Here is a 104,129-nt window from a genome sequence, read left to right on the forward strand (position 1 = left end):
GACCAGGTTCTCCTAACACACCTGCAGGACCAGGTTCTCCTAACACACCTGCAGGACCAGGTTCTCCTAACACACCTGCAGGACCAGGTTCTCCTAACACGCCTGCAGGACCAGGTGGAGCTGATTGGAAATGATTGAGCCTCCACATTTGGACTTGGAGGCGTGGCTACGTTTCGGTCTGACGTGTGGAGCTCTCAGATAGAAGGTGTGTTCGAGATGCCGTTGTGTCTCGCCTGGATGATCGAGAGTAGCCGTAAAACACGTCCTTTTAAATCCTGAGTTTGTTCTGAAAAGCATCAAACATGAGCTCTGTTTTAGGGGCGATGCAGAACTTTAATAGTTTCAGTCATAGTTTATTTGTTCAGATCTAAAGAGGAGAGAGGAGGGGGAGGAGGGGGAGGCGAGGAGAGGAGGGGGAGGAGCACGTTTGTGATCACACAGACTCGTATCCAATCACCTGAGCGTGAGGACAGGTGGGTGTTTTCCCATCATGCACTGGGCCGAGGAGCCGCTGCAGTTCCTCTGGAGAGATGCAGCGGCTGATCCAGTCGGCTGCTCTCGTCGGGGTCTCAGATCTTTCCGTGCCCCACGTGACGTCAGAGCCTCTGGAGCAAGAACAGAATCTAACCGGCCCCGAGAGTCTGCAGGCGCTGTGAACCTGCTCCGTCTGGATCATCTCAAACACACCTGATACAGATGAAACGCCTCAGACCTGATTATTGGGTCATCGGATTACTCCAGTTCTCTGATCTCTCCTCCCTCTCTCCTCTCTGTTCTCTCTGTCTCCTCTCTCCACGTCTCGCCTTCAGGGTAAATTCCTCGTCGCTCGCGGTTCATCCTGAAAGTCCAGATGATTCTGTCACACCATGAGCTGAGGAAACACAGACTTTAAAGGAAAACAGTGAGAGACGACGGAGTTACCAGAGGATCATATTTATTAAGTCATTCTTATAAAACAAAGTACAAAAACACGAGAAGAATCCAGTTTCCAGCCTGGAAAACACCACATGAATCCTCCTGGGGGCCACAGTCACAGTGTTCTTTATGTCTTTATTTACACATCGTCTCCTCAGATAAAAGTACTGACACACAAGAGGATTCATCAGCTCTACTGCCCCCTCATGTGGACAGAACAGTGTATTACAGACGTGCATCATGAACCAGGAGCGTCTGCTTTGGGAAGAAGAAACCGGAACCTCTTATGAAATAGAAAACAAGACATTCTGCTCAAAAAGTCCAAAAGTTCAGTTCCCCTCCAACAGATGGAGACACAGTTCACTCCTTTGTGCCTCCTCTGTCCGGTGGCCTCATCCCAGATCATAAAGTGTTTTTCTCTCTTGTGATGACGGAGAGGGCGGGGTCTAAATCAGCCCAGGACCAGCCCAGGAGAAAAGTCTACGATGTGTCTCCAGGAGCCTCCAGGGAACATGGTCACATCTTCAGTCCAGTCTCTCCTCCTGACACAAAAGTCTGCTCGTCTCTGTCGGTGATGTCGTAGATGGTGGGGGTTGAAGTCCAGGTCCAGGTCCAGGTCCAGGCTCAGGCTCAGGCCCAGGCTCAGGTCCAGGTCCAGGTCCAGGTCCAGGTCCAGCTCCAGGTCCAGCTCCAGGCTCAGGTCCAGCTCCAGGCTCAGGCCCAGGTCCCGGTCCGGACGGGACTCGGGCCTGGTCCACGGCGTCCAGCAGGCTCTTGGAGTCCAGAGCGAGCGCGTGAGCCGCCGCCAGCATGCTCCTCAGGCAGTCGTCCCTCAGGCTGGTGACGGAGTTCTGCTGAGCCAGACGCATCTTCCGGATGAGCTCGGCCAGGTCCGTGTTCAGGAGCTTCTTCGTGCCTTCGATCTGGAGGAACATCACAGAGGAGAGCGTGAGATGAAGACCAGATGAGCTCCAGCGTGAGATGAAGACCAGATGAGCTCCACAGTAGAGCAGATGTACCTCGGTGACGGCGGAGGCGAGCAGGCCCGGCAGCGCCTCGTCCACGCTTTGGATCAGGCGTCGCAGAGTCAGGCCCACGCTCTGGAAGGAACACAGAACCTTCTACAGAACCTTCTACAGAACCTTCTACAGAACCTTCTACTGAACCTTCTACAGAACCTTCTACAGAACCTTCTACTGAACCTTCTACAGAACCTTCTACACCCGGGTCTACAAACGGGTCTACAAACACACTGTACCGCATGTTTAGTCCTTACTTTGACCGCCTGGGGGTACTCGGAGGCCGGCACCGAGGGGACCCGGTTCTTCAGCTGGACCACCTCTCGGACCAGATCCATGACGCGTCCGTATACCTCGTCCTCGCTGCGGTCCAGCGGCGCCGGAGGAGAGAGAGCTGGAGGACTGAGAGCTGGAGGAGAGAGAGGAGAGGGAGGAGAGAGAGGAGCTGGAGGACTGAGAGCCGGAGGAGCTGGAGGACTGAGAGCCGGAGGAGAGAGAGGAGAGGGAGGAGCTGGAGGAGCCGGAGCTGGAGGACTGAGAGCTTTAGGTGAAGGATCTGACGGAGACACAAAACACATTACGACAAAAGCTTCAAACTCTAAGATCTAAGAGTCATTAAAGTCCATGTACCGTCAGGGGGAGGAGCTTCTGCAGCCTGAAAATCCAAGACGAGAGAGAAAAGAAATGAGTGACTTTAACTCTTTATTATCACTTATAATGAAATAAAAACTCTCCCCATATTTTTCCCTTTAATTCCCCAATTTCTCTCCCCAGAATTTCTTCCTTTCACCCAATTTTTTCTTCTAATTCCTTCTTTTTATTCTTAAATTTTTCCCCAACTTTTTTCTCCCCATTTCTCCATTTTTTTCTCACAATTTTTTTTCTCACAATTTTTTTTTAGATTTTTCCCCTAGTTTTTCTCAAGTTTCCCGCCATTGCTTCCAATTCTTTCCATATTTTCCCTTTTGTTTTCTTCACTTCCCTCCTGGTTTTTCCCAGTTTTTTAATAAACCATTATATTTTCTTATGCACATCATTTATTTCCCCACATTCCTTGACATTAGAGATATTTTCTTCTTCTGTTTCTGCTGAGACTTTGTACCAGCAGATCTTACAGAGCGCTGCTTTAAAGCCAGTCTCTGATGAGAGTTAAAGGACCTGCAGATCTTACAGAGCGCTGCTTTAAAGCCAGAGCTGATGAGAGTTAAAGGACCAGCAGATCTTACAGAGCGCTGCTTTAAAGCCAGTCTCTGATGAGAGTTAAAGGACCAGCAGATCTTACAGAGCGCTGCTTTAAAGCCAGAGCTGATGAGAGTTAAAGGACCAGCAGATCTTACAGAGCGCTGCTTTAAAGCCAGAGCTGATGAGAGTTAAAGGACCTGCAGATCTTACAGAGCGCTGCTTTAAAGCCAGAGCTGATGAGAGTTAAAGGACCTGCAGATCTTACAGAGCGCTGCTTTAAAGCCAGAGCTGATGAGAGTTAAAGGACCTGCAGATCTTACAGAGCGCTGCTTTAAAGCCAGTCTGAGCTGATGAGAGTTAAAGGACCTGCAGATCTTACAGAGCGCTGCTTTAAAGCCAGTCTCTGATGAGAGTTAAAGGACCTGCAGATCTTACAGAGCGCTGCTTTAAAGCCAGAGCTGATGAGAGTTAAAAGACCTGCAGATCTTACAGAGCGCTGCTTTAAAGCCAGTCTCTGATGAGAGTTAAAGGACCTGCAGATCTTACAGAGCGCTGCTTTAAAGCCAGTCTCTGATGAGAGTTAAAGGACCTGCAGATCTTACAGAGCGCTGCTTTAAAGCCAGAGCTGATGAGAGTTAAAGGACCAGCAGATCTTACAGAGCGCTGCTTTAAAGCCAGAGCTGATGAGAGTTAAAGGACCTGCAGATCTTACAGAGCGCTGCTTTAAAGCCAGTCTCTGATGAGAGTTAAAGGACCTGCAGATCTTACAGTGCGCTGCTTTAAAGCCAGAGCTGATGAGAGTTAAAGACCTGCAGATCTTACAGAGCGCTGCTTTAAAGCCAGAGCTGATGAGAGTTAAAGACCTGCAGATCTTACAGAGCGCTGCTTTAAAGCCAGAGCTGATGAGAGTTAAAGGACCTGCAGATCTTACAGAGCGCTGCTTTAAAGCCAGTCTCTGATGAGAGTTAAAGGACCTGCAGATCTTACAGAGCGCTGCTTTAAAGCCAGAGCTGATGAGAGTTAAAGGACCTGCAGATCTTACAGAGCGCTGCTTTAAAGCCAGAGCTGATGAGAGTTAAAGGACCAGCAGATCTTACAGAGCGCTGCTTTAAAGCCAGAGCTGATGAGAGTTAAAGGACCAGCAGATCTTACAGAGCGCTGCTTTAAAGCCAGAGCTGATGAGAGTTAAAGGACCAGCAGATCTTACAGAGCGCTGCTTTAAAGCCAGAGCTGATGAGAGTTAAAGGACCTGCAGATCTTACAGAGCGCTGCTTTAAAGCCAGAGCTGATGAGAGTTAAAGGACCTGCAGATCTTACAGAGCGCTGCTTTAAAGCCAGAGCTGATGAGAGTTAAAGGACCTGCAGATCTTACAGAGCGCTGCTTTAAAGCCAGTCTCTGATGAGAGTTAAAGGACCTGCAGATCTTACAGTGCTGCTTTAAAGCCAGTCTGAGCTGATGAGAGTTAAAGGACCTGCAGATCTTACAGAGCGCTGCTTTAAAGCCAGTCTGAGCTGATGAGAGTTAAAGGACCTGCAGATCTTACAGTGCTGCTTTAAAGCCAGTCTGAGCTGATGAGAGTTAAAGGACCTGCAGATCTTACAGTGCTGCTTTAAAGCCAGTCTGAGCTGATGAGAGTTAAAGGACCTGCAGAGACGAGACGCTGGAGCTCGAGTCTTGTCGAACGACCGGATCCTGAAAAACCACAGCGACACTTTCATCACTTCACACGCGTGACCACAGACTCTGACTAACGTGTGCTTCCCGTGTGTCTCACCAGGTGGCGCTCTTCCTCCTGGAGCCACTGCCGGTCACTGATCATCTCCAGCCTCTGTCTCTGCAGCTCCTCCTGCACCTGGTCCCGGGCCCGGTCCCAGGACGAGCGCTCGTCCGCCTGACACGAAACACACACGTTTATATTGGCTTTTTTTCACTTTTTTTTTTTTTTTTTCCCCACAATTTCAATTCACAATTTTTTCTCAATTTTACATTTTTCCCTTATTTTTCTTTCTATTTCTCCCTTATTTTCCCCTTGTCGACGAACATTATATTTGTCCCACAGACGTCACTAGAGGAGTTTTAACTGTAACATAAGAACCAGTTAAATAGAAACGTTTTTTCTCCGGGTTTAGCCCTGGCCCAGTCCTGACTCCGGGTGTGGTAGTACAGGAGAAGTATTTGCAGTAGTAGTACACATTGTAATATATCATATATTAAAGAGGGGGTGTTCTGCTTTAAAGAGGGGTTGTTCTGCTTTAAAGAGGGGGTGTTCTGCTTTTGTCAGTCCCATAGCACCAGTCTATATCTCACTACAATGATGACAAACCTTCTGTTGGTCTGTAAATGCAGTAAATTAGAATAACTGCCTTGTATAAAATGTCTCTCTCAAAATGGCTGTAGTGAATGTCTTGAAATAGGCCTCTGTCTCTTTAAGAACCTCTGAGCCTTTAGACACGCCCCCTCCACACGCTGTCTGTGGCATCAGTGGGGAGGGGCTTCTGCTGAGGAGCAGTGGTTGGTTACTCGGCTGGTGACCAAAGCTCGGAGGCGTCTCCAGGAGGTGGGGGCGTTCCTAGGAGGACTCAGGCAAACCTATCCCTAAAATGGCCGCCATCAGAGTTTTTACAGATTACTCAGAAATACGTGAATGTGCCAAGGCAACACTTCAGCCATGTTTTTAATGAGGGAGTGAAAGCTTGAAAAAGTCCATTTTGCAGAATACCCCCCTTTTAGATACGGATACTGAGTCACTGACCTGTAGTCGGTGATATCCTGGGGGCAGACGGTCCAGAGACGCCTGGAAGATCAAACAAAGACTTGTCATTATATATATATACAGTATATAATACTTGTAAAAGTATTTGAGATATTTGATCTGACCTGAGAGCGAAGGCCTCGGGGGAGCGAGCCGCCCTGGATCCTCGACGGCTGCGGAAACAGAGTGTAGGTCATTCTGTGTTTGTGTTGGTGTGACCTGTGGTGACCTGTTAGAGGTCACCACAGGTCACCATAGGTCACCATAGGTCACCATAGGTCACCATAGGTCACCATAGGTTACCATGGTGACCTATGGTGACCTATGGTGACTTATAACAGGTCTAACTCTAACAGGTTATAAAGAGTGTGAACCTTCGGGGGAGGCTCGGACACAGACTGAGCTCTTCCTCGGACGAGCGACGCCTCCTGCTCCATCCTCTGCAGCTCACTGCAAACACAACACCAGTGAGTAAACTGCCCTGAGCTAAGGGGGCGTGTCTCCCTGAGGGGGCGTGTCTCCCTGAGGGGGCGTGTCTCTCTGAGGGGCGTGTCTCCCTGAATCTTACCTGAGGGAGTACACCAGGCTCCTGAAGCTGGGCCGGCGCGGGGGCTCGTAGGCCCAGCAGTGCGTGAGGAGCGAGTACAGCAGGGGGGGCGTGTCTCTGAAGGGGCGTGTCTCTCTGAGGGGCGTGTCTCTCTGAGGGGTGTGTCTCTCTGAGGGGCGTGTCTCTCTGAGGGGTGTGTCTCTCTGAGGGGCGTGTCTCTCTGAGGGGCGTGTCTCTCTGAGGGGCGTGTCTCTCTGAGGGGCGTGTCTCTCTGAGGGGGCGTGTCTCTGAGGGGCGTGTCTCTCTGAGGGGGCGTGTCTCTCTGAGGGGGCGTGTCTCTCTGAGGGGCGTGTCTCTCTGAGGGGGCGTGTCTCCCTGAGGGGGCGTGTCTCTCTGAGGGGGCGTGTCTTACCTGAGCGAGTACAGCAGGGGGGGCGTGTCTCTCTGAGGGGCGTGTCTCTCTGAGGGGCGTGTCTCTGAGGGGGCGTGTCTCTCTGAGGGGGCGTGTCTCTCTGAGGGGGTGTGTCTCTCTGAGGGTGCGTGTCTCTCTGAGGGGGTGTGTCTCTCTGAGGGGGCGTGTCTCTCTGAGGGGGCGTGTCTCCCTGAGGGGGCGTGTCTCCCTGAGGGGGCGTGTCTCTCTGAGGGGCGTGTCTTACCTGAGGGGCGTGTCTTACCTGAGGGAGTACACCAGGCTCCTGAAGCTGGGCCGGCGCGGGGGCTCGTAGGCCCAGCAGTGCGTGAGCAGCGAGTACAGCAGGGGGGGCGTGTCTCTCTGAGGGGCGTGTCTCTCTGAGGGGCGTGTCTCTCTGAGGGGGCGTGTCTCTCTGAGGGGCGTGTCTCTCTGAGGGGCGTGTCTCTCTGAGGGGGCGTGTCTCTCTGAGGGGGCGTGTCTCTCTGAGGGGCGTGTCTTACCTGAGGGAGTAGACGAGGCTCCTGAAGCTGGGCCGGCGCGGGGGCTCGTAGGCCCAGCAGTGCGTGAGCAGCGAGTACAGCAGGGGGGGCGTGTCTCTGAGGGGGCGTGTCTCTCTGAGGGGGCGTGTCTCTCTGAGGGGGCGTGTCTCTCTGAGGGGGCGTGTCTCTCTGAGGGGGCGTGTCTCTCTGAGGGGGCGTGTCTCTCTGAGGGGCGTGTCTTACCTGAGCGAGTACACCAGGCTCCTGAAGCTGGGCCGGCGGGGGGGCTCGTAGGCCCAGCAGTGCGTGAGGAGCGAGTACAGCAGGGGGGGGCACAGGTCGGGTTTGGGCAGGCGGACCCCGGACTCCAGCTGGTTGATCACCTGCCCGTTCTCCAGCCAGAAGAACGGCTGCTGGGCCTGAGAGAAGACCTCCCACACGCACACGCCTGAGGAGCACACGCACAGGGTTACACCTCCCACACGCACACGCCTGAGGAGCAGAGGCACAGGGTTACACCTCCCACACGCACACGCCTGAGGAGCACACGCACACGCCTGAGGAGCACACGCACAGGGTGAAAACCTCCCACACGCCTGAGGAGCACACGCACAGGGTTACACCTCAGACACGGAGCACCCTGAGTTTAAAGGGACTCACCGAACATCCACACGTCGCTGGCCGTCGTGAACCTCCGGAAGTTGATGGATTCCGGCGCCATCCACTTGATTGGCATCCGGCTCACGGACGCTGAGGAGGAAACGGAGGCACTAAAGTACTAAAGTACTGAAGTACTGAAGTACTTTAGTACTGAAGTACTGAAGTACTTTAGTACTAAAGTACTAAAGTACTAAAGTACTAAAGTACTAAAGTACTAAAGTACTAAAGTACTAAAGTATTAAAGTACTAAAGTACTAAAGTACGACGTGAATACGCAGACCTGTGCAGTACTCGTACCTTTGTAGTACTCGTGCTCGTCCACGTACCGGGACAAACCGAAGTCGCCCAGTTTGACACATTCAGGAGACGCCACCAGGACGTTCCTCACGGCGATGTCCCTGAGGAGAAACACACATGAGCCTCACAAGCCCCGCCTTCCCCGCCTGTCAACCTCACAAGCCCCGCCTTCCCCGCCTGTCAACCTCACAAGCCCCGCCTTCCCCGCCTGAAGAGAAACACACGTGAGCCTCACAAGCCCCGCCTTCCCCGCCTGAGAGTCATACAGCATCAAAAAGGAGACGGGAGTGAGGAGAAAAAACAAGCAAAACAGGCGACAAAAAAGTGAGACATAATCAACAAAAAAGAAAAAAAAAATGGTTTAAAAAAATCACAAAAAGAAAAAAAAACAACATAAAATAGACAAAAAAATGACAAAACAATTATTAAAAATGAACAAAATATAGAACAAAAAAATGTATGAAAAATAGGGGAAAAAAAGATTTTAAAAAAAGATTTTAAAAAAAGAGAAAAATCAACAAAAAAGAAAAAAATAGTTTTAAAAAATGACAAAAAGCAAAAAAACAACAACAAAAAATTGACAAAAAATGGTCGAAAAATAAATAAAAAATCAACAAAAAATAGACAGAAAAATGGACAAAAAAAACTACGAAAAAGCAACGTAAAAAATCGACAAAAACAACAAAGTGGCCAAGCACCAAAAATATGACAAAAAAGTGATGACGGCACGAGGAAAAATATGACGGCTAATATCTTAGCTTTCAAATGAGGCGCTACACTATAGGCTGTGACCTTATGGATTTGGGTAAAACTGTTCTTTTTTATTAAAGAGGGTTTATTCTGCTTTTTTCAGTCCCATAGCACCAGTCTATATCACACTACAATGATGACAAACCTTCTGTTGGTCTGTAAATGCAGTAAATCAGAATAACTGCCTTGTATAAAATGTCTCTCTCAAAATGGCTGTAGTGAATGTCTTGAAATAGGCCTCTGTCTCTTTAAGAACCTCTGAGCCTTTAGACACGCCCCCTCCACACGCTGTCTGTGGCATCAGTGGGGAGGGGGTTCTGCTGAGGAGCAGTGGTTGGTTACTCGGCTCGGAGGCGTCTCCAGGAGGTGGGGGCGTTCCTAGGAGGACTCAGGCAAACCTATCCCTAAAATGGCCGCCATCAGAGTTTTTACAGATGACTCAGAAATACGTGAATGTGCCAAGGCAACACTTCAGCCATGTTTTTAATGAGGGAGTGACAGAATAACATGATGGGAAGTATGTTTCTTATTCTCCTGCAGACGCATCATGTGAAGCTTCTGCAGTGGTCTCTTTGTCTGCACTGTGGTTATGACCCATGTCTTTAGCCTCTGCTGTCTCCCACAAAGGAAATGACCATATTTGGGCGCTGTGACCTCACCTGTGAACCATGCTGAGCTCCTCCAGGTAGGCCAGAGCTTTGCAGATCTGCAGACAGTACAGGGAGAGCGTCGCGTTGGTCAAGACGTGCTGCTGCTCCACCAGGAACTGCCCCAACTGCAGAAGAAGACTCACATTACCATCTCCCTGGTCCTCCTCCTCATCCTCCTGATCCTCCTCCTCCTCACAGACCTCTCCGTGCTCCAGCAGCTCCATCACGATCCACACCGGGTCCACCTCGATCACCCCCAGCAGCCGCACGATGTGAGGGTGCTCCAGGCTTTTCATCAGATCTGAGAGAAAGAGAATCAACGATGAGGAGGCTGAGCTTCACGGGTGGAGATGAAGTCCTGTGAAAGACCTGCTTCACTGAGGAACTTCTCCTTCACGTCTGGAGAGCAGTTTTTACACGTCTTCACGGCCACGCGGACCCGCTCCCCACTCTGCAACACAAACCAGCCCCCACGCTGCTGCAGTCAGACATGTGTGGTATACATGTGGAGCACGAAAGAGACGACGCTGTGATCCAAACATGGTCATGGGAACTGTAACAAACATCTGTAACGACGATCCCGATACTGAACAGGGCGAGATATCGTCTACAAGGTCCTACTGGAATAGTGGTTTGAAAATGATGGGTAAAATAATATTGAAAAAAAAAGAAGAAAATTGTGGGGGAAAATTGAGGGGTTTTTTTATGGGACGCTGGACTTCCTGTCACTGATCGTTTACTTTCACAATTAGCAGGTTTCACACAAATAAAGAGAAGCTCAGGATCTGTGAAGGACGAGTTACTGATGGAGTCACAGTAACGTGCTACAAACATCACGTTCACTGTGAATCTGCCCCAAAGGAAACGCCAGCGCTCGTGAGGGGCGGAGCTTTATCTTAGAGCTAAAGGCTAGTGTTGAAAATGATAATATAACATGTAAACAAGTCAATGTTATTTAAACTAACAGGACGATTCTGTTTTGCGCAGGCTCGTTCAAAACTTTGCGCTAGATTTATGTTTTATTGTGCGTTAGCCGCGTTAGCCTCGTTAGCCTCGTTAGCCGCATTAGCCTCAAGACAAAAACATCCACGTTATGAACACGGAGTTTCCTCCAGTGAAGTCGTTACGTCTTAGGGCTGTGCAATTAATCGAAATTCGATTACGATTTCGATTACAACAGTAAACGATTACAAAATTAGCATAATCGCAAAAAATCAATTATAATTGTTTTTTTGTTTTTTTGTTTTTTTTTACATTTTCTTTATTTTTTTTTATTTTTTTCAAAAAAAAATTCTAATTTTTAATTTTTGGATTTTTGTCCTTTTTTGATGGATTTTTGTCATTTTTTTGATGGATTTTTGTCATTTTTTTGATGGATTTTTGTCACTTTTTTACTGGATTTTTGTCATTTTTTTTGATGGATTTTTGTCACTTTTTTGCTGGATTTTTGTCACTTTTTTGATGGATTTTTTTAAAGGCAACAAATAATCGTTTGAATAATCGTGATTTCAATTATGACAAAAATAATCGTCATTATTATTTTTTCAATAATCGAGCAGCCCTATTACGTCTCATGTAATATTTTCTAACCTGCTCCGTCACATCTGAGCTTTTACTCTCTGTCCTTCACCAGATCTTGAGCTATGGCTTCATTTCTGTGGGACCTGCTCAGAGATAACGCACAGGAAGGACAGCGTCTGGCTGACGGTCCAGGCGAATCACGTGGGGTCACTGTGCATAAAGACCACTGAGTTTATCTCCAATGTAGAGAAATATGAAAACATTCAGGCGGGATTTTTTTTTTCTGTTTTTGAGCGACGCAAAAATATCGCTTATCGAGAAAGATATTGAGATACTCATTTCAGTCAGTATCAGCCAGCCCTGACCTGAACAGTACTTCTCTGATGCCTACACTAACTTATTTATCGTGAAGAACCAGAAACAGAACAAAATCTCTGTCTTTAACTCTGCCTCTGGACCAACAGCATCAGAACTGTAAGACTATTGTTAAACATCATGTTTCCTTCATTATGGACCTGCAGCGTCTCTTATTGTGAAGGGCAAAACTCACCGGACTTTTGTAAACTCCGTCATGAACTTCCCCAAAGAATCCTTCCCCGAGGATCCGCCCGACCACCACCTGGTCTCTGCAGATGGAGCCTCTTTTCTCTGACACCAAATAACAAGTTCAGAATTACCCAGAAAACATCAGTAAAGGTTTGTTTCTTACCGGAGTCCAAACCGCTGTCAGGGATCTCCGCGTAAACGTCTGAGTCTGCAGGAAGTACACGCACGGTTTCAAAATAAAAGCCTGGAGTGACGGAGTGAATGTGACTTACTGTAGGTGCTGCGGCGCTGCAGAGGAGCCGGCCTTTGGGAGGAGGAGACTTTATTTACAACCTTTACTAGTGAAGAATAAAGAGACCAGGGTAAGACTCACGGTGTGGGGATGTCCGGTAACTTTATGGTCATGTCTCGAGCTGGAACAAGACAAAAGGTCAGGAAGAGCCACAAACGCAGAGAAGAACCAGCCCCGCCTCTGATGTACCTCTGGTCCGGGAGATGAGCGACGTCTCGGCGCCCTGCAGCCGCCAGTGCCCGTCGATCAGGTCGGCCATGTTTTCAGCCACGGACAAAGACTCCGTCCTCACGGTCAGAGGCTGCGGACACAGGAGGGAAATACAAGTGTTTATCTTTGCCTGGGCACCAAACTGACCTGGGCCGGACCTGTGGAAACCTCATCAGAGTCTTAAAACATAATAAATGTTCAGTGTTTATAATCTCAGAGTAAAACTGCCAAAGCTTCTCGTTTCTCAGAGCTGCTTTATAATAACATGCGACCCCGGGCTCACGATGGAAAACTAGATACAAGACTCTCAGTATTGTGTGTAGTTTAGTGTCCAGTATTCTGTGACGATAAACTGAGCACAAACCAGACCAAGAGAGGCTAAAACCAAACTCTAGCTCAGGATAAACAGCTGGAGACTGACCTGAGGCGCCGCCCGGATGTGGACGGTGAGTAAAGCTCTGCCGTCGCTTTCAGAGGAGCAGGAAACCGAGCGGACGTCACTGAGCGCGGTCAGAGGCACGGCCTGGACACAGAGGCGCTCACTTCATATTACAGTTCCAGAGAGAGAAAAGTGACCGCACACAGAGTCACTGTATGTTTGGGTTTTACCTTGGCGTTGTCCGAGCGCTGGCTGATCCCGTCAGAGTCGATCACCAGCTCCACGCTGAGGTTCCAGCCGTGCTAAAACAAACACAAACCATCATAAGCCTTGACGACTGAAGCTCATGAGAAACTCAGAGGCCTCAGAGCCTTTTGAGCTGATTATGGAGCTTTTCTCATTTCAGGATCAGGATGAAATATATTGTATTATATATTGTATTATATATTGTATTATATATTTTATTTTATATTATATTATATTATATATGATATATTAGTAACGAGTTAAAAAGGCGACACTTTCTCGGGCGTGGACTGACATCTGCAGTGTGAGAGTGACACGTCGCAGAGGAGAGAAACTTAAGTGTGAACACACTTCAGAGACGGAGCTCAACATCACCACAACGGGGAACAGGAAGTAACAAATAAGCCCCTCAGTGCAGGGTCACGAGTTCAGAGTCAGGTTTAAGCATCTTTAAGGACATTATGAAGACATTATTTAGATCTGAGCTTTAGATCAGAGGGGAGATGGGAGGAGTCTGAGTTGGCAGTGAGGGGGAGGAGTCTGAGTTGGCAGTGAGGGGTAATGGGAGGAGTCTGAGTTGGCAGTGAGGGGGAGGAGTCTGACTGAGCGTTGGCAGTGAGGGGGAGGAGTCTGAGTTGGCAGTGAGGGGTAATGGGAGGAGTCTGAGTTGGCAGTGAGGGGGGATGGGAGGAGTCTGAGCTGGCAGTGAGGGGTGAGGGGGAGGAGTCAGTGAGGGGTGATGGGAGGAGTCAGTGAGGGGTGAGGGGGAGGAGTCTGAGTTGGCAGTGAGGGGTGATGGGAGGAGTCAGTGAGGGGTGATGGGAGGAGTCTGAGTTGGTAGTGAGGGGTGATGGGAGGAGTCTGAGCTGGCAGTGAGGGGTGATGGGAGGAGTCAGTGAGGGGTGATGGGAGGAGTCTGAGTTGGTAGTGAGGGGTGAGGGGGAGGAGTCAGTGAGGGGTGAGGGGAGGAGTCAGTGAGGGGTGATGGGAGGAGTCAGTGAGGGGTGATGGGAGGAGTCAGTGAGGGGTGATGGGAGGAGTCTGACTGAGTTGGCAGTGAATGGTGAGGGGGAGGAGTCTGTGAGGGGTGATCGGGTGAAGACTGACCGCGAGCTGGCAGGCGAAGCTCTCCTGGGTGAAGTCGTGGCACTGGGACAGGGTGGAGAAGAACCGGGCCATGCACTGCTCCTGCCGCAGACACGAGTATCCCTGGAAGGTCTGCGTGATCAGCCTGCGCAGCTGCTTGGGCTGCAGACGCAGACGCAGACACACCAGACACACCAGACACACCAGACACATGAGGCAATAATAACAATAACACAGTTTCATAAACAGGTCAAAGCACCTTCATGCTCTGGATCAGCTCTGAGGGGAAGAAGAAGTCCAGGCCCACGTCCTTCCTGAAACAACCATCGCTTCAGTCACAGCTGGGTTTAACATCAGTCTGACATGTTTTATTCTGTCACAGATTAGCTACAAACATTGGCTCAGAGGGATTTAGTGTTTGTTTTTGTTTAAACAGGCACGAATTATTAAAAAATCCCTGTAAACAAACTTCTCTCCTTCCCTCTTTCCCTCTTTCCTTCCTTCCTTCTCTCCTTCATTCCTTCTCTCCTTTCTCCTTTCTCTCCTCTTTTCCTTTTGCCTGTTTTACTCTGTCATTCAAACTAAGGACAAACTGCCCTAACCATCATTAAAACAAATACTTAACACCACATTAGTCAGAATTGCGTGACTAAAATGAGCCTGAAGTCAAACTGCCTCTGCATTAGCGCTGACTCGGTGGTTTTCCTGAGCCACTTCCTGTTCATTTATCGACAAACGATCTGTTCTGTCTTTAAACTGCGACTCGTGGAAAAACCGTGGGCTTCAGTGAAACCGAGAGCAGAGACACTCACTCCAGGAGCTCGAAGTTCGACTTCTTCTCCAGACCGCTGGGATTCATGTCTTTGTAAAACCTCCTGCGGACGAGGAGGAGGAGTTTATATTACAGGTTATTTTCAGGCTGCTTTAATGATTAGTTAATTCAAACAAGCAGATTAACGAGGCCAAAGGAAACTGGACACAACATGAAACTTCAGACAAACCTGCAGCTGAATGAGAACAAGATAAAAACTACAAAAATGAAAAGAGAAACCCAGAAAACCCACTGCACAGGTTCATTGAAAATAATAGAAACATGACCCCAGAGCGTCCCGGTACCTGATCTCCAGACAGCCCAGCTGCAGAGCCATGCCGTCGCTGACTTTGGAGGCGTAGTTCAGCATGTAGTCACTCCTCACCTGCAGGGGGCGCACCACAGCGTCAGGCAAGAAACGTCCAAACAGGAAACCCACCAATGCAGCCGAATAAAAGTTAAAGGGGGGGTATTCTGCAAATGGGCTTGTTCCAGCTTTCCATCATGTTATTCTGTCACTCCCTCATTAAAAACGTGCCTGAAGTGTTGCCTTGGCACATTCACGTATTTCTGAGTAATCTGTAAAAACTCTGATGGCGGCCATTTTAGGGATAGGTTTGCCTGAGTCCTCCTAGGAACGCCCCCACCTCCTGGAGACGCCTCCGAGCTTTGGTCACCAGCCGAGTAACCAACCACTGCTCCTCAGCAGAACCCCCTCCCCACTGATGCCACAGACAGCGTGTGGAGGGGGCGTGTCTAAAGGCTCAGAGGTTCTTAAAGAGACAGAGGCCTATTTCAAGACATTCACTACAGCCATTTTGAGAGAGACATTTTATACAAGGCAGTTATTCTAATTTACTGCATTTACAGACCAACAGAAGGTTTGTCATCATTGTAGTGAGATATAGACTGGTGCTATGGGACTGACAAAAGCAGAACACCCCCTCTTTAAAGACTAAAGAAGGTCGGGCTGTGATTGTACCTGTTGGTAAAAGTACAGCAGAGTCGTCCGGTCGTCTTTGAATCTCTCCATAAAGTCTTTGGGGATGTACCGGATCCTCAAGTCGTACCTTCACAGAAACAGGAGACAAAAGAAATGTGTAAACGTTCAAATGTCTCCTCGTTTTTGGGGTAAAAGCTCAATCAATCAGACAGGAATTAGATCCTAAAAAATCCTGGTCAAAACACTGCTGTCCCACAGAGGAAATATCTGGATTACAGCGTCATCTCAGTGCTTTCCTGCTACACGTGGATACCAAGCAGGTCAGTGTTTGTGAATGAAGAAGCGTAGGAAAGACCAGGCTGCAGTACCTCCACTCAGCCTCCGGGTGGAGCCGCTCGTAAACATTGTAAAGAGTGAGTTTTCCTGCAGTACCTCCACTCAGCCTCCGGGTGGAGCCGCTCTTAAACATGTAAAGAGAGTTTTCCTGCAGTACCTCCACTCAGCCTCCGGGTGGAGCCGCTCGTAAACATTTAAAGAGTGAGTTTTCCTGCAGTACCTCCACTCAGCCTCCGGGTGGAGCCGCTCGTAAACATTTAAAGAGTGAGTTTTCCTGCAGTACCTCCACTCAGCCTCCGGGTGGAGCCGCTCGTAAACATTGTAAAGAGTGAGTTTTCCTGCAGTACCTCCACTCAGCCTCCGGGTGGAGCCGCTCGTAAACATTGTAAAGAGAGAGTTTTCCTGCAGTACCTCCACTCAGCCTCCGGGTGGAGCCGCTCGTAAACATTTAAAGAGAGAGTTTTCCTGCAGTACCTCCACTCGGCCTCCGGGTGGAGCCGCTCGTAAACATTTAAAGAGAGAGTTATCCTGCAGTACCTCCACTCGGCCTCCGGGTGGAGCCGCTCGTAAACATTTAAAGAGAGAGTTTTCCTGCAGTACCTCCACTCAGCCTCCGGGTGGAGCCGCTCGTAAACATTGTAAAGAGAGAGTTTTCCTGCAGTACCTCCACTCAGCCTCCGGGTGGAGCCGCTCGTAAACATTTAAAGAGAGAGTTTTCCTGCAGTACCTCCACTCGGCCTCCGGGTGGAGCCGCTCGTAAACATTTAAAGAGAGAGTTATCCTGCAGTACCTCCACTCAGCCTCCAGGTGGAGCCGCTCGTAAACATTTAAAGAGAGAGTTTTCCTGCAGTACCTCCACTCAGCCTCCGGGTGGAGCCGCTCGTAAACATTGTAAAGAGAGAGTTTTCCTGCAGTACCTCCACTCAGCCTCCGGGTGGAGCCGCTCGTAAACATTTAAAGAGAGTTTTCCTGCAGTACCTCCACTCGGCCTCCGGGTGGAGCTGCTCGTAAACATTTAAAGAGAGTTTTCCTGCAGTACCTCCACTCAGCCTCCGGGTGGAGCCGCTCGTAAACATTGTAAAGAGAGAGTTTTCCTGCAGTACCTCCACTCAGCCTCCGGGTGGAGCCACTCGTAAACATTGTAAAGAGAGTTTTCCTGCAGTACCTCCACTCGGCCTCCGGGTGGAGCCGCTCGTAAACATTTAAAGAGAGAGAGTTTTCCTGCAGTACCTCCACTCAGCCTCCGGGTGGAGCCGCTCATAAACATTGTAAAGAGAGAGTTTTCCTGCAGTACCTCCACTCAGCCTCCGGGTGGAGCCGCTCGTAAACATTGTAAAGAGAGAGTTTTCCTGCAGTACCTCCACTCAGCCTCCGGGTGGAGCCGCTCGTAAACATTTAAAGAGAGTTTTCCTGCAGTACCTCCACTCAGCCTCCGGGTGGAGCCGCTCGTAAACATTTAAAGAGAGAGTTTTCCTGCAGTACCTCCACTCGGCCTCCGGGTGGAGCCGCTCGTAAACATTGTAAAGAGAGAGAGTTTTCCTGCAGTACCTCCACTCAGCCTCCGGGTGGAGCCGCTCGTAAACATTGTAAAGAGTGAGTTTTCCTGCAGTACCTCCACTCAGCCTCCGGGTGGAGCCGCTCGTAAACATTTAAAGAGAGAGTTTTCCTGCAGTACCTCCACTCAGCCTCCGGGTGGAGCCGCTCGTAAACATTTAAAGAGAGAGTTTTCCTGCAGTACCTCCACTCAGCCTCCGGGTGGAGCCGCTCGTAAACATTTAAAGAGTGAGTTTTCCTGCAGTACCTCCACTCAGCCTCCGGGTGGAGCCGCTCGTAAACATTTAAAGAGAGAGTTTTCCTGCAGTACCTCCACTCAGCCTCCGGGTGGAGCCGCTCGTAAACATTTAAAGAGAGTTTTCCTGCAGTACCTCCACTCAGCCTCCGGGTGGAGCCGCTCGTAAACATTTAAAGAGTGAGTTTTCCTGCAGTACCTCCACTCAGCCTCCGGGTGGAGCCGCTCGTAGCGCCGCGTGAGCTCGGACACGCTCAGGTCCGGGTGGAGCCAGTGGAGCTCGGGCGACTTCAGGTGGTTCAGCTGGAGGCCGAAGCAGCCGCCATTTTGGATGTGAGGCCCCACGCAGCCGCTGGACAGGACCACGGTCAGCACCGCCTGCGGGACGAGGAGCGTTAGAGGAAGTTTCCCCAAATAAAGGCTTTAAACAAAGGCTTTAAATGTCACTGAGCACATTTACATTTGAGTCACGTCAGCTTTAAATACGATTCTAGGAATGGGGAACATTAGTGATGGAAGGGGGCGGAGTCAATGCGGAGAATAATGTGGAAAAACTTAAGTCATAAATAAGACAAAAAAGGAGGATTAAGTTTGAAAAAAGGGGGGGGGGGGATGGGGAAATAATGTTGAAAAAAATGGGGGAAAATTGGGAGAAATTGGGGAAAAATGGGGGGAAATAGGAAAGAAAAAAGAATAAAAGAAAAAAAATGGGGGGAAATTTGGAAAATTGAGGGATTCAGTAAGAAAAAAAAGAGAAAAAAAATGGGAAATAATTTAGAAAAGATGGAGGAAAATTGAGGAAATAAAACATTTTTTTTTAGAAAAATTCTGAAAAAAATGGGAAACTGGGGAAAACGGGGAGGAAAATTAAAGGAGAAAAAAAAAAAAAAGAAAAAAAAAAAAAAAAAAAAAAAAAAGGGGAAGCCATTTTATGCCGTACATTCCAAACACTAAAAGTCTGAATTTTCCAAATCTAATCTAGAAATGATGACGCACAGATTTGTTACATTTAAATCTACAATATATTTTTATGTTTCTGTCCGTGTGTGTTTAAAGCAGTACTAAGTAACTCTTCCCCCTAGAGGCCATAAGCGCAACTGCAGGTGTCGTAGCAAGTTACGATTTTTTAACTTATGAATCGTCTTGGAGAGTAAATACTACGCTGACAGGAAAGGCGACGGGACAGAGGGTTACTGTTCATCCAATTATACAATGGAAATATTTGTTTTCACTCAAACTTGGCTGTAAATACTGTTTAAAGTGACGTTAGCCGCAGTTAGCTTCGCCCGTTAGCATGTTAGCTTCTTCTTCGTGATTCCATTAGTGTGTATTGCTTTCTCCGCACCGGTGGCAGTCAAGTTGCAAACATGGTTTTCTGTCCAGAGACACCAGGGGGCGATGAAAGACCCTCCAATCATCCCATAAGCACTTGTGTCACCCCCACAGGGACTACGGGGAGGGTTTATTAAGGTAAACACGTTACTTAGTGCTGCTTTAAGTCCTGATCTTTGTTGAATCTAAGTTTAATCTGTAAGCTTGTTCGGAAAGCTTGTTCAATGGGCTCTACGCACAGCGCCCCCTCCTGCTCTGGAGGCGTTTTCTCTCTCGTACCTTGACGGTCCAGCCCTCCTCGCAGCGCACCAGCTTGAAGTTCTTGCCGAGGGTGGGGCTGTTGCTGAGGTAACACACTTTGATGATCTTGGAGGCGCCGGTCGCCGCGGGAGACCGGGCCGAGGGCTCCGATTGGCCGGAGCTCGGAGACACGCCCCTCCAGGTCAATGCGACGCTGTCCCCGGACATCCTCAGGTTTAACGACAGATTTAGAGATGTGAGGGAGTCATCGTGGAGGTCAGGGGGTCAGGAGGTCAGGAGGTCAGGAGGTCAGCGACGCTACAGCAGGAAGAGGAGACTTTAGTTTGTGATTGGCCAAACACATCCCGACAGACCCGCCCACATTAGAGACTGTGTTGAGTGAGATTAAAGCTCTTTTCTCCACGTCTCACACTGTTTTGGATCAGAGTGAGGTTCGCTCAGACTTTCACTCTCGTGTGAGTTTCTGATATGTTCTTCTGTCCATGTTGTCCTCAGTCTGGGAGACGTTGCAGAGAAGTCACAGAAACGCCTCACAGACTGAGGACAACAGTGTCGACCTCTCAGAGACCAGAGCCTGAGAACCAGACTCACCTCAGAGCCTGGTCTGAGCCGCACATACAAACAGGAAGTGGAGTCGACCAATCAGAGCAGGGCTGTGGGCAGGTGAGGTGATGCTGTTTTCCTACTGAAGAAGGTCGTATGTTTTGTTACTACACTGTTTCTGATGTAGCAACAAATGTAATGTGCGAAATCGTGGAAATACTAGAAGAAGAAGAAGATCTTTATTTCTACAGGGCCTTTCACTGACATGGCCACAACGCGCTTTACATAAGACAGTTGTACATTCACTCCTTACTCAGTCATTCTGATCATTGTGGCTCAGTGGAAAACGCTCTGTGGTTCACGTGGCTGTCCCCCAGAGCTGCTTTCACGTGGCTGTCCCCCAGAGCTGCTCTGACTGTGGGGAAGCTCCTCCAGGAGAGGGCGCTGTCCACACAAAACCAGACACCTCTGAAAGTGGAGGTTTTGTTCTCTCTAAACGTGACTTCCTTCTGTTCATATCTTTAAAAGTTTCAAATATAAAAAATGACATTTAGTTTGATCTTGGGTCAAAGTCTCTGATCTGAGTTTGAGTTTGTTCCACTTTTCTCTGAGTGAAAATGAGGAGAATCCAGATTTTAAAGACGTCACAGTTTTCTAATAAACATGTGCAGATTCAGGTTAAACGCTGCTCCTGTTTGCTGAGCTTTAGCTTTAATGCTACGTCGGTCACTTTAAAGCAGATGTGAGTGAATAAAGCAGACACTCACCTCCGGCTCTCGCTCTGAGACACGTCTGAAACTGTAAAACGCTGCTTTAAAGGAGTCGCTAAAACATCTTTACTGTAACAGAACTGCGCTGCTGCTGCTGCGTCGCTGAAGCTTCCACTCACGCCAGCCGAAAGAGGAAGTGCTGCTCTCTCCAAATGTACCAAGAGGAAGTGGCACAAACCGAAGAGGCGTGACGGGCAGGTCCCCCCCGGGTTTAAGGCAGTGGAACCTCCCGACGCCTCCCGCGATTGGAGAAATGGCACGGCCCGCTTCCTCACGTCTAAAACAACCACCTGCAGAGCTCAGCTGCACTTCCTGCTGCTGCAGCTGTGGAGACAGGCTGACGACGTGCTCATGGGCAAGACACTTCTGCTCCTCTGCTGCTCCTCCTCTGCTGCTCCTCTGCTGCTCCTCTTCTGCTCCTCTGGGCCTCGGGTCAGGGTCACGTGACCGGGACAGGTCTGGTCTCATCGTTAGCCGGATTAGACTCGCATGTAAACCAAGTGTGTCACAGTCAGGACACACGGGAGCAACATCCTGGGACCTTTGCTGAGCCACGCCCCCTCCTGGGAGAGTCAAGGGTTAAAAACCGCACACGCGTGTATATGGGAACAGGATCATTATAACATGTTCCAAACCAGAGTCAGGACCAGGACTCATCAGCTCACCTGAAGACGATTGGAAGGATGTTTATGTTTATGTTTATGTTTGCTCCTCTGTCAGGGCTGATCATTGGGGAAACAGCCCCCCCTGGTGGCCGTGTGTTATGCACTTTCTGACGTCCTTAAAGGGGCTAGATCAGGGGTGTCCAAACTTTTTCCTGTGGGGCCGCACACTGAAGCGTACACAGGGTGAAGGGCCATAGCTCGGTGGTTAGTGCCGCAAAACCTCTGACTAGCAGAGGTTTAAATCGCCCCCACTCCTTTATTTCTGCTCAAACCTTCGTGCAGCTCAGTCTCACAGGAAAAGGTTCGTTGTTTGGTTAGAATTGTGTGGAATTATTACATTGCAAATAAAAAGGTCTCTCTCTGGTGATGTGTCCCGATTCAGCAAGAAGGCAGAGGGCCACCAAAAATTGGTCTGAGGGCCGCATTTGGCCCCCGGGCCGCACTTTGGACACCCCTGGGCTAAATGAAAGTTGGCCATTGTCTACTCACTGCTGCCACCTCAGGTCACACGTGTGAGTGCAGGATTTCAGTTGTGGTGAAAAGGTCATGAGGACATGAAGGAAAAGACTCAGTTTCAACATTTTAAAACTCTGAATATTTACACATTAAAGGGACTTTACAGACTTATGACACAGGCTCAGCGTCAGTGAGTCATTCTGTTTGAAACACAGAGAAACATCGATGTGATCGTCACGTCCGTTTGAGTGAATCGTCTAATAATGACACTTATTATGGAGTATCAATATTTATATATATTTACTTTTAGAGACTCGGATGGATTGACACATCGTTTTGGTTCACTCACTCCATTGGCTTCTCCCATCCAAGCCCCGCCCAGGCAGAGGGGAGTGGGCGGAGCAAAGGCTGTGACGTCATGATCACAGTGAGTTTAGCTCCGTTTAAAAGAGTCTCTTCACTGTTTACTTTTCACATTCGATAAATAAAAACAAAGGTTTTTCAGATGTTCCTGCAGCCGTTTTCCATGTGACGCAGGAACAGAAGCAAAATCCTGGTCTTTTCTGTAAATAAAAGCGTTTATTGAAAGAGCTTTGGAATGTACAACAAAACCTCGTCAAAGCTTCTTCCTTCGTTTCATATTTTACAACCTGGTATTTACAAATCCATGTACAAACGTCTCTCAGATCCTTCTTATCGGACTCTGTATTTGTAGAAGTCGCAGAGTCCTCGTGTGAAGTTCCAGCCCAGAGACACGGAGAGGACGTAGACGAGGACGAGGAGCGCGAACGGGTAGAGCAGGACCACGGTGTTCCTCAGGAAGGGCAGCACTGAGGAGAGAGGAGGACTTTACTGGGAGGGTCTCCAAAGTCAATACAGATTTAAAAATGTGGGGGAGAAAGAGAAAAAAATAGTTGAAATAATTTTGGAAAATAAACATAAAAAATCGATTCGAAAAAGGACATTTATTTTTAAGATTGTGGAAAAAACTATCTCCAACTAAAACACTACTGGAGTAAGTCTGGGTAGGAGTAGATATACTTTGTTTCTGACTCCTCTGCTACAGCTTTCCTGCCTGATTTATTCATGCAAACCTGAGAATGAGATAAAACGTTTTTTTGTCACCAATAAAATTCAAAAACTAAACAAGATCCAAAATCCTTCTGAGCAAATCTTTGGAACCAACATGTTTGAAAATAAAAGCACACGTTTAAACCTGGCTCTGTCTCGTAGCTAAAAATGTAAACACACTTGCCTTTAAAGCTGAAATGTTGTATTTTTGGAGGAAAAGTCCAGGTTTTTCCCTCATATTGTTTTCTGCAATACCGTTTAATAACCACTAGATGGAGACAGAACCTCAGCAAACAAAGCAGACGCTTCATTATCAGACTCTTCAGATATATTTAATTCACTTTGCTTTTTGTCAAGTCATGGGCTGGAAACTGTTACGTGTTCTTCGATACCAGTGGTTTAACGATTCTTGGTTTTCGATACCGATACCTGAACGATTTTTCTGTGTCTACCTGGACTGAAATAACCAGAAAACAGAAGAATAATGTGTGGAATATCTGCATATTTATAAAATCAGGTTCATCTGCAATGTAGAGAAATTTTGGGAAAATTAGGAATAATTTGTGGGACATCGTGGCAAAAAAAGAAAGAAAAATTAAAAAAAAAAAAAAGAAAAAAAAGGATGGAAAAAAAAGGGGCAAAAAAAGGGAAGATTTTGGGGGAAAATAGCAAATATTTGAGAAAAAATGAGGACTAAATTAGGAAAAAATTTCGGGGGGAATGGAAAAAAAATACAGATAAATAAGGAATAAATGAGGGAAAAACTGGGAAAAATCTGGAGAAAATTTTGAAAAAAACAAAAAAATGGAAAAATGAAGAAACAAAAGTGTAAAAAAAAAATAAGGGGCAAAAAAAAGGAAAACTTGGGGGAAATTTGCAAATAAGAAATTAGACTAAATTAGAAACAAAATTGGGGAGGAATGGCAAAAAAAATAAGGATAAATGAGGGGAAAAACTTGGAAAAATGTGGAAAAATAAGGAGAAAAATAAAAAAAAAATCTAACAAAAAAAATTAAGGAAAATAAGTAAATAATAATAAAAAAAAGGAAAATTGGAAAGTGTTTTTTGTTTTGTCCCTGGACCAACAGCGTCAAACCTTGGGTAAAAAATGTTTTGTTTTCTTTTACCAGACCGGTATCGTTAAATGGTCGTGACTGATGTTAGATCTTCCAGAAGAAACACTGAGGCCTCACCGTTATATCCTAAAAAGGTGATGTAGAGATAATATCCGATGGCCACGAGCCACAGCGAGTTTCCCACGAAGTATCCCACGAACCAGTCGGAGTTTATCACCACGATGTCTGTGAAAGCACAAAGGAAAAGAGCGTCATGCTAACACACGCTAACACACGCTAACACTCGCTAACACACGCTAACACTCGCTAACACACGCTAACATGCTAACCCACGAACCAGTCGGAGTTTATCACCACGATGTCTGTGAAAGCACAAAGGAAAAGAGCGTCATGCTAACACACGCAAACTCACGCTAACACACGCTAACACACGCTAACACTCGCTAACACACGCTAACATGCTAACACACGCTAACACACGCTAACACACGCTAACATGCTAACACACACTAACACACGCTAACACACGCTAACACACGCTAACACTCGCTAACACACGCTAACATGCTAACACACGCTAACACTCGCTAACACACGCTAACATGCTAACACACGCTAACACACGCTAACATACGCTAACACACGCTAACCCACGCTAACACACGCTAACACTCGCTAACACACGCTAACATATGCTAACACACGCTAACACTCGCTAACACACGCTAACACTCGCTAACACACGCTAACACTCGCTAACACACGCTAACATATGCTAACACACGCCAACACTCGCTAACACTCGCTAACACACGCTAACATATGCTAACATATGCTAACACTCGCTAACACACGCTAACATACGCTAACATACGCTAACACACGCTAACTCACGCTAACTCACGCTAACATACGCTAACACGCTAACACACGCTAACTCACGCTAACACACGCTAACTCGCGCTAACACACGCTAACTCGCGCTAACACACGCTAACACACGCTAACACACGCTAACACACGCTCACTCACGCTAACTCACGCTAACACACACTAACACATGCTAACACATGCTAACTCACGCTCACACATGCTAACACACACTAACACATGCTAACACATGCTAACTCACGCTCACACATGCTAACACATGCTAACACACGCTAACACACGCTAACTCACGCCAACACACGCCAACACACGCTAACTCACACTAACACACGCTAACACACGCTAACACACGCTAACTCACGCTAACATGCTAACACACGCTAACACACACTAACACACACTAACACACGCCAACACACGCTAACTCACACTAACACACGCTAACTCACGCTAACTCACGCTAACTCACGCTAACATGCTAACACATGCTAACACACGCTAACACACGCTAACTCACGCCAACACACGCCAACACACGCTAACTCACACTAACACACGCTAACACACGCTAACTCACGCTAACTCACGCTAACATGCTAACACACGCTAACACACACTAACTCACACTAACACACGCTAACACACGCTAACTCACGCTAACTCACGCTAACATGCTAACTCACGCTAACTCACGCTAACACACGCTAACACACGCTAACTCACGCTAACACACGCTAACACACGCTAACACACGCTAACTCACGCTAACACACGCTAACACACGCTAACTCACGCTAACACACGCTAACACACGCTAACACACGCTAACTCACGCTAACACACGCTAACACACGCTAACACACGCTAACTCACGCTAACACACACTCACTCACGCTAACTCACGCTAACACACGCTAACACACTTTAACTCACGGTAACTCACGCTAACACACACTAACTTACGCTAACTCACGCTAACTCACGCTAACACACACTAACACATGCTAACTCACGCTAACACACGCTAACTCACGCTAACACACGCTAACTCACACTAACACACGCTAACACACGCTAACTCACGCTAACTCACGCTAACACACTTTAACTCACGGTAACTCACGCTAACTCACACTAACACACGCTAACACACGCTAACTCACGCTAACACGCTAACACACACTAACTCACGCTAACTCACGCTAACTCACGCTAACTCACGCTAACACGCTAACACACGCTAACTCACGCTAACTCACGCTAACTCACGCTAACACGCTAACACACGCTAACTCACACTAACTCACGCTAACACGCTAACACACGCTAACTCACGCTAACTCACGCTAAATCACGCTAACTCACGCTAACACACACTAACACATGCTAACTCACGCTAACACACGCTAACACACTTTAACTCACGGTAACTCACGCTAACACACACTAACTTACGCTAACTCACGCTAACACACACTAACACGCTAACACTCGCTAACACACACTAACACTCGCTAACACACGCTCACTCACGCTAACACACGCTAACACACACTCACTCACGCTAACACACGCTAACAATGCTAACTCACGCTAACTCACGCTAACTCACGCTAACTCACGCTAACACACGCTAACACATGCTAACACACACTAACACATGCTAACACACACTAACTCACGCTAACACATGCTAACACACGCTAACACACGCTAACTCACGCTAACTCACACTCACTCACGCTAACTCATGCTAACACACACTCACTCACGCTAACACATGCTAACACACGCTCACTCACGCTAACACACGCTAACACACGCTAACACGCTCACTCACGGTTAATGAAGAAGAGCTGGAGGAAGTGCAGGATGACGAGCAGCGGGTAGAAGGCGTTGAGGTGGACGTCGAAGGCGTAGCCCCACTCCACGTCCAGGTCTCTGCTCGGCTGCTTCAGGAGGTATTTGTTTGTGACGAACCTGAGGGACAGAGTCATGACTTTACTTCACGAGCCGTCCCTGAAGGCGTCGTTTGGAGGCGGAGGTTTGTTACCACATGAGGGTGGAGATGAGCAGCCCGACCCCGATGCAGTCCACGAACACCACCCACAGCAGGAGCTTCAGCGTCTCCACGGCCCCCATGTCCAGCACCAAACCAAAGCCCACGGTGGAGCCTGAGGAGACACAGAACATCAGCCTGGACGTCCCGACACCGCGAGGCGAGTCCGGCCTCACCGCAGAGCCAGACGCTGAGCAGCACCAGGAAGGCGGGGTCGTCGCGCGCCCACTGGTCCTTGGTCTGTTTCCTGTAGTGGAAGTTCCTGTAGACTCTCTGCGGCGACGTGAACAGGTAGAGCATCTGCCACACCGCGAACTCGAAGTCCATCTGCCGGAAGTGGAGCAGGCGCCGCAGGTACTTGTAGCGTTTGGCGCCCGCCGTGTGCCGCGCCGCGTCCCTGGAGCTCAGGGAGCCGTTACTGCTGCTGGAGGTCAGGGGTAACATGGTGCTGCGGGGAGAGCGCGGCGGCCGTTAAACGGGCGTTAAACGGGCGTTAAACGGGCGTTAAACAGGCGTTAAACAGGCGTTAAACAGGCAGCGGGAGCGGCGAAAATCCATCTCATTCTCAGAAGTATCAACATCCTGCAAACGTCCTAAGCTCAAAACGTGTCCCCTATTTTTCTCACTATTTTTTCAGGAATGTTCCCCATATAGTTTCTAATTTTTTTCCCCTATACCTCTCAATTTTTTTCCAATTTTGTTTTCCCCCCATGTTTTTCCAATGTTCCCCCATATTTCCTATTTTTTTTCACATTTTACCCAAGCAACGCTCCCCTATATTTCCCTCTTTTTTCACAGAATTTTTTCCCTATTTTCCCCCCTATTTTTAAAGCAATGTTCCGCCATATGTTCCCCATATTTTTCCCCTATATTTCCCAAATTCTTTCCTCATTTTTCCTCAAATTTCCCTCGTTTCTTCTAAATTTTTCTGATATTTATTCACCATTTTTCCCCATATTTTGTCAGCAATGTTCCCCATATTTCCCTTTTTTCTCTTTTTTCTCTTAAATTTTTTACCCATTTCCCCCCTACATTTAAAGCAATATTCCCCCATATGTTCTGAATTTCCCCCTATATTTCCCAAATTGTTTCCTAATTTTGTCACTATTTTTCCTCAATTCTTTCTCAAATGTTCCCTCCTTTTTTCTAAATTCTTCCAATATTTTTTTCCCCCTATTTATGAAGCAACATGTTCTCAACTTCCCTCCTATATTCCCACATTTATTTTTATTTTTATTTTTTTATTTTTTTTAGCCAGTTTTTTTATTACAATATTCAAGGCAGGTTTTTATTTATTGATTGTCATATTTTTTTCTCCAAAAGTCTAACCGGTTCAGTCACAGTTCACGAGAGCAGCAACAAGAACAGCTGCGTTTGCATTTGGGATCAGCCTGGCATTCCTGTGTCGCTCCTGTACAGTAGTAATACAGTAGTAATACAGTAGTAATACAGTAGAAATACAGTAGAAATACAGTAGTAATACATTAGTAAAACAGTAGTAATGAACATAGCTCTAAACACTAGCATGAAATAAAGATATGTTCTGGAATTAACTTCATTAATTAAACTAAAATAACACAAAAACATGGCAGCTGCAGTTGGACATGTCCTGACTACAGGCAAACACAGAACGAATGATTATTACTGTTGTTATAAGGCGACTCACTGGTTTATTAGTAATTACTGGGATCAGGTGTGACTGTCAGAGCAAAGCTGCAAACCTCACATTAGCATCGACCCTTTCCACATCTCCTAACAAACACATTGATCTCCTACATTCTGGGACACATTCATTCCTGCATGAACACAGATTCATTTCAAACCTTTTGGAAGTTTTTCTGAATATTCTGTCCAGTTTTCTTGTCGCTGTGTTTAAAGAAGCCTCTGTAGCCTGAAGCTAACACCACAACAGAGCCAGGTACAAGTGCAATAACCGCGCGTTCCGGAGCTTTTACGAGTGAAACAAACCAACAAAATCTGAAATATGGAATAAAGTGAGACGCCAACCTGAATTCGCAGCACTCCTTTTGAAGGAAAACCACCAGTTCGTGGTATTTTATGGATGTTTTCTGTTCGCTTCCTGAATGGGCACAAAAGTGAACACGTACGGACTTCCGGTATTCACGGGAGGATCACGGGAAATGTAGTTACACTTTAAAAACGTCGCATGAATGTTCAGGAAAGTGAATTGTCGTAGGTTTAAATACAATAAAATCAGATTTAAATGAAAAACTAACAATCGCTTTGGGTTTTGATATTTAAAAGCATTTTTTAATTACAAAAAAATAAAAATATAAAAAACGTTCATCGGCAAAAAAAAAAAAAAAAAAAACGAAAGAAAGAAATGCTAATAAAGTGTGTGTTTTGAATTAGTTTCATTGTAATTTTACTTTCAATCATTAGTTTATATTTTTTTCCTAACAGTAGTCGGCGCTAATGAGTCGAATCAGCAGCGGCGAAATTCAGCTACGCCACTTCCGGTCCGCGTCCCTTGCAGAGTCCTGTGTGTTTATCGAGAATTATCCGCTGCTGTTCTGGTCCAGAAGGCCAAATAGCGAAAGGTGAGGATCTAAACCAAAAGACGACACCGCACACGCGCGACAGGACACGCAGCATTATTCTGATCTCGTTTAAAAGTGACATTTGTGGCGTTAACTGCGGATAACCCCTTACCGGACACTGCCATGCCCGTGTCCTTGAGTAGCCCCGGTGCTAACGCTGTTTAAATGTTATGTAGCCGCGACCTGTGGGGCAAATTATCTCCCACAGGTTTCACCAGGCGTCACGTGTGTTTTCAGGGTTAACTTTAATTTGCGTTCAGACACATTTGTCGCATGTTTGGGCTTGGTTGTTTTATAACTGTCCTAGTTTGTTGTTGTTAGCATCGGTGGCTAATGATATCACGGATTCATTATGTCATGCTTTTGCTGCGCGTTTTCTGACTGATGCTTTGGTTCAAATGGAAAAAACTTTAATAACATTATAACATTACAAATAGTTTAACATGAGGAGGTGATCTGTGCAATACAGTTAAGGCTGCACGATTTAAGAAACATTCAATAACTGTCTTGCTATATTTTACTTCACTGTTTCGACACTGAATTTAACCTCTTAACCCTCACCTGAACCAAGCACATTTTCTCCAGTTTGGTTTTACCCAAATCTAAAAGCTTCCTAGGGGGAAAACATTTAAAAAAAAATAAAAAAAAAACAGACAAAAAGTGATTGAAAAAGCGTCAGGAATGTGACAAAATAGCAACAAAAAAGTGACCAATTAAAAAGTCAAAACAGTGACGACAACAAGGCAGCGACACAAGGAAAAAGATCCATGTCGATCTGTTTTGTTCGCCTTAGCTTTCAAATGAGACGTTGCACTGGCCTAACAGCTCTCCAGGCGAGAAGCCTTGAGATTTGGGCGACATGAATGAACATAAATCATTTTGGGGAATCAGTAAATAATAATAATAAAAATATTGAAAAAATGTAGATGAGCGAAAGATGAAAGAGAAAAAAAAAAGAAAAATAAAAAATATAATAATAAAAAAAATGAATAAATAACATTTTCAATATTTTTATTATTATTATTTATTCACTTTTTTTATATATATATTTTTATTTTTATTTTTTTCTCTTTTTTATTTTTGTATTATACTGCAGTGATTTATGTGCCATGTACAAATTCAATAAAAAAATACAAATTATAAAAAAAATAAAAATAAAACATTTGGGGGAATCAGAAATAAACAAGAATGTGCTGCAGTGTCTGAGTTTACATCACTTTGTTGCTCAAAAAGATAATTATCTTGAACAGGCTTCAAAACTTTCACATTTTTTCCCAATATTTAGCAAATTTCCCCCAATTTTATTTGAATTTTTGCAATTTTGCCAATTTTTTTCTTCCATGTTTTTCCATTTTTCATAATCTTTCCCCCTAGTTTTTCCTACATTTATGTTTTCTAAATTTGGATTATTTCTCTCACTGCTCACTCTGTAATCAATGACTTTTTATTTATCAGATTGTCTCCAAACAAGACTTAATGAAATACAATGGAACTGTTGAGACTCTCAGTCAGATGGAAGTCTCAGTCTGATTTAGGATGTTTATATCATGGCCTCCCGTGTTCACTCGTTATGGCTGCTGTTGTTTCTTGTCTCATGTTTTCTGTTTTTCTCCCGTGTCCAGCGTCATGTTGCGCCTGCCGACCGTGGGCCGCGCTCTGGCCGGAGCCGCTAAGGCCGGCCTGGCTCCCTCCAGCTCCGGTGAGTGTTTTTACCCCGAGATGAGCCCGTGTGTGTTATTGACCCGTGAGTGTGTGTTTCAGTGCGAGCTGCCAGTAACATGGTGGAGGTGTTTGTGGACGGGAAGCCGGTGGAGGTGGAGGCGGGGACCACAGTTCTGCAGGTGAACGGATTTAAAACGTCCGCTTTAAAATGTATGGTTTGTTAATACGGGACGATTCTGCTCCTTTTCCCTCAGGCGTGTGAAAAAGCAGGAATCCAGATCCCGAGGTTCTGTTATCACGAGCGTCTGTCTGTGGCCGGAAACTGCCGCATGTGTTTGGTGGAGATCGAGAAAGCGCCCAAGGTCTTTTATCCTCTTCTTTGTTTGTGAATTACCTCCGGGCGGCGTTAAAACAGTCTGATACCGAGAGTGTTGATGCTGTTGGTCATCGCAATGTCAAGGAAATAAAAAGTGAAACATTTGGGGGAAAAATCAAAAAATGTTGAGGAAAAAAACAGGGAAGATTTGGGGGAAATAATTAACATTTTGGGTAAATTGGTGGGAGAAAAAATTTGGGAGGGATTATTGAAAAAATATTGGGGGAAAAAAATAAACTACTCTTTTGTTGTTGGGGAAAAAACTGGGGAAATTTTGGGCAAGAAGAACATTTAAAAAAGGAAAACATTGGGGGAAAGATTGAAATTTGGGACAATAGAAAAATGTGAAGGGAAACTGGGAAAAACGACAGGGGTGTGAGGAAAATTGGTGAAAAAAACGGGGAACATTTGGGACAAAAATAGCATAAAATGGAAGACAAAAAAATGGGAAAATTTGGGGCAAAATGGGGAAAACAATTGAGAAAATCATAAAAGCTGCTCTTTTGTCGTTAGGGAAGTTTCTTGGTCGTTTCACCTCAAACAAATGCTACAAATGTAAAAGAAATGAAGTGGAACGAAACGGATTAAATGAACATTATTAACCAGTTTTGACAAATGATTTAGTATCTGTATTGAAGGAGTGTAACGGTGCTCAGCCCTGCTCCTGTAGAATGTCCTCCTGTAGAATGTTCTCCTGTAGAATGTCCTCCTGTAGAATGTCCTCCTGTAGACTGTCCTCCTGTAGAATGTCCTCCTGTAGAATGTTCTCCTGTAGACTGACCTCCTGTAGAATGTCCTCCTGTAGAATGTCCTCCTGTAGAATGTCCTCCTGTAGAATGTTCTCCTGTAGAATGTCCTCCTGTAGAATGTCCTCCTGTAGAATGTCCTCCTGTAGAATGTCCTCCTGTAGAATGTCCTCCTGTAGAATGTCCTCCTGTAGAATGTCCTCCTGTAGAATGTCCTCCTGTAGAATGTCCTCCTGTAGAATGTTCTCCTGTAGAATGTCCTCCTGTAGAATGTTCTCCTGTAGAATGTCCTCCTGTAGAATGTGCTCCTGTAGAATGTCCTCCTGTAGAATGTTCTCCTGTAGAATGTCCTCCTGTAGAATGTTCTCCTGTAGACTGACCTCTGACCTCTGACCTCCTCTTCCTGGGCAGCCGGTGGCGGCCTGTGCGATGCCGGTGATGAAGGGCTGGAACATCCTCACAGACTCAGAGAAGACGCGGAAGGCCAGGTATGACCCGGGTCAGTCTCTCCTGTAAACGTCAGAATCATAAACGTGTGTGCTCCACAGGGAGGGCGTGATGGAGTTCCTCTTGGCCAACCACCCTCTGGACTGTCCCATCTGTGACCAGGGCGGGGAGTGCGACCTGCAGGTACAGTACCCTCTGCGTGAGACCGCGTGTCCCTGGATGGAGTGATGAAGTTCCCCGTGTTCTGCCTCAGGACCAGTCGATGCAGTTCGGCTCGGACCGCAGCCGCTTCACGGAGGCCAAGCGGGCCGTGGAGGACAAGAACATCGGGCCCCTGATCAAGACCATCATGACCCGCTGCATCCAGTGCACGCGCTGCGTCCGGTGAGGCGGGTGACGAGGGTGGTGACGAGGGTGGGGCGGGCTCTTCTCCAGCAGCTCCTGACCCGTGTGCGTCTGCAGGTTTGCCAGTGAGATCGCGGGCGTGGAGGACCTGGGCACCACCGGCCGGGGGAACAACCTGCAGATCGGGACGTACGTGGAGAAGATGTTCCTGTCCGAGCTGTCGGGGAACGTCATCGATGTGTGTCCGGTGGGAGCGCTCACGTCCAAGCCCTACGCCTTCACCGCGCGGCCGTGGGAGACCAGGTACGGCCGACCCCCCTGTCCTCCTGACTCCCCTCTGTCCTCCTGACTCCTCTCTGTCCTCCTGACCCCCCTCGGTCCTCCTGACCCCCCTCTGTCCTCCTGACTCCTCCTGACTCCCCTCTGTCCTCCTGACTCCCCTCTGTCCTCCTGACTCCTCCTGAATCCTCTCTGTCCTCCTGACTCCTCTCTGTCCTCCTGACCCCCCTCGGTCCTCCTGACTCCTCTCTGTCCTCCTGACCCCCCTCGGTCCTCCTGACCCCCCTCTGTCCTCCTGACTCCTCTCTGTCCTCCTGACTCCCCTCTGTCCTCCTGACTCCTCCTGAATCCTCTCTGTCCTCCTGACTCCTCTCTGTCCTCCTGACCCCCCTCGGTCCTCCTGACTCCTCTCTGTCCTCCTGACCCCCCTCGGTCCTCCTGACTCCTCTCTGTCCTCCTGACCCCCCTCGGTCCTCCTGACTCCTCTCTGTCCTCCTGACTCCTCTCTGTCCTCCTGACCCCCCTCGGTCCTCCTGACTCCTCTCTGTCCTCCTGACCCCCCTCGGTCCTCCTGACTCCTCTCTGTCCTCCTGACCCCCCTCGGTCCTCCTGACTCCTCTCTGTCCTCCTGACTCCTCTCTGTCCTCCTGACTCCCCTCTGTCCTCCTGACTCCTCTCTGTCCTCCTGACCCCCCTCGGTCCTCCTGACTCCTCTCTGTCCTCCTGACTCCTCCTGACTCCCCCTCTGTCCTCCTGACTCCTCTCTGTTTGTAGGAAAATAGAATCCATCGACGTGCTGGACGCCGTGGGCTCCAACATCATCGTGAGCACGAGGGGGGGCGAGGTGATGAGGGTCATGCCCCGGCTCCACGAGGACATCAACGAGGAGTGGATCTCAGACAAGACCAGGTACAGGGTCAGAGGTCAGAGGGATGAGTGGATCTCAGACAAGACCAGGTACAGGGTCAGAGGTCAGAGGGACGAGTGGATCTCAGACAAGACCAGGTACGGGGTCAGAGGTCAGAGGGACGAGTGGATCTGTGACAAGACCAGGTACAGGGTCAGAGGTCAGAGGGACGTGTGGATCTCAGACAAGACCAGGTACAGGGTCAGAGGTCAGAGGGACGAGTGGATCTGTGACAAGACCAGGTACAGGGTCAGAGGTCAGAGGGACGAGTGGATCTCAGACAAGACCAGGTACAGGGTCAGAGGTCAGAGGGACGAGTGGATCTCAGACAAGACCAGGTACAGGGTCAGAGGTCAGAGGGACGAGTGGATCTCAGACAAGACCAGGTACAGGGTCAGAGGTCAGAGGGACGAGTGGATCCCAGACAAGACCAGGTACAGGGTCAGAGGTCAGAGGGACGAGTGGATCTCAGACAAGACCAGGTACAGGGTCAGAGGGACGAGTGGATCTCAGACAAGACCAGGTACGGGGTCAGAGGTCAGAGGGACGAGTGGATCTCAGACAAGACCAGGTACAGGGTCAGAGGTCAGAGGGACGAGTGGATCTGTGACAAGACCAGGTACAGGGTCAGAGGTCAGAGGGACGAGTGGATCTCAGACAAGACCAGGTACAGGGTCAGAGGTCAGAGGGACGAGTGGATCTCAGACAAGACCAGGTACAGGGTCAGAGGTCAGAGGGACGAGTGGATCCCAGACAAGACCAGGTACAGGGTCAGAGGTCAGAGGGACGAGTGGATCTCAGACAAGACCAGGTACAGGGTCAGAGGTCAGAGGGACGAGTGGATCTCAGACAAGACCAGGTACAGGGTCAGAGGGACGAGTGGATCTCAGACAAGACCAGGTACGGGGTCAGAGGTCAGAGGGACGAGTGGATCTCAGACAAGACCAGGTACAGGGTCAGAGGTCAGAGGGACGAGTGGATCTCAGACAAGACCAGGTACAGGGTCAGAGGTCAGAGGGACGAGTGGATCTCAGACAAGACCAGGTACAGGGTCAGAGGTCAGAGGGACGAGTGGATCTAAGACAAGACCAGGTACAGGGTCAGAGGGACGAGTGGATCTCAGACAAGACCAGGTACAGGGTCAGAGGTCAGAGGGACGAGTGGATCCCAGACAAGACCAGGTACAGGGTCAGAGGGACGAGTGGATCTCTGACAAGACCAGGTACAGGGTCAGAGGTCAGAGGGACGAGTGGATCTCAGACAAGACCAGGTACAGGGTCAGAGGTCAGAGGGGCGAGTGGATCTCAGACAAGACCAGGTACAGGGTCAGAGGTCAGAGGGACGAGTGGATCTCAGACAAGACCAGGTACAGGGTCAGAGGTCAGAGGGACGAGTGGATCTCAGACAAGACCAGGTACAGGGTCAGAGGTCAGAGGGACGAGTGGATCTCTGACAAGACCAGGTACAGGGTCAGAGGGACGAGTGGATCTCTGACAAGACCAGGTACAGGGTCAGAGGTCAGAGGGACGAGTGGATCTAAGACAAGACCAGGTACAGGGTCAGAGGGACGTGTGGATCTAAGACAAGACCAGGTACGGGGTCAGAGGGACGAGTGGATCTCTGACAAGACCAGGTACAGGGTCAGAGGTCAGAGGGACGTGTGGATCTCAGACAAGACCAGGTACAGGGTCAGAGGTCAGAGGGACGAGTGGATCTCAGACAAGACCAGGTACAGGGTCAGAGGTCAGAGGGACGAGTGGATCTCAGACAAGACCAGGTACAGGGTCAGAGGTCAGAGGGACGAGTGGATCTCAGACAAGACCAGGTACAGGGTCAGAGGGACGTGTGGATCTAAGACAAGACCAGGTACAGGGTCAGAGGTCAGAGGGACGAGTGGATCTCAGACAAGACCAGGTACAGGGTCAGAGGTCAGAGGGACGAGTGGATCTCAGACAAGACCAGGTACGGGGTCAGAGGTCAGAGGGACGAGTGGATCTCAGACAAGACCAGGTACAGGGTCAGAGGGACGAGTGGATCTCAGACAAGACCAGGTACAGGGTCAGAGGTCAGAGGGACGAGTGGATCTCAGACAAGACCAGGTACAGGGTCAGAGGTCAGAGGGACGAGTGGATCTCAGACAAGACCAGGTACAGGGTCAGAGGTCAGAGGGACGAGTGGATCTCAGACAAGACCAGGTACAGGGTCAGAGGGACGTGTGGATCTAAGACAAGACCAGGTACAGGGTCAGAGGGACGAGTGGATCTAAGACAAGACCAGGTACAGGGTCAGAGGGACGAGTGGATCTAAGACAAGACCAGGTACAGGGTCAGAGGTCAGAGGGACGAGTGGATCTCAGACAAGACCAGGTACAGGGTCAGAGGTCAGAGGGACGAGTGGATCTCAGACAAGACCAGGTACAGGGTCAGAGGTCAGAGGGACGAGTGGATCTCAGACAAGACCAGGTACAGGGTCAGAGGTCAGAGGGACGAGTGGATCTCAGACAAGACCAGGTACAGGGTCAGAGGTCAGAGGGACGAGTGGATCTCAGACAAGACCAGGTACAGGGTCAGAGGTCAGAGGGACGAGTGGATCTCAGACAAGACCAGGTACAGGGTCAGAGGTCAGAGGGACGAGTGGATCTCAGACAAGACCAGGTACAGGGTCAGAGGTCAGAGGGACGAGTGGATCTCAGACAAGACCAGGTACAGGGTCAGAGGTCAGAGGGACGAGTGGATCTCAGACAAGACCAGGTACAGGGTCAGAGGTCAGAGGGACGAGTGGATCTCAGACAAGACCAGGTACAGGGTCAGAGGGACGAGTGGATCTCAGACAAGACCAGGTACAGGGTCAGAGGGACGAGTGGATCTCTGACAAGACCAGGTACAGGGTCAGAGGGACGAGTGGATCTCTGACAAGACCAGGTACAGGGTCAGAGGGATGAGTGGATCTCTGACAAGACCAGGGTCAGAGGTCAGAGGGACGAGTGGATCTCAGACAGGACCAGGTACAGGGTCAGAGGTCAGAGGGACGATCATTAGGCCCGATAATTATCATCTCCAGCTCCAGTATTGGATCTTCTTCAGTGTGAAGTCAATGAAAAGGAAATATCAGACAGTTTAAGTATCAATGCAAAGAATGGATGACTTTTGATGTGCAGCTGTTGTAAAGCAGATGTTGGTCGGTCGTATTCACACTGTGTTCCTGACAGCTGGGACTGAGGTCACAGAGCTCACATGATCGTTATAAGGAAGTACATAGATACTGAGAGTACTTCAAAGGGGCGGGACTAAGTACGTGTTTACTTCCCCCTCTCCTTTTCAAACAGCCTCGGCTCAAAAGTGCAGAAGGTTTGTCCTAAACTGTAAATGTGTTGAGCTGCACATTCACGACCGCCTCAGTCCATGGATATTCACTCATTCAAGAAGGAAGTCGTGATGTTATTGTTGTTTTGTTTAATAAGATCAGAGCAGAGGCAGACCTGCTCACACATATAAATATACCTGGTTATCGGGTGTATTATCACTGGTCTAATGCTCTGAAATGTTCCTCCTGCCTCAGGTTTGCGTACGACGGTCTGAAGAGGCAGCGTCTGACTCAGCCGCTGGTGAAAGACGCCTCGGGGCAGCTCAGCGCGACCACGTGGGAGGACGCGCTGACCCGAGTGGCCGGAGCCGTACGTCCTCTCTCTCCTCAGTCTCACATATCTCCTCCTCACAGGGACTTCCCTCCGTCCTCAGACGTGTGAGTTCCTTTGTGCTTTTCCCTCCTCAGCTCCAGGGCGTGGAGGGCGCGGCGGTGGCGGCCATCGCCGGAGGAATGGCCGACGCCGAGGCTCTGGTTTCCCTCAAAGATCTGCTCAACCGCCTGGACTCGGAGAACCTGTGCACGGAGGAGGTGTTCCCCACGGCGGGGGCGGGGTAAGGGCTTCATGTTCGTGTGTGTGTCCTCAGGCGTGTCCTCAGGCGTGTCCTCAGGCGTGCTCCTCAGGCGTGGTCCTCAGGCGTGCTCCTCAGGCGTGTCCTCAGGCGTGCTCCTCAGGCGTGCTCCTCAGGCGTGGTCCTCAGGCGTGGTCCTCAGGCATGCTCCTCAGGCGTGTCCTCAGGCATGCTCCTCAGGCGTGTCCTCAGGCGTGGTCCTCAGGCATGCTCCTCAGGCGTGTCCTCAGGCGTGCTCCTCAGGCATGCTCCTCAGGCGTGTCCTCAGGCGTGTCCTCAGGCGTGTCCCTCAGGCGTGTCCTCAGGCGTGGTCCTCAGGCGTGCTCCTCAGGCGTGCTCCTCAGACGTGTCCTCAGGCGTGTCCTCACCCTCCTCACCCTCCTCACCCTCCTCTCTCTCCACAGCACTGACCTGCGCTCCAACTACCTCCTGAACAGCGGCATCGCGGGCATCGAGGAGAGCGACCTCCTCCTCCTCGTGGGAACCAACCCCCGATACGAGGCGCCGCTCTTCAACGCCCGGATCCGGAAGAGGTGAGAGGAGCGCGAGTGTGTCCTGTGACCTCTGACCTCTGACCTCTGACCTGACCGCCCTGTGCTTCCAGCTGGCTCCACAACGAGCTGCAGGTGGCGCTGGTGGGACACGGCGTGGACCTGAGCTACTCCTACGACCATCTGGGAGAAGAGACGGCGGTGCTGAAGGAGCTGGCGAGCGGCAGCCACCCCTTCTGTCAGGTAACAGCACGCAGGCCGATACTGCCCGATATATCGACTGCAAGATCGGATCTGATCTCTGGAGGATCTGCATGTTAACAGTATACAGTTAATCTGCACTTTACAAAGGAAGGAAATTAAGAGGAAAGAAATGAAGGAAGTAAAGAGGAAATGAAGGAAGTAAAGGCGCCTTGTGCCGCAGGTCCTGGGCGCGGCCAAGCGGCCCGTGGTCGTGGTCGGCAGCTCGGCTCTGCAGAGGGAGGACGGAGCCGCCATCTTGGCCGCGGTCTCCACCATCGCGCAGAACGCCAGGGCGAGCAGCGGCGTGGAGGAGGGCTGGAAGGTGCTGAACGTGCTCCACCGGTAAACACACGCCACACACACGCCACACACACCGCGGGGGGGCGTGTCTTTGCCTGTCCTTAACGCCGCTCTCCTCCCGCAGAGTGGCGAGCCAGGTGGCGGCGCTGGACCTGGGGTACAAACCCGGAGTGGACGCCATCAGGAAGAACCCCCCGCAGGTGCTGTTCCTGCTGGGGGCCGACGCGGGCTGTGTGAGCCGCGCCGACCTGGCCCCCGGCTGCCTCGTCATCTACCAGGGTAAGAGTGAGAGATCATGGATGAAGGTCGTGGACATGATGAGGAAGAAGAACCCAGTGAGAGTTGTGTCTTACCTCCAAAGAGATTACTGTAATCCCTGTGCGAGTGTGTCTCTTATGGCGTTTTGGACTAACCCATGTTCAGCATGACTTTCCTCTGGACGTCTACAGTCCTGTAGTTTGAGATTAAGTTCCCGGCTGTGGACATGATGTGGAATAAGAATCTCGTTAGAGTCTGGTGTCGCCTCAAAAGAGATCACTGTAATCCCTATATGGCATAGATGGCGTTTCGAGTGTCCTACACCGTTACCTTTAGGGGCACGTTCAGCCTCAGGACGTCTGCCGTCAGACTGGCTGAACGTAAGCACAGACCGTGGTCGTGATGGAGAATAAAACTCCATTAAAGGAAACGCCGTAACCCTGTATATGACCTGCAGTCTCACCCTTTCCCCGGCCCTGCCTCAGGTCACCATGGCGACGTGGGCGCCCCGATGGCGGACATCATCCTCCCGGGAGCCGCCTACACGGAGAAGAACGCCACGTACGTGAACACAGAGGGGCGGAGCCAGCACACCAAGGTGGCCGTGACCCCGCCCGGAATGGCCCGCGAGGACTGGAGGATCCTGCGCGCCGTGTCCGAGGTACGAGCGGGAAAACACTGGGCCAACGTTAGATCCTTTAGGTGGAGACTCAGGGTCAGGCTTTAGCTGCTCGTCTAAAGAACAAACCTCTAACACGCCGTGTCCGAGGTACGAGCGGGAAAAACTGGGCCAACGTTAGATCCTTTAAGGGGAGACTCAGGGTCAGGCTTTAGCTTCTCGTCTAAAGAACAAACCTCTAACACGCCGTGTCCGTGTGCTTCCCTCACGCCGTGTCCGTGTGACCCTCAGCTGGCGGGCGTGGCGCTGCCGTACGACTCGCTGGATGAAGTGCGGGCGCGACTCGCCGAAGTGTCGCCCAACCTGGTCCGGTACGACGACGTGGAGGAGGCGAACTACTTCAAACAGGCCCTGGAGCTGGCTCAGGTCAGACCCCCCTGCTCAGGCCCCCGGGTCAGGCCCCCCGCTCAGGCCCCCGGGTCAGGCCCCCGGGTCAGGCCCCCGGGTCTGGCCCCCGGGTCAGGCCCCCGGGTCCGGCCCCCGGGTCAGGCCCCCGGGTCAGGCCCCCGGGTCCGGCCCCCGGGTCAGGCCCCCGGGTCAGGCCCCCGGGTCAGGCCCCCGGGTCAGGCCCCCGGGTCAGGCCCAGATCCTTCAGTCTTCTGTTTCTGACCAGGCTTTGTGGTGTTTCAGACGGTGAAGCAGGAGCTGATCTCAGCGCCGCTCGTCCCCCCCCAGGTGTCAGTCAAAGACTTCTACATGACAGGTGAGCCTCACACCAGGAACACCAGGAACATCTGCATAACCAGGAACATCTGCATAACCAGGAACATCTGCATAACCAGGAACATCTGCATAACAAACCCGGACAGTGTTTGAAACAGTTTAAAGTGAGGCAGAATCCTCCACAGTGACCTCATGGTTTCACTGTTTTACTGCAGACATTTGTCTAAAACTAAACTAATCTTAAACAAATCAATAATATCAATATTAAACTTCCCCCTCACTGCCCGGGTTGAATGTTTACAAGTCTTACAAAATGAACAACATTTTACTTTTTTTGCATTTGTGGCATAAAAAAACCTCTTCACTCCCGAGTAAAAAAGCAGAAAAAAAGGAAACTAAAACCAATAAAACAGATGGAAAAAAGCAATATTAATGTGGCCTAAACACAGTCCGGCTCACAGACGAGGCCGTTGGACTGAACTCTCCAGGCGAGAAGAAGCTTTCAGATTTGGGGAAAGCTGAACATTAAGGCGGGAGTTAAGACGCCACAAATGTGTCAGTACGAGGTTCAAATGTAGTAAAAAGGCTTTGATTTGACTTGTTTCTGAGCTGAGATCAAACTTGAAATGTCTCTACAATAAAGTCCAAACATTTTAGCTCCAAACTCTTCTTTCCCGCCTGTTTGTGCTTTAGCCTTAATCACTTAAATCTTGAATCTGAAACAGTTAAATGTGTAAATGAGTAGATGATGATGATGATGGTGATGATGACGATGATGATGTAAGGTAGTCATGTCCGCCTGGTCCCCGTGTCTCAGCTGAGCTCCTGTGTTGCAGACTCCATCTCCAGAGCGTCCCAGACCATGGCCAAGTGTGTGAAGGCGGCGACCGAGGGCGCGGCCGCCGTGGAGGAGCCGTCCGTTTGTTAGTGCCCGCTTCATGTACTTCTACTGCAAACTGCATACTCACAGTACACAATACACTGTTCCCTCATGTTCCTGGTGAGTCGTATTTAAAAGAGCTGCGTTGGATTGAACTATAAATATGAATAAATCTTATGTCTTTATCAGTTTGTCATGTGGTTTTTAAGGATTCATAAAAACTCTCACCTGGAAACAGGAGTTCAAATATATCAGAAACCAAGTGTCCACGTCTGTATCTGCTGCAGGGGGCGGAGCCAGGTCGACCTCTGATACATCGACCTGAAATTTTGAACCGTTAGAAAAGGATGTACAGCTTTAAACACTTTATATATTTACACTATGTAATAGAACAGCGGTTATATCAGCTCCACTTGCTCCACTCGCTTTGGAACGTTGGCAAAGACACAGACAGACGCCCGTGGTGTATAACATAATTTATATTTATTTTCTTTAGAACAAAATGTTCATAAATGTTTGGTCTGTTCGTCCAAAAGGTCGAGACTCGTGGGACGCTCCAGGTCGTTTGTAGAAAAGAAAAGAAAGAAAGTGAACGTAAAAACTAAACCTGCTATGAACGATGTGACACTTTAGAAACGGGTTTTCTACAGAACCTTCTCCCGGTAACGTTTTTTCTTTTTTAAATATATATCCGTAGAGCTCTGTATCTTTTGAACATCCAGCGCTGTCCTACTCTCACCTCTCACGAATGCCACAAAGACAGAAACCAAAGAGAACGATGGAGGAGGAGAGTCTGTATTTACAACCAAACAAAGCACACAGAGCGGCCGGGGTCGGGACACGGACACGGGACGGGGGCGGGGGCTCTGCTCCTGGAGGGGGCTCTGCTCCTGGAGGGGGCTCTGCTCCTGGAGGGGGCTCTGCTCCTGGAGGGGGCTCTGCTCCTGGAGGGGGCGCTATACGTCTGTTAAGAGCAACGTCACACAATAATCAGCCACTCCGGGTCCAAACCTGAGAGTTCATCCATAGATCACATGATAAAGGCGAGACGTCTCGTACACGCCTGATGGAGGCGCCGTCCGCACACGGCGGCCATCTTGTCACAGGGAGCTCGCTCAGTATCCAAAACGGTTTGGTTTGTTGTAAACGTCAGAGATGTAGTTCTGACGCTGCAAACGTATGAATAAAAAATCTTCATTTCAACATTCGGAGTTACAGCCACGTTAAAAACGTTTGTAAGAAACCAAAGCGATTTCAGCGAGATCAGAGTGTTCAGATACCAGAGCTCCCAGAAGCTTCCCTGTGGCAAGATGGCCGCCGGCGATCCGGAAGTGACTCCGCCTTCAGACAGCGAGCCTTTGTTATGTGATATCTGTGGTTCCATCGACAAACATGGAAAAAATACAAACGTTTTCTGAATCTCCGGCTGCAAAAACAGCAGAGAGAGAAGGTCAACAGCTGTTTCATATAATATATTATATTATATTATATCATATATAATATAATATAATATAATATAATATAATATATAATATAGCTCATGAGACGAGATATTTGTATATTTAAACTTCCTTGTGTATGTAAACAATAATGAGATCATTAATGTGAGAAAAGCCTTGAGTTAAAGTGCCGTTTCTGTGGATCAGGTTGGAAAAAGCCTGTGGTTCAAATCAGCCAAATCCCGTTAAAGTGAAAACAACTAAAGCTCCGTTTGACCCGGAAGTGGAGCGATGACATCATCACTTAACAAACGTATATCGAGCCAGTGGAACGTTTCACATTCGTTGTGTCCTTGGGGTGAAAGGTCAATAAAATGTTTAAAGCAGAACTAAGTAACTGTTTTAACTCTGAGACTAAATCCTCCGCTGACAGAAAAGACAGAGGGATATTGTATCATAAACACTGTCTAAGTGGTGCTAGCCGCCGTTAGCTTGGCGCGTTAGCCTGTTAGCTTCTTCTTCTTCTGATTCCGTTTGTTTTCGTGCCTCATGAGCAGAAGACACATGTGATTTTGGCCTGATTTGTCCCGACACCGGCCGCGGATCCGGAGACAAACGACAGAACGGGTTCTTCGGTCACGATAAGCTTCGACATAAACGCCGTCCTCCCTCCTGTCGGCCATATTGGATTCCCCGGGGACAGCCCTTAAACCCCTCAGCCCTTTTCAGACACTCGGCTTGTTTGATTGATTACAGATATCACTTTCTGCTTCCTTAAGTTCCCAAAATAAACATGTGCAGTTTTTTAATGATCCTCAAACTGTGGCTTTAAAGAACAAAACGTTTCATCTTTTCTCTTTTTGCTTCCGGTGGAATTCATGAATGATCTTTGAGACGCCATGTCGAGACGTAACGGAAAACGCGGACGCGACACGGTGAAAATACGACATACAAACAATCCTCCGAGACGGGTTCCTGTGGTGACGTCATGGCAACGGCAGCGAAAGGAAACAACGTGAGAAAATAAAGCGAAATCTTGGCGTCGGGTTCGGAGTCCGTCGGTAAAAGGGAGGGCTAGAAAACACGGGGCGGATTAGAAAGAGCGGGAGGCAGTCTCTGTGGGAACGAGACGGCGCGGAGTGGGCGGAGCGGGGAGTGGGAGGAGCTTACGGAGAGGGGGAGGGGCTTACGGAGAGTTCCAGGGTCTGGTCTGTGGTTCTCAGAGGAGGGGCGGGACCCGGAAAGAGCGGCGGAGGAAAGGTCCTGCATCAAGACAAATACTGAGCCTCGGCGTTTCTGAGCTGGGCGATATATCGGCTACAAGATCGGATCGAAACTGTCGAGGTGATCGCCAGCGACAAGGGATGTGGGGGAAGAAAAATAAAAAATGTACAAAATAGAGGAATAAATTGGGGGGAAAATTAGGGGAAAAATGTGGATAAAATTGGGAGAAATTAGAAAAAATGTGGGAAATTTTGAAAAAAAAATTGGGAATGAACATTGATAAAATTGGGTGAAAAATGGGGTGGAATTAGAAAAAAAAATCTAAAATTCAGAAAAAAAATGTAATAAATTTTGATAAAATTTGTTTAAAAAATAATATATATATATATATATATATATATATATGAAAAAAAAAGAAAAGAAAAAAAGAAAAGAAAATTGGGTAAAAAATAACAAAAAAATTGGGAAAATAAAAATAAAAAAAATCAAGAATGGGAATAAATTCTGATACATTTGGGTGAAAAATGGAGTGGAATTAGAAAAAAAATGTGTAAAATTTAGAATTTTTTAAAAAAATGAAAAAGAAGATTGGGAATACATGGGGAGAAATAGGAACAAATATATCGCCCAGCCCTGAGTGTAACTTAAAACAATGTTCCAGTTCTTGAATGTGAATGAATGAACCAAACAAGACTCTGTTTAACCACACGGGTACAGTGGCTGTTTCTCAATTGCGAGGATCCGTCCTCCGTTTGGCCACTTCGTTGACGTCCTCGGTGGCGGCTCCTCCAAAACAGAGCGGAGTGTCCTCTCTCCGCCGCCTTTGAGCTCAAATGGAACGGCCTCCGGAGCGGCTGCGTCAGGTCACGTGTCAATCTATGCTCATTAAAACAACTGTTTTATGAACAACAGAGGCCAGGAAACTGTTTATGTGGAACAAAACTTTTTTAAAGTGAGTTCAAACTAATAAAGTTTTGCGAGAAAAGAAAAAACTATGCTGCAGTGCAGTGGCGAGTGGGCGAGTGGTCCAGGTGAAATGGAACCACTTGGCGGCGCCGTGATGACGCGAATGACGTCCGAAGTGGTCGAGACGCCGAGGATCCTGGCAACTGGGAAACAGCCAGTGTGTTTAAACAGAGGACTGATGCACGACCTTTGACCTTTCATTAACACTCCTGATTTGCTCGTTTAATCGTCTTAAAGCAGCAGAACAAAAGCGTTAAAGGCGTGAAAGGCGAGACGCTGCAGGTGAGTTTCAGATGTAGAAACTTAACGACACAAACGTGAGGAGGAAATGTTTCTGTCATTTTGTGTTTTCATATAAAAATAAGGCAAAATGGCCAAAATCGCCTCTTTATTCAGCGACGAAACCTCAGAATGTTCAGAGCCGGGTTTTCTGTGAGGTTTATTATAAAGGTTTGATCAGAGACACTGCACATGTGAAGGGCGGGTCATACATGTCATACATGTCATACATGTCATACATGTTCAACACCGGCTCTTTAACCACACCTGGCTTTCGATACCGATACCTGGACGATACTTTTAACTATGCCTAAAATATTTGTCGTCTAGAACCAGAAAACAGGACAATAATGTTGATGTAAGATCTGCACATTTACAAAATCAGGTTCATCTCCAGGGTCAGGAAATGTGGGGGAAAAAATGTAAATAAAAATTAAATGGGGAAAAATTGGGACAATATTTGTAATATTAAAAAAAATGGGAATAAATTGTTAAAAACTGGAATAATTTGGGGAAAATTGTGGCAAAAAAAAGTTTTAAAAAATCTACCAAAAAAATAAAATAGGGAAAAATTTTGTTAAAAATGGCAACAACAAAAAAGTGCAGAAAAAAATATAAAAAATGGGAGCAATTAGGAAAAAATAGGGAAAAATAGGGAATAAATTGGTAAAAATGGGGGGTAGTTTGGAAAATATTAGTAATAAAAAATGAGCAAAAAATAGGGGAAAAAATTGAGAAAACGAGAATAAATTGGGGGAAAATGGGGCAAAAAATGTGATTTATTTTTTATTTTTTAATTGGGCAAAAAAAACCTTTTTTCTTTTCCAGCTGAAACAAACACTTCCTGTGACGCTGCGTCTGGACCCACAGCATCAACACTTGTATCTGTTTATATGAAACATCTGAAGCCGGCCCTGCACATGCGCCTCTGTCTCTGAGGAAATGACCATATTTGGAAGCGTCTGTTTGTCACAGACCCGTGTTTTGACCTGCAGCGCCCGAGTCGTGAGAGAAACTTGTGTTTAGCCCTGTTTAGATTCGGACGTGAACTCTCCGCCCCCCCCCTCGTCCCCCCCCTCGCCCCCCCCTCGCCCCGCGCTCCGCTCAGACCGCGCGCCGTCCCTTTAAACGCTCCACTTCCTGTTCAGACTCGTCTCCTCCGCCCTTTGTGGAGTTTCTGTAAAATCCGTGTGAAGCTCTGTCTCCTCAGTCCTCGTTCGAAGAGCCCTCGTCCGACAGCGTTGCATTGTGGGAGGAGAGGAGCAGGGCCGTGTGCAGCAGCACCAGGGCCAGCAGGGGGCAGAGTTTGAGGCGGGGGCACGGCGCGGAGGAGGAGGAGCTCACGGGCGCCCCCTGCTGCTGCTGCTGCCGCTGACAGGAGGAGGGAGAGGCAGTCCTTTGCAGTGTCCCGTGTGGGGGGGGCGGGGACGGGGAGGGGGGGTCCCATCGCACGTCACAGCAGCGCGCCTCGCTGTCGAACACGGCGCCGGACATCAGCCCTGGGGGAGAGAGAGCGTTATCTGTGAGTGAATACAGCATGTCCCCGGCCCCGCCCCCAGCCCCGCCCCCAGCCCCGCCTCCAGCCCCGGTCCCAGCCCTGGGGGAGAGAGAGCGTTACCTGTGAGTAAATACAGCATGTCCCTGGCCCCGCCCCCAGCCCCGCCCCCAACCCCGGCCCCGCCTCCAGCCCTGGGGGAGAGAGAGCGTTACCTGTGAGTGAATACAGCATGTCCCCGGCCCCGCCCCCAGCCCCGCCCCCAACCCCGGCCCCGCCTCCAGCCCTGGGGGAGAGAGAGCGTTACCTGTGAGTGAATACAGCATGTCCCCGGCCCCGCCCTGAGCCCCGCCTCCAGCCCCGCCCCCAGCCCCGCCCCGGACATCAGCCCTGGGGGAGAGAGAGCGTTACCTGTGAGTGAATACAGCATGTCCCTGGCCCCGCCCCCAGCCCCGCCCCCAGCCCCGCCTCCAGCCCCGGACATCAGCCCTGGGGGAGAGAGAGCGTTACCTGTGAGTGAATACAGCATGTCCCTGGCCACAGCCCCGCCCCCAACCCCGCCCCCGGCCCCGCCTCCAGCCCCGCCCCAGCCCTGGAGGAGAGAGAGCGTTATCTGTGAGTGAATACAGCATGTCCCTGGCCCCGCCCCCAGCCCCGCCCCCAGCCCCGCCCTGGACATCAGCCCTGGGGGAGAGAGAGCACTAGGTGTGTTTAAGATGCCGCTGCGGCTCGCCTGGATGATCGGCGAGAGTAGCCGGCGCAACGGGGGCGGAGAAAAAAAGTCTGAATTCAATCCGACCCTCCACATGCAGAGAACAACGAGAGAGGCCTCAGATCACGCAGCGTCTCGTTCAGATATCGCGTTCATTTAAAGTTTATCCTAAATAAAAAGTCATTCACCTCCTGCTCTGTTTCCTTTACTCCAGAGACATCATTCTTCATCAGAGGAAACTTTACCATTTGTTTGTTTGTTCAAGTTTGTGAGATAAAATACGTCCTTTTAAATAATTAGTTTGTTCTGAAAAGCATCAAACATGAGCTCTATTTTAGGGGGCGATGCATAACTTGAATAGTTTCACTCATAGTTTATTTGTTTAGATCTAAAGAGGAGAGAGGGGAGGGGGCGAGGAGCACGTTTCTGATCACAGCAGACTCGTATCCAATCCCCTGCGCGTGAGCCGCGGACAGGTGGGCGTTTTCCCATCATGCACGGGGCCGTGGAGCCCCTGCAGTTGCCTCTGGAGAGATGCAGCGGCTGATCAAGTCGGCTGCTCTCGTTGGGGTCTCACGATCTTTCCGTGCCCCACGTGCCCGTGACATCAGAGCCCGTCTGGAGCAAGTCGGACAGAAATCTAACCGGCACCGTGCGTCTGCAGTCGGCTGTCAAAACTGCGTCCGTCTGGCTCATCTCAAACACACCTATTATCTGTGAGTGAATACAGCATGTCCCTGGCCCCGCCCCCAGCCCCGCCCCCAGCCCCGCCCTGGACATCAGCCCTGGGGGAGAGAGAGCATTATCTGTGAGTGAATACAGCATGTCCCCGCCCCCGCCCTGAGCCCCAGCCCCGCCCCCAGCCCTGAGTCCCAGCCCCGGCCCCGCCCCCAGCCCCGCCCCCAGCCCTGGTCCCAGCCCTGGGGGAGAGAGAGTGTTATCTGTGAGTGAATACAGCATGTCCCTGGCCCCGCCCTGAGCCCCGCCCCCAGCCCCGCCTCCAGCCCCGCCCCCAGCCCTGGTCCCAGCCCTGGAGGAGAGAGAGCGTTATCTGTGAGTGAATACAGCATGTCCCTGGCCCGTTCACTTTAGAGGAGCGTCATTAGTGTCAGGTGTGGAGCTGCTGGAGCTCATGGAGGATTCTACCACGTCCACATACTGTGAGTTACTTTCATGGCTTTCTGGTTGATTTTTTTATCACTTTTTAGTCGTGTTTTTGTGGCTTTGTTTGTGTAGAACGAGCTCAGAGCTGTTCTTCAATCAATCAATCAAAATTTATTTGTGTAGCGCCCAACAACAACCAGAAGGCGCCCAGAGCGCTTTCCAGGATAAAAACAAGAATCACAATAGACAACAATAAATACAAAAACACATAAAAACAGCAGTCGAGTCGGTGGCTCTGTTTCGAAAGCTTTTCTGAAAAGATGTGTCTTCAGCTGTTCTTCTCCACCGCTGCCTCTGAAATCCTCAGTCACTCAGAAAGTTGTTACTTCAGGTCTGAAGAGCCTCATGCACCAGCTTCATATAGAGGCTGCAGTTACACGTATGACCTGAGGGGGCAGTGGTGTGTAAATCTGTAGGACCTGTGAGTGTGTGAGCTGCAGGGGGCGGGACCTGTGAGTGTGTGAGCTGCAGGGGGCGGGACCTGTGAGTGTGTGAGCTGCAGTGCCAGTGCGGGCCAGCAGGGGGCAGTACCTGTGAGTGTGTGGGCTGCAGTGCCAGTGCGGGCCAGCAGGGGGCAGTACCTGTGAGTGTGTGACTGCAGTGGGCGGGACCTGTGAGTGTGTGAGCTGCAGTGCCAGTGCGGGCCAGCAGGGGGCAGTACCTGTGCAGATGAAGCTGGGGCTGCCCCCGTGGATGAGGTCCTCGTTGTCGGGGAGGATGTAGGGGCAGCTCTGCTGGACCTGGAGGCAGCTCTGGGCGCAGGGCACGGTGTCCGGGCAGGAGGGGGCCGTGCGGGGGAAGAACTGCGCACACAGCCACCACTTATACGCCATCTGTGGAGGGGGGGCAGAGGGTTACAGGGGGGCCACCACTTATACACCCTCTGAGGAGGGGGGGCAGAGGGTTACAGGGGGGTTCAGGGGGCAGAGGGTTACAGGGGGGCTCAGGGGGGCGCTCAAGGGAACATAAGTGACACAAAACCTCAGTGGTTTCCATTGAGCTTTCCATTGTATTCACGGTCCTGGACCCGGTCCTGAACCCGGTCCTGGACCCGGTCCTGGACCCGGTCCTGGACCCGGTCCTGAACCCGGTCCTGGACCCGGTCCTGGACCCGGTCCTGAACCCGGTCCTGGACCCGGTCCTGGACCCGGTCCTGGACCCGGTCCTGAACCCGGTCCTGGACCCGGTCCTGAACCCGGTCCTGGACCCGGTCCTGGACCCGGTCCTGGACCCGGTCCTGGACCCGGTCCTGAACCCGGTCCTGGACCCGGTCCTGGACCCGGTCCTGGACCCGGTCCTGGACCCGGTCCTGAACCCGGTCCTGAACCCGGTCCTGGACCCGGTCCTGGACCCGGTCCTGGACCCGGTCCTGAACCCGGTCCTGGACCCGGTCCTGGACCCGGTCCTGAACCCGGTCCTGGACCCGGTCCTGGACCCGGTCCTGGACCCGGTCCTGAACCCGGTCCTGAACCCGGTCCTGGACCCGGTCCTGGACCCGGTCCTGGTCGTGCTCTCCGGGGGAAGCCGGGGAGGCTGTGGTTTCCACGGCAACGCCTCCTTTATTTATTTATCTTTCCTTGTGAATGAAGCTCCGATACAAACCCGCCCCCCCCCACAGCCCCCCAGCACTAAACCTCTGGGCCTCAACGTGATTTTAGACACATTATTACCCAAATGAGAGAACACACTGTAAACACTGTAAATAAACTCACTCAGCTCCTTCATTATAGAAAAAGGAGAATCAACGACATCTGGTTAAAAAGAGTGAACCTAAACTAAACCTAAATCAGGACAGTTTAGACTCTGTGGCCTCTGTTCTCCACTGTGCTGCCGTGTGCTGGGCCCCGGGCCGTACAGAGCGGGTCAGGACCCATGTTCACCCCTGACCTCCACACGCGTGAAGCCTCTGACGTTCCTCTCATGTCTGTGTTTGAACACGCCTCCTTCCACACGCGTGTTACTCAGATGATTACATACGTGTGTAATCCTGAGGCAGACAATGGCTTTTCACAGTAATGACGGTCAGAAATAACATCAGACGGGGAGTCCAACCTGTGACCAGGGGAGTCCAACCTGTGACCAGAGGAGTCCAACCTGTGACCAGGGGAGTCTAACCTGTGACCAGGGGAGTCCAACCTGTGACCAGGGGAGTCCAACCTGTGACCAGGGGAGGCGAACCTGTGACCAGGGAGTCCAACCTGTGACCAGGGGAGTCCAACCTGTGACCAGGGGACTCCAACCTGTGACCAGGGGAGTCCAACCTGTGACCAGGGGAGTCCAACCTGTGACCAGGGGAGTCTAACCTGTGACCAGGGGAGTCCAACCTGTGACCAGGGAGTCCAACCTGTGACCAGGGGAGTCCAACCAGTGACCAGGGGAGTCCAACCTGTGACCAGGGAGTCCAACCTGTGACCAGGGAGTCCAACCTGTGACCAGGGGAGTCCAACCTGTGACCAGGGGAGTCCAACCTGTGACCAGGGAGTCCAACCTGTGACCAGGGGAGTCCAACCTGTGACCAGGGAGTCCAACCTGTGACCAGGGAGTCCAACCTGTGACCAGGGAGTCCAACCTGTGACCAGGGGAGTCCAACCTATGACCAGGGGAGTCCAACCTGTGACCAGAGGAGTCCAACCTGTGACCAGGGAGTCCAACCTGTGACCAGGGGAGTCCAACCTGTGACCAGGGGAGTCTAACCTGTGACCAGGGGAGTCCAACCTGTGACCAGGGGAGTCTAACCTGTGACCAGGGGAGTCCAACCTGTGACCAGGAGAGTCCAACCTGTGACCAGGGGAGTCCAACCTGTGACCAGGGGAGTCCAACCTGTGACCAGGGGAGTCCAACCTGTGACCAGGGGAGTCCAACCTGTGACCAGGGGAGTCCAACCTGTGACCAGGGAGTCCAACCTGTGAACCTGTGACCAGGGGAGTCCAACCTGTGACCAGGGGAGTCCAACCTGTGACCAGAGGAGTCCAACCTGTGACCAGGGACTCCAACCTGTGACCAGGGAGTCCAACCTGTGACCAGGGGAGTCCAACCTGTGACCAGGGGAGTCCAACCTGTGACCAGGGGAGTCCAACCTGTGACCAGGGGAGTCTAACCTGTGACCAGGGGAGTCCAACCTGTGAACCTGTGACCAGGGGAGTCCAACCTGTGACCAGGGGAGTCGAACCTGTGACCAGGGGAGTCCAACCTGTGACCAGGGGAGTCCAACCTGTGACCAGGGGAGTCCAACCTGTGACCGGGGGAGTCGAACCTGTGACCAGGGGAGTCCAACCTGTGACCAGGGAGGTGAACCTGTGACCAGGGGAGTCCAACCTGTGACCAGGGGAGTCCAACCTGTGACCAGGGAGTCTAACCTGTGACCAGGGGAGTCCAACCTGTGACCAGGGGAGTCCAACCTGTGACCAGAGGAGTCCAACCTGTGACCAGGGGAGTCCAACCTGTGACCAGGGAGTCCAACCTGTGACCAGGGAGGTGAACCTGTGACCAGGGGAGTCCAACCTGTGAACCTGTGACCAGGGGAGTCCAACCTGTGACCAGGGGAGTCCAACCTGTGACCAGGGGAGTCCAACCTGTGACCAGGGAGTCCAACCTGTGACCAGGGAGGTGAACCTGTGACCAGGGGAGTCCAACCTGTGACCAGGGAGTCGAACCTGTGACCAGGGGAGTCCAACCTGTGACCAGGGGAGTCGAACCTGTGACCAGGGGAGTCCAACCTGTGACCAGGGAGTCGAACCTGTGACCAGGGGAGTCCAACCTGTGACCAGGGGAGTCCAACCTGTGACCAGGGAGTCCAACCTGTGACCAGGGAGTCCAACCTGTGACCAGGGGAGTCCAACCTGTGAACCTGTGACCAACCTGTGACCAGGGAGTCCAACCTGTGACCAGGGGAGTCCAACCTGTGAACCTGTGACCAACCTGTGACCAGGGGAGTCCAACCTGTGAACCTGTGACCAACCTGTGACCAGGGAGTCCAACCTGTGACCAGGGGAGTCCAACCTGTGACCAGGGGAGTCCAACCTGTGACCAGGGGAGTCCAACCAATGACCAGGGGAGTCCAACCTGTGACCAGGGGAGTCCAACCAATGACCAGGGGAGTCCAACCTGTGAACCTGTGACCAACCTGTGACCAGGGGAGTCCAACCTGTGACCAGGGAGTCCAACCTGTGACCAGGGGAGTCCAACCTGTGACCAGGGAGTCCAACCTGTGACCAGGGGAGTCCAACCTGTGACCAGGGGAGTCCAACCTGTGACCAGGGGAGTCCAACCTGTGACCAGGGGAGTCCAACCTGTGACCAGGGGAGTCCAACCTGTGACCAGGGAGTCCAACCTGTGACCAGGGAGTCCAACCTGTGACCAGGGGAGTCCAACCTGTGACCAGGGGAGTCGAACCTGTGACCAGGGGAGTCCAACCTGTGACCAGGGGAGTCCAACCTATGACCAACCTGTGACCAGGGAGTCTAACCTGTGACCAGGGGAGTCTAACCTGTGACCAGGGGAATCCAACCTGTGACCAGGGGAGTCCAACCTGTGACCAGGGAGTCCAACCTGTGACCAGGGAGTCCAACCTGTGACCAGGGGAGTCCAACCTGTGACCAGGGGAGTCCAACCTGTGACCAGGGAGTCCAACCTGTGACCAGGGGAGTCCAACCTGTGACCAGGGAGTCCAACCTGTGACCAGGGAGTCCAACCTGTGACCAGGGAGTCCAACCTGTGACCAGGGGAGTCCAACCTATGACCAGGGGAGTCCAACCTGTGACCAGAGGAGTCCAACCTGTGACCAGGGAGTCCAACCTGTGACCAGGGGAGTCCAACCTGTGACCAGGGGAGTCCAACCTGTGACCAGGAGAGTCCAACCTGTGACCAGGGGAGTCCAACCTGTGACCAGGGGAGTCCAACCTGTGACCAGGGGAGTCCAACCTGTGACCAGGGGAGTCCAACCTGTGACCAGGGGAGTCCAACCTGTGACCAGGGGAGTCCAACCTGTGACCAGGGAGTCCAACCTGTGAACCTGTGACCAGGGGAGTCCAACCTGTGACCAGGGGAGTCCAACCTGTGACCAGAGGAGTCCAACCTGTGACCAGGGACTCCAACCTGTGACCAGGGAGTCCAACCTGTGACCAGGGGAGTCCAACCTGTGACCAGGGGAGTCCAACCTGTGACCAGGGGAGTCCAACCTGTGACCAGGGGAGTCCAACCTGTGACCAGGGGAGTCAAGCCTATGAACCTGTGACCAGGGGAGTCCAACCTGTGACCAGGGGAGTCCAACCTGTGAACCTGTGACCAGGGGAGTCCAACCTGTGACCAGGGGAGTCGAACCTGTGACCAGGGGAGTCCAACCTGTGACCAGGGGAGTCCAACCTGTGACCAGGGGAGTCCAACCTGTGACCGGGGGAGTCGAACCTGTGACCAGGGGAGTCCAACCTGTGACCAGGGAGGTGAACCTGTGACCAGGGGAGTCAAGCCTATGACCAGGGGAGTCCAACCTGTGACCAGGGAGTCTAACCTGTGACCAGGGGAGTCCAACCTGTGACCAGGGGAGTCCAACCTGTGACCAGAGGAGTCCAACCTGTGACCAGGGGAGTCCAACCTGTGACCAGGGAGTCCAACCTGTGACCAGGGAGGTGAACCTGTGACCAGGGGAGTCCAACCTGTGAACCTGTGACCAGGGGAGTCCAACCTGTGACCAGGGGAGTCCAACCTGTGACCAGGGGAGTCCAACCTGTGACCAGGGAGTCCAACCTGTGACCAGGGAGGTGAACCTGTGACCAGGGGAGTCCAACCTGTGACCAGGGAGTCGAACCTGTGACCAGGGGAGTCCAACCTGTGACCAGGGGAGTCGAACCTGTGACCAGGGGAGTCCAACCTGTGACCAGGGAGTCGAACCTGTGACCAGGGGAGTCCAACCTGTGACCAGGGGAGTCCAACCTGTGACCAGGGAGTCCAACCTGTGACCAGGGGACTCCAACCTGTGACCAGGGGAGTCCAACCTGTGAACCTGTGACCAACCTGTGACCAGGGAGTCCAACCTGTGACCAGGGGAGTCCAACCTGTGACCAGGGGAGTCCAACCTGTGACCAGGGGAGTCCAACCTGTGACCAGGGGAGTCCAACCTGTGACCAGGGAGTCCAACCTGTGACCAGGGGAGTCCAACCTGTGACCAGGGGAGTCCAACCTGTGACCAGGGAGTCCAACCTGTGACCAGGGGAGTCCAACCTGTGACCAGGGGAGTCCAACCTGTGACCAGGGGAGTCCAACCTGTGACCAGGGGAGTCCAACCTGTGACCAGGGGAGTCCAACCAATGACCAGGGGAGTCCAACCTGTGACCAGGGGAGTCCAACCAATGACCAGGGGAGTCCAACCTGTGACCAGGGGAGTCCAACCAATGACCAGGGGAGTCCAACCTGTGACCAGGGGAGTCGAACCTGTGACCAGGGGAGTCCAACCAATGACCAGGGGAGTCCAACCTGTGACCAGGGGAGTCCAACCAATGACCAGGGGAGTCCAACCTGTGAACCTGTGACCAACCTGTGACCAGGGGAGTCCAACCTGTGACCAGGGGAGTCCAACCTGTGACCAGGGAGTCCAACCTGTGACCAGGGGAGTCCAACCTGTGACCAGGGGAGTCCAACCTGTGACCAGGGGAGTCCAACCTGTGACCAGGGAGTCCAACCTGTGAACCTGTGACCAGGGGAGTCCAACCTGTGACCAGAGGAGTCCAACCTGTGACCAGGGAGTCCAACCTGTGACCAGGGAGTCCAACCTGTGAACCTGTGACCAACCTGTGACCAGGGGAGTCCAACCTGTGACCAGGGAGTCCAACCTGTGACCAGGGGAGTCCAACCTGTGAACCTGTGACCAACCTGTGACCAGGGGAGTCCAACCTGTGACCAGGGAGTCCAACCTGTGACCAGGGGAGTCCAACCTGTGACCAGGGAGTCCAACCTGTGACCAGGGAGTCCAACCTGTGACCAGGGGAGTCCAACCTATGACCAACCTGTGACCAGGGGAGTCCAACCTGTGACCAGGGGAGTCCAACCTGTGACCAGGGAGTCCAACCTGTGACCAGGGGAGTCCAACCTGTGACCAGGGGAGTCCAACCTGTGAACCTGTGACCAACCTGTGACCAGGGAGTCCAACCTGTGACCAGGGAGTCCAACCTGTGACCAGGGGAGTCCAACCTGTGACCAGGGGAGTCCAACCTGTGAACCTGTGACCAGGGGAGTCCAACCTGTGACCAGGGAGTCCAACCTGTGACCAGGGGAGTCCAACCTGTGACCAGGGAGTCCAACCTGTGACCAGGGGAGTCCAACCTGTGAACCTGTGACCAGGGGAGTCCAACCTGTGACCAGGGGAGTCCAACCTGTGACCAGGGGAGTCCAACCTGTGACCAGGGGAGTCCAACCTGTGACCAGGGGAGTCCAACCTGTGACCAGGGGAGTCCAACCTGTGACCAGGGGAGTCCAACCTGTGACCAGGGGAGTCCAACCTGTGACCAGCCTCACGAGTCTCCTGTTTACGGGACCAAAACCAGACTCAAACTTAAGCTCCGCCTTCACCGAGCGCGTGTGGCTTTACCCTAATCTAAAAGCTTCAAAAGAGCCACAAAAACACAATGAAAAAGTGATGAAGGAGCTGAGCTCAGATTTGTAGGTCTTAGCTTTCAAATGAGGCGCGACACTGGCCCAGAGGCTGTAACCTTCTAGATTTGGGTAAAGCTGAACTGGAGCTGTCACTCAATGAAGGCCTGACTCTCCTTCTTACACATAAAGATGGATTATTTACCTGTAAATGTGTCTCAAAGTTTCCTCCTTTGCTCTAACATGAAAACAATGTGTCTGTTTGTCCAGATCTAAATATATTTACATATTACAGTATTACATGTTATGGCCAGTAAAGGTATGACCACATGTCATTGTTTACTGTGTATAAATATGTTTCACCTACAGCGTCTCACAACAATAGTTCAGCACCACGGACAGCTCCGTTATTCTCAACATTATAATGAACAACTAAACTAAAGAGTTCCCTCGTACAGAAGAACCAGCACCACGGACAGCTCCGTTATTCTCAACATTATAATGAACAACTAAACTAAAGAGTTCACTCATACAGAAGAACCAGGACCATGGACAGCTCCTCTGCAGACCCACTGACCACTTTGTCCAGGAGTGACCTCTGACCTCCTCCTCAGATCAAAGGCCCAGCTGCCGAGGCCGGGTTAGAGGCCCCACAGCCGGGCACAGAGAGGAGCCGCGCCTCACACGCATCACGCCTCGCGCGCCTCGTACGACCCTGACTCTGGTGGAGGCAGAGAAGCACAGGCGGATTACTTCCTCCTCGCGCTCGCGGCTCCTCCTCTTAAACCCGGAGGAGCGGGTCGCGCCGGAGCGCCGGGAAACCCCCTGTTTTGGCAGAGACGGCTCATTTAACACAGACACTTCAGCACCACGGAGAGAGTCACCGAGGAGAGCGCGTTTACAGCAGGTCTGAGTGTTCACCCTGTGTCTGCCCAGGGCTACCACCAAAACATGTACAATAGGTTCCCAGCCAAGACGGACACTCCCAATGTGAGCGGGACGTTCCTGCTTTAATAAAGGGCTTTTATCAAAGAGTGTTTCATATTTTACTGTGAGACTTAACCTCTTAACCCCCACATGATCCCAGTGTCTCCAGTTTGGCTTTACCCAAATCTACAGGCTTAAAAAACATCAAATTAGCAACAGAAATGTGACAAATATCAAGATTCTTTGCCCTTTGAGACAAAACTGTTTTTTGAATCAGCTTGTTCTGAGTGAGAAAAATCTGTACATTATAGTTTCTCCTTCTTTTTTAAATATCTAAATATCCCCCCCTCGCCCCCCCCTCCCTCGCCCCCCCCCCCCCTCTCGCCCCCCTCCCTCGGCCCTGTAGATAATCTCTCCATAGAAAATGAGAATATCTTGCAGACTCAGTCCCGCTCTGGCCCTGCAGAGGCCGCTCCACATGGCAGATCCAGGTCACGGGGCCAAACGTTTGCAAACACTCCCCCCCCCCTCCTCTCGCCCCCCCCCCCCCTCTCGCCCCCCCCCCCCCTCTTGCCCCCCCCCCGTCCTCTCGCCTGTTTTTACGGGACATTAGCTCCGGAAAAGCCTCTCCAGCTCAAGAGCCACATCGTCCGCTCCATCTGCACCAACGCAAACAGTTCTTACAGCAGCAGGTCTAATACAGGTCTGAGGGTCTGAGGGACTGAGGGTCTGAAGGACTGAGGGTCTGAGGGACTGAGGGACTGAGGGTCTGAGGGACTGAGGGACTGAGGGACTGAGGGACTGAGGGACTGAAGTACTGAGGGACTGAGGGACTGAGGGTCTGACGGACTGAGAGACTGAGGGTCTGAGGGTCTGAGGGACTGAGGGTCTGAGGGACTGAGGGACTGAGGGACTGAGGGACTGAAGGACTGAGGGACTGAAGGACTGAGGGTCTGAGGGTCTGAGGGACTGAGGGACTGAGGGACTGAGGGTCTGAGGGACTGAGGGACTGAGGGTCTGAGGGACTGAGGGTCTGAGGGTCTGAGGGACTGAGGGACTGAGGGTCTGAGGGTCTGAGGGTCTGAGGGACTGAGGGTCTGAGGGTCTGAGGGTCTGAGGGTCTGAGGGACTGAGGGACTGAGGGACTGAGGGACTGAGGGACTGAGGGACTGAGAGACTGAGGGACTGTGGGACTGAGCTGAGGGACTGAGGGACTGAGGGACTGAGGGACTGAGGGTCTGAGGGACTGAGGGACTGAGGGACTGAGGGTCTGAAGGACTGAGGGACTGAGGGACTGAGGGACTGAGGGTCTGAGGGTCTGAGGGACTGAGGGACTGAGGGTCTGAGGGTCTGAGGGACTGAGGGTCTGAGGGTCTGAGGGTCTGAGGGTCTGAGGGTCTGAGGGACTGAGGGACTGAAGGACTGAGGGACTGAGGGACTGAGGGACTGAGAGACTGAGGGACTGTGGGACTGAGCTGAGGGACTGAGGGACTGTGGGACTGAGGGTCTGAGGGACTGAGGGTCTGAGGGTCTGAGGGACTGAGGGTCTGAGGGACTGAGGGACTGAGGGTCTGAGGGTCTGAGGGTCTGAGGGACTGAGGGTCTGAGGGACTGAGGGACTGAGGGACTGAGGGACTGAGGGACTGAGGGTCTGAGGGTCTGAGGGTCTGAGGGACTGAGGGACTGAGGGACTGAGGGACTGAGGGTCTGAGGGTCTGAGGGTCTGAGGGACTGAGGGTCTGAGGGTCTGAGAGTCTGAGGGACTGAGGGACTGAGGGACTGAGGGACTGAGGGTCTGAGGGACTGAGGGACTGAGGGACTGAGGGACTGAGGGTCTGAGGGACTGAGGGACTGAGGGACTGAGGGACTGAGGGTCTGAGGGACTGAGGGACTGAGGGACTGAGGGTCTGAGGGACTGAGGGACTGAGGGTCTGAGGGACTGAGGGTCTGAGGGACTAAAGGACTGAGGGTCTGAGGGTCTGAGGGTCTGAGGGACTGAGGGACTGAGGGTCTGAGGGTCTGAGGGTCTGAGGGACTGAGGGACTGAGAGTCTGAGGGACTGAGGGACTGAGGGTCTGAGGGTCTGAGGGACTGAGGGACTGAGGGTCTGAGGGTCTGAGGGTCTGAGGGACTGAGGGTCTGAGGGACTGAGGGACTGAGGGACTGAGGGACTGAGGGACTGAGGGTCTGAGGGTCTGAGGGTCTGAGGGACTGAGAGTCTGAGGGACTGAGGGTCTGAGGGTCTGAGAGTCTGAGGGACTGAGGGACTGAGGGTCTGAGGGTCTGAGGGACTGAGGGTCTGAGGGACTGAGGGTCTGAGGGTCTGAGGGACTGAGGGACTGAGGGTCTGAAGGACTGAGGGACTGAGGGTCTGAGGGACTGAAGGACTGAAGGACTGAGGGTCTGAGGGTCTGAGGGTCTGAGGGACTGAGGGACTGAGGGTCTGAGGGACTGAGGGACTGAGGGACTGAGGGACTGAGGGACTGAGGGTCTGAGGGACTGAGGGTCTGAGGGACTGAGGGACTGAGGGACTGAGGGTCTGAGGGACTGAGGGACTGAGGGACTGAGGGACTGAGGGACTGAGGGTCTGAGGGACTGAGGGTCTGAGGGACTGAGGGACTGAGGGACTGAGGGTCTGAGGGACTGAGGGACTGAGGGTCTGAGGGACTGAGGGTCTGAGGGACTGAGGGACTGAGGGACTGAGGGTCTGAGGGACTGAGGGTCTGAGGGTCTGAGGGTCTGAGGGACTGAGGGACTGAGGGTCTGAGGGTCTGAGGGTCTGAGGGTCTGAGGGACTGAGGGTCTGAGGGTCTGAGGGTCTGAGGGACTGAGGGTCTGAGGGTCTGAGGGACTGAGGGACTGAAGGACTGAGGGTCTGAGGGACTGAGGGACTGAAGGACTGAGGGACTGAGGGACTGAGGGACTGAGGGACTGAGGGACTGAGGGTCTGAGGGACTGAGGGACTGAGGGACTGAGGGTCTGAGGGACTGAGGGTCTGAGGGTCTGAGGGACTGAGGGTCTGAGGGACTGAGGGACTGAGGGACTGAGGGTCTGAGGGACTGAGGGTCTGAGGGTCTGAGGGTCTGAGGGTCTGAGGGACTGAGGGACTGAGGGTCTGAGGGTCTGAGGGTCTGAGGGACTGAGGGACTGAGGGACTGAGGGACTGAGAGACTGAGGGACTGAGGGTCTGAGGGACTGAGGGTCTGAGGGACTGAGGGTCTGAGGGTCTGAGGGTCTGAGGGTCTGAGGGACTGAGGGACTGAGGGTCTGAGGGTCTGAGGGTCTGAGGGACTGAGGGACTGAGGGACTGAGAGACTGAGAGACTGAGGGACTGAGGGTCTGAGGGACTGAGGGTCTGAGGGACTGAGGGACTGAGGGTCTGAGGGACTGAGGGACTGAGGGACTGAGAGACTGAGGGACTGAGGGTCTGAGGGACTGAGGGACTGAGGGTCTGAGGGACTGAGGGTCTGAGGGACTGAGGGACTGAGGGTCTGAGGGACTGAGGGACTGAGGGACTGAGAGACTGAGGGACTGAGGGTCTGAGGGACTGAGGGTCTGAGGGACTGAGGGTCTGAGGGTCTGAGGGTCTGAGGGTCTGAGGGTCTGAGGGACTGAGGGTCTGAGGGACTGAGGGACTGAGGGTCTGAGGGACTGAGGGACTGAGGGTCTGAGGGACTGAGGGACTGAGGGACTGAGGGACTGAGGGACTGAGGGTCTGAGGGACTGAGGGTCTGAGGGACTGAGGGTCTGAGGGACTGAGGGTCTGAGGGTCTGAGGGACTGAGAGACTGAGAGACTGAGGGACTGAAGGACTGAGGGTCTGAGGGACTGAGGGACTGAGGGACTGAAGGACTGAGGGTCTGAGGGTCTGAGGGACTGAGGGACTGAGGGACTGAGGGTCTGAGGGTCTGAGGGACTGAAGGACTGAGGGTCTGAGGGACTGAGGGACTGAGGGTCTGAGGGTCTGAGGGTCTGACTGAGGGTCTGAGGGTCTGAGGGTCTGAGGGACTGAGGGTCTGAGGGACTGAAGGACTGAGGGTCTGAGGGACTGAGGGACTGAGGGTCTGAGGGTCTGAGGGTCTGACTGAGGGTCTGAGGGTCTGAGGGACTGAAGGACTGAGGGTCTGAGGGACTGAGGGACTGAGGGTCTGAGGGTCTGAGGGTCTGACTGAGGGTCTGAGGGTCTGAGGGACTGAGGGTCTGAGGGTCTGAGGGACTGAGGGACTGAGGGACTGAGGGACTGAGGGACTGAGGGTCTGAGGGACTGAGGGTCTGAGGGTCTGAGGGACTGAGGGACTGAGGGACTGAGGGACTGAGGGACTGAGGGACTGAGGGACTGAAGGACTGAGGGACTGAGGGTCTGAGGGACTGAGGGACTGAGGGACTGAAGGACTGAGGGACTGAGGGTCTGAGGGACTGAGGGTCTGAGGGTCTGAGGGTCTGAGGGACTGAGGGACTGAGGGACTGAGGGACTGAGGGACTGAGGGACTGAGGGACTGAGGGTCTGAGGGACTGAGGGACTGAGGGTCTGAGGGACTGAGGGACTGAGGGACTGAGGGACTGAGGGACTGAGGGTCTGAGGGACTGAGGGACTGAGGGACTGAAGGACTGAGGGACTGAGGGTCTGAGGGACTGAGGGTCTGAGGGTCTGAGGGTCTGAGGGACTGAGGGACTGAAGGACTGAGGGTCTGAGGGACTGAGGGACTGAAGGACTGAGGGACTGAGGGACTGAGGGACTGAGGGACTGAGGGACTGAGGGACTGAGGGTCTGAGGGACTGAGGGTCTGAGGGACTGAGGGACTGAGGGACTGAGGGACTGAGGGACTGAGGGTCTGAGGGTCTGAGGGACTGAGGGACTGAGGGACTGAGGGTCTGAGGGACTGAGGGTCTGAGGGACTGAGGGACTGAGGGACTGAGGGTCTGAGGGACTGAGGGACTGAGGGACTGAGGGACTGAGGGACTGAGGGACTGAGGGACTGAGGGACTGAGGGTCTGAGGGACTGAGGGACTGAGGGACTGAGGGTCTGAGGGACTGAAGGTCTGAGGGACTGAGGGACTGAGGGACTGAGGGACTGAGGGACTGAGGGACTGAGGGTCTGAGGGACTGAGGGACTGAGGGACTGAGGGACTGAGGGACTGAGGGACTGAGGGACTGAGGGACTGAGGGACTGAGGGTCTGAGGGTCTGAGGGACTGAGGGACTGAGGGTCTGAGGGACTGAAGGTCTGAGGGACTGAGGGACTGAGGGACTGAGGGTCTGAGGGTCTGAGGGACTGAGGGACTGAGGGACTGAGGGACTGAGGGACTGAGGGTCTGAGGGTCTGAGGGTCTGAGGGACTGAGGGACTGAGGGTCTGAGGGTCTGAGGGTCTGAGGGTCTGAGGGTCTGAGGGACTGCGAGAGAGTTTAAAGAGAGAGTTTGGGCTGTTTTTTTTGTCAGACGTTTAGGAGAACATTCCAGCTCAGTGGCTTCCGTGAAACATAGACAAAGAACGACTCCAAATTCTTCCCAAAATGAGTCTAAAATGGTCCTGAATTATAAAGAACCAAAACTAAGACGAAACATTTCAACCTGACATCGATCTGACTTTCGTCCGTCAAAGTTTTGAAACTTCATCTGAAGCGTCTGAGTTTTAAAGCTGCTTAAAGTGAGAAGAAGCTCATCCGACTCTGAAAACAGAAGCAACATAAAAACAGGACCAGGTGACCTGAAGATTCAGCTTAAAGTTACAGATCAGATCCCACACATGGAGGTCAGAGGTCAGGACCAGGTCACAGAGTCAGGACCAGGTCACAGAGGTCAGAGGTCAGGACCAAGTCACATGTACGTCTGAGTCCCGGGTCCCACATGGAGGTCAGAGGTCAGGACCAGGTCACATGTACGTCTGAGTCCCGGGTCCCACATGGAGGTCAGAGGTCAGGACCAGGTCACATGTACGTCTGAGTCCCGGGTCCCACATGGAGGTCAGAGGTCAGGACCAGGTCACATGTACGTCTGAGTCCCGGGTCCCACATGGAGGTCAGAGGTCAGGACCAGGTCACATGTACGTCTGAGTCCCGGGTCATACATGGAGGTCAGAGGTCAGGACCAGGTCACATGTACGTCTGAGTCCCGGGTCATACATGGAGGTCAGAGGTCAGGACCAGGTCACATGTACGTCTGAGTCCCGGGTCCCACATGGAGGTCAGAGGTCAGGACCAGGTCACATGTACGTCTGAGTCCCGGGTCCCACATGGAGGTCAGAGGTCAGGACCAGGTCACATGTACGTCTGAGTCCCGGGTCATACATGGAGGTCAGAGGTCAGGACCAGGTCACATGTACGTCTGAGTCCCGGGTCATACATGGAGGTCAGAGGTCAGGACCAGGTCACATGTACGTCTGAGTCCCGGGTCCCACATGGAGGTCAGAGGTCAGGACCAGGTCACATGTACGTCTGAGTCCCGGGTCATACATGGAGGTCAGAGGTCAGGACCAGGTCACATGTACGTCTGAGTCCCGGGTCCCACATGGAGGTCAGAGGTCAGGACCAGGTCACAGAGGTCAGAGGTCAGGACCAAGTCACATGTACGTTTGAGTCCCGGGTCCCACATGGAGGTCAGAGGTCAGGACCAGGTCACATGTTCGTTTGAGTCCCGGGTCCAGAGCTTTAAAAACATTATGTTTTGATTTCAGCGTCAAAACTTCGAAGAAAACGAGGCTGAAAAACGTAAAAAACGAGCGACAAAAACAAAGGACAAAGTGATGAAAAAAGCAACAAAAACTATGAAGACACAACAACAACGTCTCAGTCAGGTTTGTGGGTCTTAGCTTTCAAATGAGGCGTCACTCTGGCCTCGAGGCTCCAGTCCAAGCTTTAGATTTGGGTAAAGCCGGCGGTGGGTCAGCGGGTAAACACGTACAAATACTTCAGTACTTTCACTTCAGTCATTTGACACAGCGACTTTTACTTTTGTTGAAGTAATATCTGAGCAGAAATATCCTTTTACTCCACAATAAATACTTTTACTGCAGTATGAGCAGCCCTGTTACTGCAGTATCTGTACTTTTACTCCACTATAAGTACTTTTACTCCAGTATTAGTACTTTTACTCCAGTATAAGTACTTTTACTCCAGTATTAGTACTTTTACTCCAGTATAAGTACTTTTACTCCAGTATAAGTACTTTTACTGCACTCACCTTGCACTGGTCCATGTACTTTTACTCCAGTATAAGTACTTTTACTCCAGTATTAGTACTTTTACTCCAGTATAAGTACTTTTACTGCACTCACCTTGCACTGGTCCATGTACTTTTACTCCAGTATAAGTACTTTTACTCCAGTACAAGTACTTTTACTCCAGTACAAGTACTTTTACTCCAGTATAGGTACTTTTACTCCAGTATAAGTAGTTTTACTCCAGTATAAGTAGTTTTACTCCAGTATAAGTACTTTTACTCCAGTATTAGTACTTTTACTCCAGTATAAGTAGTTTTACTCCAGTACAAGTACTTTTACTCCAGTATAAGTACTTTTACTGCACTCACCTTGCACTGGTCCATGTACTTTTACTCCAGTATAAGTAGTTTTACTCCAGTATAAGTAGTTTTACTCCAGTATAAGTACTTTTACTCCAGTATTAGTACTTTTACTCCAGTATAAGTAGTTTTACTCCAGTACAAGTACTTTTACTCCAGTATAAGTACTTTTACTGCACTCACCTTGCACTGGTCCATGTACTTTTACTCCAGTATAAGTAGTTTTACTCCAGTATTAGTACTTTTACTCCAGTATAAGTACTTTTACTCCAGTATTAGTACTTTTACTCCAGTATAAGTACTTTTACTCCAGTATAAGTACTTTTACTCCAGTATTAGTACTTTTACTCCAGTATAAGTACTTTTACTCCAGTATAAGTACTTTTACTCCAGTATAAGTAGTTTTACTCCAGTACAAGTACTTTTACTCCAGTGTAAGTACTTTTCCTGCACTCACCTTGCACTGGTCCATGTACTTTTACTCCAGTATAAGTACTTTTACTCCAGTATAAGTACTTTTACTCCAGTACAAGTAGTTTTACTCCAGTATTAGTAGTTTTACTCCAGTACAAGTACTTTTACTCCAGTATAAGTACTTTTCCTGCACTCACCTTGCACTGGTCCATGCACGTGCGCACCGAGTACGGCCCCGGTTCGTACTTGAGCGCGAGCGCCTCGAACTCCTCGTACTTCTCGAGCGCGTGCAGGTCGTAGCGCTGATACGCCGCCACGCACGCGCCGCACGTGCCGTCGGGGCCCTCGTGCAGCGCCGCCAGGCTGCAGTTCAGGCGGTCCGGACGCGACGCGCCGCGCAGCAGCTCCAGGAGCGAGTACGCGCTACAAAACGACAGGTACAGGCTGCTGACGTTCACGGCCCACGTGCCACGGCCGGCCCGGTCAGAAATGTTCCCACACAAGTGCTCCACGTCCGAGAAGGTGAAGGAGTTCTTTGACAGCTCCTCGTCCTCGTAGCTGTCCTCGAACCTGTCGCACAGCGGGGTGGAGGAGTTGTCCATGAACACGGCGCGCGGCTCCTTCTGCGGCGCCGCTTTGGCCTCAGCGCGGAACCACAGGTGGTCAGAGAGCAGCGCGAGCAGCAGCGCCACGGAAGCCCAGGACAGTCGGCATCGCTCGGTCAGCGCGCAGGGCGGGCAGGGCGGAGGGGGAGGCTCGGGGAGGCTGCTGTAGCGCGGGGGCTCTATCCAGATTGGGGGGAAGCCGTCGACATCTTCGTGCTGCCAACACGTCCCGGCTCCCTGGGTCATATTTCGGGAACGGGCCGACTCCACCGCGGGGGCTCCTCTGCTGCCGCAACAGTCATCGACGTCGTGGGGGTGAAAGGCCTGCGCGTCGCCTCGCGTTCAGCGGAGATTCCCGTTCAGCGGAGCGTGGGCCGCAGCCTCCTCCAGCCCGCGTCCCATGGCTGAGCGCTGGGGCCCGCCTCTGCGCAGCCTCGTCGCCGCGGTTTAGCAGCCCTCGGGGGGGGCAGCGGCGGCGGAGTGTCCCCTCATGGCGACGCTGGAGGGGCCCGGGGGCCGGGGAGAGGTCGCTGCGCCGCTTCGCTGTGCCGCTCGCGTCGGTGGTGCGCGTCCTCAGCAGCTGTCCGTGTTCATCGCGCGGCCGTTATCCAGTCGCCGCCATGTTCCGACGCTGTGGATGGAGGATGTGGAGGATGCGGCGGAAAGTGGGCGACAAACACGGCACGAAGCGCGTCCGGCGCGCGCCTTCGCAATAAGAGCGGCAGGATCTCAACGCTGCGGATTTACAAAACAAAAGGCGCCACTGGGACGCGCGGTCAGGGCGGCAGGAGCGGCAGGGACGGACTGGGCGTTTCCAGCCTGAGCTCAGGGTCGCTTTGTTCTAAACTCGTGTTTCTGTGACTAAACTGAGGCTAAAACTCAAGCAGAAGTCCATAATAGTCCATAATAAGACACAAACTGAGACTAAAATCTGCAGAACTTTTCCAACTGTGAAGGAAGGAGAGACAGAGACATCCAGGAGAAAGTTATAATCTGTTAAAGGATCTGTATCCTGCTATTTTGGCCATTCCAAAGTTAAGTATAGGCATGTATATGATATATTGTACCTCTACCACTATGGAGCACTCATTATTGTGATAAATATAAGTGTTTTCTGGAGGTATTTTTCAAACCCGGAAGACAAAACGCTTCGATTCAGTTAACTCCGCCCCCTCTCTCCGCACATACTTTACCGTAATATAAATAAACAGCAATAAGTGAAGTCACTCCACGATGCAGTTATACGGAGTTGACATCTGCAACACAGCTTCATAAATGGCTAACACACATGCTAATATGCTAACACACATGCTAATATGCTAACACACATGCTAATATGCTAACACACATGCTAATATGCTAACACACATGCTAATATGCTAACACACATGCTAATATGCTAACACACACATGCTAATATGCTAACACACATGCTAACACACACATGCTAATATGCTAACACACATGCTAATATGCTAACACACAAGCTAATATGCTAACACACATGCTAATATGCTAACACACAAGCTAATATGCTAACACACATGCTAATATGCTAACACACAAGCTAACCCGCGTTTGGACTGACTCACCCTCTGGTCCATCGCTGTTTACATTGTGGGACTCGCGTTGGTCATAAAAGTTAATCCACTTTGGTTCAGGTGAAGGTTCACCAAACAGAGACAGTCACAGAAAAACTATATTTTGGTGAAAGTCGCTGAATCCCGGAGAAAAAAAACAACTTCTGACGAGTGGCCTCTTCTTTAGGAAGGTTGAATAAACTCCTCGTCCTCGTAGCCAAACGCGCTTCTTTTTCTCCGTGACATGATCGTTAGGTAAGAATAAAGAACAGGTGTGTCCAGTTATAACGAGCTCCATCTTCAGCTGCAGCGCAAACATGACTGATCTGTTCAGACGCTCTGGGGGTGTTTTTGATAAGGAAATAGCAGAACAACATGGCTAAAAGCTCCAGGATATAGGACCTTTAAAATGAGACTAAACTGAGGCCAAAACGACCTCCTGTGTCAACAAGAGCAGAACTCCCTGTTAAAGCCCAGGAGAATCAGCACCTCGGACAGCTCCATCAGAGGCCAAAGCCTTTCACCATGTAACAGCACAGATACAACTTTTAAAACACAAATATTATATTTTAATGCCACAAACGAGGAAAAATATATAATAAAACATTTCATCAAACAGAGGAGAGAAAATTGTGTTTGCGATGCACACTGTCATTGTGTCCTTGGGCAAGACACTTCACTTTGTGTGACAGAGAGTGAATGGGTCAGGGGCTCCTCACTGTAAAGCGCTTCGGGCCTAACAAACTCCATTTACCATCACATATATGTATTTTTATATTTACTCAATAGATTTTTTTCCCAACATTTCTACTATTTTTCTCTTTCTCTTTTTTCTATTTTTCTCCCTATAATTTTCCCCATATTTTTCAAAATGTTCCCAATATTTTTTCCCAATTTCCCTTATTTTCTCATCGTTCCTCCGCTACTTTGTCCCATTTTTTAAATAAAGGTCCCAGTACTTTTGAATCAGCACCTCGGACAGCTCCGCCCCATGTTGGCTGTGGCTTCATTGCTTGGTCAGATATTACTCTAATAAATGCTGCTCAGTCATACTCTTAAGGTAAAGTACTGAAGTATTTGCTGTAGAAGTACTGGAGTATTCAAAGTTTAAATAAGTGTTGGGAAAAATAACTTCTGTTCGGCAACACGACAGGGACAAACCTTCTTCTTCCTCGTGGTTGTGAGTCATTATTACACTTTTAACATGAACCAAACGCAGGCACAAGTCAAACAAGTAATATTCACACTTTTACGTCACATTTATTCATTTATTTATTTCGTTAAAGCAGAAATAATCATCTCTTAAGAACTTTACATGTGTGGCAGCAGCAGCTCTTCACTCACTCAGTGCAGATTCATCTTAAAAAGGCGTTTAAAAAAATACACATGAAATAAAAACAGACTTTTTATCCTAAAATCACACAAATAAACGATGAGGGACCAGAGTTCAGAAAATGGGTCCGTTTCTTATTTTATAAATGTCTTTCTGAGGTGAACAAAGGTGGAAAAGTGCTCCCTCTGCTGGCCAACAGTTCAACCACATGTTATAATATGACCCAACATAAGGATATCATAATACAAATATATGAGGCTGTGAAGGAGTCATGTGATCGGACAGTCATGTGACCTGAGTTCACGTGTGCTGACAGAGAAGATGCCGACCCTCTAAAGCAGGTCAGACCCTCTAAAGCAGGTCAGACCCTCTCCTTAAAGCAGGTCAGAGCCTCTAAAGCAGGTCAGACCCTCTCCTTACAGGTCAGACCCTCTCCTTACAGGTCAGACCCTCTAAAGCAGGTCAGACCCTCTCCTTAAAGCAGGTCAGACCCTCTCCTCACAGGTCAGACCCTCTAAAGCAGGTCAGACCCTCTCCTTAAAGCAGGTCAGACCCTCTCCTTACAGGTCAGACCCTCTCCTTACAGGTCAGACCCTCTCCTTACAGGTCAGACCCTCTAAAGCAGGTCAGACCCTCTCCTTAAAGCAGGTCAGACCCTCTCCTCACAGGTCAGACCCTCTAAAGCAGGTCAGACCCTCTCCTTAAAGCAGGTCAGACCCTCTAAAGCAGGTCAGACCCTCTCCTTACAGCAGGTCAGACCCTCTAAAGCAGGTCAGACCCTCTCCTTAAAGCAGGTCAGACCCTCTCCTTACAGCAGGTCAGACCCTCTAAAGCAGGTCAGACCCTCTCCTTACAGCAGGTCAGACCCTCTAAAGCAGGTCAGACCCTCTCCTCACAGCAGGTCAGACCCTCTAAAGCAGGTCAGACCCTCTCCTCACAGCAGGTCAGACCCTCTAAAGCAGGTCAGACCCTCTCCTCACAGGTCAGACCCTCTAAAGCAGGAAGTGGCTGTCGTTGAGCGCCCGCCCCTCTGCGATGGACTCTCGGACCCAGGCCTCGCTCACGATCTTGAACTTCCTCCTGAAGGTCCTCCTGAGCGTCCGCAGCTCCAGCAGCCGCCCCGCCTCCTCCTCCGCCTCCACCACCACGTGAGTCACGCCCTCCACCAGCGCCGCCTCCACCGTCCCGCCGTGCAGCTGGAACTCCAGCGCGCGCACCTCCAGGCGCGGCGCCTCTCTGCGCCTCAGCGACGCCCCCAGGTCCTGGTACAGATCCACCTCCAGGCGCGGCGCCTCTCTGCGCCTCAGCGACGCCCCCAGGTCCTGGTACAGATCCACGTAGGCTCTGAAGGGGCGGAACATGCTGGAGGCCAGGTCGTCCCAGCCGTACCGAGACTCCACCTGCAAACCCGAGGTCAGAAGGTCAGAGGTCAGAAACAAAACGTCTTATTCAGGAGGTCAGCTTTGTTTCTGCCCAACCACGAGCTGTGCTTTTACTGTGGCGAGCTGGATCCAAACAGGAAGTCACTTCTTGGGGGCATCAACTGAAGCTGACGCAGAAATACATGAAGAATCCCTCTGCCTCACTGGGCATAAAGGAGAGAAGCTCATGATTTGGACCCCCCCTCCTGAGCCGCTGTAATGACCTCCTCACCTGAGCCACGTCCAGCTCCCCCTCCTCACCTGAGCCACCTCCGCCTCCGCCTCCGCCTCCGCCTCCGGGATCCTCTGGAACACCTCCCCCTCCTCCCCCTCCTCACCTCAGCCACGTCCAGCTCCGCCTCCCCCTCCTCCGCCTCCGGGATCCTCTGGAACACCTCCTCCTCCTCCTCCTCCCCCTCCTCACCTGAGCCACCTCCAGCTCCGCCTCCCCCTCCTCCCCCTCCGGGATCCTCTGGAACACCTCCTCCTCCTCCTCCTCCTCCCCCTCCCCCTCCTCCTCCCCCTCCTCCCCTGAGTAATGACCTCCTCACCTGAGCCACCTCCAGCTCCGCCTCCCCCTCCTCCCCCTCCTCCTCCTCCTCCTCACCTGAGCCACCTCCAGCTCCGCCTCCCCCTCCGCCTCCGGGATCCTCTGGAACACCTCCTCCTCCCCCTCCTCCCTGTAATGACCTCCTCCCCCTCCGCCTCCTCCTCCCCCTCCCCCTCCTCACCTGAGCCACCTCCAGCTCCGCCTCCGCCTCCGGGATCCTCTGGAACACCTCCTCCTCCTCCTCCTCCCTGTAATGACCTCCTCCCCCTCCGCCTCCTCCTCCCCCTCCTCACCTGAGCCACCTCCAGCTCCGCCTCCCCCTCCCCCTCCTCCCCCTCCTCCTCCTCACCTGAGCCACCTCCAGCTCCGCCTCCGCCTCCGCCTCCGGGATCCTCTGGAACACCTCCCGCAGCTGCTCGGGGTCGGTGTCCACGGTGAAGCTGTCTCCGTACGAGTCGTACTCTTTGGCGAAGTGCTCCCGCGTGGACGGAGACATGTGGATCATGTGACGCGGTTGCCACGGCACCACTTCCTGTCGCTCCAGGCAGAGCAGCAGCCAGTCGGCCCAGACCACGTCGTGGCGGTCGGAGGAGACCAGGTTCTTCACACGCATGTTCTCAGCGCCCGCGATGATGCACCAGGTGTCGGGGCCCGGGTTCTGCACCACCACCCCCCCACAGCTACGGAAACAGAGATAACCATGAGAGGGGCGGAGCTACAGAGAGAGGGAACCACCCCCCCACAGCTGCAGAGAGAGAGAGACGTGAGAGGGGCGGAGCTACAGAGAGAGAGAACCACCCCCCCGCAGCTACAGAGAGAGAGAGGCGTGAGAGGGGCGGAGCTACAGAGAGAGAGAACCACCCCCCCACAGCTACGGAGAGAGAGGCGTGAGAGGGGCGGAGCTACAGACACGAGATAACCACCACCCCCCCACAGCTACGGAAACAGAGATAACCATGAGAGGGGCGGAGCTACAGAGAGATAACCACCCCCCCGCAGCTACGGAAACAGAGATAACCATGAGAGGGGCGGAGCTACAGAGAGAGAGACATGAGAGGGGCGGAGCTACAGAGAGAGATAACCACCCCCCCGCAGCTGCAGAGAGAGGGACATGAGAGGGGCGGAGCTACAGACACGAGATAACCACCCCCCCGCAGCTGCAGAGAGAGAGGCGTGAGAGGGGCGGAGCTACAGAGAGAGAGAACCACCCCCCCGCAGCTGCAGAGAGAGAGCCGTGAGAGGGGCGGAGCTACAGAGAGAGAGAGCCACCACCCCCCCACAGCTGCAGAGAGAGAGACATGAGAGGGGCGGAGCTACAGACACGAGATAACCACCCCCCCGCAGCTGCAGAGAGAGAGACATGAGAGGGGCGGAGCTACAGAGAGAGAGGCGTGAGAGGGGCGGAGCTACAGAGAGAGAGAACCACCCCCCCGCAGCTGCAGAGAGAGAGGCGTGAGAGGGGCGGAGCTACAGAGAGAGAGACATGAGAGGGGCGGAGCTACAGAGAGAGAGCCGTGAGAGGGGCAGAGCTACAGAGAGAGAGACATGAGAGGGGCGGAGCAGCAGAGAGAGAGACGTGAGAGGGGCGGAGCTACAGAGAGAGGGAACCACCACCCCCCCGCAGCTGCAGAGAGAGAGACAACCACGAGAGACAGACAGAGCTACAAACTGACTCTAAAAGTCAAACTCGAGTTCTCTGAACTCTCTGAATATATAATATATATTATACTATAACCATGTTGTTTTCATTTCTGGCTTGATTATAGTTGTTTTGTGCAGGAGGAGTCGAAAAGCTCATTTACCCAGCCATGAATCCAAACCTCTCCTAAAGTTAAACTGTAAAAAGGCCTTTGCTCCGCCCGATCCTGTCAGACCAAGGAAGCTCAGCAGGAAGGGGCGTGGCTCCATTTTTTTGCATCATTTTTTTAGCAGTGAAAAAAATTACACAGATTTTAACCTTGATACAAAGTGTTTTTTCCCCCTAAGCTCCCCAGAGCTCCCGGCTCACCTGGCCACGCCCCTCTCCAGCTCGGCCTTGGGCTTCTCCTCGGTGCCGTTGATGACGCAGAACTCCACGTCCTCGAACATGTCCGTCTCCTTCTTCACGCCGCTCAGGTCCTGCGGCCGGAAGTGGTCGACCACGCCCACCACCTTCTTGGGCTTGGCGGGGACTCTGCGCTTCTTCTTCTGCGGCTCGGCGTCGCCGGCGTCGAAGCGCAGGTGCCGCGACGCCAGCTTCCCCGACGCTTTGCTCCGGAAGCGCTCCAGCTCGGCCAGCGTGGCGCTCTGGTGCCACGCCTTGTCCTCGCGGATGCGCTCGATGCGCGGGAAGCGGAGCGTGCAGCCCGTCCTGTACATGTCGCTGCTCACGATCTCCGCCGCCTTCACCTGGATGATGACGGAGTCGGGCGGCTCGATGTAGACCTCGGGCTTCTCCGTGCCGCACAAGATGGACGCCGGCGGGTCGTTCTTGCGGTAAACCTGCGGGACGGCGGGGATTTAAACCTCTGTTAAACGCTCTGAACCTTCGTACGGACCTTCCAGTGCTTGGCGAGCTTCAGGCCCAGGTCGTACAGCTCCTTCATGGTGTAGCCCGAGCCGATGCGGCACAGCGTGTGGAACACAGAGGGCGCCGTTTCTCCAGGGGGCGGAGCCTCGGCCACGGCGCAGAGAAAGTGCGACATCATTCCTCCACGACGGCCTGTGAACAAACGCACAAGTCACATGGTCAGTAAATACACAGATGAGAAAGAAAAGAATGCCCCACTACTGCCCCCGCAGGCCTTACACGTAACTGCAGCTTCGATATGAAGCTCCTGCATGACGGATGATGAAACACAAAAAGGTCAATTATGAACAAATAACAATAAAAAGTCTCATCATCATTTTAACCTTAAACCGGGTCTGAAATTCAGCATTTGTTACCATAGTTACCAGCTGGCGAAAGGTGAAAGATAAGCTTTAGCTTCAGTGTTATACGCGTGTTAAGTGTGACGTCAGGGTCCTAGCAAACCGGCTAATATGTGAGGAAAAAAACATTAAAAACTCTTTAATACAACAATCAACTTTTACTTGGAACATTTTAAGTAAGGATTAAACCACTGGGAGCCGCGTTAGACGGTTCTAACGCCCGACACAGTGTTGTTCCTCCTGCATTATAACGTCTAACGCGGCTCCTCGTTGTTTAATCCGCTTATACCAGGGTCCCACAAACCTAACATTTATAATAAATGTTTGTTTCATTAAATTTCACTAAATATGGCCTCATGAGCACACAGCACGGCGCCCCCCTGTGGCCTCGCACGGCGCCCTCCTGTGGCCTCATGAGCACACAGCACGGCGCCCTCCTGTGGCCTCATGAGCACACAGCACGGCGCCCCCCTGTGGCCTCGCACGTACCTTTCCCCCAGTAGCCTCCGACGATCAGCAGGTCCAGCTCGTCCATCAGCCCGTCCACGTACTCGGGCTTGATCTTGAGCCAGCCCTCGCCGCGTTTGTCCGGTTTGTAGATGGACAGGGGGTCCTTGACCATGATCCCCTCCTCGCGGCCGTCGATGGCGTCGTTCAGGGCGCTCACCACCTCCCGGGTGCTCCTCACCTCCGTCCTCCCCACCAGGTGGACGCGGCCCTTCACCGGCGTGAGCAGCGTCTGCAGGACCTCGTGGCGCCTCCTCAGCGGCTCCTTGCCCAGCTTGCGGCCGTTGACGAGCAGCACGTCGAACACGCAGAAGCAGGTCTGCAGCTCCGAGTCGTCCATCAGCTTCTTGATGTCGAACTTGCTGCCCTTCTGCATGAACGTGTCGGCGCTGGGGCTGAACGCCATCATCTCCCCGTCCAGGATGCAGCTGACCACGTCGCTCCGGAACACGTTGTGGATGTACGGCGTGAGGGAGCCCTCCAGTGGCGAGCCGCCGAACTGCTGCGTGTACTCGAAGGCGTTACGGCTGAAGTATTTGTAAACGTCGCCGTCTTTGTGCAGCTGGATGCGCTCGCCGTCCAGTTTGGTCTCGATGAAGAACGGGCTGTGGGGCAGAGACGTGGAGAAGCTTTATATCATATATATATATATACCATACCATACCATATAAAACAGAAACATCACGATATAAAACAGAAACATCACGATATAAAACAGAAACATCACCATATAAAACAGAAACATCACCATATAAACCAGAAACGTGAGGGAGGGGGAGGAGAGAAGCTTTATATCACGATATAAAACAGAAACATCACCATATAAACCAGAAACGTGAGGGAGGGGGAGGAGAGAAGCTTTATATCACGATATAAAACAGAAACATCACCATATAAAACAGAAACGTGAGGGAGGGGGAGGAGAGAAGCTTTATATCACGATATAAAACAGAAACATCACCATATAAAACAGAAACATTAGGGAGGGGGAGGAGAGAAGCTTTATATCATGATATAAAACAGAAATATCACCATATAAATCAGAAATATCACCATATAAAACAGAAACATCACCATATAAAACAGAAACATGAGGGAGGGGGAGGAGAGAGAGTGAGAGAAAGAGGGAGGAGAGGAAAGAGAGGGAGGAGAGAAACTTTATATCATGATATAAAACAGAAATATCAAGGACAGAGATGCAGGTGGGGGTGGTCAGAACTTAATATTGTAGTTTCCTGTTTGTTCTCTCCCTTTTCTTCCTCCAAATCTAAATGGTTTATATGATTTCAATCTTGAATGTTTACCCTTCCTCATGTTCATTACCCCATTCAGTTTACCTTTACCTCTATTATTATTGTTTCTTTACTATTATTTGTTACTATCATCATTTTCATGTTCCACCATTTGTTTCCCATGATTTACTATTTGCTTTCATCTTTTTTGTTTTGTTTTCTCTCTTATTCATATCTCACACCTGCTCAGCACACACACCACACATCCACGCCATGCAGAACCCGAGAACGAAGAATCAAATATGTACCCTACCCTTATGTGTCTTTCCTTTGTCTATGTGCTATTTGTAAGCTTTGTTTTATGTAAAAAATAAAAAAAATAAAACATAAATATCACGATAAGCGAGAGAGGAGAGAGAGAGGGAGAGAGAGGGAGAGAGAGGAGAGAGAGAGAGGAGAGAGAGGAGAGAAAGAGGGAGAGAGAGGGAGAGAGAGGAGAGAGAGAGGGAGAGAGAGGAGAGAGAGAGGAGAGAGAGGAGAGAGAGAGAGGAGAGAAAGAGGAGAGAAAGAGGAAAGAGAGGGAGGAGAGAGAGAGGGAGTGAGAGAGAGGAGTGAGAGGGAGCGAGAGGGAGGAGAGAAAGAGGAAAGAGAGGGAGGAGAGAGAGAGGGAGTGAGAGAGAGGAGTGAGAGGGAGCGAGAGGGAGGAGAGAAAGAGGAAAGAGAGAGAGGAGAGAGAGAGGGAGTGAGAGAGAGGAGTGAGAGAGGAAAGAGAGAGAGGAGAGAGAGAGGGAGTGAGAGAGAGGAGTGAGAGGGAGCGAGAGGGAGGAGAGAAAGAGGAAAGAGAGAGAGGAGAGAGAGAGGGAGTGAGAGAGAGGAGTGAGAGAGGAAAGAGAGAGAGGAGAGAGAGAGGGAGTGAGAGAGAGGAGTGAGAGGGAGCGAGAGGGAGGAGAGAAAGAGGAAAGAGAGAGAGGAGAGAGAGGGAGTGAGAGGGAGTAGAGAAAGAGAGAGGAGAGAAAGAGGAGAGAGAGAGAGGAGTGAGAGGGAGCGAGAGGGAGTGAGAAAGAGGGAGTGAGAGAGGAGAGAAAGAGGGAGTGAGAAAGAGGGAGTGAGAGAGGAGAGAAAGAGGGAGTGAGAAAGAGGGAGTGAGAGAGGAGAGAAAGAGGGAGTGAGAAAGAGGGAGTGAGAGAGGAGAGAAAGAGGGAGCGAGAGGCCCGACCCCACCTGTTCCCCATCTGCTTCTCGATGTTGCGGATGTTGGCGACGGCCGCCAGCATGGGCTTGAAGGCGGAGAAGAGGCCGATGGACACGTCACTGAGCGACACGCTGGGGTCGTGCAGCTGCTGACAGACCTTCTTCAGATCCGTGCTGACGTTGTAGAGCTCGGTGGCGTCCGGGTGGAACACCTGCAGCACGATCTCCTTGCTCATCCCGATCTTCATGTCCTTCAGAATCATCCGGATGAGCCACTTCTGCTCCAGCGCCGAGCTCTGCGTGATCAGGTGCAGCAGGCTCTTCCTCACCAGGTCCTTCTTCTTCCCCGCGTTGTTGATCGCCACCGAGTCCAGGAAGTCGTTGACCTCTTCGACGCTGAGGTTGCCCTGGCCGCTGCAGCGCTTCTTCAGGACGAAGAAGGCCATCCCGGCGAAGTCGCCCGCCTCGCCCTGCGTGGACGTGGGCGCGCGGTAGTTCAGGAGCTTGTTGGCCTCCGGGCCGTTCTTCGGGAGGCCCAGCACGTCGATGTACAGCTTGGCGAGCATGCTCTCCTTGATGCCGTACGCCACGCGCTCGCGCTCGAAGGCGGGCACGAGGAGGCGCATGGCGGGGTAGAAGGAGTCCGGCGTCGTGGGCTCGTCCTTGTGCAGCACCGAGTGGAACTTCCGCCACGAGTCGATGAAGTCGCCCAGGGTTTTGATCTTCTCGGGGCGCGTTTTGCACTTCTGGATCTTCTCCAGGGTGCTGCAGAGGTGGAGGAAGGGCACCTGGGCGGCGACCGTGGCCGGAGCAGCAGACGAGGAGGAGGAGGAGGCGGCGCTGGTGGACGGACCCTCCATTTTGAAAACCTAGAGCACACAAAAATATTTACGTTTTGATTGATTTTTGTTGTGCTAGAGGGGTTAGCATTTTTATTGTTTGTTCAAGCAGAGCTCCATATGGTTTACATGTATGAACTAAATTAGTAAAAGTCACATTTATTTAATTTTATTCCATGTGAGTTGTTTGTAGGGCTGGTACCGTTTAACAATACCAGTCGGTATCGGAAAAAATGAGAGCATCAAAAGAAGGAACCGAAAAAAAAAAAATGAATCTATCCAGGGACAGATTAAAGGAAGTGACTCGGTTGTTTCCGCTCAAATGAAATGATTTTTTCCCCCCAATCCCCCATAGATTTGCAGATCTTCCACACATTATTGCTCTGTTTTCTGGTTCTAGAGAAGCCTACTTGTGTATTTTGTTCTGTTGTATTCGGCAATACAACCTGTCTTTCTGCACAGCGCCACCTGCTGTTCATAGGTGGCGTTTACGATTTCGAATGTGATGATGTCATAATGTCAGATGGAGGGCGGGGCCAATGCAACTCTATGGGAGAAATGCAGTTTTTGGAAGAAATCTCCAAAACGAACATTGACAAATGTTTTTCCTCTTCAGTGTTTGATCGTGATCGGATTCACAAACCTGTGATATTATTTTTATGTCTGACAGTCCTTTCTATTGGACAACATCATGGTCATGTTTTCGCATATTGTCACCACTTTGACATTTTTTAGAGATAATAATTGGACATTAGTTCATATGAGCCGACAGAGGAGACGATGAACTTTGTGACAGTTTTTGTTTCATGTGGATTCCTCCAGTAATGACTGAGATATGAGCCAAAAAACAAAGACATAAAAATATGCATTTTGTCAGTTACCACCGTTACCATAGTTACCGTCAGTTGCTCCACCTCAATGTTAAACTATGGCTCTTTAGGATGTTGTGATGTCACGTGAACGCCACCTATTCTTCTTGTCCCCTTAAAGTTTTTGATAGTCAGTGTATATAAGACACCTCTGTCAGCATGTACTATTTAATTCTGTCTATTCTGCACCTGAGTGTTTCTGAGAGCTGAACGTCACAAGTAAATTTCTCCGTACTTTACTTGAGTCGTAACTTACTCTATTAGAAAGATAAATATAACACTTTCTGCTCCACTGCATTTCTTAAAAGGCTCAAAGTCAAAAGTTAAGTTGTCCATAAGCCTGATAAGAAAAGCCTTTATTGATCTCACAATGGATCTTCAAAAACTCTACTTAAGGACAGAACTGTAGAAGATTTCCTTATTTATAATCTCCAGTTTAAGTGTCAAATATGGAGATCTATCAGTAGATGAGGAGAAAACTTATCATATCAATAATCCCAGCAGTTATTAATTGTTAGAGAAATAACAATGGTGTTCGAGAGGATAGATGAATGACAGGCAGCAGTCTGGATGTCTTATGCAGGAGAAGTTTATTTACCATCGGTGCGGGACCCGGAGACTTGAATGGTAGGACTAGCGCAGTGTCTCGAGTTCATGTCTCCGGGTCCCGCACCGATGGTAAATAAACTTCTCCTGCATAAGACATCCAGACTGCTGCCTGTCATTCATCTATCCTCTCGAACACCATTGTTATTTCTCTAACATTAATAATTATGTGTCTTGCTCGATGACACAAACCTGTATTATTCAATAAAGGACAATAATCTCACGTTTTAAAGTACATTTAAAACACAAAGGTAAAAAATTACGATTATTTTGTTACGTCATTGATTTGACTTTAGAGGAACAGCGTCAAATGTGTCCAGACATGTCCCTCCGCTCCTCCATGTTTCCTCATAACATTACAGGAAGAAACATTCCCGAAGGATAAAAAGACTTAAAAAGATCTAAAGACTAGTGATCATTATAACGAGCTATTCCTCTATTTATTTACACATTTAGTCACAGGTTATAGCGACATTAGACCTACTTTATGACATTACAGGAAGTATACTTTGTTCAAATGGCCTAAAATGACTCTGATTTAAGTCAAAGTTATATTTTTAGGCACTGATGTAAAAACGGACACGCGAAACAAACGTGCAAGTGTCAGTTTTTACTCTTACCTGATTTAAAGTCTCATTAAAAACACGAAAAAGAGGCGTTCATGTTAAAAAACTCCTTTGTGATGAGAAGCAGTCAAATGCGTCCCACCGGAAACAACAGAGCAGCGCGTTTGTTCCGCCAGGTTTGAGGCTCGTTTTAGCGCAAGAGAAAAACGGCACAAAAAAAAATAATAATAATAATAATAATAATAATAATAATAATAATAACACTGGTAGTTTAATTTAAATCACTTTAAACGCATATTTAAAAACGTACACTTAATCTACACCAAGGTTTTATTATTTTAGCGACAGTTGTAAGTGCGCTAGCTAAATGTTGAACTTCCGGTTAGCATCTTTTTTTAAATTTCTTTTGTTTTATACTTTTACATACTTATTTTCATCGTCTCGTCGTCTGTTTTTACACTAACGTACTTTAAAAAAAATGAGTTATGCTGTTTTTTTTGTAATTTTGTATAATGTTTTTTTTTTCCGTGAAGTTTAATGAGGCTGTTGTTTGCCTTTCAGCCACAAGAGGGAGACACAGGACTGAGCGCAGCGGCTGAGATGTAAAGTCAAAGTGGTAAGTTCTAAACTCGGCAATATATAATAAAGAAATATCTGTTTGGAAAATATGCAAATGTACAATATAGAGGTTCTCTCCAAGAGTTGGGGAGGAAAAGTGCGATCATTTGGTTTAAACAATCGGAGCAAAAAAACAGTTTGGGATAAAAAGTGCGGGGAAAAAATACAATAATGGGGGAATACATGGGGGTTGTAAAAAGAAATGTGGGGGGAAAATGGGGAAACATTTTGGAAAAAGGGTAACAATTGTATAAAGAAAAAGAAGGAGAAAAATGGGGTAAAATAGGGCATTATTTGTTGTCTTTTTAGGACAATTCTCTTTTTGAGCGACTAAACTAATATAAATGTCGAGTCTGCAGCACTTTTATACATATTTCTGATGTTTGCAAAGATATGGCTCCATCGTTATCGAGAACTGAGATATTATTGTTGTCAGTGTCTGGCCCAGCCCTGAACTGAAGTACTTTTAGTCCAACACTTTTTCCAAACAAACCTGTAGTAAGAGCGCTGTTTGTCCAGCAGGTGGCGCTGTCAGACCGTGCGGCCGCAGAGGGAAGGGGTCACTGGAGCCACGGTTGTTTACCTACTGTCTCTGCAGCGGGGGATGCTGGGAAATCAGAGAGAGAGAGAGAGAGGGGTCTGCTCCATTCAAACTGGTATGAGGCTCTGTTACTGTGGGAATAATGACGTTACAGGGAATTAGCTTCAAGACAAGAGTTTAAAAACATCAAAAGATCAAATCCAGTGGTCGAAATGAGTTCCGGGAAAGTCACTGGCATTTTATTATCTATTTTCTTGTATAAATGCACAAAAAAATGTGTTTAGCTGCAGATTTGGCAGAATTTTTGGTTCAAACGTTGCTGTTTATCTCCAATGTCAGGAAATGTGCAAAAAAATATCTAAAAATTGGAAATAAAGGGGGAGGAAAATTTAGACAAACATTGTGGAGGGAAAATGGGGGAAAACTGGAGAATAAAAATGTAAAAATTGGGAAAAAGTTTAAATAAATTTTGGGGGAAATTGTGAAAAATTCGGGGGAAATATTAAGATAAATATGGGGGGAAATTGGGAAGAATTGGGGAAGAAATGGGGAAAAAAAGAAAAGAAAAAATTGCAACTTTTGGGGAAAAATGTGGACAATTTGGGAAAAAAATATGATAAAAATTGGGGAAAATTTAGGGGAAAAATCTATAAAAATTAGGGGGAAATCTGAAACATTCGGGATTAAATTAAGATAAAAACTGGGGGAAATTTTGAAAAACAATTGTGACAAAAGAAACGTGTAAAGTGCTTGTTCTGCTGGATGTTTGCAGAAATATAAGGATCATATTCGTGAACCACTAAAGCTCAGTTCATGAGGTTTTCTGTTTTAATCATGTGGAGTTAAATTATCATGAGGAAAACCTGCATCACACTCTGCTCTTACTGTAGCTGGTCCGCGCGCAGCAGGTTGAGAACCGCGGGGCTCCTCTTGTTTACCTCCTGAAGGTTACGTAAGCCCCTGCTGGTCGAAACGCGTCACTGCAGCGTTTGAGCCGCGTAAACAACTCACGTCACGAGAGGCAGAGAGAGGAGCGTTATTCAGCAGTTTAACCCGGGAGGGAATGAAGGGAAACACAGAGATCAATATTTAACACTTCTGCTGGAAAATAATGTATCACACGCTTTGTTTTATGTTTTCATATCAAATAAACTGTTTTAGGCAGAAAAGTGACCAAAACTGCAGAGATTTCCAGCAACAACATCTGACTAATGGACAGAGCCGAGTTTAAATGTGTGGTTTTGTTTTACATTAGTCACAGCGACACCTAAATTTGACCCTTTTTTCCAGATTCTTTTTCCCCACTGTTTGCCCCACTTTTAATGTTTTGTTTTTTGAGTTCAAAGCTCAGTGAATCAGGCCGGTAAAGGTTGTGGAGTCTGTAGGAGCTGCTGCAGTGGAGAGTGTTGTCGGGGGGATTCCGTGCGCCAGTGTTTGTGAATGAAAGTGACTCCAGACAGAATCCCAACGTCGTGAATAAACTGGGTAAAGAGTTTGGGCTGTTTTATGTTGAGGCGTTAATCACTTCACTGACCACGGCGGATTCCTGAAGCGGAGGAAACGGAAGCGGCGGCGGCGGTGACGGCGGCGGCGGCGTGTGGCGCTCGAACAGCCGGCCGAGGTGATTCAGCGCTGAGTGTTTGTTTCCTGTTGGCGGCGACTGAGGGAGACCCACAGCCGTCAGCCTGAGTCAGACCGAGACCGAGGCGTCGTCCTGCTGAGGCTTCACACCCAGAGGAGGAAACTAAAGCAGCACAAAACAGCATCAAACAGCCTTAAAACAGCCTTAAAACAGCCTTAAAACAGCCTTAAACAGCCTAAAACAGCATAAAACAGTCTTAAAACAGCCTTAAAACAGCATAAAACAGCTTTAAAATAGCCTGAAACAGCATAAAACAGCATAAAACAACATTAAACAGCCTTAAAACAGCATAAAACAGCCTGAAACAGCCTGCAGGCAAAACTCAGGGAAAACATCGATCTGAAGAAGTACAACATTAGAGCTGGGTTTAAATTCTGGAGCATCTTTATCTGAGTGCAAACGCTCCTGTTTATCTCCAATGTCAAGAAAAGTGGGAAAAAATATGCAAAAATTGGGAATAAAGTGGGAGGAAAATTGTGGAGAAATTGTTTAAAAATTGGGGGGAAAAAATATAATAAACATGGAGGGAAAAGATAAAAATGTGAAGGGGAATTTGTAAAAAAAAAAAAAAAAGAAAAAAAAGGGGGGGGGGACTTTTGGGGGAAATTGTGGAATAAATATGGAAAAAAATTGAAAAAAAGTTGAAATAAATTTGGGGAAATATAGGGAAAAAAATATGATAAAAATTGGGGAAAATTTAGGGGAAAAAATAAATAAAAATTGGGGGAAAACTGAAAAATTCTGGATAAAATTCCGATAAAAACAGGGGAAATTTGGAAAAAAAAATCCGTAAGTCAGTAAAAAATGAAGCGATCTTTAGTCTGAAGAAGTGAGTTATTTAGTCCGAGTTTAGCCCAGACAGACTTCAGTAAACAGGGTCTAAATGTAAATAATGGACAGATTCTGATCCCTCAGTAAACGTAGTATCTGTGATGTAGTATCTGTGATGAGCTGTAGTATCTGTGATGTAGTATCTGTGATGAGCTGTAGTATCTGTGATGTAGTATCTGTGATGAGCTGTAGTATCTGTGATGAGCTGTAGTATCTGTGATGTAGTATCTGTGATGAGCTGTAGTATCTGTGATGAGCTGTAGTATCTGTGATGAACTGTAGTATCTGTGATGTAGTATCTGTGATGAACTGTAGTATCTGTGATGTAGTATCTGTGATGAACTGTAGTATCTGTGATGAGCTGTAGTATCTGTGATGAGCTGTAGTATCTGTGATGAGCTGTAGTATCTGTGATGTAGTATCTGTGATGAGCTGTAGTATCTGTGATGTAGTATCTGTGATGAGCTGTAGTATCTGTGATGAACTGTAGTATCTGTGATGTAGTATCTGTGATGAACTGTAGTATCTGTGATGAGCTGTAGTATCTGTGATGAGCTGTAGTATCTGTGATGAACTGTAGTATCTGTGATGAGCTGTAGTATCTGTGATGAACTGTAGTATCTGTGATGAACTGTAGTATCTGTGATGTAGTATCTGTGATGTAGTATCTGTGATGAACTGTAGTATCTGTGATGAGCTGTAGTATCTGTGATGAGCTGTAGTATCTGTGATGAACTGTAGTATCTGTGATGAACTGTAGTATCTGTGATGAACTGTAGTATCTGTGATGAACTGTAGTATCTGTGATGAGCTGTAGTATCTGTGATGAACTGTAGTATCTGTGATGAACTGTAGTATCTGTGATGTAGTATCTGTGATGAGCTGTAGTATCTGTGATGTAGTATCTGTGATGAGCTGTAGTATCTGTGATGTAGTATCTGTGATGAGCTGTAGTATCTGTGATGAACTGTAGTATCTGTGATGAACTGTAGTATCTGTGATGTAGTATCTGTGATGAGCTGTAGTATCTGTGATGAACTGTAGTATCTGTGATGAGCTGTAGTATCTGTGATGAGCTGTAGTATCTGTGATGTAGTATCTGTGATGAACTGTAGTATCTGTGATGTAGTATCTGTGATGAGCTGTAGTATCTGTGATGTAGTATCTGTGATGTAGTATCTGATGAGCTGTAGTATCTGTGATGAACTGTAGTATCTGTGATGTAGTATCTGTGATGTAGTATCTGATGAGCTGTAGTATCTGTGATGAACTGTAGTATCTGTGATGTAGTATCTGTGATGTAGTATCTGTGATGAGCTGTAGGGGGAGCTCCGGCTAAAGCTGAGCTGTTGTTGTTGCTCGTCTGGAATGAACAGGATGTTCTGACACCGGAGCGCGAGGCCTTTTCTTGTTCTTTGGCCTTTTCTTGTTCTTTGCCTCGAGCGCCGCTGAATCAAAAGGAAACGTTTTGGCAAAAGCTCAAAGTTTCTCTGGTTTGTTTTGAAAGTGTCTCAGGAACAAGTGCAGGCTTTGTGTTCGGGACACGGTGTTCACAGCGGGACGAGGAGGAGGGGGGGGGAACAAGCAGGGCAGGGGGCGGGGCTACGGGGGCGGGGCTAAACTCAGGCTCAACTGAGGCTAAACTCAGGCTAAACTCAGGCTCAACTGAGGCTAAACTCAGGCTAAACTCAGGCTCAACTCAGGCTCAACTGAGGCTAAACTCAGGCTCAACTCAGGCTCAACTGAGGCTAACCCCTTACCTCCCGCCTGAACCGAGCACATTTTCTCCAGTTTGGCTTTACCCCAATCCAAAAGCTTCTGGAAAAAAACTGTGAAAATAGCAACAAAACTGAGATGAAAAAAAAATATGGAAATGTGACAAAAAAGTGATTAAAAAAATGACAAAAATGTGACAAAATGTGACAAAAATGTGATGACGTGAGGAAAAAGATCCTCTCGGTTCAGGTAGGAGTTAAGAGGTTAAACAGAGGCTAAACTGAGGCTAAACTCAGGTTGAATTCAGGATAAACTCAGGATAAACTCAAGTTAAAGGAGGGCTGAACTCGGGCTAAAGCAGGGCTAAACTAGAGCTTAACTATTGCTAATCTAAGGTTAAACTAACGTTAAACTAGAACTTAAGTAGAGCTAAACTAGGACCAAACCGGGGATAAACTAGAGCTAAACCAGGGCTAAGCTAGGACCAAACCGGGGCTAAACTAGAGCTAAACCAGGGCTAAGCTAGGACCAAACCGGGGCTAAACTAGAGCTAAACCAGGGCTAAGCTAGGACCAAACCGGGGCTAAACTAGAGCTAAACCAGGGCTAAGCTAGGACCAAACCGGGGCTAAACTAGAGCTAAACCAGGGCTAAGCTAGGACCAAACTGGGGCTAAACTAGAGCTAAACCAGGGCTAAGCTAGGACCAAACCGGGGCTAAACTAGAGCTAAACCAGGGCTAAGCTAGGACCAAACTGGGGCTAAACTAGAGCTAAACCAGGGCTAAGCTAGGACCAAACCGGGGCTAAACTAGAGCTAAACCAGGGCTAAGCTAGGACCAAACTGGGGCTAAACTAGAGCTAAACCAGGGCTAAGCTAGGACCAAACTGGGGCTAAACTAGAGCTAAACCAGGGCTAAGCTAGGACCAAACCGGGGCTAAACTAGAGCTAAACCAGGGCTAAGCTAGGACCAAACCGGGGCTATACTAGAGCTAAACCAGGGCTAAGCTAGGACCAAACCGGGGCTAAACTAGAGCTAAACCAGGGCTAAGCTAGGACCAAACCGGGGCTAAACTAGAGTTAAACCAGGGCTAAGCTAGGACCAAACCGGGGCTAAACTAGAGCTAAACCAGGGCTAAGCTAGGACCAAACCGGGGCTAAACTAGAGCTAAACCAGGGCTAAGCTAGGACCAAACTGGGGCTAAACTAGAGCTAAACCAGGGCTAAGCTAGGACCAAACTGGGGCTAAACTAGAGCTAAACCAGGGCTAAGCTAGGACCAAACCGGGGCTAAACTAGAGCTAAACCAGGGCTAAGCTAGGACCAAACTGGGGCTAAACTAGAGCTAAACCAGGGCTAAGCTAGGACCAAACCGGGGCTAAACTAGAGCTAAACCAGGGCTAAGCTAGGACCAAACTGGGACTAAACTAGAGCTAAACCAGGGCTAAGCTAGGACCAAACTGGGGCTAAACTAGAGCTAAACCAGGGCTAAGCTAGGACCAAACTGGGGCTAAACTAGAGCTAAATCAGGGCTAAGCTAGGACCAAACCGGGGCTAAACTAGAGCTAAACCAGGGCTAAGCTAGGACCGGACCGGCTCAGATCAGTCCTGTGTGATGAACTTTGGACGTTCTGTCTCTGACTCTTCTTGAGCTCGAGTCGAGGAGTTTGTTTTCGCTGATAAATCCTCATTATCAGTGAAAGTGGAGGAGAGGTGATGATGTCATGGTTTATCAGATCCACCTGAAGAAAACAGGGTTATGTAAGGACTAAACAGGGACTAAACCAGGACTAAACTTGGACTAAACCAGGACTAAAGCAGGACTAAACACGGACTAAACACGGACTAAACAAGGACTAAACCAGGACTAAACAAGGGCTAAACCAGGACTAAACACGGACTAAACCAGGACTAAACACGGACTAAACCAGGACTAAACTTGGACTAAACCAGGACTAAACAAGGACTAAACAAGGACTAAACCAGGACTAAACCAGGACTAAACCAGGACTAAACTTGGACTAAACCAGGACTAAACTTGGACTAAACCAGGACTAAACAAGGGCTAAACAAGGGCTAAACCAGGACTAAACAAGGACTAAACCAGGACTAAACCAGGACTAAACCAGGACTAAACCAGGACTAAACACGGACTAAACCAGGACTAAACACGGACTAAACCAGGACTGAACCAGGACTAAACCAGGACTAAACCAGGACTAAACCAGGACTAAACCAGGACTAAACCAGGACTAAACAAGGACTAAACCAGGACTAAACCAGGACTAAACACGGACTAAACCAGGACTAAACACGGACTAAACCAGGACTGAACCAGGACTAAACCAGGACTAAACCAGGACTAAACCAGGACTAAACCAGGACTAAACCAGGACTAAACAAGGGCTAAACCAGGACTAAACCTGGACTAAACCTGGACTAAACCAGGACTAAACCAGGACTAAACCAGGACTAAACCAGGACTAAACCAGGACTAAACACGGACTAAACCAGGACTGAACCAGGACTAAACCAGGACTAAACCAGGACTAAACCAGGACTAAACCAGGACTAAACAGGGACTAAACTTGGACTGAACCAGGACTAAACCAGGACTAAACCAGGACTAAACCAGGACTAAACCAGGACTAAACCAGGACTAAACCAGGACTAAACCAGGACTAAACAGGGACTAAACCAGGACTAAACACGGACTGAACTTGGACTAAACCAGGACTAAACTTGGACTAAACCAAGACTAAACACGGACTAAACGAGGGCTAAACCAGGACTTAACCAGGACTAAACCAGGACTAAACACGGGCTAAACCAGGACTAAACCAGGACTAAACAAGGGCTAAACCAGGACTAAACCAGGACTAAAGCAGGACTAAACCAGGACTAAACACGGGCTAAACCAGGACTAAACCAGGACTAAACACGGGCTAAACCAGGACTAAACAAGGGCTAAACCAGGACTAAACCAGGACTAAACACGGGCTAAACCAGGACTAAACCAGGACTAAAGCAGGACTAAACCAGGACTAAACACGGGCTAAACCAGGACTAAACCAGGACTAAACACGGGCTAAACCAGGACTAAACAAGGGCTAAACCAGGACTAAACCAGGACTAAACACGGGCTAAACCAGGACTAAACCAGGACTAAACCAGGACTAAACAAGGGCTAAACCAGGACTAAACCAGGACTAAACTTGGACTAAACCAAGACTAAACACGGACTAAACGAGGGCTAAACCAGGACTAAACCAGGACTAAACCAGGACTAAACACGGGCTAAACCAGGACTAAACCAGGACTAAACAAGGGCTAAACCAGGACTAAACCAGGACTAAAGCAGGACTAAACCAGGACTAAACACGGGCTAAACCAGGACTAAACCAGGACTAAACACGGGCTAAACCAGGACTAAACAAGGGCTAAACCAGGACTAAACCAGGACTAAACACGGGCTAAACCAGGACTAAACCAGGACTAAAGCAGGACTAAACCAGGACTAAACACGGGCTAAACCAGGACTAAACCAGGACTAAACACGGGCTAAACCAGGACTAAACAAGGGCTAAACCAGGACTAAACCAGGACTAAACACGGGCTAAACCAGGACTAAACCAGGACTAAACCAGGACTAAACACGGGCTAAACTAGGACTAAACCAGGGCTAAACTTGGACTAAACTTGGACTAAACTTGGACTAAACTTGGACTAAACTTGGACTAAACCAGGACTGAACAAGGACTAGCCCAGCACAGTTTCCGGCGTTGCTGTATTGATGTTTGTGTGAGTCACTGATGCTTTAATAACGGCCGTAAAGTGATTAATCTCCACATCAGAGCAGTAAATCTCACCTTTATCAGCCTGTGTTTCCTCTGAGCAGCAGCAGCTCCGAGACTCCAAACACGTGGACGTCATCATCATCATCATCATCATCATCATCATCATCATCATCATCATCATCATCATCATCATCATCATCATCATCATCATCATCATCATCATCATCATCATCATCCAAACACGTGGACGTCAATGTCCTGGAGTCACGGAGCTGCTGCTCAGAGGAAACACAGGCTGATAAAGGTGAGATTTACTGCTCTGATGTTTCATCATCATCATCATCATTACGAGATGGAAACAAGGGACAAATCAGGCACAAATGAGGAAAAACCCTGAGAAAAAAACTTATGTGGAGCCTGAGGGAGCGCTTTAGTCCTGCTTTAGTCCTGGTTTAGTCCTGGTTTAGTCCTGGTTTAGTCCTGGTTTAGTCCTGGTTTAGTCCTGGTTTAGTCCTGGTTTAGTCCTGCTTTAGTCCTGGTTTAGTCCTGGTTTAGTCCTGCTTTAGTCCTGGTTTAGTCCTGCTTTAGTCCTGCTTTAGTCCTGCTTTAGTCCTGGTTTAGTCCTGCTTTAGTCCTGGTTTAGTCCTGGTTTAGTCCTGCTTTAGTCCTGGTTTAGTCCTGGTTTAGTCCTGCTTTAGTCCTGGTTTAGTCCTGCTTTAGTCCTGCTTTAGTCCTGCTTTAGTCCTGGTTTAGTCCTGCTTTAGTCCTGGTTTAGTCCTGGTTTAGTCCTGCTTTAGTCCTGCTTTAGTCCTGCTTTAGTCCTGCTTTAGTCCTGGTTTAGTCCTGCTTTAGTCCTGCTTTAGTCCTGCTTTAGTCCTGGTTTAGTCCTGGTTTAGTCCTGGTTTAGTCCTGGTTTAGTCCCGCTTTAGTCCTGCTTTAGTCCTGCTTTAGTCCTGCTTTAGGCCTGGTTTAGTCCTGCTTTAGTCCTGCTTTAGTCCTGGTTTAGTCCTGGTTTAGTCCTGGTTTAGTCCTGGTTTAGTCCTGCTTTAGTCCCGCTTTAGTCCTGCTTTAGTCCTGCTTTAGTCCTGGTTTAGCCCTTGTTTAGTCCTGCTTTAGTCCTGCTTTAGTCCTGGTTTAGTCCTGGTTTAGTCCTGGTTTAGTCCTGCTTTAGTCCTGCTTTAGTCCTGGTTTAGTCCTGCTTTAGTCCTGCTTTAGTCCTGCTTTAGTCCTGGTTTAGTCCTGCTTTAGTCCTGCTTTAGGCCTGGTTTAGTCCTGCTTTAGTCCTGCTTTAGTCCTGGTTTAGTCCTGGTTTAGTCCTGGTTTAGTCCTGCTTTAGTCCTGATTTAGTCCTGCTTTAGTCCTGCTTTAGGCCTGGTTTAGTCCTGCTTTAGTCCTGCTTTAGTCCTGGTTTAGTCCTGGTTTAGTCCTGGTTTAGTCCTGCTTTAGTCCTGCTTTAGTCCTGCTTTAGTCCTGCTTTAGGCCTGGTTTAGTCCTGCTTTAGTCCTGCTTTAGTCCTGCTTTAGTCCTGCTTTAGGCCTGGTTTAGTCCTGGTTTAGTCCTGGTTTAGTCCTGCTTTAGTCCTGCTTTAGTCCAGCTTTAGTCCTGCTTTAGTCCTGCTTTAGTCCTGCTTTAGTCCAGCTTTAGTCCTGCTTTAGTCCTGGTTTAGTCCTGGTTTAGTCCTGGTTTAGTCCTGCTTTAGTCCTGCTTTAGGCCTGGTTTAGTCCTGCTTTAGGCCTGGTTTAGTCCTGGTTTAGTCCTGGTTTAGTCCTGCTTTAGTCCTGCTTTAGTCCTGGTTTAGTCCTGCTTTAGTCCTGCTTTAGGCCTGGTTTAGTCCTGCTTTAGTCCTGGTTTAGTCCTGCTTTAGTCCTGCTTTAGTCCTGGTTTAGTCCTGCTTTAGTCCTGCTTTAGTCCTGCTTTAGTCCTGGTTTAGTCCTGCTTTAGTCCTGCTTTAGGCCTGGTTTAGTCCTGCTTTAGTCCAGCTTTAGTCCAGCTTTAGTCCAGCTTTAGTCCTGCTTTAGTCCTGCTTTAGTCCTGCTTTAGGCCTGGTTTAGTCCAGCTTTAGGCCTGGTTTAGTCCTGGTTTAGTCCTGGTTTAGTCCTGGTTTAGTCCTGCTTTAGTCCTGCTTTAGGCCTGGTTTAGTCCTGCTTTAGTCCTGCTTTAGTCCTGCTTTAGTCCTGCTTTAGTCCTGGTTTAGTCCTTCATTTACAGCACAATGCTTAAATCAAACCCATTTCCTGCAGCTTCCCGTGTTCCCCGTGTTCCCGTGTCCCCGTCAGTGGAACACGGGTATTGCGTGTGCGCTGCGGCTCAATAACATGTTTTCTCTGCCCTTTTATCTCGTTGTTTTTACGACTGTAAAGATTGGAGGCGGCAGAACACGCTCCAGAACACGCTCCATTTCACACACGGCGAGCACATGGAAACTTAGCGTGTTTCTGGGCCGCGCTCACGTGACGTCATTGTAAACAGCCTGTGGTTCAAAACGGAAGAATCCTGTTGTGGTAACCGCGGTAACGCTCACTCGGTTTAGGGTCCAGAGTCTCCTCTCTCAGATTTATGGAGATATTTTCTTTTGTAATTCATGCAGTTCTTATGTTTGTATAGTGCAGGCTAGTGCATGTCTATGGTATCAGCTAGCCTGCATTAAGCACAGCCTGACCCGCTCCACAGAGCACCTGAGGTAGATCACTGATAACACCAGACTAACCATATACATGTCTGTGTCCATAGAATCATTTAAAAGAACTTATATTTGTGCAGCATCAGCTTCGTGGTTGTATAAGCTACGCAGTGGGGGCGGGATCTGAGAGAAAATAGTCCCTCAAAACGTGATCATTCATGTGATGCAGGTCAGTTTTATTTTCCAAACATTATTCTGCCCTGCCCATGAACTAAGGTCACATGACAGTCTCATAAAGGCGTCCAAAAGTTGAGACAATGAGATGATTGTGGCCTCATTTGAAAGCTAAGACCTACTAAACTAAACTCTTTGGTCACATTTTTGTTGTGTTTTTGCCGCTTTTATGTCTGGTTTTCATAGTTTTTTGTCCTGTTTTTGTCACTTCTTTGTTGTATTTTCATCCTGGTTTTCGCCTCTGCTTTGACACTTTATTCGAGAAGCTTTTAGATTTGGGTAAAGCCAAACTGTGCTGGGTTTAGGTGGGGGTTATGAGTGTGGAAGTGTCATATATCACTTTTAAACTGTCAATAGAAGCAAAACAAACATAAAATCTCAGTGACTCGTATTAAAGTGTTTTTCCGTTTGTTTTGGCCTGGGGTCAAAGGTCGCTCCTCAGAGTCAATGAGCCGCGAGTCTCACAGCGACAGATGGGCTTCGGAAACAACAGGACGGCTGTGGAAAAGGGCAGCAGATGCAGATGATGCTCCCGCAGTGTGGAGAGCAGATGATCCTCCAGAGGATCCTCCAGAGGATCCTCCAGATGATCCTCCAGAGGATCCTCCAGATGATCCTCCAGATAATCCTCCAGGTCCAGACTCAGGTTCTCCTCGTCACTCATGTGTCTCAGGCATCGATAACAGAATCAATACTGTATTTGTCATATCCAAGCATGAAACTGATTAATAATGTTCATTTATTCAGTTGTTTGAGGTGAAACAACCAAGAAACTTCAAAACGACAAAAGGGCAGAAAAAACACAAACACTTTCTTATTTTTCCCCCAATTTTTCGTTCGTGTTTTTTCCCATATTTCCCCAAAATGTAAAAACACTTCCCAGTGTTTTCCCACTTTTGCCTGAACATGTTTGAATGTTCCTGTGAATGTTGATGCTGCAGCAGAAGCTTCACCTTCATGTCTTCATGTTTGTTTCCTCTTCACAAACCCGCTGTTATATTTAGAAAGTGGGTAAATGTGGGAATGTGTGGAGACATGGGACAGTCATGAGAGAGTGACACGCAGCTGAACACGCCAACAACACGGGAACAACACGGGAACACGCTGAGCCGGGACGTGGACTTGATCCATTTAACGTGTTTAAAGTGACACATCGGAGCAGATTCCCTCAGGTTTAGTCTTTTCAAACTCTTCTTTTGAAGCTTCTGAGGTTGATCTTCTGAGCTCCAGGCCTGGTTTGTTTTACCTCCTGAGCCTCTTGTCTTTATTGTGTCTCCTGAGTCCTGACTCTTGTCTTTATTGTGTCTCCTGAGTCTGACTCTTGTCTTTATTGTGTCTCCTGAGTCTGACTCTTGTCTTTATTGTGTCTCCTGAGTCTGACTCTTGTCTTTATTGTGTCTCCTGAGTCCTGACTCTTGTCTTTATTGTGTCTCCTGAGTCTGACTCTTGTCTTTATTGTGTCTCCTGAGTCTGACTCTTGTCTTTATTGTGTCTCCTGAGTCTGACTCTTGTCTTTATTGTGTCTCCTGAGTCTGACTCTTGTCTTTATTGTGTCTCCTGAGTCTGACTCTTGTCTTTATTGTGTCTCCTGAGTCTGACTCTTGTCTTTATTGTGTCTCCTGAGTCTGACTCTTGTCTTTATTGTGTCTCCTGAGTCTGACTCTTGTCTTTATTGTGTCTCCTGAGTCTGACTCTTGTCTTTATTGTGTCTCCTGAGTCTGACTCTTGTCTTTATTGTGTCTCCTGAGTCTGACTCTTGTCTTTATTGTGTCTCCTGAGTCTGACTCTTGTCTTTATTGTGTCTCCTGAGTCTGACTCTTGTCTTTATTGTGTCTCCTGAGTCTGACTCTTGTCTTTATTGTGACTCCTGAGTCTGACTCTTGTCTTTATTGTGACTCCTGAGTCTGACTCTTGTCTTTATTGTGACTCCTGAGTCTGACTCTTGTCTTTATTGTGACTCCTGAGTCTGACTCTTGTCTTTATTGTGACTCCTGAGTCTGACTCTTGTCTTAATGACTTCCTGTTCGGACGTGGCGGCGCTGGAGGAAATCCGAGTGTGTGCTTTTATTGTGAAAGTGTGTCCGGACAGGAAGCTGATCTGGGGCCGGTCCTTCCTCCACACGTTTAGAGATACAGGAAAGATCTGACCTTCCTGCACCTACTGGAAGGACATGTCTCTGAGGTGTCGCCTCATCTGGAGGAGGCGTTTGTGGATCAGGAGTCTGGGCGTCCCCCCCCCCCCCCCCCCCCGGATACAGAGGAAGGAAACGGATGGATCATTGTTATTTTATCATGAGCCACAAAACATAATTATTACTCATGTTTCACATATGGAAGCACATTGTTCTGTTATTGCTATTATAACAAGATGACTTAGGCCTTTATGCTACATGGCTAACGTTATGATTATCTATTCATTAAGGAAACACCCCCAAGTTCTGTAGATGAAAATATTTATTTTTTGTCCACTTTTCTACCTTTCCTTCTGGATTGGACTGAACCAACTTGAGCTAACCCAGAGGGGTGTTCTGCTTAGACCCCTCTGCCCAGGCTCCTCCCTCCCGATTACCCAGCATGCCTCTGTGTCCCGCCTGGGTCGCCTATGCCCAGGTTCAGCCTGAAAGAGCGACTCCACACACGGTGCACTTGTTTAAATAAATCTTTTATTTCAACTCTTGTATGAATAATATTCTCACGGTTACAGACAAATACTGAGCGTCTCTGTACAGTGGAAGATTCAGGAACACACCGGACACAACGCGTTTGGTTTGGCCTTTGTAAACTCTAGATGTTCTCTATTGCATAAGCCGTTAAAGAGTGACAAGGCAGAAGAAGAAGAAGAGAATTAGTAAAAATAGATCTCACAGGAAAAGGGACGAAGCTTAAACATCTTAGAAACCGTAGATAAACGTCTGATAAACGTCTGATAAACGTCTGATAAAGCTCTGCCATAATCGTTAAACTCTGCTCTCTATTTACACACATGTACAAGACGGATAAATAAACAGCTTTATTATTATTATATTCTCTGCTAAACTAAGTACATTCAGAGACCAGAGAACCTGACGCCACGGGGGGGGCGGGGCGGGGGGGGGGGGGCCTCCATGATGGATCAGAACATTACTCATTAAGAACATTAAAATATCAGGAATATCAGCGCTGAAGGAGACGCCGCAGGTCAATCAGGAAGTACATCAAACTTAGAATCTGCTGTTTGTCACTGACATGAAATGTAGTACACGCTTCCTGACATGTAAAAATATATGCAGAAAAATGGCCAGAATTGACGATATTTTCAAACCTAGATAAAAGCAAGAGCCAGGTTTAAATGTGAGGGTTTTGGATCTGGTTTAGTTTTTGAATAAACGCGTTATTAGTGGGAAAGAAATGTTGTTTTTTGGGTCCAAAGCTCAATAAAAGTGTCAGATCTGTAAAAATCCTCCCGTCTCCCACACAGGAAACGCCCATATTTGGAGACAGCGTCATCTCGGGGGCCGTCTCTCCATTTTTTTTCTTTTTTCTTTCTAAACTTTTTCCACATTTTTAAAAAACATTTCCACATTTTTTTTCTAAATTTCCTAAATTTTTTCTACATTTTTCAAAATGTTTCAAAACTTTTCTAAACTGTCTCCCACACAGGAAACGCCCATATTTGGACACAGCGTCATCTCGGGAGCCTTTCCTGCTACACGTGGACACCGAACCACCTGCAGCGTCTCGCGTTCAGCGCCTGAAGTAAAGTAAGAACCTGTGACATCATGTGCATAACCCTGTACTGAACAATCCTCTGTTTGTACCGTCAGCTTCAAAACCCTTCAACCTTCCTCCAAAAACCCAGAGGGAGTGTGGAGGCCAGTGTTCATTTTGACAACATATTTTATTTTAGTTTTAGTCTTAGTCTTTTGACTAAAATGTAAATTAATTTTAGGCAAGATTTAGTCAAAAAATTTTTTTTAAATTTTAGTCTAGTTTCAGTCGACTAAAATTGCATGTCAATTTAGTCGACTTATATTTATGATATTGATTCTAATCATGTTTAATGTTGTTCCTCTGCTTCATGTTTCTGCTCCACATGAACAAAGCTCAGAGCTGATCCTTTAAACATGATCTGAGGCTCTTTCAGACGCTCAATACAAGTTTGGATGATTTTAGTCTCTCCTTTTACTTTTTATTTAGTCTGATTTTAGTCGACTCAAATATCTGGACATTTTAGTCACAGTTTTCGTCTCATGAGAAACTTTTCATTTAGTTTTAGTCCAATTTTAGTCACAAAAATATCACTTTGACTAAAACTAAGACTAAATATTTTAGTCGACGAAATTAACACTGGTGGTGGTGGAGGTGGAGGTGGAGGAGGAGGTGGAGGAGGAGGAGGAGGAGGTGGAGGAGGAGGAGGAGGAGGTGGAGGAGGAGGTGGAGGTCGTGGTGGAGGTGGAGGTGGAGGCGAGCAGTGCATCCGGGAACGTGCAGCGTAAATAGACTCTGTTTCCTTGAGCTTCAGATGAAAATAACTTATAAAACATCTTTAAAACATCTGCGTCTGAGCCGCCTGTACAGTAGAACATCTGGACGTTCTCCACACACAAACACGTTAAGGCCACTGGAATATCCCACATTCAGATTCAAAAATAAATATCTTCCTCAGCGTTCAGTTCATAAATATGTGGATCGTCAGTCTCTCCTTTGTTTACAGGTTTGTGGATGAACCGAGAGGAACCGTCCGGAGGCCAGAGGAGTCGAGCAGCAGGTTCTGGAGAGACGGAACCTCAATCTGGAACAGACCAGGAGAACCAAGAGAAGCAGGTTCTGGAGAGACGGGACCTCAATCTGGAACAGACCAGGAGAACCAAGAGAAGCAGGTTCTGGAGAGACGGAACCTCCTCAATCTGGAACAGACCAGGAGAACCAAGAGGTTAGAGAAGCAGGACGTGAAGGTGAGACGCCGCAGGAGAACATGGGAACAGGAGAACGAAGAGGTTAGAGAAGCAGGAAGTGAAGGTGAGGCTGCAGGAGAACAGGGGAACATGAGAACAGGAGAACAGGGGAACACAGACACATCCATCTGAAACTGAGCTTTACATCAGGGACAGAAATACAAAGGCAAATGTAATATGAGATTTATGTCATTTTATGTTTTCGTAGAGAAATCAGGCGTTTTGTTTGTTTCCCCCATTTTTAATTTCAGCCCTGCACCCCATTTTGTCCCACACTATTTTCTTTTTTTCCCCCAGCTGTCCCTCTCGTAATGGGACAGGCCGGTTGTTTGTTTGTTTGTTTCTTTATTATCTGGTCTGTGTTGATTTTTTTCCATCATTTTCCAAACCCTGTCTCCCTCAGAGGAAATGCCCATATTTGGATACAGCGTGATCACAGCCTGTCCTGCTCCACGTGGATCCCGAGCCTCAGTGTTTGTGAATGAGCCGTGGGAAAGACCAGGCTGTGGTGATTTATCTCCTTAATGGACGTTTGTTTTAATCTGTAGCATTTATTTAATGTAAACACACATTTCCAGGAAACGGCGGTGATGCCGTAAAGCGGCCGCCGCCCGTCACGCCATAACCCCCCCCCCCCCTCTGCCCCCCCCCCCCCCCCCCCATGTGCCCCGCCCCTCCACGTTTACTATGACATGTACTATGACTGTACTGCAGGAGAGGAAGTCACGGATGAAGGAGAGAAACTGTTACATATCGCACTGAGTCCATGCTTCTCTTTCCTACAAATCTACAAACTGGAACTAAACCAGGACTAAACCAGGACTAAACCAGGTCTAAACCAGGACTAAACCAGGTCTAAACCAGGTCTAAACCAGGTCTAAACCAGGACTAAACCAGGTCTAAACCAGGTCTAAACCAGGACTAAACCAGGTCTAAACCAGGACTAAACCAGGACTAAACCAGGTCTAAACCAGGTCTAAACCAGGTCTAAACCAGGTCTAAACCAGGTCTAAACCAGGACTAAACCAGGTCTAAACCAGGTCTAAACCAGGTCTAAACCAGGTCTAAACCAGGTCTAAAACTGGACAATATTACAGACTAAACCAGGCCTAAACCAGGTCTAAACCAGGTCTAAAACTGGACAATATTACAGACTAAACCAGGACTAAACCAGGACTAAACCAGGACTAAACCAGGACTAAACCAGGCCATTTCTAAATGTTGCAAAAGCTGCTTTTACTACGTCCGTGAAATGGCCAGAGATTAAACTTTAAACACATATGGGCCTCTTCCTCCTCCTCCTCTTCCTCCTCCTCCTCTTCCTCCTCCTCCTCTTCCTCCTCCTCTTCCTCCTCCTCCTCCTCCTCATCCCTGCACACGATGTCGTCCTTAGCAACGGCAGCTGGCCCCGCCCCCCTGCCCTCGGTTACAGATTACATAATAACGTTTGAACTGAAGGAAGTGGAATTATGTAAATGAGGAGGTTTTTCACAAACAAGTCATTATTTTACAGTAAACTCAGATCTACAGAAACATAAAATACGTGTTTAAGCTTTAAAAAAAAATGAAAAAATGTATCCAAAAAAAAAAGAAGGAAAAAAGAAGGAAAAATTGAGAAAAAACAATATTTTGTCAGTATCGCCGTGTCGTGAGTATTAGGGCTGGGAACAGATGAACCCGCCTTAACCGGGCACATTTCTCCAGCTTTACCCAAATCTAAAAGCTTCTCGACTTATTTGAAAGCTAAGACCCACAAAACTCCTCTAAGCTTCTTCCTTGTTTTTGTTTTCACATTTTAGTCATTTTTATTGTGGTTTTTACATGTTGTTATCAAGCTTAGTTTTGCAGGTCTTAGCTTTCAAATGAGGCATGACCCTGGCCTGGAGGCTGTGGAGGCTGTGAGCTGCAGCTTAGATTTGGGTAAAACTGGAGGAAAGGTTCAGGTGTGGATGAGCGGCGTCGGACGGGCTAATCCCGCTCTGGAACATCCGTCGCTCAGACACTAACTGGGTCAGCGGCGCAGGAATAACCCGAGCCAGAGCCGTCCCTGAACGCACCGCGGCCACAGACACCGGCCTGTGAGCTGTTTTACTTTCTTATTTTAAACTCAGGAATAACCCGGGCCAGAGCCGTCCCTGAACGCACCGCGGGGACGACCACAGACACCGGCCTGTGAGCTGTTTTACTTTCTTATTTTAAACTCAGGAATAACCCGGGCCAGAGCCGTCCCTGAACGCACCGCGGGACGACCACAGACACCGGCCTGTGAGCTGTTTTACTTTCTTATTTTAAACTCAGGAATAACCCGGGCCAGAGCCGTCCCTGAACGCACCGCGGGGGCCAGAGCCGTCCCTGAACGCACCGCGGCCACAGACACCGGCCTGTGAGCTGTTTTACTTTCTTATTTTAAACTCAGGAATAACCCGGGCCAGAGCCGTCCCTGAACGCACCGCGGCCACAGACACCGGCCTGTGAGCTGTTTTACTTTCTTATTTTAAACTCAGGAATAACCCGGGCCAGAGCCGTCCCTGAACGCACCGCGGGGACGACCACAGACACCGGCCTGTGAGCTGTTTTACTTTCTTATTTTAAACTCAGGAATAACCCGGGCCAGAGCCGTCCCTGAACGCACCGCGACCACAGACACCGGCCTGTGAGCTGTTTTACTTTCTTATTTTAAACTCAGGAATAACCCGGGCCAGAGCCGTCCCTGAACGCACCGCGGCCACAGACACCGGCCTGTGAGCTGTTTTACTTTCTTATTTTAAACTCAGGAATAACCCGAGCCAGAGCCGTCCCTGAACGCACCGCGGGGACGACCACAGACACCGGCCTGTGAGCTGTTTTACTTTCTTATTTTAAACTCAGGAATAACCCGGGCCAGAGCCGTCCCTGAACGCACCGCGGCCACAGACACCGGCCTGTGAGCTGTTTTACTTTCTTATTTTAAACTCAGGAATAACCCGAGCCAGAGCCGTCCCTGAACGCACCGCGGGGACGACCACAGACACCGGCCTGTGAGCTGTTTTACTTTCTTATTTTAAACTCAGGAATAACCCGGGCCAGAGCCGTCCCTGAACGCACCGCGGCCACAGACACCGGCCTGTGAGCTGTTTTACTTTCTTATTTTAAACTCAGGAATAACCCGGGCCAGAGCCGTCCCTGAACGCACCGCGGCCACAGACACCGGCCTGTGAGCTGTTTTACTTTCTTATTTTAAACTCAGGAATAACCCGGGCCAGAGCCGTCCCTGAACGCACCGCGGCCACAGACACCGGCCTGTGAGCTGTTTTACTTTCTTATTTTAAACTCAGGAATAACCCGGGCCAGAGCCGCCCCTGAACGCACCGCGGGGACGACCACAGACACCGGCCTGTGAGCTGTTTTACTTTCTTATTTTAAACTCAGGAATAACCCGAGCCAGAGCCGTCCCTGAACGCACCGCGGCCACAGACACCGGCCTGTGAGCTGTTTTACTTTCTTATTTTAAACTCAGGAATAACCCGAGCCAGAGCCGTCCCTGAACGCACCGCGGCCACAGACACCGGCCTGTGAGCTGTTTTACTTTCTTATTTTAAACTCAGGAATAACCCGAGCCAGAGCCGTCCCTGAACGCACCGCGGCCACAGACACCGGCCTGTGAGCTGTTTTACTTTCTTATTTTAAACTCAGGAATAACCCGGGCCAGAGCCGTCCCTGAACGCACCGCGACCACAGACACCGGCCTGTGAGCTGTTTTACTTTCTTATTTTAAACTCAGGAATAACCCGGGCCAGAGCCGCCCCTGAACGCACCGCGGCCACAGACACCGGCCTGTGAGCTGTTTTACTTTCTTATTTTAAACTCAGGAATAACCCGGGCCAGAGCCGTCCCTGAACGCACCGCGGCCACAGACACCGGCCTGTGAGCTGTTTTACTTTCTTATTTTAAACTCAGGAATAACCCGGGCCAGAGCCGTCCCTGAACGCACCGCGGCCACAGACACCGGCCTGTGAGCTGTTTTACTTTCTTATTTTAAACTCAGGAATAACCCGGGCCAGAGCCGTCCCTGAACGCACCGCGGCCACAGACACCGGCCTGTGAGCTGTTTTACTTTCTTATTTTAAACTCAGGAATAACCCGAGCCAGAGCCGTCCCTGAACGCACCGCGGGGACGACCACAGACACCGGCCTGTGAGCTGTTTTACTTTCTTATTTTAAACTCAGGAATAACCCGAGCCAGAGCCGTCCCTGAACGCACCGCGGGGACGACCACAGACACCGGCCTGTGAGCTGTTTTACTTTCTTATTTTAAACTCAGGAATAACCTGAGCCAGAGCCGTCCCTGAACGCACCGCGGGGACGACCACAGACACCGGCCTGTGAGCTGTTTTACTTTCTTATTTTAAACTCAGGAATAACCCGGGCCAGAGCCGTCCCTGAACGCACCGCGGCCACAGACACCGGCCTGTGAGCTGTTTTACTTTCTTATTTTAAACTCAGGAATAACCCGAGCCAGAGCCGTCCCTGAACGCACCGCGGGGACGACCACAGACACCGGCCTGTGAGCTGTTTTACTTTCTTATTTTAGTCGGGAACGTCCTCACACTCAGAGAGGGGTCAAATGGTGGAATAGAGAAAATATTTGTGAGAAAAAATCAAACTTTGGGCAAAAAAATGTTTGAAAAAAATAGTGAAATAAATAAATAAAAAATGGGCAAAAATGTAGTTAAATTTGGAGAAATTGTGGCATAATTAAGGGAAAATGTGGGGGAAATATATCGGGGGATAATGGGGAAAAGTTTGGGGGAAATAGAGAAAATATTAGTGATAAAAAAAATTAGCCAATATGAGGGAAATACAATGAGAAAAATTTTGGGGGGAAATGGGGCAAAAAAATCAAAATAAATTATGAAATAAATAAATATAAAATGGGCAAAAATAAAGGAAAATTGGAGGAAATTGTGGCACAATTAAGAAAAAATGTGGAGTAAAGTCAAAACTGTGTGAAACAGAAAAAGAATCAGGGCAAACATTGGGCAAAGAAACCACAGCCCAGACGCTGCAGCTGCAGGTGTAAAGTAACCCCAGAGTCAGCTGGTCCATAGTTGTTTCTTTAGTCCATGTTTGGTAACCCCAGAGTCAGCTGGTCCATAGTTGTTTCTTTGGCCCATGTTTCATAACCCCAGAGTCAGCTGGTCCATAGTTGTTTCTTTAGTCCATGTTTGGTAACCCCAGAGTCAGTTGGTCCATAGTTGTTTCTTTAGTCCATGTTTGGTAACCCCAGGGTCAGCTGGTCCATAGTTGTTTCTTTAGTCCATGTTTGGTAACCCCAGAGTCAGCTGGTCCATAGTTGTTTCTTTGGCCCATGTTTCATAACCCCAGAGTCAGCTGGTCCATAGTTGTTTCTTTAGTCCATGTTTGGTAACCCCAGAGTCAGTTGGTCCATAGTTGTTTCTTTAGTCCATGTTTGGTAACCCCAGGGTCAGCTGGTCCATAGTTGTTTCTTTGGCCCATGTTTCATAACCCCAGAGTCAGCTGGTCCATAGTTGTTTCTTTGGCCCATGTTTCATAACCCCAGAGTCAGCTGGTCCATAGTTGTTTCTTTAGTCCATGTTTGGTAACCCCAGAGTCAGCTGGTCCATAGTTGTTTCTTTAGCCCATGTTTGGTAACCCCAGGGTCAGCTGGTCCATAGTTGTTTCTTTAGTCCATGTTTGGTAACCCCAGAGTCAGTTGGTCCATAGTTGTTTCTTTAGTCCATGTTTGGTAACCCCAGGGTCAGCTGGTCCATAGTTGTTTCTTTAGTCCATGTTTGGTAACCCCAGGGTCAGCTGGTCCATAGTTGTTTCTTTAGCCCATGTTTGGTAACCCCAGGGTCAGCTGGTCCATAGTTGTTTCTTTAGTCCATGTTTGGTAACCCCAGGGTCAGCTGGTCCATAGTTGTTTCTTTAGCCCATGTTTGGTAACCCCAGGGTCAGCTGGTCCATAGTTGTTTCTTTAGTCCATGTTTGGTAACCCCAGAGTCAGCTTATCCATAGTTGTTTCTTTAGCCCATGTTTGGTAACCCCAGGGTCAGCTGGTCCATAGTTGTTTCTTTAGTCCATGTTTGGTAACCCCAGAGTCAGTTGGTCCATAGTTGTTTCTTTAGCCCATGTTTGGTAACCCCAGGGTCAGCTGGTCCATAGTTGTTTCTTTAGTCCATGTTTGGTAACCCCAGAGTCAGCTGGTCCATAGTTGTTTCTTTGGCCCATGTTTCATAACCCCAGAGTCAGCTGGTCCATAGTTGTTTCTTTAGTCCATGTTTGGTAACCCCAGAGTCAGCTGGTCCATAGTTGTTTCTTTAGCCCATGTTTGGTAACCCCAGGGTCAGCTGGTCCATAGTTGTTTCTTTAGTCCATGTTTGGTAACCCCAGAGTCAGCTGGTCCATAGTTGTTTCTTTAGTCCATGTTTGGTAACCCCAGGGTCAGCTGGTCCATAGTTGTTTCTTTAGTCCATGTTTGGTAACCCCAGAGTCAGCTGGTCCATAGTTGTTTCTTTAGCCCATGTTTGGTAACCCCAGAGTCAGCTGGTCCATAGTTGTTTCTTTAGCCCATGTTTGGTAACCCCAGAGTCAGCTTATCCATAGTTGTTTCTTTAGTCCATGTTTGGTAACCCCAGGGTCAGCTGGTCCATAGTTGTTTCTTTAGTCCATGTTTGGTAACCCCAGGGTCAGCTGGTCCATAGTTGTTTCTTTAGCCCATGTTTGGTAACCCCAGGGTCAGCTGGTCCATAGTTGTTTCTTTAGTCCATGTTTGGTAACCCCAGAGTCAGTTGGTCCATAGTTGTTTCTTTAGCCCATGTTTGGTAACCCCAGGGTCAGCTGGTCCATAGTTGTTTCTTTAGCCCATGTTTGGTAACCCCAGAGTCAGCTGGTCCATAGTTGTTTCTTTAGTCCATGTTTGGTAACCCCAGAGTCAGCTGGTCCATAGTTGTTTCTTTAGTCCATGTTTGGTAACCCCAGAGTCAGTTGGTCCATAGTTGTTTCTTTAGTCCATGTTTGGTAACCCCAGAGTCAGTTGGTCCATAGTTGTTTCTTTAGTCCATGTTTGGTAACCCCAGAGTCAGCTGGTCCATAGTTGTTTCTTTAGCCCATGTTTGGTAACCCCAGAGTCAGCTGGTCCATAGTTGTTTCTTTAGTCCATGTTTGGTAACCCCAGAGTCAGCTGGTCCATAGTTGTTTCTTTAGCCCATGTTTGGTAACCCCAGGGTCAGCTGGTCCATAGTTGTTTCTTTAGTCCATGTTTGGTAACCCCAGAGTCAGTTGGTCCATAGTTGTTTCTTTAGTCCATGTTTGGTAACCCCAGAGTCAGCTGGTCCATAGTTGTTTCTTTAGTCCATGTTTGGTAACCCCAGGGTCAGCTGGTCCATAGTTGTTTCTTTAGTCCATGTTTGGTAACCCCAGAGTCAGCTGGTCCATAGTTGTTTCTTTAGTCCATGTTTGGTAACCCCAGAGTCAGTTGGTCCATAGTTGTTTCTTTAGCCCATGTTTGGTAACCCCAGAGTCAGTTGGTCCATAGTTGTTTCTTTAGCCCAT

At 49.6% G+C, this 104,129-nt stretch overlaps 6 protein-coding genes across 6 annotated transcripts in view; 1 reads left to right on the forward strand and 5 right to left on the reverse strand.

The window, feature by feature from the left end:
- Window positions 1-732: 732 nt before the first annotated feature.
- LOC306981939 (protein-tyrosine kinase 2-beta-like) lies at window positions 733-19,678 on the reverse strand (the record flags this gene model as incomplete). The annotated part of the gene is made up of 29 exons (XM_079581679.1): window positions 19,435-19,678; window positions 18,023-18,201; window positions 15,738-15,825; window positions 15,061-15,140; window positions 14,757-14,819; window positions 14,204-14,258; window positions 13,966-14,106; window positions 12,843-12,914; window positions 12,655-12,756; window positions 12,213-12,324; window positions 12,105-12,144; window positions 11,895-12,019; window positions 11,736-11,833; window positions 10,034-10,115; window positions 9,865-9,965; window positions 9,674-9,789; window positions 8,265-8,365; window positions 7,968-8,057; window positions 7,551-7,755; window positions 6,244-6,319; window positions 5,995-6,042; window positions 5,870-5,911; window positions 4,892-5,008; window positions 4,762-4,809; window positions 2,565-2,589; window positions 2,192-2,343; window positions 1,935-2,015; window positions 1,636-1,838; window positions 733-838 (listed from the first exon to the last, which is right to left on the reverse strand). The coding sequence occupies exons 1-29, from the start codon at window positions 19,621-19,623 to the stop codon at window positions 733-735; spliced, it is 2,937 nt and encodes a 978-aa protein (XP_079437805.1). The 5' UTR covers window positions 19,624-19,678.
- A 2,861-nt stretch (window positions 19,679-22,539) lies between these two features.
- Window positions 22,540-29,062, reverse strand: unc50 (unc-50 homolog (C. elegans)). Its single transcript, XM_079581919.1, has 6 exons — window positions 28,955-29,062; window positions 27,124-27,395; window positions 26,942-27,062; window positions 26,729-26,868; window positions 24,115-24,222; window positions 22,540-22,680 (listed from the first exon to the last, which is right to left on the reverse strand). Exons 2-6 carry the CDS (start codon window positions 27,389-27,391, stop codon window positions 22,544-22,546), a joined length of 774 nt encoding a protein of 257 aa, XP_079438045.1. The 5' UTR covers window positions 27,392-27,395; window positions 28,955-29,062; the 3' UTR covers window positions 22,540-22,543.
- Window positions 29,063-29,388: 326 nt separating this feature from the next.
- Window positions 29,389-41,813, forward strand: ndufs1 (NADH:ubiquinone oxidoreductase core subunit S1). Its single transcript, XM_079581937.1, has 19 exons — window positions 29,389-29,508; window positions 31,131-31,207; window positions 31,258-31,349; window positions 31,425-31,532; window positions 32,704-32,780; window positions 32,841-32,922; window positions 32,993-33,123; window positions 33,202-33,387; window positions 34,138-34,272; window positions 37,829-37,943; window positions 38,042-38,187; window positions 38,610-38,738; window positions 38,810-38,939; window positions 39,121-39,281; window positions 39,364-39,518; window positions 39,983-40,158; window positions 40,408-40,542; window positions 40,807-40,879; window positions 41,676-41,813. The coding sequence occupies exons 2-19, from the start codon at window positions 31,135-31,137 to the stop codon at window positions 41,765-41,767; spliced, it is 2,196 nt and encodes a 731-aa protein (XP_079438063.1). The 5' UTR covers window positions 29,389-29,508; window positions 31,131-31,134; the 3' UTR covers window positions 41,768-41,813.
- A 5,020-nt stretch (window positions 41,814-46,833) lies between these two features.
- On the reverse strand, window positions 46,834-66,713 carry LOC306981868 (NALCN channel auxiliary factor 1-like; the record flags this gene model as incomplete). The annotated part of the gene is made up of 3 exons (XM_079581594.1): window positions 65,634-66,713; window positions 49,660-49,831; window positions 46,834-47,126 (listed from the first exon to the last, which is right to left on the reverse strand). The coding sequence occupies exons 1-3, from the start codon at window positions 66,285-66,287 to the stop codon at window positions 46,834-46,836; spliced, it is 1,119 nt and encodes a 372-aa protein (XP_079437720.1). The 5' UTR covers window positions 66,288-66,713.
- Window positions 66,714-69,946: 3,233 nt separating this feature from the next.
- Window positions 69,947-79,784, reverse strand: lig4 (ligase IV, DNA, ATP-dependent; the record flags this gene model as incomplete). Its single annotated transcript, XM_079581593.1, has 8 exons — window positions 79,700-79,784; window positions 76,796-77,634; window positions 74,325-74,947; window positions 73,463-73,626; window positions 72,934-73,406; window positions 71,275-71,605; window positions 70,232-70,348; window positions 69,947-70,171 (listed from the first exon to the last, which is right to left on the reverse strand). The coding sequence occupies exons 2-8, from the start codon at window positions 77,623-77,625 to the stop codon at window positions 69,947-69,949; spliced, it is 2,763 nt and encodes a 920-aa protein (XP_079437719.1). The 5' UTR covers window positions 77,626-77,634; window positions 79,700-79,784.
- A 16,732-nt stretch (window positions 79,785-96,516) lies between these two features.
- LOC306982156 (insulin receptor substrate 2-like) overlaps window positions 96,517-104,129 on the reverse strand; it is a 17,855-nt gene continuing 10,242 nt past the window's right edge. Inside the window, exon 3 of the mRNA XM_079581962.1 lies at window positions 96,517-96,527. Coding sequence (XP_079438088.1) covers window positions 96,523-96,527 — 5 coding nt within the window. The 3' untranslated portion in view covers window positions 96,517-96,522. The remainder of the gene's footprint in view (window positions 96,528-104,129) is intronic.

The sequence above is a fragment of the Gobius niger genome (genome assembly GCF_951799975.1).
Source record: "Gobius niger genome assembly, chromosome: 23".
NCBI lineage: Eukaryota > Metazoa > Chordata > Actinopteri > Gobiiformes > Gobiidae > Gobius > Gobius niger.

Excerpts from the sequence above, each read along its gene's own strand:
- unc50 (XM_079581919.1), bottom strand. The coding sequence starts at position 27,391 with ATGTTACCCCTGACCTCCAGCAGCAGTAACGGCTCCCTGAGCTCCAGG. Across the intron at positions 27,063-27,123 it reads GCTCAGCGTCTGGCTCTGCG|GCTCCACCGTGGGCTTTGGT; the intron begins GTGAGGCCGGAC and ends GTGTCTCCTCAG. Across the intron at positions 22,681-24,114 it reads CACCTTTTTAGGATATAACG|TGCTGCCCTTCCTGAGGAAC; the intron begins GTGAGGCCTCAG and ends CTCTCTCCTCAG.
- ndufs1 (XM_079581937.1), top strand. The coding sequence starts at position 31,135 with ATGTTGCGCCTGCCGACCGTGGGCCGCGCTCTGGCCGGAGCCGCTAAG. Across the intron at positions 38,940-39,120 it reads GCAGCCACCCCTTCTGTCAG|GTCCTGGGCGCGGCCAAGCG; the intron begins GTAACAGCACGC and ends CTTGTGCCGCAG. Across the intron at positions 40,159-40,407 it reads TCCTGCGCGCCGTGTCCGAG|CTGGCGGGCGTGGCGCTGCC; the intron begins GTACGAGCGGGA and ends TGTGACCCTCAG.